General features: G+C 36.0%; 2 protein-coding genes across 4 annotated transcripts; one reads left to right on the top strand and one right to left on the bottom strand.

The window, feature by feature from the left end:
* Positions 1–4,711: 4,711 nt before the first annotated feature.
* LOC149776564 (uncharacterized) lies at positions 4,712–39,218 on the bottom strand. The gene is made up of 6 exons (XM_089941030.1): positions 39,111–39,218; positions 32,292–32,433; positions 25,663–25,850; positions 21,162–21,209; positions 15,712–15,890; positions 4,712–10,177 (listed from the first exon to the last, which is right to left on the bottom strand). The coding sequence occupies exons 2-6, from the start codon at positions 32,431–32,433 to the stop codon at positions 9,898–9,900; spliced, it is 837 nt and encodes a 278-aa protein (XP_089797156.1). The 5' UTR covers positions 39,111–39,218; the 3' UTR covers positions 4,712–9,897.
* Positions 39,219–66,183: 26,965 nt separating this feature from the next.
* LOC149776563 (male-specific lethal 1 homolog) lies at positions 66,184–110,414 on the top strand. Of its 3 annotated transcripts, none has more exons than XM_089941026.1 (8): positions 66,184–66,665; positions 73,827–74,053; positions 79,021–79,307; positions 81,694–81,755; positions 85,522–85,589; positions 88,672–88,793; positions 99,091–99,163; positions 101,639–110,414. In XM_089941026.1, the coding sequence occupies exons 1-8, from the start codon at positions 66,285–66,287 to the stop codon at positions 101,691–101,693; spliced, it is 1,275 nt and encodes a 424-aa protein (XP_089797152.1). In that variant the 5' UTR covers positions 66,184–66,284; the 3' UTR covers positions 101,694–110,414. The 3 variants fall into 3 exon arrangements, with proteins under 3 accessions (XP_089797152.1, XP_089797155.1, XP_089797154.1); XM_089941029.1 differs by having other exon boundaries at positions 66,195–66,280; XM_089941028.1 differs by lacking the exon at positions 66,184–66,665 and adding an exon at positions 67,016–67,231.
* Positions 110,415–113,951: the final 3,537 nt, after the last annotated feature.

Here is a 113,951-nt window from a genome sequence, read left to right as displayed (position 1 = left end):
TTGTCTACAAATAAGACCAAGAATAATTTTTTCAAGCTATTTAGGGGCCACAAATTATTCAATAAAATCCTACCACACCCCCCCCCATTAAATAGGGTCAGACCCAATTCCATGGTGCGTAAATGTCGTCCTTTGTGAAGCCAATCCAGAAGATTTGCACCCTTCACCATCTGGGCCCCCCAGATAAGATATATTATTTATAAGTAGTCTAATATAACAGAAAGTTTTTACATAAACCAATGCATATTTACGATGCTAACTGTTCTGTCAAGTCCAGAGAGTAGTCTAAATCATTATGGAGCAATGTCAGCAATATGTTAAATTCTAGATCCTATCTGCTGTATGCCATAACCATCAGCTAAAGCAAATCTTGTAACAGATATTTTTTAAACATGCAACTTTGATTAATAAATGGTTGAAATTATTACATATTAACAAATAGCAAATCACACAGAAATGTAGAAAATTGTAACATAATTTTGTGGAGGTGTGGTCAGGTACCTTTCACATTTTTTATTCACTCAAAAGTGGGTCTTAAATAATCAGAAGTTTAGTTGTAGAAAGGCCACAATCACTGAGGCTTGTATTGTACATTGCTCTCTGGGTTAACTCCCTTATACCATGAATTTGGCAACACACTGTTATGCATACAAGTTACTAAGAGTTCTCTGATTGGTATTAAATGTAATGTTGACGAATTTGAAGGTAAAAATGGCAAAAACAATCTAAGTTAAAACCTTCCAAATAAGATTAAAAGATGTCCAAGAAGATAAAATGTAAAACTTTTTCATTAAAAGATATCCACACAATAAGAGTAGATATTTATTTTAAGTGCTTGAAAAATCTAAGATAAAAATTTATTCTACAGACCGTATTCTTTTAGAAACTCTAAAGATAGTACACAATCATAAAAGCTATTAATTAAGTTTCCACCAAAATATTTCTTTCATACACTGAAAGTTGATATCCTGTGCAAGAATGCGTCTCTCAGCAGATGCTAAGCTGATATGCCCATGGGAAGAGCTAAGTATGCAGGAGTCTGATATGCCCACGGGTAGAGCTAAGCATACAGGAGTCTGATATGCCCACGGGAAGAGCTAAGTATGCAAGAGTCAGAACTGTGTCCTATACAACACAATACCACATCATCTCTTGGATTTGTTCTGTATGAGAGTTGCCACTCCCCAGTGATTGGTTTGATACTCTGAAGTTTTTCTATGTAGTTTACATTCCACATAGTTTGCCAAGTACATACAACAGGCCAGTTAATATAACACTGTGTAGAATCTTCCTTTCAGAAACGGGTGACTAGAAGTCCGATATTGTTGCTTTATCTGCCTTTCACTATCCTTAATTCCAATGCAGTTAGGCAGCCTATTGTGCAAAATGATTATTCCATATTTTATTAGCAAATTATGTTTTTGCTAAATTTTGGATATTAAGAGCTATCAAATTAACCCTCTTTACTCGCTTATAAGTCAAGTCAAACTGCAAACAACAAATGTCTTTATCTCCCATAGCATAATGTGCCTGCTGATCAGGTTTTACATTTTGTTCCAACTGATTATTCCTAACAAACTGCAAAGACCTCGATGGCACATTATGCAAGAACTGATCTGGATCTGTGCAGTTTGCAGACTGACTCGACCTATAAGCAAGTATACATGGTAAGACTTTGCAGGGCTTTCAGTGGGGAAATGGAATCCAAAAAGATCAAATTTATTTTTGCGAGATTTTGAGTTTGGTTAAAAGATCTCAATATGTCTAATTTCTGATACAAACATGGAGGCTTTATCAAGTAATCAGTTAAAGATGGTTACAGTGTTGCAATGGTGGCTGCTACATTGTCTATATTTGTCTGTATAATAGGATGCATGGCCATGATGTAAGGGCCCTGAATGTACTGAATTTAATCTGAAGAAAGAAAGAATTGCTATACAGTATTTTACAATGGCAAAGATCCAGTAATAACAGGGGAGTCTATTAACCATGGTGGAATTTTGGGATTTAGATTTTTGCAGCAATAACAAAAAGGTTGAATGAAATTTGGTTTCCAGTTATACAAGGTTTGGTTTGGGGACTAAAGACAATATCGTATAGTTATACAATGTTTGGTTTTGGGACTTAAGACAATATCATATACAGTTATATAAGGGTTGGTTTCTAGGACTAAAGACAATGTTATATACAGTGACATAAGGGTTGGTTTCTACGACTAAAGACGATGTCAGATACAGTGATATAAGGGTTGGTTTCTAGGACTGAAGACAATATACAGTTATATAAGGGCCGGTTTCTAGGACTAAAGACAATGTCATATACAGGATTAGATGGATAAGAAGATAATCTGGTAGTGCACTTTAGAAGCAATTTCATTCATCTGTGAGAGAGTGATGATTCATTTGCCTCACCAGTGAGGCCATCTGAAGGAAAACTTCTGAAAGCTCCCAGAGGAATCCCCAAATTACAGAATGGAATCTTCTCCCTGTGGATGTTTGAAACAATCCTTTGCTGAACGCTTTTAAATCACACCTAAATATGAATCTAGGAAAATGTGCAATTTATTACATTCAAGGTGAAAGAATAGCACAAATTATGCACAGAAGACTTCGACTTGGTTGTTGTTTATTAAACGACGATCTTTTCAAAAACCATTTGTGAACTAGCAATAGTTCATGTGGCAAACCAGAATAGCAGAGCATTTTCTCTTGGATTGTGCAAAATGTTACTCTGAGAAACCAAACAATAGAAATATTGCACCGTATCACAGATATAACATCTTTATTAATGGATAACCTAGGTCAACGAGATGTTCAAGGCATTCAGTAAGTACATAATTGAATCTAACAGATTTGCCTGATCATTATGATGTCTTCACGTTAAGCTGTTATATCTGGGTATAAGCATCCCCCTAAGCTAAAGTTAAAGTCCTTTATCTACCTTCCCCCATGCCATAAGTGCCAACATCTTAACAAAATGTTTTCTTTCTTTTCTCCTCTTTGTTGAGTTGCAAGTACAGTGTGACAGTGTTGGAGACCAAACCAAGCCTGTTAGCTTTAGAAATGATGCATGTACCTAACAAAGTGGTGTAATAAAAGTGCACACAAAAAATATGTGCTTAGGATTAAATGAAGACAGAACTAGTCTGAAATACACTTGTATATTTACAACTTATATTTGTGTAGTACAGTGCATAATACACAAGTACCATACATGCGTATGAAAAATCCATGATTTCAGGTATGGATAACATTACAAAATTCATGTATCAGTCACATGCCATTAGAAAACATAAATAACACATTTGATCAATATCCCACAGCCAACAAACTTGTGTCACCAAATAATTCTATGATATTGTGCCTGTAGCACATGGCTATAGTTGCTTACATGCCATATGTACATGTACTTAAAATGGCCAAGACTTTGGTCAGCTGGAGAAAGCAATTATCTTCCAGAGGCTACTCAGAGGATGAGACTATTCATAGGTAAAAGTAAATGTGAACAAAATATAAAGTAACTTGACAGCCAGATATATATGGTTTCAAAAGATTGGAAATTTAAATTGGATTTTATGCCACCACTGGTAGTCGTTGTAAGCGTAAATGTTTTTCCTGCAAAATTGAAACTTTCATGGCATAATATATGTCTTCTGGTCACTTAGGAAAATGCAACAATCCATATTTAAGATTGGTGCTGACATCCTTTGACAAAAGGTGCTTCATTTTTATTTCAGATTGTTGTCGCTTGCTTTGATGAAGGTGCATGTTTTATTGAAGTCACCGCTAAAGAACAAATTTGCAGGACCAAACAAAAGCCTCTGTTATTCTGGCAGCAATAGAACATTGATTTTAGGCGTTCCTGTTCCTGCCTTCAAAGATTGGTCAATTGTAGCAAGTCCAGTAGCAGTAGACAGTACTCAGGCCAGATGTCAGCTTAAGCGGATTATGATATAACAATATCCTGTTAAGAAGGTTTGTAAATATTGAACAAAGGATTTATTTATGTAACAAGATAAAGATTCCAGTGCATTTTATATCCAGGTTTGCAGCTTCCTTTCATGGTGCATTTGAATTTCTCCACTCCAAACCCAAGATTGTATATACAAGTTTAAACAACCACTCCAGTGGCTTAGTGGTTAGAGCGTCCGCTACAGATGTAGGAGGTCGTGGGTTCCATCCCCAGTCGAGTCATACCAAAGACTTACAAAATGGTAATAACAGCTGCCTCACTTGGCGCTCAGCATTAAGAGGTCACTGTTAGGACTGGTCGGCCTGGTGTCAGGATAATGTGACTGGGTGGGACATCATGCTACATGTCTGTGGCATGATGCCCCAGTGCTGGACATCACTATAAACTGCCACATTGCAGACATCGTAGCAATATTTTATCTAATTAGCAGAAATGCCTAGCAAGACCAAGAGTGTTAGATTTAGATAGCAAATGTTCAGGATAGCTAGTGTTCAATACTGCCACCTTTCTAGAGGACCAAAGCCAGTAACTACACTGATATAGTTCCACAATATCAACTTGGCTAATAAGTGTAAGACATATATATGTGTATGTGTGCATGCATGCGTTGTGTTCCATAAATGGCAACAGCATTAACAAATTGATGTTAACACACCTAATACTATTCAACCCATTTATTAGTTAAATGCTAAGTGTGTTAGACATGCCTGCATTGTGAGAAAAATAACTAAAAATAACAGATTTTTATATACTGATTTATTTCTATTAAAAGTACATAAATTACTACAAAATTGACATCATATTTGATGGTAAAAATGTAAAAGTTGCAAACAGAGTATATCATCTGCATCAAATGTTAAATTATTTCTATGGCATATCAAGTAACAAGACATAAACAAGAGCCCCTTGAAGAAACTGACACACTCGTGGATAAACAAAAATTCCAGCAATCCTAGATAAGACAGTTTTCAAGAGGACCCTGATGGTGGCCATTGTTCATATTCCTATATTCATTTGGGGCCAAACCTGGACACCATAAGATGAGTTCTGATGAAAACCCCATGTCAATATCATTTGTGTTTAAGAGAAGTAGGGTTAACAAGACATGAGAAATCATTTGATAAAAAACCCATGTCAATATGCCTTTACAATTGGGAGAATTAGTGAAAAGATTTTCAAAATGTGTGCCATGTCTGATGTCAGATCATCACTATTTTCATCAGGAAACAACTGGACATTACAAGATGTCTCTTACTGAAACACACGATATTGATAGCAAGATTTTCACGGTGGCCACTGTGATGGCACCATTTGCATTGAGAATAAACTAAAACCTAGAATGATAGTGTGTAAAGAGTCATGACAATCCTCCAATTCTAGAATGAATAGTGTTACCTACTAAAGCCATTTTCTGTAAAAGAAACTAAAAATATATACCTTTCTGTAGCTTATATTTAAAAGATTAAAAAATCTTCCAAAAGTGGAAAGTTAATGTGATCCACAAACTTGAAAACACCATCCGATCGATCTTGGTACATCTTAAAGACCAAACTCTTTTGACTAAGAAGTGTTCAGTCATCTATAAATTACAGTGTGATAATTGTGGAAACATCAACATTGGGGAAACCACTATAAGCCTTGAAACGAGAGTTAAAGAACACTTGTACACCAGCTGGGAATCCCTGACAGCAGTTGGTGAACATTGCAAAAAATCAGGGCATACTATTTTTGGGGATAATATCAGAATACTCAGTAGAAAAATTGGAATTTCAGAGACAGATGTGAGGGAAGCAATTATAAAGCTGGGTAACTAGGCCATCATCATAGAAACTAATGTAAGTTGGGTGTGGGAACATATCAATAGCAAGTCAAGTTTTGGGGCTTCATGAAGACTGACAATCTGGGTAAACAGGTCAGCATCATAGAAACTAATGTAAGCTGGGTGTGAGAACATATCAATAGCAAGTCAAGTTTTGGGGTTTCATGAAGACTGACAGTCTGGGTAAACAGGTCAGCATCATGACATATCTCGATAACTTGGTCATACTCCTGCTGTTTCAGTACCATTTAGTTATGGTATGATCTGGGGGAAGGGAGCTGTCATTCGTCTAGTAATGGTTAGCCAATCATATTCTGTATGTGAGGAAAGGGTGTGGAATTATGATAGATACAAAATACAGTGTAGAGTAGAAAGCAGAAGGACACAAAGCAGAAAGAAAAACAGAAAGAGGGCAGAGAATGAAAAAGGGACATAGTTGGAAATAAGAATCAGACAGAGATATACAAAATGGGGAGTTATGAGAAAGGATACCTAACAGACATAATGGAGTGATAGATAGATAGATATTCTGAGTGAACAAATATAGTGAAAAACAATGTGGATAAACATTAGGGTAGAATCTGGAGAGGTGGACAGAATTAGTGTGTATTTTGGATATAAACAGTAGATTACAATATGACTTAGTGTTTTAATTAGTATACCACTGGTCCCTGCCTCACCCCGAAGTCAACAGAAAGACCCAATAGGTCAGAGGGACCACACCTAATAGGTCAGACTAATCAAATGTAAAATTCTAAAAAAATAAGAGGAAAAATTGCTACAGTTTCAGGAAAATATATGCTTCCAAAATAGGGGCCCCAGGTCTCTGTCCACTTGGGTTCAAGTCTCTGGCTTGGTCCAACACAGGTATGTGAGAATGTTTGCCAGCTTCCCATGGGTCAGTGGTTCTCCCCAGGATTTTCTTGGGTTCTTCCTCGATCAGTGACTTGACTTCCAAAATAAACATAAACAATGACTTTTAAAATAAACATAAAGATACAGTCCTTAAGATAAACGACAATGATCTTATAAAGGTTGCAACAACAAAAAGCATAAAATTTATAAAATCTTCAGGAAGATATACCATCCCAAATAGAAGCAAATATTTTCTCTTATAGAATAAAGGTGAAAGACGACTAAGTTTTGTAAAGAGTATTAGGTTAAAAGATAAAGCTCTTAAAATATAGGACAGAGGTAAATGAACAAACTTAACACTGATGCCCAAGAGAACAAGAAAACAACACATTTGTGATTAGTGCTACACTGTTCAATATTATTATTTTCTTTAGAACCTTACTTCAAATTTATATATAAATTGAAAATGTTTTCAAAACAAATGCAATTTGATGTGCTAATAAAGCATTTAAATATTAAAATTTTGAAAAGCAGCTTCTGCTATAATGTAAATCTGCAGCTGCAATCATTTTTATTATTAAAAGAAGTAAAAATTAAGCGACTTGTAAACTTCATTAGCATTTATCAAACTGATAGAAAAAAATGAAAACTGTTACCTTTCACCTAAAAGAGTAATAATATTAATAATGAAAATAATGAAAATAATAATAATAATTTTCTGGCAAACTTAAAATCTGAAAATAAGTTATCAAAATTGTTGTTGTTGTTGTTGTTGTAGGGTTTAATGCCATTTTTCAGCACACGATAGGCTATACATGGCGGCCAGTATTAATGGTGGAGGAAGAGCTCTGGAAAACCCTGGAAAGAACCACCAACCCACGAGAAGCTACTGGCATGCTTTCTCACATACCCACATTGGCTGAATCCAAGACTCGAACCCACGCAGACAGAGGTGAGATGGGTTATCAAAATTAAAGATAAAGGTGTAAATCTTGTGATATACTGATAATGTCAACAAAATGAAGAATATGTATACCACTTGTGAACAAAGTGGAACTTTGTTAACTATATCCATACTATTGCTATAAAAATTAAAAAGCCTCTCTGGTGACCAATCTATTGGAGTTTATCCAAGTCTTTAATGGTCTAGCAACAATTCAAAAAAGCAAATAACAAACATGGAACTTGGCAAATGACAGCTGGGATGTTTTAGTGACCTTGTGTTTTTAATGATTTTTACAAATGTCTTTTTTGTGGGCAAATATTCCAAATCCATTTTCATCATGTGAGATGCATTTTATGTACTTTATTACCAAGCTGTTTACATAAAGAATATTATCTGGATAATAAACCAAAATGTATGCCATAGTATATGGTGAAAACCTGTCTCAAAGACAATCTGTTACATATTCTTGCATTTGAAAATGTGTAAAATGAACAAATAATAATTATAAAATCTCAATCATAAAACAAGATTCCTGATATCACTCACCTGACTAATGTAAATAAACAGCTGACCCTGTATAATTTAATTGCTCAATAGTATAAAAAAATCTGCATGCCATACATAAAAATGTACAACAAATAAAATCTAATAACATGTATCAAAATTAAAATTTAAAAAATGTAAATTTCAAAATAAGCTTATAATGACAGCATTTTTACAAAACATGGCATTTTGTTAAATTATTTCCACACTATGGGTGTCATTAAAGAGTATCACAGGTGAATAATCAATTTGTCTTGTCGTGAATCCTGGTTATAGTCAGAAAAGCAAACACAGCAATTACACCAACCAATCTACTGGTGTCTAATCTGATTCTTTGAGAGGCTTCCTATCAAAGACAAAAGCATCCATATCCATGAACCTTGTTAAATGGTATTACTGCCAACGATATATCCTTTCCTTCCTTGTGCTCAAGATTCAAAACATGTATCAAATCCAAACTTGGAACTAAAGTGTACATCAATATTGTCATTTAGCCTCATTTACTCATTTTTTTTAATTACTAATAGAGTTGAACCAAAGCCTTTTCAATCCTAATTGTTGAATATTCTGCACCTTAATTGTCATCAATACTTCTAGATAAAAATTACTGATTGCTATGGACCTTTACAATGATAGCCAGGTGTTAAACAGGATCATAGTAGTATAATTTATTTTTCTTTCATTGCATGGAGCTTTCATTGTAAATTGTAAAATTATAGCATCCAATATTCAACCCATTTTGTACTGGGTAACAACTTAATGTTTATTTCATCCAAAAACCCGATTTTGTCCTTTGTATTTCTCCAGGTGTGTATATAATGACTTTCCAAGGAATATGGATGTATGAAGATCAGAGTAAAGTTAATGATTGCCAATTAAAGTAAATATATGTGTAATCAAATTCTAAAAAATGATACCATTTATTGAAATAGTCTGTAATGAATATCTCAATGACCTGTATTACTTGTGCTTCAGTCATTGCCAAGTAAACTAATGCAGCAGCTAATTCAATGACAGTTGTAATTACTGACCTGTCTCAACAGACTTACAATTCGAGTGGTCCTAAATTTTCCCTCAAACCTTTCTCAGAAATCTAAAGTCACAGTGTTGACAATCAAAACAGAATAAAGCATTACAGGAGTGCACTGTTATATCAAAAAGTACATTCAATTAGAACAACTCTCATAATACTGGCACTGCAGATTAGCATGTGCAGTAACTTGGACTTTGGTGAGTGAACTAAACAGAAATTAACGAAATTCGTCAATGCAGCCCGAATCTTCACTACTTCTCTAAAATGTAGCCAATGATGTGACCTTTTCCAGTTTGTAAGACTTTCCAATATTAAAACCCGCTTGATATGTGCTGCTTGCATATATGCATCTATGTTTAAATTTTCTGACTCAGTAAAAATTAATCAACTGTCAAGCGATCTCTAAAGAAACTTAGCCACAAGTGTTCTGGCTGATAGATATGCTCTCTATTCAAAAGCTCATACTGCGACATATGAAATATAGATTGCTTCACATTCACATTATATACATATTTAAATATTCTGAAAAATATACGATACAAAAAACAGTGCTCAATTAAAAATTCTTTCAATGTGTGATGAATACTAAAAATTAACCAAAATATTGGCCAATGCAATATATCTATAAATTATCAAAATAAACTCTTATAATTCCAAACAAAAGCAACATTTTCACTGACATTTCTGTTCTCCAAATCATATCACTTTTCTTTGCAAAAGTTAAAGTATCTAAAGTGACCAAGCTATTGGTGTTTGACCCATTTCTTTCAGAGACTTGTTACACTCTGAGAAGCACCCACAACCCTTGAACTTGTTGAATGACAATGGTGATGGGTGGGCTGTTTTGATGACCTTATGTTTAGACTTGTCAACCAACTTCTCTTTCTTGTGGGCAAAACCTCCCCATAAGATAAACACAGCTGGGCTGCTACAGTTGCTCACAGTCTTGATTACATGATCTGTAAACTTCTGCCAACCAAATGATGCATGGGAATTGGGCTTATGAGCTCTGTAATGAAAAAGTAAAAACTACTGTATTATTTACCATATATATTGGGACACGATAAAAATTGTCTTTTTTCTTCCTGTCCCAGAACTTATGTTGAAACTTTTTTTAAACTAGATCATATGTCCCAAAACTTAACAAACAAAATAAATTTGTGCTGAATTTACCCCCCCCCCCGCCCCACTGCATATTGCAATAAAATAGATAAACAAAATGCTTATTTGAAAATAAAATGACAGAAACTAACTTTGTATTGTTATCAGTCATTCCTCTTTTTTTTTTCATCATGATTTTAAAAAATATATAACCATGAACTAGGTATATTTAGCATAGGCATTCATACTGTAGCATGTATTGTTTATGTCAGATAATACGTGCCCACCATTACACTTCTGGGGTAATCATTATGCTTTTTTTCACTAAATTACACCTTATGCATAAATGTATTCGGATTACGTGTTTTTGGTATCTCCCCAAAAAATTAATAATTTGTTTTCTTATTTTTATTAACATCCCATTAATCTTTCAGACTGTATTCTAGAAAAGTCTGCTTCTACATAACTACAACATAAGAGTATGCTTGTCCATCCTTACATGTACTTTCCTAACGGTATTATGTTCTATTTATAGAAGCTGCCTTATTTCCAAAAAACATGCTGGTTTTACTTTCAAACTTTTGACCTTGGTTTCTATTTATAGCAGCTGTCTGGCTTAGTTAGGTGATAACAGACTGGTTTTCTAATTTTCGATCTTTGCTTGCAGATTCTTTGTTCTAATTCATATCTGATACAGAACCAGTCTGTAGGTATTTGGCACTAAAAATTAAGTCAGATTTATTCTAGTAGATGTGTGTTAGAGCAAAAATGTTTTTCAAATAATTTCACAGACGGATTAGAAAAAGATGAAAAACAGATTCAAAGATGAATACATGAATTACAAAATAAATTTTTTCATTATAGGGCAGCTTCATGCCGACTGCAGACTGTGGAAAGGATTTTAATATTGGTCATGATGGTAAAACAAAGAAACCTTGAATTCGCTTGTTTTCCAAACTCCAATACTAAGGTAACTTGTAACTTTTTTTTAAAGCAGAACTAATAAATGCAGAGGCATTATTTACAAAGTTCTGAATAGAACACGGACTACCCCAAGCAGTAGAAGACTACGCTGGTCCTTTGTTCAAACGGATGTTTTCTGATTCCAAAATTGAAGAAAATATGCATGTGCAAGAACAAAATCATCTAATATTATTAGGTGTTTAGCAAAAGATAATTCACCTAAAATTGCAGAAGCCATGAAAATTGGGCCATTTAGTATTGCAACAGACAGAAGCAGTGATTATGATGACAAAAAGTTGTACCCAGTCTGTGTAAGAGACTTTGACAACGAAAAGGGCAAAGTCTGAGTGCTCTCTTTTTATTACCAGAATTAACAGTAGGTTCCACTGGAGAAAGCATTGTTTATTTGCTTGATAATGCTTTGAATAAACATAAGTTGGCAGAACTGTATGGGGTTTCAGCTGATAATGCATCAGTGATGACTGGAATTCATAAAGGAGTTGCATTCTATATTTTGAAAAATGTCTCCATCAGTGTACATATCAGGTTATCCCTGTCATATGATGCACCTTGCTGCAGGAAAGGCTGCTGATAAATTAGAAGGAAAACCCCTGAAGTATCAAGTGGGCATTCTACCTGACAATGCACTTCATGTGGACAGAGTTGATGTGCAATGGCAGCTTCTTTCCCAGCTAAAAGATCCAATAACTGGAAGATACATATTTCCTCTTCTTTGTCAGGTTATGAAAGGATTATTGGTTCTTTACCATTCTAATGCTGACCGTGATGGTGTACAAAACATTCATAATCTCAGCTGGTACAAAGTGTTTTGAAATGCAATATGACTGTTGCTTTTTAAAGCTCATTGTCCTATATATGAAAATTTGAAGCCGTAATTGATGTTAAAAGACCAGAAGGAGTAAATAAATCATTTTGTACACAAGCTCATTGAATTTTATTGTTATATGTGGATTACTCTTTTTTTGCTCGGATTACTCTTTTTGTCCACTTGGATTACACTTTTTCCTCACCAGGGGTTGGCATGTATGTAATACAAGACACATTGTTCATTAACATGTATGTAGAGAAACGAATCATGTTTGGTTGTACTCAAAAGGCTTGAATACGTTATTTGACTGAAAACTGGATCCAACAAACAAGAGAGGGAAACATCAACCTATTGCTTAAATGAATTTGCCATTCATGCATGACATGATGTTAGGTGCAAAATAACCAAGGTTGTATTATATCCAGATTAACTATAAGACAGTGTTCAGCAAATAGAAATCATTATTTGAAAATACATTTACTGTGAATGCATATGACAAATGGTTACAAAAAGTATTATTAAAGCAAGTTATTACTACAGATACCAAGCAAATGATGGTGAATAAATACAACTGGCAGCAAGCAATAAACTCATTCAACAGGATATCAAATACAAAGATTATTTTGCTACAAAGCAACCCAATCATCAGAAGCTGACTTCAGCTCTTTTAAGTTTGCTGACTTCTTTTGGTGATTTTTATAAAAATATATACAAAGCTGGCCAACATAGGGAAGCCAACTTCGGTTTCTTTTAAATGGTATTAACAGGAATTTTGAAGATAAATTGAAACAATGGAACAATTTTTAAAGTGACACAATATAGTGCTTTGTGCATTGACATCAATGAACCAGCACGGCCCAGAAGATTTGGAGAAAATAAGATCATTCGATGAATTTGTGATGGCCAGAAGAAAAGATGATGTCCCAGACAATACAATCATTATCATGGATGAAATTCCATTGTACTTGGATCTCATTCATGGATGGACTGCTGATAAGATGAGGGGGTTAAAAGTGTGAGAATTAGCATAAATCCTTGCATTTTCTGCTTCAGTAGATTTGTTGCTTCCAATGGTAATTTTTCATGGCATTAGGAAGCTAAAAAATATTCATGCACCAAAAGGATGGAACATATGTATGCAGAAGAAGGGTAGGGTTGACGAGATCATGCTGCAGTGGATTAAAGAGTTTTAACTCAAGTACAGTTTTATATTTTTTTTTTTAAATTTAAGTTGGAGTGCATTTTCTGACATCTAAATTTTAAATGATTTAAAAGGTGTCCATACAACTTACTACTCAAAAAAACCTATGTGTCCCAGAATATGCAGTGCACAAAAAAAAATTACTTTAAAAATTAGTTTATGGTGTCCCAACATATAAGGTAAATACAGACAAAATATGGGGGGGGGGTCTAAATAGAAAACAAATAAACAGACAAGAAGCCAGTATTGAACCATTTTTGAGAATATCTTAAATAATTTAAGTATTCATGTTTAATCTTTTCTTTCAAAACCATTAAAGTCATGTGCCACTGATGAAGGGCAAGTTGAAGGTCAAAGTTTGCCAACTTAATACATTCTTGCCATTTGGGATAACAGTAACTGATATACATTAAGTGATAACTGCTCTATAAAGGTCACTCATGAGCAAGCAAAGAGGAGATATTGATATGCCATATAGATCAAAGTATTTTTTTACAGCTGACATTTTCATTTCTTTATTTATTGGGCAACAAAAGTTTTGGTCTTGACATCAACATAAAAACTTTAGACCTATCCTAAATTTTCATTTCAATACAAAAACTGATGTCAAAGATATGTGACTTTCAAAAACTTGAATGGAATACTTTAATGTTGGCACCATTGATGCTGGAAAAGTAACTGTGTAGGGGAGACTATTATTATCTAGGTCTCCTCATCAATGCCTGTTATTCAGATACATCAATGTCTGTAATGTCTGTTTTTGCGGCAAAAAATAAATTCAAATACAAATGAATCAAGATGTATCTGTTTGGTTGATTTTTAATGGCACTTTAAGCGCAATATTAGCTATATAATGCCAAAGAAATGGGAACTTAGTGCCTTTCCCAAAGACACTCTGAGGCAGCCAACCTGAGATGGCCTGGGTGAGAATTAAAGACACACTGAGGCAGTCAACTTGGAATGGTTTGGGTGGGCATGAAACCTACAGTCTTAGATTATAAGCCCAAGACTCTACTATCATTGTTACCACAACTGCCTATCTGTTAAGAAAATGGAACACACTTCCTCATCAGAAGTATAGACCCAAATTTAAGTGTCAAGAAAAAAAGAATGATTCCCCCTCTATGCTCTACCACCCAAAAATTGACATCCTCTCCCCACATTAAAAAATAATAGTACTTGACTTAATAACTTTAGATAACAAAATGAAAGTTTGTAATGCAATACTTTGAAAAAGAAGTAAGTCCATGGATTTCATGGGTTTTAATGGTACAAATGAAATTAACGTCTGGCCTTGTGTTTGAAAAAGTTGTTTAGTTCTAATATCAGTTCAAATATGTATTTACTCTCATTGCAATTTTAGTCAGCAAAAGGTTCAATATTTATTACTTCTATACCAGTATGAGATCTAGGACTTGAAGTAACAATGTATGCAGCTTACAACTGAAATCTTTATTTTCTCTTACTGTCACCATCATGGGAGAGTCTACAGCTCCCATAAGGGCCTACAGTTTATATTTGCTCTTGACCCTCCTGGTCTACATCAATTTTACCCGTGTTTCACACACTGGATCAAAATTAGTTTATGATTTGAAAAAAATATTTAAATAATGTGCCACAATTTTTTTGGCATCAAATTAGTTTTGAACATTGTTTTGTTACAGACTCTGAGATATTCCATTAAAAATAGATTATATTTAAGTAAATAACTGGCACAGTAGAAGTATAAAGTGCATGTTTGTATCAATGCAGACATTTTTCTTTAGTCATTTGTCTTCACTATTTTGACTGTGTATGTCTCAGCAGTGTAATTTCATAAATGGTGTTAAAAAGTCTTTCACAGTTTGCTAATCTTTGCAAGTCATACATTCTATAAGATGAATTTTCTTGATATTTTTGGACTGGTGCTTTGGGGCAAAATGAATCTCAACTTCTGATGCTGATGCTGTTTGAGATGCTTTAACCTTTACAACATTTTCAGGATGAATTTTATATACAAAGATTAATATTAAATTAAATATATATTTTAATATTTGATTATGCATAATACATTTTTATTAATTTTTTTTTAAAAGAAAACAAATATTTTAATTAATAACCTTTAGCATTTAACATGAGCAAGGGAGATAACATGCACAATTTATAAAATCGGCCTTTCTTATTGCCAAGTGTTTGCATAATTGTCTTGCAATATCTCACAAGAGTATCAACCAGTAGAAGTTTAAAGATGTTTATGAAACATTGGAACTTTCAACCACTTAAAATTCAACTAATTTTGATATCTGGAAAGGCTACTTTCATTCTAAGTTTAGTTCTCAAAAATCAAAAATCAAAAATTTGAATCTGATTTTGTATCCAAGATGTCATGCATGTTCTGGACCAGGACCGCCCTGGACAATCCTGACGGACAAATATAAAAATTTAAATGCAAGAGTTTCAAGAACCTTACTCAACAGTCAATGTAGCATTTAGTAAAAGCACTCCATCCTTGGCCCATTTCTCTAGACAGCCATGATCTGGTTCCTTAAATCCAGAAATGTCTGGATCCTGATCTAATTCCTTATAAATGTTCTTCAGAGATGGAGGTACTTTGATTCCTTTGGGCACTGAGAAAGACAGACCCATTGCCTGAAACAAACAAAATTCATACATTCTCTTTGTCTTCAAAATTCAAAGTTATAATGTGTTATTAAATAAATCAGAAACTGATATTCCTGAATGATGATAATTTTTAAAAACTGCTATTTTACTGATATTGTATTTAGCTTTATGTGATTTAGCTTCAGTAAGTACATGTCTTTACTTGGGGTTACTTCTTGTATTTAGCTTTATATAATTTAGCTACAGCGAGTACACATCCTTACTTGGAGTTACTTCTTGTATTTAGCTTTATATAACTTAGCTACAGTAAGTACACATCTTTACTTGGAGTTACTTCTTGTATTTAGCTTTATATGATTTAGCCACAGTAGGTACACATCTTTACTTGGAGTTACTTCTTGTATTTAGCTTTATATAATTTAGCTACAGCGAGTACACATCTTTACTTGGAGTTACTTCTTGCATTTAGCTTTATATCATTTAGCCGCAGTAGGTACACGTCTTTACTTGGCATTAATTCTTGTATTTAGCTTTATATCATTTAGTCGCAGTAAGTACACGTCTTTACTTGGAGTTACTTCTTGTATTTAGCTTTATATCATTTAGCTACAGTAAGTACATGTCTTTACTTGGAGTTACCTCTTGTATTATTGGGAAAATTTAGTTAAAAAATCATCAAGCATAAAATGTATTGGTGTACAAGTTTAATTATGCTTGCTGCACATATATGTGTACTGTATATTCTCGCTCATGAGTCCAACTGCAAACTGCACAGACTCAAATCTGCTAGTGCATACTGCACCAGCAGGTCTGTTAATTCTGTTAAGCTTTAAAGTATATGCTGTGTTACATCTTTTTGTTTATAAACCAAGTAACAGAATGAAGAAATATCAACAAGTTTTGTCAAACTTAACAAATAATTTAATAACCAAAGTTATGAATGAAAATGTGATAGAAACTTACAGTATTTATGAAGTGAGTCCAAATATTCCTGAAAGAGTTATATTCATGTCCAAAAGAATTAAAAGTTCCTTATAAACCAAAAATATACTGGTCCACCAACAATCATGACATTGTCAAAATGGCATTATCCTGAACTCCTTTGAATAATTCACAATAATTCCAGAATAATAGTATAGTACAAAACAGAAGCAATTTCTATTTCCACAGAATAGTCCACACAAATGTTTTTCCTCTCAAATAATATCTAAGTACAACATAAGACATACCTTCAGACTTGATGTTATAACAGGAACACAAGAAATAAGAATGACTCAAAAATATGAATGAAATCTGATTGTTCAGTTGTCAATTTATATACACCTTCAAAGTGTATATTATGACTATACAGTATGTTGCAAAATACCCTACATGACAGATTGCACTAATGAATCTAATATTTCAAAATACCTCTATTCATGTGACCTAATTCATCCAATAGGAATTAACTTAATTCTTGTAAGATACCACCTGACCAATTGGTCCAATATGAAAAAAGACAAATCTCACAAACATATTTACTAATAATTATATTATGAGCAACTGTCAACACATACATAATCATCTATTTATAGATCATATGCAATTCTGAATTCTTTAATACCTTGAAAAGATCAATCCACATAAAAACTCCAACTATAGATAATCACCACTTTACAGCAGAGATTAAAAAGGGCAGAAATTAGACAAAATCATGTATCAGGTTTACAAAAAATATAGATATACAGTATATAACAGATGAACTTATGTATATTGTACCATTGTAGGAATTTGTATGTGCTTTTTGTGAATCCTACACAAACAGTGCATGCAAAATATTTCTTTGTGATTTTTGTGTGCATCCTTCACAGATCTGTGTGCATAATAATTCAACTTTAATTTGTGTATGTTTTCTTGTATTTGTCCTACTACTTCTACTTTGTGTTTATTTGTACACAGATCTGATTGTATACCATATTTCTACATTACATGTTAAGAAGTCTATAATCTTCAACCTGTGCAGATCTGATTAATTATTGTAAACACTTTTTCAGCTATCATTCTATGGACAATTGTGTTTCCCATACTTTCTTTGTAATGGTCTTACTTGTATTTGCCATATTTTCTTTGTAATGACCCTTACTTGTGTTTCCCATATTTTCTTTGTAATGGCCCTTACTTGTGTTTCCCATATTTTCTTTAAAATGGCCTTTACTTGTGTTTCCCCCACTTTTTTTTAATGGCCTTTACTTGTGCTTCCCATACTTTTTTGTAATGGCCTTTACTTGTGTTTCCCATCATTTTTTGTAATGGCCCTTACTTATGCTTCCCATAGATTTTTATTTAATGCCTCTTACTTGTGCTTCCCATAGATTTTTATTTAATGCCTCTTACTTGTGCTTCCCATAGATTTTTATTTAATGCCTCTTACTTGTGCTTCCCATAGATTTTTATTTAATGCCTCTTACTTGTGCTTCCCATAGATTTTTATTTAATGCCTATTACTTGTGCTTCCCATAGATTTTTATTGAATGCATAGATTTTTATTGAATGCATAGATTTTTACTGAATACCTATTACTTGTGTTTCCCATAGATTTTTATTTAATGCCTATTACTTGTGCTTCCCACAGATTTTTATTGAATGCCTATTACTTGTGTTTCCCACAGATTTTTATTTAATGGCCTTACTTGTGGATATATATTCAACCAAGTGTAGTGCAAGAAAATGCACACCTACCTATAAATCTTGAGTGAATCTGGAATTGTATAACACTTAGCTATGTGAAAATAAACATGTTTTAAAGTTAATATTCCAATATATTTCCAACATTTCACAATCAATTGTCATTACATGACAGTGAATCTAGGTCTTCACTGTACAGAGGTGGAAGCATGTAATACATCAAATATTTCACAAGTGATCATCATTAAGTGATGCATGTAATATTTTGCAAATACTCATCAAGTGACTGTGGATTATAGTATTCACTGTGCAGACCATCATATACATCAGAGGTGATTTTGGATTGCTTTGACCCTTAGCTACATTTGTAAAGTTATACATTCTGAAAGTTCAATATTCCAACGTTTCATAGATGATCATCATTTGTAACAGGATTGAGTTCTTCACTGCGCCAAGTTGGATGCATGTAATACGTTACAATATTTTCCCAAGCAATCATCATTAAGTGATACATGTAATGTATAACAACATTTTCCCAAGCAATCATCATTAAATGATATGTGTAATACATAACAACATTTTCACAAGCAATCATCATTAAGTGATATGTGTAATACATAACAACATTTTCCCAAGCAATCATCAAGTGATATGTGTAATACATAACAACATTTTCACAAGCAGTCATCATTAAGTGATGTGTAACACATAACAACATTTTCACAAGCAAACATCATTAAGTGATATGTGTAACACATAACAACATTTTTGCAAGCAATCATCATTAAGTGATATGTATAAGACATAACATTTTCGCAAGCAATCATCATTAAATGATTGTGTAATACATAACAAGATTTTCACAAGCAATCATCATTAAGTGATATGTGTAACACATAACATTTTCGCAAGCAATCATCATTAAGTGATATGTGTAACACATAACAACATTTTCGCAAGCAATCATCATTAAGTGATACTTGTAATACATAACATTTTCACAAGCAATCATCATTAAGTCATATGTGTAATACGTAACAACATTTTCACAAGCAAACATCATTAAGTGATATGTGTAACACATAACAACATTTTCGCAAGCAATCATCATTAAGTGATATGTATAAGACATAACATTTTCGCAAGCAATCATCATTAAATGATTGTGTAATACATAACAAGATTTTCACAAGCAATCATCATTAAGTGATATGTGTAACACATAACATTTTCACAAGCAATCATCATTAAGTGATATGTGTAACACATAACATTTTCACAAGCAATCATCATTAAGTGATATGTGTAATACATAACATGTTCGCAAGCAATCATCATTAAGTGATGTGTGTAATATGTAACAACATTTTCACAAGCAATCATCATTAAGTGATATGTGTAATACATAACAACATGTTTGCAAGCAATCATCACTAAGTGATATGATTATAAATAACATTTTCGCAAGCAATCATCATTAAGTGATATGTGTAATACGTAACAACATTTTCACAAGCAATCATCATTAAGTGATATGTGTAATACATAACATTTTCACAAGCAATCATCATTAAGTGATACTTGTAATACATAAAAACATTTTCACAAGCAATCATCATTAAGTGATATGTGTAATACATAACAACATTTTCACAAGCAATCATCATTAAGTGATATGTGGAATGCATCAATTTTCCTAAGCAATCATCTTTAAATGGATCTAGGTCATCACTGTGCAGATTTGCGTACATGTTACTAGATACATCAGCAAATACCACATATTCTGAATTTATTTATTTTTGTGGGAATTAATTTTCATGTTTTTGAAGAAAACACTGCATTTTGGTTGGTGCTTAAATTTGTGAATTGGGACTGAAGCTGGGCATTGAAAAATCTCAAAATGTATTCATCCAGTCATTCAAGTATTCACATAAACTAAATTCTTACTCAACCAGTTATTATAGAGTTATACAAATTTAAGATGTTAATGGTCTAAATTTGACTGTGTGAAATGTTGTTTTATGGAACTTATTCTCCAACCCTTCAAACATCAACTGTAAAAAATTATAAAGTGAGATCAGTCTGCTCTGTCTCTGGCAAGCATTTATCAGTTCTCATGAGTTGTCGGTGTTGTGGTTTGGGGGTTTAAGGCCTTTTTCAGCGCATGATATGCTATACATGGAGGCCAGTAGAGCTGTCAGAGGAAGAATCCTGGAAAACCCCTCTAAGAACCTATGACCCATGGGAAGCCATTGGCAAGCTATCTCACACACTCACATTTGCTGAGCCTGAGACTCAAACCCACATGGAGAGAGGCGAGATGGCAAGGATCTGATGAGTGAGAGAAAGTTCCTGAATAAGCTTATTTTAAAAAATGGAAAAGAAACCTGTGACGGAAGCATGAATTTTCAACGAACAAATTCATCAATATTCTGAACAGAACATCCTTTATATTAAATGAAAACAATGATCAACTCTGAATCAGCACTAGATGGACAGGTCACTCTCCTTTCTCAGTTGGGCATCATTAAATTCATTGTCTGCTAGTGCAAAATCCCCAAACCAAGCCCCACACAAAAAGTAAAACTGACACAAGTTAAGCAACAGTGTATGGATTCTCCTTAATCAACATACCTGATCTTCATCATGATATGGGTCTTGTCCAAGTATAACAACTTTCACCTGAAAATAGTCAAATTAATAAAGATCTAAAAAATGTGTTTATGAAACATGAATGCCCACCAGAGTACCTGAAAAATAATCCAAATGCAAAATTAAAAAGATGTGATATACATATACAAACAAATAGAAGAGGGTAATACTACATTCCCTAATAATGTAGTTGTGGGGCATTATAAGTGGCTTAGTGACTATATATGTAACTAAAATTAATTATTAATAATTATCATAATACTTGGATGGAAAATGAACAACTCATCCTTAACCATGACAAAGCAAATGTTATTGAGGGCTTTATACAAGGCGTATCTTAAACAGCAAATGGACAAAGCTAACCCAACAGAAAGCCTGCTTTGGTATACAGTCAAACCCACTTATCTCGACCTCGGTTAACTCGCCAACCCTATTAAGTCGACGTTTTTGAAGTGGAACCGCCAAATTCTCTCTTTGTCTTAGCATTTTCTCATCGGTTATGTCGATTCTTTTATGTCGCCGAACCCTAATATCTCAAGCACAAAAGAGGGCCAAATTTGCCACTTAACATCGGTTATCTTGATCCTCATGACCAATCGCCGGCTTTTGAAAATGTTAGTTATCGATGCCACTTCACCATCTCACTACCGTATTTTCGTGTATATAAGACGCGTCTTATACAAAGTTTTACGTACCCCTCACCCAGGGTGCATCTTATATTAGTGGGTGTCTTATCTAAGTATTTTTTAACACGAACGACTTGCGAATTTAATTTTGACACTGGTTAGCTTTTTGTAAAAACGAACTACACCCCGCATGTTTTTTGTGATTTTGTGAGCGATCTTTGTGTTTGCAATGTTGGAGAACATAATAAAGGTTTGTATCGAGAATCGACGGTGGTTTGTATTGTATACTGGTAAATCTCTGCTGTTAGTTGGTGCACATATGCCCTTTGTTGTTAGCAAACATGTATGTACATTTTTATAGCATGCCGATCGCTTCATCAAACAAATCGTGGCAACGCTGTTGTGTAAAAAAAACTCCAAAAACACGTGCATGTACATTCTCATTTATTAACGCACATCATGTACATAAAGAAATTTCAAGCACATGTTAATATATTGCCGCCATATTGGTTTTCGTTTATCTCGATCATCGGTTATCTCGACGCTTTTTGGCAAACCCCTAGGCCGGCGACATAACTGGGTTCAACTGTAGTATGATTTTAGCTGTTTTCAGTGTATTACACAATTAAACACATGACAGGTAGTGACATTGAATAAAGATGACAGTATTGTAACATTATATGATTTTTGTTAATTAAAAAAATGGCATTAGATTGGAGTTTTCTATCAGCCTTGGTACAGGTACACAGTCGGTCATTTGACCCCAATCAGGTCCATTAGTCCATCAGAATTGTCTCAGACCAGTATCATCTACTGTGGGCCAATATAACTAAATTTAATAAGTTAATATACAGAAAAACAGACTGAATAATGGTCAATGCCATGACCGTATACATGAATGATTTGCTACAGAGTTTTATGAAAGAGAGGACCTATGTATGATGAATACAGACAGGGTAATGATGAATGCCATCACATCGTACATAATTTGTACTCACTTTAAAGAGTTTTAATAAAGAGAGGACCTATGTATGATGAATACAGACAGGGTAATGATGAATGCCATCACATCGTACATAAATAATTTGTACTTACTTTAAAGAGTTTTAATAAAGAGATGACATATGTATGGGGGCACTCACCAATTAATATGTACTTTAGAGAGAGTGAAGTATGTAAGGTGAAGTAGTTTGCATTTAAAACATGCACAATGGAGACAATGTTGGCATACCTATATGCTACAGTAATGTAATGTGGATGATATTTCTTTGGATATTGTACTTTTGGAAATTTTACATGATTTAAGCACACTGCTAACTAAAATGACTGCTCCCTTGTGTTAAAAAATCAGCCTGAATTAGACTAAAGTACACTATACATAGCAGCTATTAAAATAGGGAAAATGAATTTTGCCAGTCTAGATAATACCAACTTCTGAAAGTGCAATGAATGAATTACCAAATATATAAAATGTAAAAAAAGTTATCAGCTCTTTTTTATACAATTTACCTCTGAAGTTCAGGAAGTGAAAATGACCAAGTAGAGCTAGCACTTTTTTGAAAGGTGCACATTTGAAGTAAGGCCAAGCTGTGTACTCTATAACCCATAGTACACCCATCAATCATACATCAAAATAAAGGGAATTAAAGGTTCTTTTAATTATACCTAAGATATACAAGGTCTTTTTTAAATAGCCAGTATAACCATTGAGGAAAGCCGGGGAAATTCTTTTTCTTTAAAATCCTAACCCTATGGAAAATGCAAAACTGTATAGCGCCACCTTAAAGCAAATATAAAAATGTTTGCAATTATTTTTTTATTTTCATATAATTATGTATGATGTTCTGAATAAAATGGTACATTCATATTGATGTTAAGCATGAAAATAAGCTAATTATGATCATTTTGCTCTTGCTTACATAATTTGCCATGAGGCATGTTTGTGTGAGTAGTGACCTTAATTATGGGGAAATTAGAAGTCTTAGAATATAGGAATAGAGTCAACTTAAATTTAAAACTGTCGCAATAAGTGACAGAAATATATGGTGAAAATGTTTCTTTTCATTTATTTGTAATGAAATGAAAAAATAAATGATGAGAAAGTGAATTCTCTTCTTCCATATTAAACAATAGGCAAATATTTTAAACTGACCTTTGACCTTTATGAACCTGATGAGTTACCTCCCTTTTCAAATTGTAAAATTCATTGTTGATATCTCAGAAATAATTCTGGCAAGTTTCATGTTCCTGTCATTCAGCATAACACTGGTTGCTATGTTTACAAAATGTAATGTGCATTCTTAAAATAGCTCACTTTTTATCATGTGAGGGGCTGGACTTGTTAGAGACTCTGACACTCATAAATACTGTTCTGTGGGGGGAAAGGCAGGAGAATTATTCAAAAGGATTGTTTTGATGCTTGCGACTTAAATGTTTCAGCCATATAAACATAATTAAATCATACAATAATAATACCTATATTCTCTTTATGGAGGCACTCACCAATTAATATGTACTTTAGAGAGAGTGACGTAAGGTGAAGTAGTTTGCATTTAAAACATGCACAATGGAGACAATGTTGGCATACCTATATGCTACAGTAATGTAATGTGGATGATATTTCTTTGGATATTGTACTTTTGGAAATTTTACATGATTTAAGCACACTGCTAACTAAAATGACTGCTCCCTTGTGTTAAAAAATCAGCCTGAATTAGACTAAAGTACACTATACATAGCAGCTATTAAAATAGGGAAAATGAATTTTGCCAGACTAGACAATACCAGCTTCTGAAAGTGCAATGAATGAATTACCAAATATATAAAATGTAAAAAATGTTATCAGCTCTTTTTTATACAATTTACCTCTGAAGTTCAGGAAGTGAAAATGACCAAGTAGAGCTAGCACTTTTTTGAAAGGTGCACATTTGAAGTAAGGCCAAACTGTGTACTCTATAACCCATAGTACACCCATCAATCATACACCAAAATAAAGGGAATTAAAGGTTCTTTTAATTATACCTAAGATATACAAGGTCTTTGTTAAATAGCCAGTATAACCAGTGAGGAAAGCCCGGGAAATTCTTTTTCTTTAAAATCCTAACCCTATGGAAAATGCGAAACTGTACAGCGCCACCTATGCTATATATGGACAGGGTAATGATGAATTCCATCACATCATATATACATAATTTGCCCTGTCTTTAAGGGTTTGAATAAAGTGAAGGTCATGACAGTGTATATGAATAATGTGCACTGTCTTTAAGGGTTTTAATAAAGAGGGACATCAATGTCATCAAAGTGTGCCTACTCTTAACATAATCACTGAGTATCATTGATACATGGAGTTATCAGAGTGACTTTATGTGATACAATTCTTGTTTTTGGTTTAACATGAAGTTTAAGTGACTTTAGTAATCTGTAGGTGGCAAAACCTCGTTAGTTAGCTTTCAGTGCTGACTTATGCACAAATGGATGTGCTATATGCAATGTACTTTATCACTCATCACACTGTTATGTTTTTTTCTTTCTTCATACATGTTTCATGGCCACAGTGTGTCACTAAGTAATGAACTCCCTCTTTATAATAACATTCAAAGAAAGTGACTTGTATTGTAAGTGAGGTTAAATCATAGCAATGATTAATCCAATATGTGTGTCGGAATAGTACACAGAAAGAGGCAGTTAATTATGTGATACCACTTTATAATTGATTTCTATTACCCAAGAACTAAAATTAATTAATATATATAAAGTAGCAATAATAAACCAAATTTAAACAATAAAAAAGTACTTCAAAAAATCTTAACAGTAAATGGAGGAAGGGCCATTGTATCAGTACTAAACTTAGTTCCCACCTTGTCTAATGGTGTCAGATTCAGAGCATTAAAGATTAAATGCTTGGGAGGAAAAATGGTTTTTCCTTGTTGATATTCCAGCTCTAATTTGTTCTCTAGGTCTTTAAAATAAGGTTCTTGGAACTCAGACTCTAAAACAGCCCTCCAGCTCTCATCCGTAAGAAATGATGTAATCCCTGTGTTAGAATCTGTGGGGGAAAAAAGTAACAAATAAATACTGATTAAGTTTTCTAACTGAACACATTATTGCATCACATTAAGACTCTGAGATATAGATACACATATAGCTCTCTCATATACTTCAGTTCAGTGTATAATATGGTCTCCAACAAAGGCATTATAATGAGACAGAGCTGTTCTATATCTGACAAGTCTGTATGTCTCATGAATTTGTAGCATTAAAAAAGGCAGCTGAAACATTGTTGAATTTTACTGAAAGAGTTACAAATTCATGAAAAGTACATTTATAAATTAGTGATGTTTGTGTTTGTGATTTGGATTTTTAACATAGCTTTAATAATTTTTCAGTCATATCGTTACTATGTCTGCAGTGTGGCAGTTTATAGTGATGTCTAGCACTGGGGCATCATGCTGCAGACATGTAGCATGATGTCCCACCTAGTCACATTATCCTGACACCAGGCCAACCTGTCCTAACACTAACCTCTTAATGCTGAACGCCAAGCGAGGCAGCTGTTAGTACCATTTTTGTAAGTCTTTGGTATGGCTTGGCCAGGGATCGAACCAACAACCTCCCGCATCAGAGGCTGACGCTCTAACCACTAGGCCACCAGAGCGGTATAAATTAGTGATGATCTACTCCTTAAATGGTATTGTGAAACATATCAGACAATTCCCTACAACATTCTGATCCAACTTCACACCAAACTGGAATTACCTATTAAATGAAAACTTACTTTTTTCTCATAAGAAAAGGTCTCAATGCCCTAGCTATGAAAAAACATGCAGCAATCCTGGAATTATGCTTGCATAGATGTTTGTAAACCAAGGACATATTTTAATTTTTAAATGTATTAAAAAGCATGTAATGACAAACATTCTTACTTGACAACATGCTAAAAGAAATATGAAAATATATAATAATAATAATAATAATAATAATAATGAGGACTTTGTATAGCACCTAATCTTTAGAAGCTCTAAGCACTTTACAACATTAGACAACACATATAAGATAAAAAACATATAATAATATTATTACAAAAAACAAACACCATGAAATTAGAAAAACATTAAAAAATAAAAAACATGGTGAGAATATTTCAGGTAGGAAACATTATTAGGTCTTTAAGTTTGTTCTTGCAGTCAAAAAAGTGAGTTTTGAGAGCCCTCTTGAATGTGATCACTGTGTCTTTGTGTCGAAGTTCAGTGGGCAATTCATTCCATGTTGCTGGGACCTGGTATGCAAAAGAATGCTGTCCATATGACTTTGATTCCATAGTGGGAATAATGAGTATACGATTGTCAGAAGAGGAGCGTAAGTATCTTGCTGGTGTGTATACATGGGTGAGGTCGGATAGGTATGTCGGACTAGAGTCCGACAGTGAAACGTAGCACAGAGAACAAATTTTTTGTTTGATTCTGGATCGAATGGATAGCCAGTGTAGGGTACAAAGCAGCGGGGAGGTGTGCTCTGATCGTGGTAATCTAAGTATGATCCACGCAGCTGTGTTTTTGGTTTTGGATTATTTAAGTTAATTCATCACTGCCATTCACAGTTCCAAAATGTTTTGCTATGCACTATAGTCATGACATGATGTAATGTAGATCAATCACAATAGCCCTAATGCACAGACATGTAATAAATTTAAGTAATATTTTTTTCTCTATCGTCTAAATTGAAGGAGATCTTGTCTTTTTCATATCTTAGCTAAGTATGTCTCACAATACATATCCTGATAAATGCTTTCAGTATCATATTATCATTGCATGAATAAGCTTTCAGTATCACATTATCATTGCATGAATAAGCTTTCAGTATCATATTATCATTGCATGAATAAGCTTTCAGTATCAGATTATCATTGCATGAATAAGCTTTCAGTATCACATTATCATTGCATGAATAAGCTTTCAGTATCACATTATCATTGCATGAATAAGCTTTCAGTATCATATTATCATTGCATGAATAAGCTTTCAGTATCAGATTATCATTACATGAATAAGCTTTCAGTATCACATTATCATTGCATGAATAAGCTTTCAGTATCATATTATCATTGCATGAATAAGCTGTAATAAAAAAACAAAAACAAGTGGGCCCATTACAAATATTACCATGCAGTAAGAAGACAAAACAAAAGGCAGCATCTGTCTTTCTTTATCAACTTAAACAGAAACCTTAAAAAAAACATTAGGTGAAATTTGTGTTGCTATTAAATGACAGTAAACAATACTTTCACTAAATTTAGAACTGCTGCACCAAACTGTAACAAGCTAATAACCAAAGTGTCATCATTATCATGATCATCATCATCATCATCAGTAGTAAAGAAACATTAAACAAAAACAGAACATTAAATTATACATTAAAACCTTCTTCTCACCAAACTGTGACAAGCTAATAACCAAAGTGTCATCATCATCATCAGTAGTAAAGAAACATTAAACAAACACGGATCATTAAATTATACATTAAAACCTTCTTCTCACCAAACTGTGACAAGCTAATAACCAAAGTCTCATCATCATCATCATCATCATCAGTAGTAAAGAAATATTAAACAAACACGGAACATTAAATTATACATTAAAACCTTCTTCTCACCAAACTGTGACAAGCTAATAACCAAAAAGTCATCATCATCATCATCATCATCAGTAGTAAAGAAACATTAAACAAACATGGAACATTAAATTATACATTAAAACCTTCTTCTCACCAAACTGTGACAAGCTAATAACCAAAGTTTCATCATCATCAGTAATAAAGAAATATTAAACAAACACGAAACATTAAATTATACATTAAAACCTTCTTCTCACCAAACTGTGACAAGCTAATAACCAAAGTCTCATCATCATCATCAGTAGTAAAGAAACATTAAACAAACACGGAACATTAAATTATACATTAAAACCTTCTTCTCACCAAACTGTGACAAGCTAATAACCAAAGTATCATCATCATCATCAGTAGTAAAGAAATATTAAACAAACACTGAACATTAAATTATACATTAAAACCTTCTTCTCACCAAACTGTGACAAGCTAATAACCAAAGTGTCATCATCATCATCCATTAAAACCTTCTTCTCACTTTATCATGAAACTTTTAAACTGACAGCCAGTAATAAAGCCTCATCAACAGTTTAGAGATGTTAAACAAAATCAGTTACTTAAACCCTTCTTACATTTAGATGAAATGTAAAAAAAAAAATTGACAACCAGTAATACAGTATCATCATGATTCAATAGTAAAGACACATTAAACAAAATCAGTTACTTAAACCCTTCTTACATTTAGATGAAATGTAAAAAAAATTGACAACCAGTAATAAAGTGTCATCATGATTCAATAGTAAAGACACATTAAACAAAATCAGTTTAAGGAACTACACATTAAGCTCCTCTTATATTTTAAAAGAAGCAAACTAAATCTGATCACTAGATCTGTGAATCCCTCTAAAAAATGACAAAATTAACAAAGTGACATCCCTCCATTAGGTGACAAAATTAGCAAAGTGGCATACTTCTATATGTTGATGACAAAATATTTAACAAAGTGGCATACCTCTATATGTTGATGACAAAATATTTAACAAAGTGGCATACCTCTATATGTTGATGACAAAATATTTAACAAAGTGGCATACCTCTATATGTTGATGACAAAATATTTAACAAAGTGGCATACCTCTATATGTTGATGACAAAATATTTAACAACGTGGCATACCTCTATATGTTGATGACAAAATATTTAACAAAGTGGCATACCTCTATATGTTGATGACAAAATATTTAACAAAGTGGCATACCTCTATATGTTGATGACAAAATATTTAACAAAGTGGCATACCTCTATATGTTGATGACAAAATATTTAACAACGTGGCATACCTCTATAAGCTGATGACAAAATATTTAACAAAGTGGCATACCTCTATAAGCTGACCAAATTAATGTGTTAATAATAAGGAAAAATGTATTAAAATGTCATCATGCTAGTATTATGAAGAAATCTTAAACCAAAACAAATCATATGAAATTTCCATATTACAGATTTGTTGCATTTAGAAGAAAAATAGAATAAACTTGGCAACTATATCTGGATTTGGGATTATTGCCCCAAACTTTGGCAACTATATCTGGATTTGGGATTATTACCCCAAACTTTGGCAACTATATCTGGATCTGGGATTATTGCCCCAAACTTTGGCAACTATATCTGGATTTGGGATTATTGCCCCAAACTTTGGCAACAGTTTATTAGTTTTAAGCAGTCTTTAAGATTTCATTGAGGAAAATGAAGTAAACACATTTGGGTGTCAATGAAGTAGTTCTGTCATTTACAACTTATCTTACTTTGGAATATTTATGTTAATATTTTGATGTAACTTTGACTACAGTTACTTGATTTTCTCTTACGGACATGACGAGGTCTTCTTTGTACAACCCACCTCATAACCAGCCCTTTCTACAACTGGTGGGGCCCCGAGTGGCCGAGTGGTCCAAAGCGCTCTCCGTTACGGATCACTGCCATCTCACCTCTGTCTGCGTGGGTTCGAGTCTAGGATTCGGCCAATGTGGGTATGTGAGAAAGCTTGCCAGTAGCTTCTCGTGGGTCGGTGGTTCTTCCCGGGTACTTCCTCCACCATTAATACTGGCCGCCATACACAGCCTATCTTGTGCTGAAAAATGGCGTTAAACCCCACAACAACAACAACAACAAAATCTACAACTGGTTTTTCAGGCTCAAATCAAACAATAAATGTCTCATGAAATCAATCCTCTAAAGCACTTTTAGCGAATTCAGTATCTGTCTGTTGTTTTTATCTGGGGGCAGGGGTTGGTCATTCTAAGGATTGCAAGTCTCTGTACCAGAAAGATGTGAAAGATTAGGAAGAGCTGGAAGAGGACCCAGCACAGAAGACAGATCCACTACCAGTCCTGTTATAGCATAGTATTAACTGTAAATCTATTGAATTGGAAGTGTTTTTGGTCTTAATGTTAACGCCTTTGCTCCTGCAAGTTGTCTCAGCTGCTAATTTTAAATAATTGATTAACCTCTGCTCATCTGACACAAAGGGCAATGATTTAGGACTTAGATCCAAACCTGACACTAGAGAGAAGAGATCCGTTTGATCCAAGTACTGAGGTTGTTGCAGAATGCAAATTGAGATCTCTCAAATGAGTGGGTCTATCATCATCCTCACATTCCATTGCATTTAGCAACTGATAATACATTAGTAACATGGCTGACAGAGTTGGGACCCTTTCAAAGCATAATACCATTGTGGCTGTTTTCTACAGTTTTAATGTGTGTGAAGCAATTTGCATGTGGTGCAAATCCATACTCTAATGTGGCAATGTTTATGTTGCTTGCATCTTTTAATATTTCATGATTTGGGGGGCAAATCCATTCCACTCTGACAGATGTTTCTCAATGTTTACTCCTGTATGGAATTCATGCAATTCTCTAGCTTTTAAAACACAATTACAGACTTCCCAGTCAACAGATGTATAGTATGAAGCAAATACAAAAAAGCCAATTACAGAGTTCCCATTCAACACTGATATAATATGAAACAATAGGAATGTATGTCTTTGATTAGGTAGCCTGGGATTGCAATATATTGTATACACCTAACATCCCACAACAATTTACATTTCAACTCTTCATACATTTTTAGTGTAGCTTCTTCTGACAAGAAATGTCATCCTGGCATAAAGCAGCATGAGTTTTAGAATTTCCCCAGAATTACAAAATGCTTCACATCTTTGCCAGGAATATAGATATGTCATTGGTGATTGCCACAGTTTTGAATGCATGAATTTCAGTATCTATGACCAGTAGAGCTAAAAATCATTTTTTTATTTTTCTTATTTGCATATGTTAAGATACACTAAAATAATTGAAGAAAAAAATGTATGCACTTTTAGGGCATTAGGTTAAAAATAAATCTACATGGTAAGTACACACACAAAAGAAACATCTCACAGGAAAAAATGTTTCTGGGACAAATCAACATACATATGCATTGGTATTATTAATTGGTGTTATCTCAAGAGTGACTTCAATTCTTTCTAAAGTGAAATTTATAAAGTGCATTGTATTGCAATTACTTAAAATGTAGATATAGAATTATTATAAGGAGACATCAAGAGTCACAGAAACTGGTTGGTTATGTAGTGTATTGGAAGATTGACGGTTTTTATTCATGGTTCAATCAGCCTTGTTGTTTACTTAGTGAGATAGAAAGACATCAAGAAAATTTTTAATCTTCCTTGAATTTATATCATTTAATTCATGCATCAGTCAATTATCATCCTGTATTGATAACTTGAGTCACAATATGATATTCAATTGACAGAGAGAAAATATTGCAACATACAGATGCATTGAAGGTACTGAACCAGCATCACTTCACATTAAAACAAACCTTTTGGTGTCTTACTCTTCTTCAATGGAGTCTCAAATGTATCTCCTGAAACTGTATCCTCTACAGCCTCTTTGGTTTTGGTCCATTTATTTTTGCTTGGAGATGGACCTAAGGCATTGGAAGCTTTTCTTTTATTTGGCATCTGCAATGGGACAGAAGTGGAAAAACTTGAAATTTAATTTACTTTTTTTATTGCAATTATCAAACATATAAATGCATTCAAGCCATCTAATATTTATTTCTGCATTATCAACAAACTTGTTACATACTTCAATATTAATATTCAAGGTATTTTCTGTTGTTCTAATAACTATTGTCCATTGGCAAAGGACCCAGTGTTCATTTTGGAATAATTTTCTTTAGCTGCCTTAAAAAACATGTTGACTTCCCTTGTCATGCAGTCTACTTCTGTAACATTCAATGAGTGCATGGGTCATTGAGGTGAGAGACACAAGAATAAGGTTCTTGACCCAAATACAATATTCTTGTGGTTCCTTTTACAGTAATGCCAAGAATCTTCTTAGAGAACCATCAAGTAACTCGTTCTCATATTAAAAACCCACAACACCAAGTCAAGAAAAAAGATTGTAGAACATGTCCTGAGTGTTGATCCACCATGTTTTTGTTCTCAATTCAACTCGTCTTGTTAGCACTAACACATTCAGGAAAAATCAACAACCAGTGTTTTAAGATGCTATGATGACAGGATTACAACAGTTTTTAACACAGATGCTGGGTGTATATGACCCAGTGTCAGCTCACTGCAGCATGTATAAGCTGTATGAACTTAATGTTTATTTTACTGTCAACGTCTCACTGACATGAAACTGAGCATGGAGTCTTTGGACCTCATATCTGTCTGACTGTGGAGAACTTTGGACCTCATATCTGTCTGACTGTGGAGAACTTTGGACCTCATATGTCTGACTGTGGAGAACTTTGGACCTCATATCTGTCTGACTGTGGAGAACTTTGGATCTCATGACAGTTAATCTCATTAACACCATACTGATCATGGAGACTTTTAATCATATACCAGACTGACCAAGGAGAATGTTGGACCTTATGACAGTTAATCTCATTAACACCAGACTGATCATGGAGACTTTTAACCAAATACCAGTCTGACCATTGAGAATGTTGGACCTCATGACAGTTAATCTCATTAACACCATACTGATCATGGATTTGTCATGTTGCCTGCCTGTGAATCCGTAAGTCAAGAACACAGGAATTGGTTATAAGCCATGTATATATGTTAGACCCTGCGGCTGTAGTGGTCCTGTTCATAATTGTTATGAGAGCCAGCTTTGTTGGGTGTCAAAAATCACATGTGGACATTGACAGCTTTGTTCAAGAACAAAGGAGCTTTATTGGCATCATAAATCTCACCACGCTGACAGACGGCCAGAGCACTGTCTTCTAAGTTGAATAGAACAGGGTAGAATCGATATCCAATCAGAATTGAGAGAGGATGTGGTCACCATTTCAATCCAAATCTAACTGAGTAATTTAGACTAGAAACTTCAGTAATTGTGAAACATCATGCTGGAAGTTAAAGCAATAGCTCTGGGAAAGCCACTCGTAAATTGGCGGGAAAACTTAGGAAATTCTAAGTAAAGACAAAACTTCGTAAAGGAAGCTTTTAGGGGACAGACTTCCTGTGTGGTTTAGTCAAGAGTTTCTAGGAAAGAGACGGAATACAGACAAGTGGAGAAGTCAATTGTGAATCAAAGGCTATTCGGAGAGCAGAGTCAAGGAGGAGGAGGAAAGGAGTCGAGGAGGAACTGGAGAAGGAACAGTCTAGGAGAAGGAGTTAGGAGGGAAGTTGGAAGGAGAGAAGAAATTAGTGGGATAGGAGAGATATAGATGAGTAGAAAACAAGGACAGGTGGAAAACGGATCTCACACTATAAATCAAAGGATGCAATAGGCTATCACTTCGTCGAGATAAAGAAGAGTAATTGGAAAATTAATATCATTTGAATATTTATTAAATTGTTATTCTTTTGAATTTCACCTTTTGTGTTCTCAATAATTTAACTGTCGGCATTGCTGACTGGGGGCTTGGAGCCTTACCTCTCTCTATCACTAATTTCACTCCCTATAAAATCGAGCCATGGGTGGGACTTTTATGGTAATTTAAATAATATATTGGAAGCACCCCTCCCCAACCCTACCAAATGACACAATATTTGTAACCAAATACCAGTCTGACTATGGAGAATGTTGGACCTCATGACAGTTAATCTCATTAACACTAGACTGATCATGGAGACTTTTAACCAAATACCAGTCTGACCATGAATAGTGTTGGACCTCATGACAGTTAATCTCATTAACACCAGACTGATCATGGAGACTTTGGACTACACATCTGTCTGACTGTGGAGAACGTTGGACCTCATGACAGTTAATCTCATTAACACCAGACTGATCATGGAGACTTTTAACCAAATACCAGTCTGACCATGAATAATGTTGGACCTCATGACAGTTAATCTCATTAACACCAGACTGATCATGGAAACTTTGGACAACACATCTGTCTGACCGTGGAGAACGTTGGACCTCATGACAGTTAATCTCATTAACACTCGACTGATCATGGAGACTTTTAACCAAATACCAGTCTGACCATGAATAATGTTGGACCTCATGACAGTTAATCTCATTAACACCAGACTGATCATGGAGACTTTGGACTACATATATGTCTGACCACAGAGAACTTTAGACTTCATGACTAAGATGGAAGTGATAGATTTTTAAAGTGATTCAGAAATTTAGGATTTAAAGAAAGATTGATGGGATTTTTTTAATGAATATTACTGTGCACCAGCACTATATGGCTATATAGCACATAATAAAGGTTATTTGATAAAGATTTACATATAAAAAGGTTTATCACCAAGGAGCAATAAAAGTACAAAAACAAAACAAGCAAGTAAGGATACTTTATGAGGGTTATTGATCGACAGGAAATGCAAACTGTGTATAAAGGGTAATGTGATAATAAAGTTCAGTTAGAGTGATTACCAGTACAAATGTCAGTTAAAAATACTCAAAGGAAATATGTTGCACATAAGCTATATTTTAAAATAAATGTTAACTTCCTTAAAATATAAAGACACACTTACTGTATCAAAACATACCTTCATGTGCTGAATATTGAAGTAACAATCATGTGTAGGCTGGAGATTGGAACAATTTATCAGAGAGTGCTTCATTGTGAAAGGTTCATTGCAAGGAACACACTCAAGTAGGAGTGGGTTATATAAGTATGACCAGTTCTAATTTGTGCAATGACTACCTAATTCTTACAATTGTTCTACATGAAGGCAATGACAATCTAATTCTTACAATTGTTCTGCATGAAGTAGGCCATGACTACCTAATTCTTACAATTGTTCTGCATGAAGTAGGCCATGACGACCTAATTCTTACAATTGTTCTGCATGAAGTAGGCCATGACTACCTAATTCTTACAATTGTTCTGCATGAAGTAGGTCATGATGACCTAATTCTTACAATTGCTCTGCATGAAGTAGGCCATGACTACCTCATTCTTACAATTGTTCTGCATGAAGTAGGCCATGACTACCTCATTCTTACAATTGTTCTGCATGAAGTAGGCCATGACTACCTCATTCTTACAATTGTTCTGCATGAAGTAGGCCATGACCACCTAATTCTTACAATTGTTCTGCATGAAGTAGGCCATGACCACCTAATTCTTACAATTGTTCTGCATGAAGTAGGCCATGACTACCTCATTCTTACTATTGTTCTGCATGAAGTAGGCCATGACTACCTAATTCTTACAATTGTCCTGCATGAAGTAGGCCATTCACCTAAGAAGGGCTTAATCACATGAAGCTTATTACTGATGGCATCAATCCACTGTCTACCACCTACTAAATAAGGATTCTTTTATACAAGGCTTTAAAATTAGTGTATTGTTTGCTAAAAACAGATGGTATATATTAATGAAATTGTGGGCATTTATGTAAAAGAAACATGTGGTACTTATAAACTTGAAATAGTGGTGTTCACATATGTACTGTGGCAAGTTCTCAGAGTAAACAACTGAAAAATGTAGCGAATTACAAACCAAACATAACCTCACTCCATCAGTTTTTGAACTTGCCCTTAAGCAAGCACCTTGCAAACTTCAGCTTACCTCAGCTGAATTTGATCTCCTCCCCCAGTTGTTGAGCAAGATGATTTGCCCAGTCCTGCAGAATCTCTGGTCTTACCAACTGACTTAACCACATGTTAACTGTCTTTAAAATTAATGTTTGTTTCCGATAATATATCTGCTAGCAGAGTGTACTGCCACTAACATTCAAAAGAATCACTGCCATAATGATGCTAAATGAGATGTGTACTAGACCTCAACATTCAAAATTGCAGAGTAATGATATTTATCTGCTGACAACTAAAAGGTATGTTGTTGTTGTTGTTGTTGTAGGGTTTAACGCCATTTTTCAGCACACGATAGGCTATACATGGCGGCCAGTATTAATGGTGGAGGAAGAACCCGAGAAAACCCCAGAAAGAACCATCGACCCACAAGAAGCTACTGGCAAGCTTTCTCACATACCTACATTGGCTGAATCCAAGACTCGAACCCACGCAGACAGAGGTGAGATGGCAGTGATCCATAACGGAGAGCGCTTTAGACCACTCGGCCACTCGGGGCCCCACTAAAAGGTATAGATCACAACCAAACTTGAAGGCAGACTTAACAGAGTACAGTAGTCACTTTCAGATCCCCACCTCAAAAGTTTTAACAAGGAGTAGAGGTCAGATGAATGAGATAGCCAAGTTTTATCAGTGTCCTTAATTACTTTTTAGAATTGGCATCAAGGGGTAAAAAGTACAAGTTACTGTAGAAGCAATGAAGGCTGGATATATGCAAGTACATCTTTTCACTCAGAATGTCACTAGATTATTCCCTGAGGCTGTCAGAAGTGCCTCAATACTTGCCAGCTTTACGGAACACCTTGAATGAAGATGGTGGGATGAGATTTCTCCTTCAGCAGACCACCACATAACCTAAATTGTATCTATTTTATTTCTAAAACCATACTGCATGTGTGCAATTAATATTTAAAGTAGATTTTGAAAAAACAGTTGGTATGCACTGACAATGCAGTATGAGATATTACATAACTGTATCACAGTTGCGATGGTGATTGTGAGAACGTATATGGTACATATTCACAACAACAAAAAATCTATATAACACTATTGAAGAATATGTATCTTCTTTATGGTCATGGAATTTGTCATCTCACTTACTCCCAACTAATTATAATTTTTATTAATGTTTCTTTAAGCTATGGGTTTCACTTTAATTGCTGTCATTTCATATAACTTTAGTCTAAATCGATATTAGCATTATTTTAGTGAAATACAGTAATATCATTGTGAGGTTTTCAAGGAGTACTTTGTTCTAATTAAATTTAAACTTTCTCCATGTTACTTTGCTTACCATTTCATAAATAAGTACTAAAGATGATAAAAAACATTACAAGTTATTACCAAGCCACTACTCATGTCATGATGTGCATTTCAGCCACACAATCTTATCCCATTTTTTTCCATTTTTTTAAAATACATCAGTAGCAAATGTTATGAACTTTAAAATCATTTATTCTATTCAGTTTTGACATTATGTATTCCTTCAGGTAAATTCAAGAGGTTTGGGGAAATTTAAAAACAAATTCAATGACTTTTCTGGGGAACCCCAATGAACGTTAGGTTTTACAAGGTTGTATGAACCATGAGTGTAATGCAAGTCTTAATTTTAACTTTACTTTCGAGATATTAAACCTTTCATGGAGTCATATTGACAAAAAGACTAATTCATTAATTAATTTAAAATGTGTAAAGTTCTGACAGGAACACACAAGTTATGTGAGCTTGAGCAACTATTTTTGTTTACGTTGCCAAATTAGCAAAGTTTTCAATGAAGAGCAAAGCGTAAACTAAAATTCAAATTTAACATTTTGTCCAATTGTTTGATAATCTTCTGTGTATTTTTTCTATTTATATTTGTTTTCTCATCAATTTTTTTCCCCTGTATAACATTAATATTAATACTTATTTGTTATCATTGGTTCTATATTGTGCCAACAAAAACAAGCATTAAAAATATTAAATAAACCATTTATGCATAAAACTGAGATGGTTTTATGCCAGAAAAAATAATTTTATTTTAGGGTTTACCATGCTATGTTTGGTTACAAAATGAGCAGTCCTGTGATAAAGAATCTAATTTTAATGAGGACTGATAAATATTTAAATTCTGCACACAAAAATATTGATATCTGTTTTACAAAATTAATTACTGTTGTTCGTTTAGGTTACACGCCAATTTTCAGTACATGGCGGCCATTATAACTGGTGGAGGATGAACCCGGAAAAACTAAGGGAAGAACCACCCATCCGTTGGAAGCTGGCTAGTTCTACAATGCAAGACATAGCACCTGTTGTTTTTGTTTTGGTGCCATCACCCCAGAACAAAAATATCGGGTGATGTGTTATACGTTGTAGGACTAGAAGCTGCCAAGCTTTCTCACGTGCCCACGCCTGTCGAGTTCAGATGGCAGTGACCGATAAAGGCGAGTGTTTTAGATCAATTGGCCACCCTACGTCCTCAATATTAGCATAAGGCCTAAATGTAAGGAATAGTAATCCTGGGGATAAACCTCTTAGAAACTTGGCTAGACGCATTCTATATTCCTTGAAATACATTACAGGTAATTGCATTCGCGAAATATTGATTCTGCAAGTTCTCGTGTTCACTTACTCTCTTTGTTTGTTGTGTGTTTTTCTTCTTTCTTCTTCCACCGTTCTTCCTTTGGTGGGGAGGAGGGAGTGCGCCAGACACAAGATGACCCTTGTTACCTGCCCTTGTTCAAACAGTCGAGCGAGTCTGTTGTTATGGGCTGCGTTCGATTTGGCATAGTAGTTTAATAAGATAATCAAGTTTTCAAATGAAAGCGCCCAACGCAAGACTCTCCGGTAATGTATAGCTACTTTAGTCCTCTGTGTGTGTGTGTGTGGGGGGGAATCGTTCTAATGATTTTACTTAACGAAAGTAAACTGGTAAACCTATTTGATTTTCGTGTATATCTTGCTTATTAGTTATTATTAAAACATTCTCCCAAAACGGCGGTATTACTCTATTTCGAGCGTACCTAGTATCCGCTTACCGCTACAGCATCACCGTCTGCGCATTCCGAATGTCCTCGGCCTTTCCCACGACAATAATTAACAGCACGCACAAACAAAATATTTAGGTCTTCAAATAAATAAATTATAAATAAAATATCCGGACCTCCATATTAATAAATTACTTTTAGGTGGCGTGCATAGTTAACAATATACTATTTTAAAAAAAATGCCAGGTGTCTTCCCTTGTGTTATATTGTTACAGGTTAGAACCCCCATCCCTTGATTCATGGAAGGATACTCCAAATTTTCTTTGTAACGAACCCCTCTGGATCAGGTGATGACCTAAACAGGATGCAAGTAATATTCATTTTAAAGACTCGGTAGGAATTTTTCAGTGGAACTGCAGGGGCGTGAGACACAGCATCCCCAATAAGTACATAAATTACACACTGAAGTAGACAAACCGGACAGTGTGTACCTTCAGAAGACCCACTCGAATGAGCAAACACGAGACCACCCTAAAAATACCTGAATTCTCCACCTGCTATAATCAAAACAGACCCCATGGTAAGCGCATAGCTGCCAACCCTCACGAATTTGGTGTGAATTTCACGACTTTTTCAGCGATTCACGAATTCACGCCGTAAGACAAAAATTCACGAATTTTCCGATCCTCATTTATTTTAAATCTTTAATAAAATAACCGATTTCCCGTTAAGCGCTAGTCATAATATTCGCAGTTGCCGAAACGGTCCGGTACCGCTGGTCACGATATTAGTAGATCTATGGCCGATTAGTACAGTTGGCCCGGTCGCAAGCCTTTTAGCCTATTTTAATCTATATGTATAAGAGTAGTTTTACAAATGCTTTTGAGAGAAACTGGGGCCTAACCGGAAATTTGCTCCACGCATGCGTCAAAACACTGCTTGGAGTTACCGTTCAGCATCGCATGTATGATTTTGAAAATGTCTTCACCGCCAAGGAAAAAGAAATGTATTACTCAAAAAGTGAAGTTTAATTTGGAATATATCAAAAATTGGCCGTGCATTCTGCCATTAAACATTGATATTCATTCATGCTTTTTGCACTCAGTGTGCCATCGCAGAGACGATGTGAGGAAGAATGTCGGTTGCAAAAACACGTAGAAGTTGGGAAAATAGGTTCCCGGACTCGAAAATCGCTTCCAAATTTTCCTGTGGAAGAACCAAAAATGCTGCAGCTCCTGTGCATTCCTCACAGCAACAGTGACAGCGAAAGAGTATTTTCTTTAGTGAGGAAAAATAAGACAGACTTTAAGGCCTCCTTAGCTGCAGAAAATTTGTCAGCAATTTTAGTCCCCAAGATCAACCAGCAGGCAAGAAGTCGGAACTGTTTTGAAAACAAATTTACGATCAAGCAGTTGAGGAAGTTCAAGTCTGCCACAGTATCATGTCTTGATAAATAAATATTTCTGCATATATATAGTGTTTTATTTTTATTTTGAGAACTTGATATAGTGTAGTATTGACGGTCGGAGTAGTCAGAGTGGATGGAGTTATTGTCATAGTATTATTCACGAATTCGTGTCCAAATTCACGACTTTTTATCCCTATTTTCACTAATTGTGAGCCTGGAAGGTTGGCAGCTATGTAAGCGGAGAAAAGGCCTGGCAACATATGTAAACTACGCCGTCTCAAGCGAATCTGCTGAGGACACGCTACAAACAAATCTTACTAGAACCACTACTAATCCTACAATCTAAGACATAGCACATGTTGGTTCTGTTTTAGTGATTTCACCCCACCACCACCAACAACAAAAATATCGGGTGATGTGTATTACGTTGTAGGACTAGAACCACTACCTGAACACCAAATCAGCAATGCAAATACAAACAACAAACCCCTAATAATAGTCAGCATATATGACCTGGATGGGAATTTATCATTAAAACCGAAACACACTGTTGATGAGTTACGAGACTACATAGTTATCTGCGGTGACTTGAATGCACACTGTGAGCTATGGGGAGGATCCAACCTAGATAAGTGAGGCAAAGTGGATAACTAGTTTTAAATAAAGGCGCACGCACCAGAATTAATCCCGAAACAACTGTCATAAATTTATCTAACCATGTGCTTCCCTAAAAGTTCGAAAATTACCAACTGAAAAGTAGATAAATCTAGCACCCTGGGTAGCCACTACTTCCCAATATACACCACTATTCATATTAAAACACAAAAACGTAAACGAACCATCATGAAGGTAGATATCGATAAGGGAGAGTGCGATCTCTCTCTCTCTCTCTCTCTCTCTCTGGAAGGAAGGAAGGAAAGAAGAAATAGCGGAGTACTACTGTACATCGACACTGTTGGCATTTGTAATGTAAACAATGTCATGGCACTGTCCAATGCAGCAGAACGATGCGTTCTTAAAACATGAACGTGAGGCAACAAGCAACCGGTCCTTTGGTGGAATGATGACTGTAGACAAGCTATAAATGACAACAACAAAACGGACCCTAAATAGATTTAGTCATACCATGAGCTCACTGGACTCCCATGTTTACAATGAAGCTGAACGCACAGCGAAAAACACCATATTCACAGCCAACAAAACACATGGATGGAATTCTGCTAGTCTACAAACTCCAAACAAGTATGGGGCACATTTTCGAACCCTACACTCAGCGGCATTACTACAAGCCAAGAATAAACCCACTTTGTCGAAATGAGCAGAAACTTCAATCATTCCCAACTCAATATTAAAAGCTAAAACGGTAAGAAAGTACCAATGTTGCCATCATTCCAAATTAAAATACTCGATTCATTTAGTTTTATCATCAGCAATTAATTTGATTTTTTTCCTGGTGCCCACAGCACGTGCTTAAGTGTGCTTAATGAGTAATCAGGCACAGATTCACAAAGCTTCTAAACTTACAGGCTACAGTAAAGAAAGGACCTCCCAGAATTGTTTGCGGACTGGGGAAACCAGTCAAGCCCAATCTTTGTTATGGGCGGACGTTTTATATATTTTTAATTCAACAAATAGAGAGGTTTTCTAATTCAATTTATGGAGGTCTCTGATTCTATTAGAGACCTCTACGGTTGAATTTGAGAGCTCTATATATCAGTTCCGGTGCCATAAGTGGTTAGAGCGTCCGCCTCGAATGCGGAAGGTCGCGGATTCGAACCTCAGCCGAATCATGCCAAAGACTTTTAAAAATGGTACTAGCAGCTGCCTCGCTTGGCGCTCAGCGTTTAAGAGGTTAGTGTTAGGACTGGTCGGACGGGTGTCATGATAATTTGACTAGGCAACATGATGCCCCAGGACTAGACATCACTGTAAACTGCCACACTGCAGACATCATAGCGATATGACTGGAAAATTGTCAAAGCCGTGTTAAAAATCCAAAATCTCTCACACATACACTACATCAGTTTTAGACCTCAATAATTCAGTTAGAGGCACCAATATTTTGTTTCTTTTGTAGACCTCTTTAACGGAATTGCAGAACTGTATGATACAATTACAGAGCTCTGTAATATAATCATGGATGACTGTAATAGAATTAGAGACCTCTCTAATTCGGTGTATATCTCTGTGTTACGGTCTCAGTTCGACAATATTGTCGAATAATAATTTCTCTCTCCCAGATGTACTAAACACGGCAAAGACACAAAGACGGACAAAGAAAAGTAAATACATGGCAAAGAGGGCACATAGACAAAGACGGGCAAAGAAAAGTAACGCCATGGTAAAGACGGAACATAGACATTTTTGAAGACAATACTGGAACATATTTACTTCTGATACAAAATGTATTTTAAAATAATAAATATATAAGAATTAAAAATGTTTGCTTTGTCCATATGTTGATCGCACTTTTCTTTAAATAATGAGGTATTTTCACATACAGGAGCTCTGCTTTCCATTTTTGTTATTGACCAAAAAATGTTCTCGTGTAACATGCTACAAATATTGATTAATGTAAGTCTTTGAAAGAAGGAATAAAACACGAAAAGATGGTGCAGAAACGTTATATACTTATAATACTGGAAAACATTTAATGTTGACACAGATTTTATATAAATATATTACTGATAGAAATGTTTTCTTTGTCTCAATGTTTATCGCGCTTTATTTTAAAATTCGTTTTCAACTCAATTACCCTACTGATAGTACAAGGACAGAGACGTTTTTTAAACATACATACTGAAATACATTTATTGTTGATATAACATTTACGGTGCACGATGGTGAAGTGCTACAGCAATCCGATTATCACTTACAATCACAAGCAGCAAGTAGATAGGACCTTTAAACTCATTTAGCACAGCGGCAGTGCAAAGACAGTATAAAAATGTTGATTATGCAATATTTAATTTTTTTCAATATGGGACTAGGATTTTGCCCCTTTAGTTCTAGTGCATTCCCAGTTGTGTCTTTATATAATGTTTAAATACTGAGAGAGACACAAGAGGTGAGCATTAATAAAATGGTCAAATGGGAAATCTCCACCCACCACATGCAACAGCAGCGCCATGGTCCCTTGCGTAAAAATCAAGGAGCACCGTCAACACAGACGGGACAAAACCAACGGAGACGAAGAAGGCAACTAAGCAACCGCCTCCGTCTACACCCAAGTAGCTAGTGACAAGTTATCTGGTATACAAAACAGTGGCGCTGGGGACAGGGAAGCAGCACGATATTATATTGAAGACTTCCGGACAGTGTCAGCAGCCACGAAGAGCCTCAAGTGTGACCTCTGAATTACAGCTATCAGAAGTCAGCGGAAAACATCAAATCCCTTGGGGAGAAGTATGATAAATGTCAAATCCCACTGGCCACACTGATGTTCAACGAGCTGATAGAGTATTGGAACTTACCGTTCCAACCAGTCACAGTTTTGCCTCCTTTGAATAACCTTGTAATGGCTAGCCTTATCTATCCTGACAGCTCTAAAGCGCGGACTAGGCGCAAATCTGAACCGCCCGAATAGCTGAGGCCGCACCTGTTCATCATTCGGATAGATTAAATTAATGTTAATGGGTCGCACTGACCTGGTATTGCTGTAATGTCATTTCTGGAAATGTATGTACACGAAATTTTAAAACAGCACATAGAAGGAAAATTCATAACTGGTTAACGTGATCCTAATTACAACATGTGGCTTACACACATTTGGTTTAGAGAACAGCCCTAAGTTAGATAAATGAGCAGAACTTAATCAAAAGTACATATATGACGTTTCAGAAGAATTTCTAGGCCGCTTGAGTATTCTGACTGAACTTCTCCTTTCCCATGTCCATACATGCCAGTCAAGAAGTATGCGGTACATACACTAAAGAGTCGAATGGGCACTTTTTACCTTTACGGCGAATAGTTAAGAAGTACCCGATGCATACGTTTACTGGTCGTGCGAGGCCGAACAGCCGTATACAACCTAAACCCATGATCAGTCTGAGATGTGAAATACTTCTCCTTAATATCCAGAATTCCTAAAGCATGGAAAGATGCCATAAAAAAACACCTAGTACATAATAATTTTGATAAGCAGGAGGATAAAATAACGAACTTGCGAAAACAAGATTCACTCAAGTTTGTTTACAAAGATCTTTTACAGGAAGCTAAAAGGCAACACACTGCGAAGCAAGAAACTTGGATGCAAGTATTTAATAAAAATATAAGTAGTTAGGAGTGGTCTGATATATATAGCCGGGCAAAATGATGTACCAAGGATACCAAGTTGATCTCTTTTAACTTTAAATTAATCCATAGAATAATCGCTACTAATGATTTTCTTAAAAGAATTAACATATTTGATGACAACAAAATGTACTTTCTGTAAGAGTGAAACTGAAAGTATTGAGCGTCTCTTTTATGACTGCAGTATTACTTCACAGTTTTGGTACCGTTTTATTGAAGTTTTTGCACCTTTTTGCCCAAATATTGTACATCTGTCCAAAAAAGAAACATTTTTAGCAAGTAAACAACTGGACAGTTTGGGTAATTTTCTGCTTATTTTGGCAAAATATTATATTTATACTTGCAGATTCAATATGAAAAATCCTTCTATTTTTGCTTTTAAGCAAATAGTTGCAATGCATAAGAACATTGAAAAATACACTGCTAAGGTAACTAAAAAAGAGGACCAATTTCTTCAAAAATGGACCTCAACAATGAACATTTAACTTGTCTCTGACTTGATGGTAAACAGGAACAAAATACTGTAATATCACAAAGGCCATGTCGCCTAGATTGTGTGCCATATGCATGTGTATATGGGTGTGTGTGTGTGTGTGTGTGTGTGTTTTCTTTTTTACTTTCTCTGTAGATTATATTTATTATCCCTAGATTATCTGATAACCAGAAATGTTTGATTGTAAGGTGACCCTGGGATGGTTCCCCGACCCATTGGTCAACCTATTACGGGGTTAATATAAAAACAAAAAAAATGGAAAAAAAATATTAAAAAAAATTTATCGGTCTGAGATGAGAGAATCTTGAAAGTTGTCTTTCCCATCCATCATAGTTGAGCTTTCAGTGAATAACCTCGTAGGGGCTGAAGGGGGGGAGGCACTCTTTTAGAAAATTTTAATGTACACTACGTACACTAAATTCTTCACCAGTGTAAAGTAGGAAACTTTTTCAAATGGTTAGAGTGATTTTAAGTACAATATGTGGCATACACACAATTGGTTGTAGGGAACATCCCGAATCAGACAACTGGATAGAATTTGATCGTTCCCCAATGGCTTTCACAATGATTCCGCAGCCGCTTGGGGACTTAAGTCAGACGTCTCCTCCATTTCTACTTCTAGGTATTTAAATGAAGTAGTATGCGTTGCATACCTTTAAGGGCAAAATAGGTACTTATTACCAATTAGACAAGTAATTAAGTAGCACTTGGTGCCTGCTTTGACCAGTCGTAAATGGCAAACTGGCCGAACGAGACTTTTATTCAAGTTAAGTCAGTCTCGCCAATCTACATTATAATCAAAGTTGATAACAAATGGCAAGGGGAATGGGACACTAGTCCAAGAGGACGTAGCCCATACCAACTACAGAAAAATCACACAGAAATGTCTGCGCCCCAGGCTTGGTGAACCCACATGACAAAAACCATTACATGCCTAAAAACGAAAATATCTGTCAGCCAGCAGCTTAAAGGGTTTCTTACAGAGTAGCGGTCATTAATTGCCCACATTGCAACGTCCCAGAAACAATCCACCATGTTATAAATGTCCGTCCCACATATTCGAAAATACGCATATTCCAGGAAGAAGAAGACCCCAGACAACTCTCAAAGCCCCGCTTACATACCCAGGATACCCGGAACCAAGAGCAAACGATATCTACTCCCACAATTACAACAGGCTTACATGGGTTCCAAGGGTTGTCATCGTCGGGGGCGGGTGTGGGAGATAAGCACCCACTTCTCTTGGAAATCTCCCAATGGCTTGCATCTGATAGAGCATCTGACAACCAAATCCAGCTCCAGGCCTTCATGAGTGTTGGAACCTGTTTAAACTGACTGGAGAAGGGATGACAGACGAGCTTCTGGAGCCTCAAAACAAGATGGGGCGCGTTAATCTTGGGTGGTCGTCCATCTAGAAGAAGGTAAACTCCGATTTAAAACCTTCAATGCCTTGCGACTATACCCTCTCATGGGAAAGGCTAAGAGAATAATATTTGAATAAATACATTATAGCCCAAACCAAGTACTGAACACAACAATAAGACTGTTTCTGCCTAAAGATATTAAAGTAACAATGAATAATTGCTTAATAAACAAGATTATAAAGCACTCTACTTGACATAGGTCACAACTGACATTTTCTGGAAATACTATGACTTAAAGGAATTTTCCTTTGTAGAACAATCTGTTACTAAAATTATAATTTAGAAAGTGGTAAACATCAGGTTGGCTCGGTATTTTTACTGGAGAATTCCAATAACCATGATGCAGACCCTAATAAATATGTTTACTTCTATTGATATTGATCCTAATATTTAGCCCACACTCATAGAGAAAATATTAGCTATGTATATATAATTTGTTTCCAATATAAAAACATGATCTTTATTTTGGATAAGGTCACGTGCAAAATTCAATTGTCCATAGTATATAATGATTTTTTAGAAACAAAAATAACAAACAATGCAATCTCTCTCTTTATATATATATATATATATATATATATATATATATATATATATATATATATATATATATATATATATATATATATATAACACATCCCCTCATAAATATAAGAATGATTTATATAATAAAGATTTCTTTTAAATATTAGTCAAATATACGTGTGATTAAACATTACGTAAGCTGAAGTCTTATGAATGACACATAATATACATGAAAGATTATAATGCTTCTATACACGTGAAAGTGCATTTGCAATTAGATTATCTTTCCCATATTGTGCCTGATGTCAGTATTATATTTCTGCAACACCAAAGTCGACCTTAATAATCTCTGATTCTTGTTTTCATCTTGCCAATGAAATTCATGGTGTTGATCACTGCATACAGTAACTGGAGAAGAAGCGGAACCAATATACACTTCAACGTGTTGCAAAGCCAGCATCAAAACCAAACATTCCTTCTCGATTGTAGAATTTCTCTGTAGCTTATTTAATTGTTGAGAAAAATAGTACACTAGATGATCTACACCATTTTTGTCTTCTTGAATCAATAGTGCACCAATCCCAACATCAATTGCATCTACATACATTTGAAATGATTGAAATTTTTAAGCTAAAACAACTGACTTAATCAAAAGAAACCTGGCATTTTTCAGACCTATGAAACTTGGTTTTCTTACTCAACAAACTGGTCAGAGTTCAGCAATTTTTTAAATAATTGGAGCAAAATTTTCAATAATTTCCAGCCATACCCAAAAATCGCATCATTTGCCTTTACCTTAAGTAATATAGGTTTGATTTGTATTTGTCCCATGGTATTTCCTAGAAATGTAATAAAAGCTCAAAAATCTCATCTTTACTTAAATTAAGTGTCAAATTTGCAATATATATATATATATATATATATATATATATATATATATATATATATATATATATATATATATATATATATATATATATATATATATATATATATATATATAAGGTATGTGTGTGTGTGTGTCATTTATTTAGCCTTGAATAAACAGTACCACAAGAAAGAGTGAAAACAACAAGCTTTTAAAAATACAATAATTTATTTCCCTGTAAAAATTCTGTAAAAATGAAGAAAACAAATATGAACTTACGGTTTTATAGAATCAAATCCAAAAATAATCCGAGAATAAAATTTTAGTAGTCCTAATAACAAAATGTTCAAATGATTTTACGTTCGAATCCCGACGAAAAATCCAAGATGGAAGACGATAGATATTCTAAAATCTGTAATGTTGAAGTTTTCATTTCCTTGTAGAAATAAAAATTATCACTCAGGTTTCTGATAGCTGAATATATTTTTATAAAAAAAACTGTCCATGTTCCACAATATTACATGAGCACAAGTATTTTCCAGAAAAATAACAGAATTAATCCTTTTGAATCCAAATGATTTGAAATAACTCCTAACCAAGTAATTTGAAATAACTCTAAACAGCACAACATACAACTAACAATTTAACAGCCCAACTTCTACTGATTAATTCTCCGAAACATGGGTTATATGGGGTTTCGAAAATTTAAACAAGGGTCACGTGGTCATCTTCTAGATGTTTAAAGAAGCAAATACTTGTTACAAATCACGTTTATTCAGTGTAACCTTGACGAAAACCAATCATTTTCACTCTAAAAAAAGAAGAAAAAAATTATATCTTAAAGACAAGGTCCCATCATGACCTTGGAAACAACCAATCATTTTAAATTAAAATAGAACTTGTTTATTAAGGTTGCTACAAATTTCAAAACAAGGTCAGGATTTAGATCAACACCTGGTGTTGATAAACTAACAGTCAAGGTCAAACTATTTTCAAAGAAAGTATCATCTCTAGTGAATAAATTTTCATTACAATATCATGCAGTGAAAAATAATAACATTTAAAACTGACAATTCTTTTTTTGTGAATCATTGTTGTATTGAATGTGTATATCGAGCCGTCTGCAAGCTCACACCACTGCAACTCCCAACCCATTAAAAGCTTTTACATAGACTTACGCGTGCTACAGTCACAAATGTACACGTGAGTAGTAAGGTGGGGCACTAGAGCCTCAATGGGAATTAGCATTACAGAGACCCCTGGGCAAATATAGCCTCAATGGAAATTTAACATGGAGAAAAATCGTGGGCAAATATAGCCTCAAGGGGAATTTAACATGGGAAATAGTCTTGGGCCACTATAGCCTCAAGGGGAATTGAACATGGGATTTGTTTTTTAAATTTTTTTAAATTTAAATTTAAATTTAAAAAAGGGGTAGGCAATGGAAAGGCTATCTCTTTTCGAGAAATATGGCTGGCCCTGAAAAGGGCCTTTGGGTTTTCTTCTTCTTCTTCTGCTTCTAATTTCTTCTTTTTCTCCACCAAGTTCTTATTTTATCTCCTACACTCTTTCTCTTCTTCTCTTTCTTTTTTTTCTCCTGCTCTTCTTTCTTCTTCTCTTCTTTCTTCCTCTTCTCATTTTCTTCTTCTTTTTCAATTTTTTCGTTCCATTTGCTTATTCTTATTCTTTCCTCTTCATCCTCCTTCTCCTCCTTTATCTCTTTCATGACACCACTAATCTTGTCCTTTACTTTTTTTAAGTTATTAATTTCCATCTTTACACGATGGGGACTATAGGAATAATGGTCTTCAACGAGTCTTATTAACATCTGTTCCATCATTCCTAAGTTGTCTAAAACGTCTTGCAATGTTTGTATTTTGTCCATTTGGTTAGAAGCCATCTTCTTTGTAGAATGGTTTGAACGACGAATACTGTGGGTTCTTATAGTGAAAGCGCGGACGTGAAGGAAAACATCCCCCTAAAACATAAAATTGATCTTACCTAGATCATGACCAAAGAAACAGCAACGCGCGGACGTGAAGGAAAACATCCCCCTACTTTTCTCATTTCATGTAATAAAACCCAAACTATACTCTCCACCTACTCTAAGAAACCCATAATCTACTATTCACACAAACTTACGTGAACAGTTACTAACACAAACACACAAACACATACACTCCCACTATTAATAAAGAGTTAGTGTTTATATTCACACTACTCTACCTACACACATTGGCAAATCGATCGTTATTTCTTTTCTAGAGTATTGGGTAGCCCTGAAAAGGGCTGTGTTTTTTTTGGAACTTCATGGACACCTGGTTAATGGTGACACCTTCCAGGCCTGGCGCCACATACACATCTTGTCCCCCAGTTACTTTTTACCTTTTGGGGGGAGAGAGCAGAGGCAGGATATGTGGCTTCAGAATCCAAATTTTCGGTTTCTGGGATTCTGAAATTTTTTCTTCTTCTCTCCTTTTCCTCCTCCTCTTCTTTGTATCTTCTCTCCTCCTCTTTGTATCTTCTTTCCTCTTCTTCTTTATAAATTCTCTCCTCTTCTTTATTTCTTCTTTCCTCCTCCTCTCTCATCCTTCCGTCTTCCACAATGGCTTCCGCGGCCAGTTCATTCAACAGGCGCCTGGCATATTCCAGATGCACATGAAGTTCCAACAGTTTAGACAGTCTCGTGTTCATTTTTGGTGTTGATCAATCAACAAGGGTAGCTAGACTGCCCAGCGAGTTTCAATTTATAGTGAAAGCGCGGACGTGAAGGAAAACATCCCCCTAAGAAACATAAAATTGATCTTACCTAGATCATGACCAAAAGAAACAACGCGCGGACCTAAAAGAAATACTCACTCACTTTTTTATGCTACCCATCACTATTTTAAAATGTTTTATAAATCACTTCAATAGACTATTTACATACCCAAAGCAATCCAATCTAACCCCAAATCTACACCTCAAACACCAAAAAAAAGACATCATTTTAATCTACTATCCATACCAACTTACTTAAGCACTTACAAACACAAACACACAAACACATACCCTCACATTTTTAAAAAAAGAGTTAGTGTTTATTTTCACACTACTCTACCTACACACATTGGCAAATCGATCGTTATTTCTTTTCTAGAGTATTGGGGTAGCCCTGAAAAGGGCTGTTTTTTTTGTTTGCTATGGCATTCTTTTTTTAGTTTCTAAGAATGCGATGTCCTCTGAGGATAGACTTTCTGACGATAAGTCTGCTTCTTCGGAAAGAGAAGAAGAACTCTTTGGTGTCGATACGACAATCGACAAAGCCTCTGTCAGCTTCAGGTTGCTGCTGCTGTTGTTGTTGTTGTTGTTGCTGTTGCTGCTGTCTCTGAAGTCTGTACTTCTTTGTCCATTCTTCTTTTTCCCTGTTCATTTCTTCTCTGAAGAGCTCTTCTATCAGGTCTTCAGTGATTTTTAACATTCTCACATTCTCTATTTCTTCTGGCTTCGGTATCAGACTGTGTCTGACCCTATGCAAATTCACGTAGGCTTCGTTGAGCTTAGCTAGTTTGGAGCACATCTTCGTAGGAGGATGAGTCGACAATGGATGGTTAGACTGGAAACAACCCCGGTTCTTAAAGTCAAAGCGCGGACGTGAAGGAAAACATCCCCCACACGGTTTTCGAGCCGCAACGTTCAGTGAGTGTCATGCGAGGGATAGTAAGAAATGAAAGAGCATCAATCCAACATTCTTATAGTTAAACAAACCACAAAGGCATTTTTTTCAAAACACAACATTTTTTATTCAAAAATCACTTAACACTAAACAACAACTCTAACATTTTTAACAATAATCCAACATGATAACATCAAACAATTTTTTTCAAAACACAACATTTTTTCCACAGTCTCCTCACATTCCATCTTTAAAGTTTCTCCACTAGGTAAAGAGGGATAACAGTCTTCCATGGTTTCTAGTAATCTAGGATGACTTCTCTCAAACTGTTGATTTCTATGGTATTATCGAATTCTGCATACAAGATGACGTTCACCGTTTCATCAGGGTCTCGGTCTTTAAACTGAATTTCCACACGAATCTGGCCGGATTTTATAGGGTGAAAATGTCCCTCGTCGCTGCCTTGGTCTGGAGTGAAATCAAAAGCCCACAAAGCGTAGCCTCCTGCATAATCCTCGTACGTAATACCGTGACTGGTATTGGTTCCTAACTGTCCGGTGGCTTCGTACAGGGACAAGTACGATCTAAAGTAATTCTTCTTGGTAAAGTCAGGTTCGAAAGGTCGGGTACACAAGGTCTTGCCATCGCGACTGACTTCGATTTTGGACACGCCAAAGTGTTGAAAGTAGAAAGGATTTTTTTCGGCAGCTCCGTTGAAGGCTGTATTCTCGACGATACCAACGATCAAACGTTTGGGTAACTGTCCTTGGAACAGATGATCTTCGATCATGGATCGCTGTCCCTTGGGAATGGTGAAGGTTTTCACTTCCACGCGTCGTATGGGATACTTGGCGGTCGTTCTACTCAACGTCTGACTGATGTCGTTTCCCACTTTAGGTAACACTTCCACACGGCGTACGTAGAGTCTGGCTTCTTGGATTTTGGTTTTGTAACCGTCACTATCAGCCAATAAATGGAAAGCGGTACTGCTACGATTCAGTCTCAGGCGGACATCCACCCCGTTCAGCAAATACTTTTCTTGCAACCACATGTCCAAATGCAAACGATCCATCAGTTCTAAACTTGTGTCGGCTCCCGTGATTCTCTTTCTTCGTTCTAGAAATCCATCATTGTTGTCTTTCTTTTCATCAGTTTCCAATATTTCAAACTTGGTAGGTTCGTCAGCTTCCCATACCACACAGGCATTGAGATGAGTGTTCTTGACATCTATTCCGTACGTCAAGAGATTTTCCAGGTAGGCACGATAAGGGTAAGTATCCATGCTGCTACTGACCAGTTTGTTATTCAAGTACAAGTCCAGTCCACTGAACAAGGAATGCATGAAATTGTTGACGGGAGCTACTGCTTCATCGTCTATAGCACCTCCAGTCTTATCTAGAATTTTGACTTTCAGGTACAAGTAACTGCTATTCAGATCGATGTAATCTTCGGGCTGTCCTTTGATTTCAAACTCGATGGGAGCGGAATCGGTCAGTGAGGAGGCGGGGTGAAATTCCACCCACTGGGATTCTTGCATCGTCATCATCGTGGGGGGGCATGGCAAACAGATCCAGTTCCGACTTGGAACAAGCGCAAGACTCTCGGTGCATCATTTTTTTGTTCTTTCTCAATAATCGAAAACGTCTAAGTCTCGAACGGTTCTTCTTTTCTTGGCCTTTCTCGCTTGAAGTCTGGTGAAAGGGTGTTTTCTTCGTCGTCTCTTTCTGCCTTGTCCTTGCTGAATGCCTGACTCGGTAGCGTGCAGGGCATTTATAGGTGTGTCTTGTCGGCCCAAAATGTCTTTGCCCGTTTGCAGCAAGACATTTTTGCCTGCCCTCATGAAGGCTTCTTTAGGGTTTTGTTTGTCGATGATGACATTTTGGAAAAATTCTTTGCCTTGCGTCAGTGCCGCATCTTTCAAGGCGTGCAATCCGCGTGTCACCATCGGTTTCAACACTGGGGCCACCGAACGAAAGGCCGATTTTAACATGTCTCCTAAACCGTGTCCTCGCTGTCGAGCAACCCCTCGGTACACTGGATACATGACTTACTTACGAGTCGTGAGAGAACCGTTTTCGAAAATGGAGTTTCACCGTGACTTTTCCTTTGGTGAATGGAATATTTTGTCCCAAATCTCCTTTTATAGCAATGTTGACCGTGTCCAAATACGACTTGCTGACCGGCAAATAGTGAGGATGGACAAATTCGCGGTGGACGTGGTAAGTGTTTCCACCTTCCTCGTCAGTGTTCGTGGCAGAATCCACTTTGAAAGGAATGACACGCAGTAACGGTACGGAGGTGTGTCCCACCACGTTGTACTCCACCACATCGGAATACACGAACATCAAATTCAGTCCTTGGTTCAGTTCTACCGGGGCACGAAATAACTTGCTAAAAGACTCGTTGTCGTAAACGATGGGTAATTCGTTTTTCTTGAGCATGGTCTTTCTCATGTCCATGTCTCCGCCCAACATGTCAAACAATTCAGGACAAAATAAAATGGACAGGATTTTACTCCGTTCAAATTTCATCAAGAAGCGACGAGCTGCTTTGTGGTACTCCATGGTGACACTTTTGTTGACATGCTCCAAAGCTTTCAGAAACACGACATTAAACCTGGAGGCTATGGTGCTGACCAAATGTTGACCACTAAAATAATAGCCTGGGGGAATGAACAAGTGATAGGTGGTGTACTTTTGTGTACGGGTTTTCTTGTCATATTTGACATTGCTATCCATCCACTGTTGCATTTGCTCGTCATGAACTTCCACATCAAAAAAATTTTGATTGGGAAGGACATTGAGGACTTGGGTCGGGTGAATCATTTCTACTAAAGCCACTTCCCAATGGGCTTTGTGATCTAACTGGATGGCTTGAGGTAATTTGGCCGTGTAACAGCACAACGTGTTCTTGGGAAACACCTCCATGGAACTGTCACTGGGTAAAGTTAAGTAAAATTGGTTTTGGTGACTCATAATTCCAGAGTTCTGTGGCTGTCCGAGGGGTTAGTGGACGTCAGAGGCGTGTCTCCGCCCAAAATGGGGTTCTGGTTGTGGTTGGAGTGGTGACTGGCACTGGCACTGGACACAAGGTTCCCGTGGATCCCGTTGGAGGTGAATTTCAGGGAGGGATTAGGAAGCAGGTAACCGATGCAACTGCTCAATAAAATGGTCCACAATTGTTTGTCTCCTTGTTGCAAACTCAAATTGGCGATGGCTGCCCCGATGACACAATACACCACGAAGATTTGGCAGAAAAAGACGATTTCGTTTTAGGCACACGTTCTCCACACCACACCCACAAGGGTTGTTTTTGTAAATCTTGCACAGAAGAACTGGGTGAAGGAGGAGTGGTCGACGTAGCTGCGTCTGTTGTGTGAAAGGGCATGATGGTCACTTCTTTTTATAGTCGATGACTTGCGAAGCGTCGATCCAAGAATCAAAACTGGGTGGATATCCTTTCCAACGTACTTTGACTTCTTTGACACGTCGTTTGCCCACTTTACGGGTTCTGCGTTCGAGAATGCTTTCGATGTCGTACAAGTCGTCTTCTTTTTTGGTGACACGTTGTAACTCGGGCAAATAAAACGTTCCTTTGAGCACTTCTCCGTTCATGTCTTCCAATTTATAGACGGCAGGATGACGGCCATGCACTCGTCCAGTGACGCGAAACAGTTCGGGCGTCCAGTTAGGTAAGTAACCTTTGTCAAAAGTGCGTTTGGTTTTGCCAATACGCACCCAATCTCCTACGGCCAACTCTCCACTTTTCTTGGGGACAGCCCTCGTCGGGGACGTACCAAACAGACGCTCGAACACCAGCACTTCGTTGTCGGGAGTCACGTCTTGCGGGGCACGTCCGATGCTTCGATGGTAAGATTGGTTGTACGTTTGCACCAGGTGCGGTAAGATGTCGATGTACTTCAGAGTGTGGTGATGCGTAAAATATTTCCACATGCGTTCTTTCAAAGTGCGTTGAAAACGTTCCACGATGCTGGCTTTGGTTTCAGGATTCTCGGTGGTAAAAAAATGAATGTCACGTTTCTTTAATTCTTTTTGGAAAGCTTGGTTCAGAAATTCGGTGCCTTTGTCCGTTTGCCATCGAAGAGGGTGACGACCGCTTTGTTTCAACACTCGTTGCAGGGCCCGCACTAACTCGCTGCTGGATTTTGAAGTCAAGGGCACGACCCAGGCAAATTTGGAAAAGACGTCGATGACACAAAACAAATATTTGTAGCCGCGATTGTACCTGGACAAATGAGAGACATCGGCTAAATCGGCTTGCCATTGATGATCGATGCCTTCCACTCGGGTGCGACTTCTGGCAAACTTGCGTCGAATGGGTTTGTGTAAAGTGTAGGTAGCTTGTTCTTGTAACCATCGTTGCACTTGAGGTAAACGGAGACTTTTCAGTCGCGTTTTGGCAGCACGATACAATTTTTGAACTCCTGCGTAACCTGCAGGATGCGAGGGATCGTAGTAAATGCTGGCTAAGACTTTTTCCATTTTTTTGTGTTGATTGGTGTGTTAATAAGGCACCCACTCTTGGAAGAGGCTACTCTTTTTCTCTTGGGGTATTTTTTTGGATTGCAATGCTTTGCGTGTGCGACCGGCAATAGGTGTTGAAGAGGATGAGGATGTCTGAGCGGGGGATATCGGTTCTTGTTTCACTTCTGTCTTCACTTCTGTCTTCACTTTCTTTTTCTCTTGTGAGGAAGAAGGGGTGGCCATCATCTTTTTAATCCATCCAATTCTGGAGGTAGGTGGTGTTGTTAACTTGCGTACTTTTTCGAGTGGAGTTTGAAACCCTTCTTCTTCTTCTTCTTTTTCTGTCTTGGTCACGGGTACTGGTGGTACTGGTGCTGGTGATGGTGCTGGACTTTTCATCAAGGTCTTAAAATCTTTCAGAGTGGGTAGAGCTGTTTCGTCTAAAGCTTTCTGGTGAAAGAGTTGCAGTCGTTGCAAGAGTTGACCGTACTTTTGCGATTTTTCTGTTTCGGACAAATCTTGGCGATCCATTAAGGACTGCAGTTCGTGTTGTAACTGGGACATCTCGCTCAAATGGGGATTGGGAGGTAAATGCGGGGTGCGTTGTTCTTGCCACCGATGGTATTCCATCCATCGTTTGTAAGGCACTAAAGCTAGTTTTCGTCCTTCCATGGGGTTGTCAGGGGTCGATTCTGATATCTTGGGACTTCCGAAGGCCTTTTTATCTTGCTCCCACCAGTCCTCCCAACATGGTTCCCAAGACTCCTTTCAGTAAGGGGCCTAACAAGAGAGGCAAAATGCCTCCACGTTGGACCAACATCTTCTTCTTTTGACGAATGGGAATTTTCTTTTGAACCATTTGGCGAAGAACGTGACGATGTTTGCCTAAGCATTGTTTCTGGTGTTTGGACAAAGGGATCGTGCCTTTCAAAACGTTCAAACAACATTCGCACACGGTATCGATGACCTCTTTGGAGGCCGTTTGAATGAGTTTTTTCGTAGGGGTGGAGAAGCTTTGGACAGGACAGATAACATGTCCCCATGTTTGACTAAACGAGGAGGCAGTCCTTTCCTTGGGGTTTTCTGGAGGGTGACATCTCTGAGTCTTCAGGAGCACCAAAACACTGATACCCCGACTTGGTCACAGGCCTTTTTTATACTGGAACGCGTCGCCACTGATTGTCTTTACGTCGTATCAACTTCATGACAGGCATGACACGTCGTGCAGGGGTACGCAACGGACTAAATCGAGCCAGTTCTTGCTTGGACAAATCCAGTAAACTTTGTAACGTGCCCGATCTTTCTTGGACTTTGATTTTGGGAGAAGGTACTTTGTGAGCAGCAGCCACTGCCACTAAATTGGAGGGTCCTGCCACTGGGGAAGTTCTTTTGGGGGTCATCAACGGAGATGTTCTTGGTGTAATCAACGTCTCCAAGTACTCTTCAGTTCTGGGTGTCATTAACGGAGAAGTGGATGAACGTGAGGATGCCGGAGACGCAGTCACTGCCGTGGCAGATCGTGGTTTGCGAGTGTAAGGTTGCGTCCTGGCCGAAGTGCCTCTCTTGCGACTAGTTTTCCTCTGTGGACTTTTCTTTTTCTGGGGATTTTTTCTCTGTTTCTTTTTCTGGGGGCTTCTTTTCTTTTTCCGGGGTGGTGGTGTCTGGTCAGAGGAGGGTCCTGCCACTGGAGAAGTTCTTCTCTTTGGGGACCTGGTCTTTTTCTTCTTCTTGGGGCTTCGTTGGACTTTTTTCTTGCTGATAACTTTGGGGGCATTAGGATCCCATCTTAAGAGTGAGCGAATGATGACGCCTCCTAGAGTACCGCTCCCTCCAGGTTTCAAAATGATTTGTTTTTTGGTTTGAGTGTCGATGCGGGGATCGGCCAGTTGGACCAAAGCGACTTTGTTTCGATCGAAAAAGCGTTTGGTTTGATGAGGAATCTGAATGATTCCTTGGAGTAATTGACGTGCCGTCACCGTGAACCATCATAAGACTTCTTTGAGACTAGCTTCTAAGACACGAGCTCGTGTTTGCGGATTTTTTTCTCGACTGATGCCATACAAGGCACGAATCAATTTGACGGGAAGATGCGACTGAAGGGACGTCATGTCCACACTGTGTGAGACAGACGAAAAAGGGTCTGAGGTTTTTATAGATTTTTTTATGGGGAGTGAAATGAAGTCGAGGACGGAGGCGTGTACAGGACAGGTCCTCCGTCTTGGCACCAGTGGTGAAACAAGTGGGTACGAAATCGCAAATCCTCGGGGGTCGTAGGTTTCAAATCGACGAGTAAATAGGCGTGTGGAGTTTGAGTGGCATCGTCGTACGCCTGAGTCAGCCAAGGCGTTCCTAACTGTTTGGCTAAGACTTGCACTTGCGATTTATCTCGAGGGCTTTTAAACAAGACCACGTAATGCGCATTGAGACTGATGGTGCGATGGGCTTTACTTTGTTGAAACAAATTTTGGGTGATGTAAACGACACTGGCATTACGGTGATGCCCTTTGCGCGTGAACCACAGTTTAATTTCTTCTTCGTCTTCTCCTAACATGTCGTCGAAAATGACCAAATGGGTTTGACGGGAGTCAGAGACGATGCCGTCGTCTTCTTTAGGAATGCCTTCCACAAACACGATGGAATCGCCTTGACTTTCTCGCAAGAGGTTGTACGCCGATTGCCACTCATTGTAACACCACACGATCCGTTGAGGTGGCCGATCGATCAAATGATGTTTATGTTCGATCAAACGTTTGACGAATTCGGTTTTGCCTGAACCGCTAGGTCCACAAGTGTCCTCCCGAAAGGGTCTTTCAGGCCTGTCCACGACAGTCCCGTCCTGGGTGACGGGTTCTTCTGGAACCGTCACTAACACGGGTTGAAAAGTAACTTTTTTCCTTGAATAACTCTCGTGCATACTGGGCCACCTCTTGGGTCCAAGCCAAACCAATCTGGTTTCTTCTTCGTCAACGACATGGTAAGTTACTTCAATGAACAATGAACTATCGATCTTGCCTAGGGTTCCTTTTTATATACAGACCAATACCGACGTGACCGTACGGCAACGTAAAGTGATTGGGAAGTCGCACTCGCTTCTGGTATACAATTTGATAGACTTTTTCCAAGGGTCGACTGACAATGTGGTGAGTGGGTAAACGTACGATCTTGTTCGGTTGATAGGTGGTCACTTTAAAGTTTCCATCCTCTCCCGATTGAAAGGCTTCTTTCAATACCCCAAAGTTGACCACTCGACTAGTACGATGATTCAGAGTCAGTCCTTTCACTTTGCACGTCGTGTGCACTTCTCCTTGTTTGTCCCGGTATTCGTAGCCGTAATTTTTGGGACCGCCACTGACGAAACTTAGAATCTTGTCGTCGGGATGCTCGTCTGTCCAGGCTCCTAAACGGTCTCCTTCGATGTCAGGGTGATGTTGAATCGGGTGATGGATGTAAATGCAACTGTCCGTGTCAAAGTACAGGACGCGTTCCCCTAACAGTTCTAAAGCTTCGTACAATTTTAAGCGAGCATGGGCTGTCACGTAAGCCGCAATGATGACATTTCCAAAAGGGTCGTCTTGTACAAAGTCCAGATCTTCTTCGTAATTGACCAAGATCAAATCCTCTCGAACGACGTCCACGTGTTTCATGTATTTGGTTTTGTCGTGAATCATCTGGAAGTAGCGGGAAGGTTCTGTCAAATATTCCGTCTTGGGTAAACACGGTCGTTGTGCCATTTGCACAAAGTGGCAAATTTCGTACACTTCTAACAGTTGGTATCCCATGTCCAGAGCTTTGAACAATTCCACGCTGACCCAGGTTCCCGTCAAGGCACGTTCTTTCTGGCTGTGATGGCAAGGTTGGTCCTGGTTGCACGTTTCGGCACAAGTACGGCACAAGGGAAACATCAGTTTGCCTTGACAATGGTGAGGTAAGACGGGATGGTATAGGTTCGTGGGAGGCAAAACTTTACACTTGATCAAGCCTTCGTATTGTCGAATGATTTTCAGGTCGATGTGTTCCGTCAGCAATTGCGGGTGCCCTACGGGAAAGCGACAATATTTGCACACGTAGGGATACAGCGAACACACGTCCAAGTATCTGATTTCTTCTCCTTTCTCTTCGTCGGCTTGGTACAGCAAACAGGTGGCATTGGTCCTTCCTCCGTACAAACTATCCCTCGGGTTCAACGGGTCCATGAACTGGTAACTTTCCACGAGGCGTTTAAACTCGGGATCGGTTTTCATACGGTGATCGTACTCGTGTTCCCACATTTCCACTACTTGGTATCCTTGCTGTTCTAACTTTAGGTGCCGCTGACAAGTGTCCTGGTACAAGTCTTCCATGGTTCGTTGTAAAAACTGATTTTTAGTGCTACGGTCAGGGTAACAGACGGGACATCCGTGAAATAAGCAGCCGTTAAACTCGTACACGATCTTGGGGTTTTCTAAGTCCCAGCCATCGACCGAATACGTTCCGATGGTCTTTTCACCCCCTCCGTTGCGGGCATGCTGAATCCACTTGTCTTCCTTGTCGCACAAGTAATGTAACCAGCGTAGGGCTTTGACCGAGTATTGACGCTTGACATAGTGGGTCGTTTGAGGGCTGATGACAGCTACGGTGTTTTCAGGCATGAATCGTTGTCGGTACACTAAGGAACACGCTTTGGCAATGGTGCAAGCTTCTTTCAAAGGATCGACCCCTCCGTGTTCCATGAACAGTTCTCGAAATTTTCCACAGCAACGTCGTAAAATGTCCACGTCGGAACGACAATACTTTAGCATTTCTTCCTGAAAGTCGAAAGGGTCCGAGGCGTGAGCCTGGTACCAAGCGTAGAAAGCTTCTCGTTGTTCGGTATGCATGTTGTCGGGGTCGTAATAGTGAGCCTCAGGTAAATGGGGTAGAACGGCGTGTTGATTGGCTTCCGTATTGAAAAAGTGTGGAAAGTACCCTTTAGCCATTTCTGTCATTCCAAACGTTTTAGGCATTCGACTCAAAGGCATGGCCAAATAGCTCATCGAATCTTTAAACTGCACTTTTCCCACTTGCATGAAAATGATTTTGGCTCCGTTCAAAGTCACTTTAGGACGTTCGGTGCCTTGTTCCGTATAGTATCTGAGAAGAAACTGTCCATCGTATCCGGAGAAACTGTGAGCCATCACCGTGGCATGACGATGACAATCTCCGTAACGTTCGATGTCCTCTTGGCTCCACGTCTTGTCGATGGGGTCTAAGACCCATTGGGCAAAATCGGCTAACGTGTTCGGTCCCCGAAAGATTTTTTCACGTCCACCAGGAATCTTGCTGCAGTGAGGGCAATGACTGAAGATAGGTTCTTGAATGCACTTCTCGCACGCTCGATGAGCCACGCAGAAATTAGGAATGTGAATGCCAGTCTCTTGCATGCATTCGAAATTGAAAAAGATGAAATTGCCTTTCTTCTTGTGACCGTCCTCTTTCTCTGGTGGGGGTTGGTATTTTTGCACGTAGCATTCTTGTTCCAAGTCCACGATGTGGTGACAAATGTGACATTTTTTCTTTCCTCGACATACGTGTGCCTTGGCATTATTGGTAAGTATGCCTTGTCCACAGGTAGGGCACAATCTCAGCAGTTGACAAGCACATTTCTTCTGTGAACCTTGTGTTTTCAAATGTTGTTGGTAACAGGTAGGGCTGACAAACGTGCGCAGACAAGTCGAACAAGGCACTGGTCCTTCGCTCAGACAGGGTGGAGAGGCCAAACATCCTGGGCATTTCCATCCACAATGCTTGTGTTGCTCTCGATTATTATGGCCATAGTCACATTTCTCACAGTAATAACTGTATCCCAGGAATCCGGTGATACTGGTAATGGTATCGAAATGGTCATCGTGATAATAGACATGAATGTATTTTCCGTCCTTAAAGTCTTGGCCTCGAAACAACAGAGGTCCGCGCACTTCTTGAGGGTGCACTTTCAAGGTGTATCGTGGAGCTAGGGCATCTTGCAATTTTTGCATCTCAGGAATGCCACAGGGTGTGTCTTTGGACAGTCCGGCTTGTTGCAACAGGAGTTCTGCTTCGTTTCGTTGTTTGGCTCGGTCCGATTGTCGAATAGTTTTCCAGGCTCTTTTCCATTCTGCCGTGTCGTTCTTGTTGGCATAGGTTCGTCCCACCACGATGGCTCGAGCTAAACACATCTGGTCTTGAGGATTGTGAATTTGGACAAGGCTACGCTTAATGCTGCGAAGCTCGTTCACCAATAACATCTTTTTGCGTCCAGTCCCTTGAGGAAGAGAGACGTGAGCCATTTTCAGTGTGGCTTTACCATCGGTGATGTCAAACTGGTCATTAGATTGTTGTACGTGTTGAATCTTGTCCATGATTTTGGAAGGGGTTAGTTCTGCGGGTCTGCTAAACTCGATCCAAACAGGGGATTTCAACCGTCGTGATCTATGGATAGTGTCAAGCGATCGTCTTCTTTGGGTTGACATTGTCGCTTGAGTGCGGTGAGCAAAGAATCCCACATCTCGGTGATAAACCCTTCTGCTTTCTCCAATGGTACGTCGGCCTTGAAATCTTTAAACTTCACCGTGTAGGTGTAAGCCGTGGTTCTAAATTTTCTAGAGGAGCGCTTTTCCGTCTCTCGAATGGAATAGTATTTTTCAGGGTTGACTAAGGGTGACGAACTTGGTTTAGAGGTTTCAAATTCTGGTTCACTCATGTCCTCTTCAAAATCACTGGCATGAATTTGTGCCAAGATTTCAGCTCTGGTACGAGGCGATAGATCACGTTTGTGCCTCTTACTTTCTTCTTCTTCTTTCTTCTCGAATGAATGGGATCGTTTCATCTTGAGTGCAAAACGTCAAATGACTCAAGTGTAAACACCATAGACTAATTTATAGTCATGGCAGACCAGCGTATATAAAAGGGTGTGTGTCTTGTTCTTTCACTATTCATTTCACTCTCAAGCCGAGCACAACGATGGAAGAGACTACCCAGATGGAACGTTTCGTCAGAGCTTTGCGAGGGGTCATTAGAAAATTCTCTTCAGACCAACCGACGGACTACTCTCCTTCCTTTCGAGATAAAAGTCAAGATACTTGCTATATCTGTCAGAAGAAAGGGCATTGGTCTTCAGAGTGTCCAGACCATCAAAAAAGAAAAAAAAAACAGGGGCTAAAAAAGACAAAAGTCAAGATACCTGTTATTATTGTAAAGAAAAAGGACATTGGTCTCCAGATTGCCCAAAAAAGAAACAAGAGGAGTCAGAAGAAAAGAAGGATTCTTCAGAAGAAGAGAGGGATTCTTCGGAAGAAGAGAGGGATTCTTCGAAAGAAGAGAGGGATTCTTCAGAGGAAGAAGAGGAAGAAAGAAGACAATTCTATTTAAAAGAAGCAAAGGGACAGGAGAAGAAAAGAAGAAGGGAAGAAAATGAGGAAAAAACGGTGAAGAAATTCAAAAAACAGAGAGACTAAACAAGGAGAAAGAAGAAGTCAATGAACTTTTAATTAAAGTGTTCTGTGGTGAATTGTGAATTGGATTGTAAAAAATGGATAAAAGAATACATGAATGATATAAGGTAAGTGTCTTTGAGTTTTGATTTTAAAATAAGAAGCTACACTCACGCACTCATACACAGACATGTACTATAAGGGTAAAATGGTTTTTTTTTTTGTTGATTTTTGAGTTATTGGCAAATTGAAAGGCTGTCTCTTTTCGAGAGAAGTGGGTGGCCCTGAAAAGGGCCTTTTTATTTTGGTGTAGGGGTGAGTTTAACCAATCAACTTTAACTGCCTTAAGCCTTTGCCACGGCCGAGGCCTACTTCTGACGATTGGGTTGATATCACTAAGGGTGGTACGATAGGCTTAGTCACAGGGTTGGCGTGTTTAGCTCGGGAAAGTCGTATTCGCTTCGGTCGTGATAAAGAAGTCTGATACATTTGTTTCAGACTTCTTAACTCCGCTAAAATGTCCAACAGTACCGTAGCCGTTTGATTTTCACCCTCTTGTTTCTTTGCTGCTACTTCTTCTTGCTGTTGTTGCTGTTGTTTTTTTCTTACCTCTTCTTGTTGCTGTTGCTGTTGCTGTAGGAGAAAAGCTTGTTCCGCTTCCTTTTGTCGTTGCATAAATTTCTCCAATTCTTCTTTCTGTCTCTGTCTAAAATTCTCCACTTGCGGTAATGAAGAAGGTAACGAAGGTTCCGGAACAAATTCTTGCGAGGTAAGAAAATCTACAAAATCCCAATGTACCTCTTCTGAAAGTAAGTCCGGGTTCCCTTGGGCAGTCTCCCCTGCTGGTGCACCCCAATGGATCGTTTTCTGAGTTTCCGTCATGTTGAATCACTGTCGCATAGATTGACTGCACACAAGCGCTAACGAATCTATATAGACCACGTGACGTCACAGACTGCTCTCTTCGGATTGGATGCGAGCTGACTGAATTTTGTAACGCGTGTTCGGATTGGTGAATGAATTCAATCCGTTTCATTCCTTCCTGTACCTATAAATAAGCGCAGTTCACTGCATTGATTCACCTATTCTCGTCGCTTCAAGATGTGGACCACAGTTGAGTCATCCACCCTTGTGTCTTCCATGATGTTTAGGACGGACATGCTCATGTATGTCAGGTCCAAGTGGACTGGTGTTGATAGGACAGATACTAGTCAATGGACGAGGAGAGTTTACATAGAAAGACAAGGATGTCTCAAGAGGGTACTTGTGTATGGACCGGCAGTTAGAAGGAGTTTAAGAAGAAGAAGAAGATGTGACAGATGCCATCTATGTTAATATTAATATTAACACAAACCCAAAGGCCCTTTTCAAGGCCAGCCATATTTCTCGAAAAGAGATAGCCTTTCCATTGCCTACCCCTTTTTTAAATTTAAATTTAAATTTAAAAAAATTTTTAAAAAAATCCCATGTTCAATTCCCTTAGAGGCTATAGTGGCCCAAGACTTTTTTCCCATATTCAATCCCCTTGAGGCTATATTTGCCCACGATTTTTCTCCATGTTAAATTTCCATTGAGGCTATATTTGCCCAGGGGTCTCTGTAATGCTAATTCCCATTGAGGCTCTAGTGCCCCACCTTACTATTCACGTGTGCAAATAGATTTTTAAGTGGGAAAAAGTTGCTGGGAATCAGAATGGGTTTCGGGACTGGGGAAAATGGTGAGAGAGTCAAAAATAACCATTAACATACTACTCCATTAAAGATATATTAGCTAGTTGCAGCCATTTACCAGAAAACAATAATAAAACAATACAAGAATTAACTAAAGCAATTTTGTATGTATGTATGTATGTAACATTTAAAAATCTTGTTCAAGTTTTGTTTAAAAAATTTAGTACAGAGAAACCAGTTTACATTAATATATAGATTCTAGTCTATATTTATATGGAGTATTATAATATACACGCGTAATGACCAATCGATATACACGTAACATGCCATATTACATTGATACAGATTTTAAATATATAAGGACAACGAAGCGACTGACGCATGAGCTCATTGTGGTTCATGAATTTCTTATGTTTAGGGAGTTTCCAAATCGAACACAGTGAAGTTGTTCCTGATGGAAAAGGTGCATTTCCGGTGATCTCATTTGCATTTTTTGTCGGTTGGTGAAGCATTTTTTTGGCACTGCTTGATATGTGGATAGTTTTTGATCTTTTCATTAATACTGGAGGTAAATGAACAGACATAAGATGAAATCGGATGTTCTTTTTGAATCTCGAACCAGATCCGATGGTAGACAAAACTTACGCCAGAGAGTGACAAAAATAAATGGAGAGTATGACCCAGATCTCGCCTTAGCGATTCAAGAGAGTTTAAAGCAAGCAGAGATGGATGCAAGGGCGAAAGAAAACAAAACAGTGAATTCGGCAGACAGCATTGAAGATATGTCTGTATCTAAACCAAGTATGAAATCTTCCAAACAATGTGGGGATCAGAAGGAAATTAACCATCTGAAAGACCTGCTTCTTCTTCATATTGACCTGATTCAGCAACAGCAAGAACTGCTTACTCAAAAGGAAAAACAAATTGACACTCTTAAATCTGAGAAAAATGCTGTAAGTCTTTGCGCAGCCTTCAAAAGTCGATCTTTTTGCAATCTGTGTAGGCCTAACTGAATCCAATATTTGAATCTGTTTGACCGTTGCAATATCTGTGTCACACTCGATGTGAATTGAATGCCTAATTACATTTAAATGATTTAATCATTACGCTAATTAATGATTGTTGTTAAAAGAGTTATTGATTAGTCGCCTGTCCTAGAGTCGTGCTTTATAAGTCTTTTAAAATGTCATCTCAGTCCTGGCCAAAGAATGCTTTTTATATTAGCATGCAGTATCAAAGTTCTACATGTACAATTATATGAATAACCAATCATCTTCCAGTAATGTTGTAGTCACATGATTGGTCATGTGACAATAACACTGTCCAATTTCTTTGTTCATGGCGTCTCTAACAGTGTAAACATGTGCAAATGAAGCCATTAGATAAATTACGACATCTTAAAAAAACATGTTTTAAAGTTTTAAAAAGAATGAAAGTAACTCTGATTACTCGTTATTTAGAGTTTCCATCCAGAAAATATATCAAGAAAATATCCACAAGAAATGGCACGTCGACACAGGTTGGTTCCGGTTTTAAATCTATTTTTGCATTACATTATGTTGCTGAATGGCGCATAAAATATCGAATAAATGAACCTCCATTTCAATCATTTTCATTTCAGATATAAATATCATAAAAAGAAAAAGGTACAAAATTATTCAACAAGTATAACTGGTTGTTTTATGCAAATTTTGTGTTGTAACAAGATATTAGACTGGACTACCTTGTCCATTGTAGTTGTAAAGACACAAAGCTGTGATCAGTAACTCTTTTCTACAGAGAAACGAACCTCCATTTTCATCATATTCTCTCAGAATGTAAGTGTTGGCTCTGCTGGTCATTTACCAAAACAGCTTATGGCATGGCTTATTAGCCAACTGTTTACACAAGTTTGTATTGCTAGTCTGAAACAACTTGGAGGATTGCCATAAAACTGCACACACATGCACACACACACTAAGGTCTATTTGGTCCTGATATAGCTGCCACATTGAACATGTTGAAAATATTGTTATTGCTGCTTGTGAACTGATGGTCTGATTGACATGGGGTTTTAACCAAGACGTTATGGTCCCAAATGAAAATGACTTCCAATATGGCCACCACAGCAGCCAGCATGACCATGATATAACTATTTATTATGACTCACAAATATCAGAACATGGTTTTAACACTCAGCATTTTTCTTATATAAAAATGGTTGTATGTTGGATTCCTTGAAATTCCTTTTAAGCAATAGGCAGCTTCCTCCCCCCCCCCCAAGCTTTTTGTCTAAAAAAAATGTAGAGAAGCTATCTGATCCAGTTTCCTGTGGATTCATTGCCCAAATAATACTGATATTAGTACTTTTACTTTCCTTTATCATAACCAATGAGGCAACTATATATTGTATCAGATAAGCACTGTTGACCATGTAGTAAAACTAGAAACATTTATTAGAGAGACTTTTATAAAGAAAGGACATTTGGTAGCTGTCTGGTTTTACTTGGAGAAATCACATAGAAGAATGGTATAATAAACGACCTATTCACCCTGAGTGCAGGGGATTACCTACTTCTTTTTGTATCCAAGGGAACTATTTTACATAATTTGCATTTCACGCGCTATCTTCAGGATTCTGTTGCACCTGTTATAGAAGCTCAACCTAGATATGCTTAAATAAAAAGAAATGGTTATAAGAAACAGTTTATTGTATTGAAAACCCACTCTGCATCTTGGTTTTAAAATGATGACCTAATAACTTCATCTTTACTGTTATCAGGGTGTATGCTTGTAGGTAGTACAGTTTAAAAAGTATGGACAGTGCAAGTTATTTTATTGAGATACACAAAAAAAGTTGGCTTTGCCTCTTCCTAAGTTGACTTGTACACCAACCTAATCAACCATTTTCAGACTATTAAATGTTTTGCACTTGAGCAATATCTTGTATCTCTTTCCTATTCATTCAGTAAAACAGCTTAAACATAGTATTGTGCACAAGTATTTTATGTCAGTTGAATAATTAATTGTCAGCAAATACACTTGAATCTATGTAGTTCCACCTAACATTCAGACATTAACCATTATAAAATGACTGACATTTCATGCATTTGTAGCCAGTTGTAAATAATTATTGCTCTTTGAGGGATTACAGACTGATTGCTAGTAAAAAGTTAACAAGCATATGTCAATTTTGACTACGTACAGTATAAAGAAATGAGTTTTACCTCAAAATCTCTCTGCCAAGTTTAGTAATAACTTATATGTGTGCAATGACTGTCTTTTGATTTAACAGTATTATGCAACATTTTTCCAGAATGAAACTTAGAAAATGTTTCTTTATTTCATAGATGTTGGGTATTATTTTTGTTTTCATATCATGCAACTGAAAGGTTTAGGCAACTGTTGTACAAGGAGACAATAAATTGTTTCCATGCTGCAGCCACTTCTCCCTATTTTCTCACCACTTTGCCTTATTTTCTGTCTCTGGCTAGAAGTCATTTCACTAGCAAAATCTTCCGGTGCAGTAACATCAGAGATGGTTTAAACACTAAGCAGTTAACAACAACTGATGTTGAATTCCTGGAAATTCTTTTCTGACATTAGAGCTTCAGTTCCATCAAGGGACATTAATTTAGAGTAAATTCAATGAAATTGTGGCAGGATTGGGTTGCAGCTGATTTTGCAACACCTTATAACATGTCAGTCCATTCAAGGGGCTCTTGTTTCAGCTAAACTAAATTAAATTGCAGCCCTACATCCATATAAGAAGTTGATTCAGAAGATAAGTATAGGTTTGCAGCTGATGTTGCAATACCTGATTGCTGTATATTGTATTGGTTACTGAATACAGCTTCCATTTCTACTCCATAAATTACAGTCATAGTAAAATCTTTCAGCAGTTACATTGATGCCTCCAGATAGTTTTGATATTTTCAAATTCACCCTCTTCAGAGATGTTAACCAGCCTGGGTTTTAGCTTTGTGTTATTCCTTAACAACCACTTCTGTCGGATTCTGAGTTTTACATCTAATATAAATTCATGTAAGTGAACTGGAACTTGATCGTCAGTGTATCTTAGTTCTTCTGCGCAAAGAAACTCAGTGCTTGTTTAACAAAAACAGTTTTATATTGACCAGTCAGAAATTACATCATCTTTGCACTATGAATCACAGCAAAAAGTTAATGAAAAATAATTGAACCAAAAGCTGCCAGTGAGGATGATACCATGATGACATGTGCTAAGAGGCGTTCTAAAAAGAATGTACAATGCAGGGTTGGATCAAAAATCATGCTTTTGCATTATTATTTATGTCACATTGTGGGAAAGATGGCTGTTTTTATTTTTTTAATTTTAATTCATAAAATGTAATATCCCAGACAAGTTAAGCAATGCCAGGGTTGTGGGTCCTTGGGATAATCACATCACAGATATGTGTAACATGGTGGTTCAGAGAATATAGTAGTTTTTACATACAAATGAGAGATAGGTACTATCCGTTTTCCATTATTTACCTAACTGGCGTAAAAGTAAGTGATACATATATATCGTCAGAGGTGTACAGAGTTTGGGAGTGTGTGGATTCTGGAAAGAAAGATTTTAACATGACAATTAAAAACAAGAGAGAGGCAGTGTGAGCATACCTTCAAGATTCTCTAGCTTTTGCATCATGTTTACATATTTCATTGTGCCATTTATTTATCCAGGTAATATTGTGTCTAAAATATGTTTCCTTTTCTGATTTTGTTTAGCTGGTTATAAACTAGAAGAGTTTTGGGGATGGCCTTTTGTCTATTGTCCATTATCACAAATTTATCATTACTTCGTCTCCTAAACTACTTAGAGGAGTGCTGTGAAACTTTCAACATACATTTATATTGATTCCAGTGCCTGTTTGGTCCTGAATGACAGATTGTGCTGTTCATACATTTAGTATGGCAGCCACCATGGTTATTTTGGAAATCTTGTTATTGCTAATCCTTCCAAACTTAATGGGCATACAATATCAACTTGGGGTTCTCACAGAAAGACATCTGTTTGGTCCTAAATATTTGTGATCTGACATCTAGTGTGGCTACCATGGAAGCCATATTAAAAATCTTATTATCACTCTGCCACCAGAAAAGAATGTCATATCTATATTGGGTTTCACCAGAAGACCGCTTTTGATGTCTGGTTGGTTTCAGAATATAAAACAGTTTGGAATATTACTTACAAAATGTATATGAAATGAATCAAACTCCTCACTGAAAAGAGCCTCACTTAAATTTGCTAATGATTAAAAGTAGTTTGCTGTGAATAGATCCCAAAGTCATGGGGCTTTTAATAGATTTTTCTTTAGTTTTAATAGATTCAGCTTTTGAAATGAGGGAGTTGGATCTGTAGCTAAGCATTTCTTTGTGGAAAACATGGCAAGAATATATTTCAAACGAGTCTTTGAAAATGTGAATGGCTCATTATTTAACAGAATATAGCATGCAGCTAATAAACTGCAATTATAAAGAAACAGAAGACTCCCAATTTGTTTCTAGCTTATTCGGCTTTTGGATCAAATGAGCTGTGGTATAGCTCTACATCATCCATAAACAATTGGTTTTATTACCACTCGGCGTCCCTATTCCTGATCCATTTTTCAATCAAACTTGGAATATGAGCTCATCATCAAAATCTCAGACCAGTTTGACAATGAGTAGTGAGATCAGTGATATTGACAAGGTGGTCTTTTATCAGATTGAACTTGTTACAGTTGAGGAGGTCATATTTCTTACCCAATTGTTATCAAATTTGGAATGTGCTGTTGTCATCAGAATGTTTGATAATAAGCAACATCCACGCAATATTGAGATGATATTGCATCTGATTGTCTCAACTTGTTACCAGCCCATTTTTGAGTAGACTTGGTAAAATACATCAAATTCATCAAAATCTTTGAAAGATACAATTATGAGGTATATTAGTACAAACAAACCATTGAGGTGATCTTGCATCTGATGACTGGGCATGTGAGTACTTTTTATCTCATGTAATAAACGGTCTGAATCATGATATCTAATTATTTTAATTATAAGCAGGATCTGAAATTCAGCTGTTAAAAATATGTTGTGCCCAGTTTGCATGCTATATAATAAATTTGCTGAATCTTTTGACATACTATAGTGCATCTCTCTTTCACAATAAAAGCAAGGGAAGTAATTCACAATGTTGACTGAGAATTCTAGATTTGGGGTTGCTCTGAGTTTTTCCCCCTGTAAAAAAAGTGGGTGTGTTTGTGATTTGGATTTTTAACATAGCTTTAACAATTTTTCAGTCATATCGCTATGAGCAGTTATTACAAGCAAACTAGATATAATAAACTTTGTACAATATATGGTGCACATATTTTGTAGAAAAACTTACCCAAATTAGCCGTTTGATATACCTTTGGAATTCAGTTGAATGATTCACAATTTATAACTGAAGAAAAAGTATGAAAAAGAATAGATTCATTTATCAAAATGATAATCAAGGTTTTTTTGTGCCTCCTTGAAAGTTCTGGATATTGGCTTTCTAAACAAAAGTCCTTTAAAATAATTATTTTTCCCTCAAATTAATTTGAACAATTTTTTGTCATGGCTCTTGAAATATCAGCATGATTGGCTCAGCTGCAATCATCCTCAGCTGTGTTGCTGATCTCCGATGTTTTCACTTGTTTTTTTAGTTCTTGGAAATTTAGTTTTGGGACTATGAAAGTCCTTTAATTTATTTGAGCAGAAGCGTACAAACCATTACAATCTTGAGGCACTGCTATAATGTTGAGTGTTGATGAGTGGATAATGAGAAAACATCTGAATTAAATTAGATGCATCAGTGTTGGTGATAATGTAAAAGTGCTGTCTAGCATAAACTATGTGTATTTTTGTAAAAGGACCAGAGCACAAATTTGTCAGAAATTTTCTTGTGTGGAATACCCATACATTATTACTGGTACTTCAGTTAATGTCAAAGTACTTGACCATAAATTAAAGCTTCATCTATAAATGGAACTTTAAAAAACATGGATATTAATTATTCCTTTACCTTTAGAAAGAGTTTATATCATACTATAATAAAATAGGTCAAATCAACATGATATAAAGTTTGGGAGATTGTTTTAAATCAGTTGTATGCTTCCAATACTACATAAGCATGCTTAAGAAAATGGCCATTTTCTAAGTTGTATGAAAGAGGTAACCAACATATCAGGTCCGCGTTGGCCTCTTGTTAAGGGATAGGTCCTGGAAGAATCATGAGTCAGAATTTTAGTTACATGGAAAACCCTGTTACTGTGAGTAATACAAGTCTTTGAAAATATACTGAATTGTTGTAAGATGAGGCCAGGTTTAATAATTTGAATTTGAAAAATTCAAAATGTAATCTTCAGTTTTAATTAGGTCTGTCAACTGGTTGTGAAAAACCCAGGTATTGAAAATTAATGACGAGTACCCATTCACAAAAATATATTGTCGACAACACTATCAAAATATAATATATCATCAGCAGTACACTGGTCTGAATTGCAGCTCCAGTCTATATTTTTAATATTGTAATGTTTTGCTTAACTGTAAACCTCCTTTAGTATTCAAGTTCTTAACCAGAAATTGACTTTAACCGCCATTCGCCGTGAGTAATAAATAACAAAACACGCTGTGAAAGTTGTTGGAAGTTTATTAATAAGTGAAGCGACATTGTAATATTAATTCATTTTTATTGACAAATCAAACAAAATTTTATAGCACAATTTATAACAGACAATTTCAAGTACAACAGGAAAACATATTATCTCCATCGACAGACTATCAACCATCTCCCATTTGGTGTGGGTAAAGTGCAAATTGGTAAAATGCGAAAAAGAGAATGCGAAATAGTGGATACAGTATGGTAAACAATGTGCAAAATGATGTAAATAGTCCATTCGTTTCGTCACTCTACAACAATTCAGGTTTGTGAAAATTTGACAGTGGGGTAACTAGGGTTATACATGTTTTTAATGTTCTAATGAGTACCTGGTTAAACGGCACAGCGGGTACCCGGGTGAAGTTTTCCATGGTTTTTGACAGAATGTAATCTTCATTTTTAAAGACAGTTGCTGTTTTCTTTTTCATTTTTCTTTTCTTAGTTACAATGTAGGCTGGAGCGAATGGAAAGGCGTCTTTCTCTACTTCGACAAAAAGAAGGTACACCAGAATCTCCAAGACTTTCTTCTTCATTCATACCACAGAGTAGTCCAAGAAAAGAGCACAGCACATCTATTGCTACTAGTGATGGACCTTGTGTCACTGCTACTGCTACTAGTGAATGGATAGATGGAGTTCAAGAGAAATCTAAAGAAAAACCCATTAAAAGGTAAAATAATCTTTTTTCACAAAAAATAGATGGAACTGATGCGCGGGGTGGGTGTGTGTTTTAGAGAATGAATTTGAGCTAGGACTGGATCAATCTATCATATCATAGGGCTAAATATATTGCCACATTTCATGTGTGGTATTATTAATTGGGTATCATCAAAGCACGTTATAATGCACAAATTACCATATGCTCCAATATTTTCTTAAACAACTCGAACAAGAATCTTTTGCAATATCCAGTATGTACTAGTTTATAAGTCAGGTCTAGCTACAAACAAAGACCACTAACAATATTTACAGTTACTAACAGAATATAAATTATTTAATTTTTATTCAATTATCTCTTAGTTTTTTAAACAGCTCTTCTTTGCCCTTCTACACCAGACACGTGAATTATTTATGCTTGCATAACCATTCCATGCTTGAATTTATTTTTGGATATTTGAGTGTGTATTTTTCCTCCATGTGTGCTACATTAGAAATAAATGTGACAGTTTTTTACATGAGAGTTTCTTTATATTTTCTGTCTGATAATTGAGCATGAGCTCTCATTTTGTGCTGATGCAGGGCTGGCACTGGCTTTAAAAAAGTTGTTGCCAAAAGAATTGCAAAACTGTCGCCATTTTCACAATACAGTATGATCCATTTATCTCAACACCCTTGGGACTTTGGTAATATTGTCGACATGATTGGATTTTTGTCGGGATGGGGCTGAAAATAATTGAAAGTTTGCCTGAAAGTGTCATTTTTAAGTGACTGGTCATCAGTGACTAGGATTTACAGAGAGAGAGGAAATAAACCAGTGGAAATTTGGATTAACTGAGTACACTCCACAATGTATTAAATAATGTACATGTATGTGAAAAATCCATGTATTCGAGTATTAGATTAAAGTACTTAAATTGGCCTTGAGTTCGGTCAGCCATAGACAACCATCGTGATGCTGAGGCTGGCAGGGGATGAGGCTATTCATAGAGAAATGCAAAAATGTGAAAAAATTAAAAGTTTAGCAAACATTCTTGCAAAATGTCCTACTTTCATTTAATTTGATGGCCAGATACCCATAGTTTCAAAATATTGGAACAATGATTTGGGTTTTACACTGCCATTGGTAGTGATCAAAAGCATGAATTTTTTTGTTGCAGACAGGACACTTTCATGGCACAACAAATATTGCTCCAATCACTATGAAAAATAATAAAGAAATGCTTTTTTTTAAGTTTGTTGCAGGCTTGCTTTTATGAAGGTACATGTGTTAAAGGCGCCACTAAAGGCCCTCTTTCAGTGACCAAACAAATGCCCATTTGTTATTGCTATGGCAACATCAGATAATTGTAAAACATTGAGATATATTTTTTCTCCATTTGCTTAGTATATATATAGAACAATTGGTGATTCAAAGGTAATCAGTTTTCTTTGAAGTTTCAGCAAAGCTATTTTTTTCTGGTACATTTTTCGAAAAGAATTTTTTTTTTGCCATGTCGTGTAGAATGTACTCATTTCCAGTGCTTGACTTCAGAGGTGGTCAATTATAGCCACACGGGTTCATTACAGAGAAAATTAGAAGTATCCGTCAATGAATGAAGGTTATATTGTGACAGGTTAGGTTTTATTGTGACAGGTTAGACACACACACCCATCCCTTGACTCATTGAAGGATACTCCTAATTTTCTTTGTAACAAACCCCTGTGATTGTGCTAGTCAGGTAGCATGAATGGTTTGGTTATATTAAAGCATATGGTACTAAGGCCAGACATCAGCATAAGCGAATTATGATATAACAACACAATGTTAGAGTGGTTTATCAGTAAGAACAAAGGATTTGTTTATGTAACAATAGATTTAAGTACAATTTTATATCCAATTTTGTGGCTTCCTGTCATGGTGTCTTTGAATTTCTCCACTCCTAATCCAAGATTGTATAGACAATTTTTAACACCCAACAATGTCGGCAAAAAAATTGCCTGATAGTATATTTTATCACCAGTAAGGGGAAAAAATTGCAATTTGTGACATTGGTGAAGCTAATTGCGATCCCTGTGAAAGTAATCAAAATCTATAAGACGTTTTTGTCAGCTAATGAAATTGATGTCTTGTGCTTCATTAGCAATGTGTACACTATATTCACTAAGCTTACAATCTGCTTAATGCAGTCTATTTAAAATCAGTTGTAACAGTATTTTATCTCTGTGTTCTTAGAATCTATTTTAAGTGCCCTACGGACAAACTAGAGGGAAATTTCTTGTGCCAAAGATGAAAAATAAGTATTGGCACAGAGGGTGTTGCTTAAATGAGCCCAAAATCAAAGATAACCACGGCAACTTTTCTCACAAAGAAGGCACAAGAACAAGAATGTATTAGTTAAGATTATTAAAAAGATAGAGGCTAATGAATGGTGACCATGTTCCAGCTAGGATTTCAAATGACAGGGTTGCTGACCAGGGCACCTTGAGCACAGTTGGACAATTTTTCAAGATCAAAGCACTTCATGTGTGAAAGGATGTCATATATTACACATATTTTACAGGTGCTAAAAGGGTTGGGCAGGGCATAATGCCTCTCTGTTTATGCTTAGATGGAACACTGCGATGATGGTGCTAAATGTTATGACCATTTTTCTTGCATATGATTCACATCAGTGCTCAAAGACAAATTTTTTGTCAGACTAGGCCATGAACAAGTGGCTTTCAATAAATCACTTGCACTGACTCGAATCGTGCTTGCCCAGAATGGTCATATTTTTAACTCAGCTGGTCATAAACCAGAATCACTTTTGAATGGTTTGTCATCAATTGTTTATTGTCTGACATTCATCTGTTGCTTAGCACAAGATTGATGTCACTACTCCTACTATACTTGGAAGATTGCCATGAAACTTTATGAACACATTAACCCCATGGTCTGGTTGGATGTAAATAAAAATGGATGGTAAAATCACTTTGGGGTTTTTCACTAAAAGACATTATGATGTTTAGTTGACTAATAAATAGCTACAACAATCATCTTGAAAGCTTGCTTTCACTAATCACAAATGGAAAATTATATTGACATAAGACATCTAGTGCTATGTTAAAATGATGCCAATTTGATGTCCAGTAAGACCATTACAGTGACCAGTTTGAAAATCTTATCACTATTCCTCTTGAATGAACAAAATGAGGATCTCACTAAAAGACCTTTTATGAAGTCTCGTTGGTCCAAAATGAAAATGGTGCTGCTTGCACAGCCTAATATGGTCACCTGAGGTGCCATCTTGAAAGTTTTATTATTCTTGCAGCTCTTAGATGGATGGTGATATTAACATGGGGCTTTTACTAATATAACTTCTTGTGATTAATTAGTTGGTTTTAAATGAAAATGGTGTTGATAATAATAATAATGAGGACGATGTATAATGCCTAATCTTTAGAAGCTCTAAGCACTTTACAACATTAGACAACACCTATAACATTAAAACCCATATATAATGATATTATTTAAAAAAAACAAACCATGAAAGTAGGAAACATTATTAGGTCTTTAAGTTGATCTGACTTCTAATATTGTTCATACAGTGGCCATCTTAAAATCTTGTTTTCATTTCTCCATTGCAGCAGTCTTGGAAATCTTGGCATTGTTACTCCTCCATAACAAATAGTCACATTGACATAGGATTCACAGATATCCTGTTACACCAGTTTATGTTGGTTTTCACTGGTAAAATTTGTACTGAAAAAAATGGGACTGTATTCATGTACCAACTAACTGTCAAATATGTTGTAAGTCTTAAAAGTTAACTGTTTTAACATGAAAGTCTATCAGTAGTCCATCTATTCTTTTCATGCAGGTATAATCTCTTATCCCCACTGATCAGTGATTGACGGCATCAACACTGTAACAGAAGAAATAGTTTCCTCTGCCCTTTCCCGTCCTCCCTTTAGATTTTTCAAACTATAAATTATATTGGAATTCACTGCCATTTCACAGTGGAGGCATAGGGTAGCTACTTACTAGTGCTCCTTAGTAAACTTAAATGACCTCACATTGAACCGTATCTGCATGAAATTGATGGAAGGATGAATTGTGATGCCCATTCTTTACAGCTGTGGCATATACATATGCACGCACAAACACACAGTGAAACTGACATATCTTTATACCGGAATCCCCTCAATGGCCAAAAGTTTGTTCAGTCCCAAAATTGCCTTTATGAATATTATCATGTTTTTCCCTCAGTAAACCAAAACCCCTCAGCTCTGAATAGTGAAACAAATTTTGATCCAAAGTTCAATTTTGTGTTGAACAAAACCCCATAAAACTGAAACTCAAATAAAACTTGTAAATATGAACATATTTCAGGCTAATTCTTCATTATATACATGTATTTAAAAATATTTACTTACAGCACTCTCAGATGTGTGCACTATTTCACACACAGGCCAATGCTCACAATTATATATTCTCACTCCCATCACATAAGCACTTAGAAAAAGATTTTTTCTTCACATCAGCAAAAACTAAGTAAGCCAAAAACTTCTCAAAACTGATTTTATATTTTGGGTCATGAGGGATTTTGATTTTGAGAGATGGCACTATATATATATATATATATATATATATATATATATATATATATATATATATATATATATATATATATATATATATATATATATATATATATATATACATATATATATATATATATATAATATTGTTTTCTGTTTTTGGCAGGAAGAGTTTTTAAGGAATATAAGTCTTGTGTGTATTCATAATGAATTCCTTATAAATGAAGGACATAGATACTGGGTTGTAATGCTGGTAGTCTTGTTCCATTTGCAAGAAGAGATATGGTTAACTACAGTTGCATGAATGAAGAATTTATTGTACATAAAATTGTCATTTTTCCAGGCAGCCAAATATCCGGAAAAAATTTGTCTCTGTATAATCAACAGTGCACTGTTTTATGCTCTTTTTTTCCACAGAAAATTGTCTTTAGAATTTCAAAGGGTACGTAAGAAGTTTGGAGCTGATTTTCCACTGACTGCTGAGTCCCCAACAGAGGAAGATACTGAGAAAGCATGCAGAGCCTTAGCAGAAAAGGCTCGACAGAAAGCAGTGTGCAAGAAACCTCGTAATCATGCTGAAGCTGGCCAGAAAGAATTGAGGACTGATAAACTGTATCATGTGTCATTTTATGAACCAATATCAAGGGAAATAGAGATCGAGGATAGACCTGATGTAATAAAAGGTGCTGCAGCTCAATTAGAAGGTAAGGAGTAAGATGGCTACAAAATATTACATTATTTTGATGGATACTCCATCTGCATAATGAAATGACCACCGAAGCTGATATTGTCTTGTCTTCATATGCTGAAGGAGCAAATGCATTTTGTGTTGTTCTTTCATTGCCCTTCATCAATTGCTATTGTCATTGTCTCAAAAACCACCGGCAAATCCAACCATTCTGGCATGTAGTTCTTCCAGATTTTTACCAGTGATCTTGATTCAACTTCAGATTGAAGTTACTAAAACTTGGAAACTTCTTCTTGAGAACTGCTTTACAGAATTTAGCTAAATTTGACAGTAGCGTCCTTATACAATGGCCTTTTAATTTGGAAGCAAATGGTGTCATTCAGCAATCCGGTATGGCCACCATGAATAAAAATAAAAAAATGTTTGACCAATGTTTTCTTTATATAAAAAACAGCATTTGACCACCAAAGGTGACAGAAAACACTTTTTTTGTAAAGGCCTGTAAAGTTTGGACAAATGAGTCAGATTTAGCATCAAATTAGGCATCTACCAACATTGGTTTGTCGATATTTTGATGTAGTTTATGATATTTACTGAGAACATGTTTTTCTTTATACAAAAATTCGTACAAAATATGTGATTTCCTGTTAAATTATGAATTCAATGATGATTCTAAATTTCCGTAAACTAACCACCATCTTTTTCAAGTAAACTGATATTTGAAGCTTTGATTGTGATTTTTTAATATTTTAAGCAGGTACACTAATTATCCAGATGTGCTATAATGATGGAGCAGTGTAGTGAACTTTCATTTACAACTTTCAGTCAGGATTTTGTTATGTCAGGCAAATGTGTGGTTGTATTATTAATGTTTCAAAACTCTAGTGACAATAATGACTATATGGTGCAAATTAAAATATGTTCAAGCAGATAAAGCCTACTTTCTGCTTTTTGTACAGTGAAATGTCATACATTCAGGCACTTTTTTCCCATTCCTGTCTTAGAGCAGCTGGAATCGGGGATTGCTTCAAGCAAAAATAGTAGAAATCCATTCAGATAAATTGTTTTTATGATACCAATACCTTAAAATAAATGGAATGCAGACTTTGCTGTAATCTGTAAGTGCACCCATCTAGTTATGATTTGAAATTGCTGGTTGCCAGGCAGCCTAAAACTAGCAACTTTCTAAACACAGTATTGCACTGTGATAGTGGGGTTCTTGCAATTTTTTTGTCCAATGTTCCCTGTGTAACTGCTAGGCATGCTCTTTTGTGAGGAAACATGAAGATAACATCTACTTTTCTTTTGTGCGTGTCTATCCATGTCTATAATGGTATCATCATGGATCAAGTTGTGAAAGGCAATTAAAAACTAAAATGGCAGTGAATACCCATGTAGAACAACATATTTGGCAACCCAACATTCAAGGTTTATGGTAGTCTGTCGAGTTGCTTAGTAAAGTCTTTCACAGCCACTAGCATCATATTTTGCGAGGTTTAGGCCACTGAAGAGTTATTTTCCTTTCAGGTTAAATTTTTTTTAAAAATGGACTCATTTTATGTTAATGCACATATTTTGGAGGAACCAATTTTTAAGCTTATAAAGAAATGTAATTTGACGGGGAAAAAGTGTGACTTATTATCATAAATGTTGGTAGATAATGGGGGAACACTAAAGTTAAATGAAAGCAAGATCTGGAACAAGATATTGCGTTGTAGAGCAACTTGTTTAGAGGTGTACCAATGATTCAAACATGTTGATGTCATTATGCTTTGCTTTAGCACTTGATAAAACTTTTTTTAATACAGATTTGTAAGTATCAAATGTGACAAAACTGTCAAACCAAATAAGATTATCTAATTATTTTAGTATTGATTAGTACTATCTGCTTTTTCCCTTTGTCCTTTTAAAATGTTATGTGATGCAGGATACAGTGACCATGGACCTTTTACTTGGTTAATACAACCTTGAAATATTCTTGAATTTGAGGGTGTGGCTTTGGAAACCTTAATTTAAAAAAAGTTGTTTTTATCCTTTACAAGTTTTTGATTTTGTTGGAAAAAGTTGAATTTACCTTGGCAATTATAAAATATTAATATAAAACTAAATAAAATATGTTACTTTGAACTTTCTGTTATTGACATATTTTCCAAAAATAATGAATAAAGCAAAATAATGTGATGAAATTTGGTGGAACAAATGACACACAACACCAGTAGTTAACAAAGTGACATATAAAGAGGGTTCAATTTCTGTTACATAAAATACTCCTTCACAACATTTGGAAGTCCTTGAAACTTTAATTTTTTTAACAAAAATCAGTTCAGAGCTGTAAGACCCATCATTTATTTTAACTTTTTCAACTGTCTTATTCAGTGTCTATATATACTTCACTATTGCAGTGGAAGTTCCGTCCTGGAGAATACAGACCTTCACTAATCTTTATGTGTTGGAAGGTACGGAGGTATGTATTCAAGTAACTTTTGCACACAAAAAAAAACTATTCCCAGAAATCTTTTTTTTAGACCTACAAGCATTGTGAGATTTCTAGCATTTATAATCACTTATAAGTCAAGTCCAGCTGAAAACTGCACAGGCCCAGATCTGCCATCACCTAATGCTCTGTCAGATCAGGGTTAATGCAGTTTGTTAGCACATTATGTTACAGCAGCTCAGGGTATGTGTTGTTTGTAGTTGGACTTGATCTGTACTGGGAATGTTTGTGTGTGTATATGTATATGTATGTGTGTGTGTGTGTGTATATATATATATATATATATATATATATATATATATAAAGTAGTCCCCCTCTTGAACAGCCCCCCTGATCAGCGGCCACCCGCTTCGTATGGCCAGAATCCGTTGGCACCGACGAGTTTGTGTTCAAAAGTACCCCTCGCGAAAGGCCACCTGGCTAACACGACCAGCTGCCAGCATATTAATGCAATAATATAACATTTACCCCTCACAAGCGGCCGCATTTTATCTGAATATGTATCCAGAACCAGTATTTTATTCATAACATGTGTTAAGTAATCCGATTTCTGTTTCCCAATGTCAGGTTTTCGTTACTGAAAGAAGTGTTGAGTAAAGCACATGTACCACTAAGGTTAATATTATATCATTTACGCCTCACGAGAAGCCAAATTTATTCCATAAAAACCGAGAAAGACTCAAATTTAATCCATACAAAAGGGTAAATACAATGTAATCCAATTAGCTTTACTGCTGTGTTATCATAAGATGTCCGGTTTAGTCACTCTGATAATTGTTAAGATTACAGTTATTGAACAATAGTAACAGCTGAGAAGTGGCAGTATCGATGTACAATACCCAAGTCAGCAGGAAAATGGTTTGATAGCTTTTATGGCTTCCCTTAGTAAGATGTTGAGCTTGTTCATTTTGATAATTAGGGGCTATTACTACTGACAATAATTGTCAAAATTACAAATCCTAACAGCCGCGAGGTCAGACCTTTGTAATGTTAATGGTACATATCGAAGCCATTTTGGCTTCTCTCACTTGAAATTGTTTTATCAGTATTGTAGTTGGCAACATGAATAACTTACTGCAAAAAGATCAACATGTCATCGAGGAAAAGAAAAATTCTCAGTTTAGAAGAGAAAGTGAAAATAATTCAACTGACGGGGAGGGGGGAGTGTCAAGGATCCTTGCAGAAAACTAATGTCGGGAAGACTCAGATAAACAATATCGTGAAAGATAATGAAACAATTCTGCCGAAGTGGGAAGGTGAAATGGATGGAGAAAGGAAGATTGTTTGAGCCAGGAGACGTTTGTATCTTGATTTGAATGACAAGAAAAAGCAACAGTTTTGTCAGCTGAATTGTGATATGACGACTTTACCGCAAGTAATGGATGGTTGCACAGATTTCAAGTGCAACACAATATTAAGTGTTCTGTCCTTAGTGGAGAATCAGCTGATCTTAATAATTAAGTTGTCGAAGATTGGAACAAAAGACTAAACGATATATGCAGGGGATATGACAGCAAGGATATTTTTAATTGTGACGAGACTGGTTTGTTTTTTAGACTTACCAACAAAGTGACAGACGATGTGATCTGTAACATAATTATAAAGACAGTTTTAAAACTATATCAATGGTTATTCATAGCATTCTTTTGAAAATGATGACACTGTTTTATATTTATTTCACAACATGCATGTGATTTTTTAATGAAAATATTAAATGTTTTAGAATTAAATGTACTTGTGACTTTCTTCATATGTATTTACTATTCGCATTTGTCATCCCCCTCTAGAAAGGCCACCCTCATTATAAGGCCACTTCCCTGATGCATTAGGGGTTAGGGGTGGCCTTATAAGAGGGGGACTACTGTGTAGGTATATATATATATATATATATATATATATATATATATATATATATTCTGTGAAATTGCTGAATTTATCATTAGCATTCAGACAAGTAAAATGAATGCTTTCCAGAAGGAAATATTAATTGATTTATATTATGAATTGTTTTTAAATAATCTTCACTTTAGTCTTACAAAACCATTGAACAGTGTTGTCCTTGAGCAAGTTCAGGGGACATTCTCTCTCTCCACAAATTAACAAGTCCTAATATTGCAGTAAAGGAGGAAAGAGAAACCTAAAATGACAGCTCAGACAAGGTGCAGTGCTGCTTCTAAACTTGTGGTAGTGCAGTGGTGTTCTGTGAACATCAGTTATTATGTTTTTGTGATAATAAGGTTTTGAGTAGAAAGAGAAATTGACAGAATGCTGTTGTGGTCTGACAGTAGTACATAAATCTGAGAATACTGTTTAATTTGAGAAAAATAGGTGTGGGTCTCCAAAACCAATTTTAGCGCTTCAGGTCATAGACCAAAATAACTTTTGTGATGGTCTGTTGTCCGACATCATGTGTCCCATTAGCACAAATTTGTTATCGCTATTCCTCCTGAACTGCTTTTAAGATTGCCATGAAACTTGACTTATACATTCATTCAGTGATCTTGGTGGTCCTAAATGAAATTAGTGCTGTTTGGACACTAAATCTGACCATCATTGCAACCATCTTGAAAATCTTGTTGTTACTGCTCCCTCTGAACATGTCATCATGGTCTTTGACTTCTACTTCATCCTTGATGAAAATGGTGCCAATCTGACTTCATATGTCTGCCACTGTGACCTTCTTGAAAATCTTATCACTACTGCTCCTACATGGAATGTCATATCAGTATGTGGTTTTCACTGAAAGACTTTTTATGATATCAGATTGGTCCTAAATGAAATTCATGCTGATCTGACTTCCAATGTAACCACCACAGCAGCCATCTTGAATTATTTGTTGTGCTACTCCTCCTGATTGGATGATCATGTCAGTATAGGGTGTTCACTAAAAGACTACTATGATGTCTAGTTGGTCTCAAATAAAAATGGTGCTGATCTGACATCCAATATGGCCACCACAACAGCCATCTTGAAAATCTTTGTTATTGTTACCTCTACCCCTTACTAATCATTTAAATACTACTTTTATCCAAAGTTTCTCAGTTGCTTTGTATCTTGTGTACATGGAGCCAGTTTTGGCAAGTATATGCTTTCAATATGCTGTGCAGTGAATAGCCTACTTTCAGCTCCGATTATCAATTATTGTTTACCCTGGACTGAAATTGAGTGGTAACAATCAATAACCACCAGTTAGAACTGAATGCAGGCTATTTTCAAACTTACCAATATCGTGTCAAATTTTTTAGGGTTGAACAAATAGATCAACAGTTTCTGTAATATTTTATATTTAATGTTTTGATTTTAGCAAGACACATAATAAATCCTCTTTTTAAATGTTAAATGTGTTTCAGATTCTTAAATCTTTCTCTCTCATCAATCAACTTTGAGCTTGCATTGGGAGTCTGTGTGGGAAATGCTTTAAAATATGCTTAAAAGGTGTCCATTTTGAAGTTTTATATGAGTAGCATTGATACTATAGATACTAATCTATGTAATAGCATTGGGACACCTAATATGACTGAATAGCATTGGGACACCTAATATGACTGAATAGCATTGGGACACCTAATAGGACTGAATAGCATTGGGACACCTAATAGGACTGAATAGCATTGAAACTCTTGATGCTATCCTGTATATCATCTTGACTCTTTATAGCATATTGATAAGACTCCTAAGAACAGTCCTGCAACTGAAAACAGATTAAGCTAACAAGCATGATTTTTTTTCCCTCCAGAATCTAGAGGATGATATTTTTGTTAAAAGACACCAGAAACCAGAAATAGAAGAAAAGAGGAGAAAACGGTAATGATTGCTTAGAACAATCTTTAATGGTTTTGTCTCATATATAACATTGGGATCACTTTTATTATGTCATTGTGATTGTTTTAGGCATCACTAAAAAGTTTTACTTTCAGCATAGTTTCTCTGACACTGTTGAACTTACAGTCATGGGACTTTATGTGTGTAGTCAGCTTTGAATGTATTACATCTATGGACAAAAGTAGGTCACAGTGACATACATTTATGCTCCAGCAGTTTCATTAAGTGTTTGCATTTAGCACTTTTTCTCTGACACTTGTACTGATGAGAGTATCCATCTTAGAGTATACTTTTCTCTGGCCAAAAGTAGGTCACATTGACCTTTTCATGCTTCAGAGATTACATTTTTATATTTAGTTGCGTTTCTTAGACACTGTAGTGTGTGCAGTTATAAAACTTCATAGGTATATTAATAGCAGGGATATAAATCACTTCTATAACATTCTGATAAGTCACCTGTTTTTCTTGTTCAAGTTATGCAAGGTTTCTATATACCTGACATGAAGCACATTATAATATTGTATGATGATTTCCATCTGTTACTAATTTAGTTTTTGCACAATAAGTCAAGTTATCCATCATTTTTATTTATAAAACCTTTTGGATGTTTGCACATAGGATAAGAAAGAACCTTACTGATTTTTGGTCTGATCGTTTAGGGACAAGGTCATTGTGACTTAAAGAAGAAAAAGTTTCTGCACATTAACTAGAATTCAGCACCATCTACATTTTGAGGATGGTTTGAACTTAGTATAAAGAAGAACCCTATACTTTTCACTGAAAGCAAAAAATTATTATCCACACAATGCCATTAGTTCTATACCATAGACCTGAAGCAAACTCAGTCAATCACTAGCACATGTTATAACAATGAAGCCTGTCAGTTTAAGGATCAAAAGGTCTTTATTCGGGATTACTTAATCACATAGAACAAAAATGCTGTTTTCACTATACAGTGTTTAGTACATGATGCTGTTTTCACTATACAGTGTTTAGTACATGATGCTGTTTTCACTATACAGTGTTTAGTACAAAATGCTGTTTTCACTATACATTGTTTAGTACAATATGCTGTTTTCACCATACAGTGTTTAGTACAATATGCTGTTTTCACCATACAGTGTTTAGTACAATATGCTGTTTTCACTATACAGTGTTTAGTGCAATATGCTGTTCCCTCTATATAGCATTTAGTACATAATGCTGTTCCCACAATACAACATTTAGTACATCATTCTGTTTTCCCCTTACAGTGTTTAGTACATAATGCTGTTCGTCACTATACAACATTTAGTACATAATGCTGTTCCCACATTACAACATTAGTACATCATGCTGTCTTCACTATACAGCATTTAGTACAAAATCCTGTTCTCTAAATAGTGTTTAGTACATCATGCTGTTCTCTCTATATAGCATTTAGTACATAATGCTGTTCCCACTATTTAACATTTAGTACATAATGCTGTTCCCACTATACAACATTTAGTACATCATGCTGTTTTCACTATACAGCATTTAGTATAAACTCCTGTTCTCTAAATAGTGTTTAGTACATAATACTGTTCCCTCTATACACCATTTAGTACATCATGCTGTTCCCACATTACAACATTTGGTACATCATGCTGTTTTCCCCTTACAGTGTTTGGTACATAATGCTGTTCCCACTATACAAAATTTAGTACATCATGCTGTTTTCACTATACAGTGTTTAGTACATAATTCTGTTTTCACTATACAGTGTTTAGTACAATATGCTGTTTTCACTGTAGTGTTTAGCACATAATGCTGTTCCCTCTATATAGCATTTAGCACATCATGCTGTTCCCACTATACAACATTTAGTACATCATGCTGTTCCCACAATACAACATTTAGTACATAATGCTGTTTTCACTATACAGTGTTTAGTACATAATGCTGTTTACACTATACGCATTTAGTACAATATGCCGTTTCCACTATACAGTGTTTAGTATATAATGCTGTTTTCACTATACAGTGTTTAGTACATAATGCTGTTTTCACTATACAGTGTTTAGTACATAATGCTTTTCCCTCTATATAGCATTTAGTACATCATGCTGTCCCCACAATACAACATTTAGTACATCATGCTGTTTTCACAGTACAGTGTTTAGTACATAATGCTGTTCTCTAAATAGTGTTTAGTACATAATGCTGTTTTCACTATACGAATTTAGTACAATATGCTGTTTTCACTATCCAGCATTTTGTACACCATGCTGTTTTCACTGAACAACATCTAGTACATTATGCTGTTGCCACTATACAGCATTATGTATGCATGAATGTTTTTGTTTCTTTCCCAAACCATGAAAGTTTAAACAAACAAAATATTAAGCTTCCTCAGTTATTGTAGTAGATATTATTGATGTCAAGTAAACATGTGCATGTCATTCTGTCACCAAGCTGTCTAGTGTTTTTATAGAGTTATGCCCCTTTTAGTGTTAAATGTATATGCAATATGCTCATTCTTATGTATGCAACAAATCCCATAACTTTCAGTGAATTTGCAAGAAATCTTGTTAGACATTTACATGTGGGATATATAAGCCTTTGTTCCCTATTTAGTATTACTTGTACTAAATATAGCAACTCTCATTTGGGTTACAAATTCTACTGCTTTTAATAAATCACTTTGAAATAGGAAGACATCCATAACTAGCAAATATATTCATTTCTTTTTATCTTGTCTTGCTTGATTGGTTTTCAGAGTGTTTTTCCAAACTTTTTTCAAATGTAATTTGTTTCATATTGCCTTGTGATTGTAAGCAATGAAATGTGCTTTACACAGACAGCAGAGTTCTCAGATTCCTATGCAGTCAGCGTCTGTTTTTTAGTGATGTCTTCACAAAAGCATACATGAAAGGCTTATGTGAGTGACGTTTTTAACAAAAGATTCACGTGTCAGAGAATATTTAAGCATTTGAATAAGCGCTAGGGTACAATTTAAGGAATAAAGAAATAGACTTGTCATGAATAAAATGCATCATTGTTTGTATATTTTTAAACATTCTGTATACCTCTCACTTTTCAGGTGGGACATGCAGAGGATAAGAGAGCAAAAAATGTATGAGAAGCTGAAAGAAAAAGAAAATGATGCAGAAAAAAACAAGGAGCTTCCCGTCGTGGAATCCTTTTATCCTACACTAGATTCAAGTGAGTAATCATTTGTAGTATCCAGAGATATATGTGGTTTATGATTTTGTCTTACCAGTATTATACAATTATTGAAGTTTGATTTTGGTTGATAAACACATGGTCAGTACAGCAGCTGGATCTGGGTGCTTGCATCACATTGATTTCCTTACACCATCCAGCGTGATGCAAGATGAGAAGGCAAATCAAGTTACGGTACAATGATGTGTTTATTATATACCCATATCATTTATTTCTTAATAAGAAAATTGTTTTTGTTGTTCTCATTATTTTACTTTGATTCCTTCTGTCTTTTCACTCAAATCCACTTCATACGGCCATTGATAGGTGACATCTTCCTTGATAGCAAGGAATCTAAATCTGTATCACGTTCACATTTTCAAACCTGCCATCCCATATGATTTGAATATGTCTTCCTGAATGGCCCCTAAATTATGGACGCATGGAATATTAGACAAATATCTTTAAATACCCTGTTGTTGCAATCGAATTTAGATACTGGCTTCTCTGTGTTTGAATCGGATCTGGGTTCCATATTAGATTCAGTGAAGCTTATCAAGTAACCAGTCTAACTTTACAGGAGTACCAAAGATGCTTTAAATTTCCCATTTCATTCATGTAAAATGTTTGCATGTGTGTGTGTGTGTGATTTGGATTCTTAACATAGCTTTAACAATTTTTTAGTCATATCGCCACGATGTCAGCAGTGTGGCAGTTTATAGTGATGTCTAGCACTGGGGCATCATGCCGCAGACATGTAGCATGATGTCCCACCCAGTTACATTATCCTGACACCAGACCGACCAGTTCTAACACTAACTCGTAATGCTCAGCGCCTAGCGAGGCAGCTGTTAGTACTATTTTTGTAAGTCTTTGGTGTGACTTAGCTAGGGATCGAACCCACAACCTCCTGCATTCGAGGCAGGTGCTCTAACCACTAAGCCACTGGGCTGGTTCAAAATGTTTGCATCATCACGCTGAACACATTGCTTAGGTAATATTTTCTACAAATGGCATCAGATGAATGTGAAGCACATTGAAGATGCAAAAGACAGTAATCCTCTTAAAAAGTTTAAATAATCAGCACATAAGTATAAAATGAACATTCCGATTCTTGGGGAACAAAGGAGAAATGTTCATTGGACATGTGTTCATTTAAGTATGTCTTGTGACAGGAGAGATGATAGCTGTCACAATGTGAAATTCAGAATAAACTTAAAGATTATGTCAAGTCAGTAAAATAAGCAAGAAGCCTTTGAGCTTCACAGGGTTTGGTAATTATGGTAATTATAATTAGGCAAAGTTCATCATGCACATAAGTTATTTTGATTTTTTGCAAACTCTATATACGTTGGAGGATATGTGCACAAAAAGCTGTGGTGCCATCTGTTACATTCCCCAATCACATTAACATTAGGAATATAAGCCTGCTACGTCCCAAACTGAGACCTACTGAAAGATGAAATTTCGTCTCTTCTGTCTATATCATCACTTTACTATTACCATCCATTGACACAGCATTGGACAGAAATCCTACTGTTAAATCCAAGTCTTTGTGTGTGAAAATCAAGACATCCATTCCAAATTTTGGATTTATTTTGGGTTAATATTGATTCATACACAGGTAGTAAATATAAATTTTTGAATTTCATCTCTATTTTAGACTGTCATTTTATACTTTATGGTGGTACGACATGCTATTCTTGAAGCATGTTGACTTTAAAGTTTTCGTGCATGCTGTCTTTATTTTGTGCACTCTGTAATAGGTATTATTTGGTGAATTATTATCCCACTGACATGATAATTTATCCTTTGAAGCTATTATCTTATCATTTCAGAAACATACTATCCAAATGCAGTAAATGCAAAAAATATAAAGCAAGGGCAGACTGGCATATACAAAATGTACCTCTTCTGCTCCTAATAGTGTGTTCCATTTGTTGTCCTAAATACACCTGGTCAGCTGTTCAGCAAGATCAGTACAGATGTACCATGTATTCATCCAAATACAGAATCATTTGTGAACCTTGTGTAGGATGCTACTGGGGTCCTTTCTCCCCACCCCCCACTTAAAATCAGAAGAACAGTGCCTTCCACCACTATGCCATCATCAGAGTTTGGTGGAGATGAATACAGATATGTTGCAGTCACAGTTGGATATGCCAGCCTTTCAGCAACATATGCATTGAATGGTATAGGAGAATGCGACTCAGTTCTTGACTTGAGGCAAATTTCGTCTCACTTTCCATCTTTCGATGCTGCAGATAGTTTTGATATAATAGAGGGTTGTTACCCCATTTTTATGTCGCTGATTTGGCCTAAGACATTCTTAAAGCTTATCCATTATACCCCCAGATGCATGGGTAAATTTTTGATCCAGTGGATCAAGCATGTAGTAATTAATGTCTGGCCATACAAACCATTCTGACAGCTCAGCCATTTTAACCCAGATTCGATTACAGGGACCTTAATAAAAGAACTGACTGTTCAGTCAGACAAATGGCTTCCTATATACATGCAGTTCAGGATGGGGATTGTAATGGAAAATCTAATTAAACCAACAGTCTGCTTTTGCCAGTGACTTTGAACGGTAAGATTTAAATATTCATCTTCATAAAATGCATGCTCACAGATCACGTGATGATATGCTTTGTGCTTTAAGGGGTTTTGTTTAAATAGGAAATCCAGTCTTTCTTTTTTAGAAGGATACCCTGGGCATTGGTTAGATGCTCATCATTCCCTCCATTTTTAACTTATTATCCTAAAGTTAACTTGATACAGGGTGCATGATCATGTGATTCACACAAAATTTGTACGAATTTATGCACTTAGAAATTAGTTATGCACGAGAACTTGCACAGATTATTTTCAAGTTGCAAATATGAAAATGTGCTCTATGTGTTATACAATTTTATTAGCTGTTCACACTTAAAATGCTTGTAGAATTGATAGAAATATTGTAATGTTGCATTGTGTATTTTTTCATATCTGGTTTCTTTGCCTTGAGAGGAGTAGTTATCAAACTGAATTTGATTGGTACATTGGACCTCATAACAAGCATTGTGTCATAGTTTGAACCTTGTGTCAAGCAGGTTTTACAAGTGCACATTTCTAATATGGACTATGTAGAAGATCCAAAATAGCTGATTCCCATCATTGTTCATCTTTAGATGACAAGTATTTTTGGAAAATACATGCTGATCATAGTAATGAAGATAATTTATTTTGTAAGTTAGATTTTATATCAGTTTACTGGAGCTGTGAAAGTATTAATAGAAATACCAGTGAGTGACTTTGAACCCAAACATTACTTTAATACAAATCCAGTGTACATGCTGGATGAACAAAACAGATGGCATGCATGTCAGCTCCTCATTTCAGCAGTGTTTTGAAATTAAATATAAAACGGTCAGACAAACAAGCTGAATTAAAATGCAGACAATTTAAAAGTAGAATGCACTTTCTGTTTCTTTTCTTGTCACAATTTAGCCATGCAGGATCAAGTGGTGTAAAACTATGTCTCAAGGTTAAGATAAATGTACTAAAAATGAAATTAAAAAGTACAGATATTTATTTGATCAAAATATCTGTTTTAATAGGATTCAGATGGACATTAAAGGTCATTGAAAGTCATAGAGATATGAACAGCTCAATTCAAGGCCTGAAAGTAATTATTATTTTTCCAAGGTCATAGAAGGTCATGGAATTATAAAGACATGGTTATATATAAAAATATGATTGAGTCATTTATTTTACATTGTTTGATGATTTGAAGTATGGTTTGATTTTTTTCTTCATATGTTAGCGATTCCACTATGTTATAATCCACATGATGTAATCAGATACGCATAGTACCCCTTTCACATGATGTCAGTAACACTCTTTCACTTCATGAAGTTTAATTGGCACATTGGGTCCTAGAAAAGACCTTCTGTCATAGCTTGAATCAAGCATCAAGGAAGTTTTACAAATACCTGTTTAAAATTCGGGCTGTGTAGAATATCCAAATGGGCTGAATCTGAGTGCAGTTCATCTTCTTCTTGTTGTAGGATTTAATGCAATTTTTCAGCACAAGATAGGCTATACATGGCAGCCAGTATAAATGGTTGAGTAAGAACCTGGAAAACCCCAGGAAGAACCACCAACCCATGAGAAGCTACTGGCAAACTTTCTCACATACCCAAGTTGGACAAAACTGAGACTTGAACCCATGCAGACAGAGATGAGATGGCAATGATCTGTAACAGTGCATGCTTTAGACCACTTGTCCACTCAGTGCCCCCAGGTCATCTTGATTTTGTTTGGCAAATACTGACTGATGATAGTGATGGCAGTTTATTTTTAAGGTTACAAGTTACATCAGATTATTGGTTGTTGTTGTTGTTCTAGGGTTTAACGCCATTTTTCAGCACAAGATTAGCTATACATGGCAGCCAGTATAACTGGTGGAGGAAGAACCCTGGAAAACCCAGGGAAGAACCACTGACCCATGTGAAGCTACTGTCAGGCTTTCCCACGTACCCATGCTAGCCGAGCCTTGGACTTGAACCCACTCAGACAGAGGTGAGATGGCAGTGATCCTGAATGGTGAGCGCTTTAGATAACTCAGCCACTCGGGGCCCCGTCAGATTATTGGAAAAAGTATTAAAAGTTAGAATTTCAACAGATGCTTCTTGACTGCAGTTAAGCTTTGAATTAAGTGGGTTGCGCATGTAATCAGAACCAGAACTGATGTCAATTTGAATACTTGAAAATATGCTACACTGCAAATGTATGTCAACTTTTTACCAAAATCAACACAACTTGTAACAGATAACATTTGTTTTCTTTAGGAGTAAATCAGTGCAGGTTAATTCCAATGTACAATTGGGAATGAATTACCGCCAAATTATCCTAAATAGGAAAAGCATGGCGATACATGTTTTCACTATTTTTTTTATTATTAACCTGAAGATAACACAGATATCGCACATTTATTTAGTTTATGGTATAAAAAGTGTTCACATTTTTTACTTGTTTGTCGAAACCTTTTATAGATCTCTAAAAATCCAGAAATTTTGACTACATGCAATTTTTACATTTCGGTTTTAATCAGCTTTTGGTGTAACATTATAATATTTATGAGTGAAAAATAATATAATCATTAGATCCCAGTAAATCAAAAAAGTTAATAGTTTTTAAAATACCTCAAGCATAGCTACATACATGTATAACCAAATATGGGTTCAGATAAATTTAATAAGTAATTTAAACATAAAATTAGGAAGTAAATATATTTGTTTGATCAAAATACCTCTCTCTGAACAACCAGTCTGTAGCATTAATGAATGTACAAAAAAAATCCTAGCACAGCATTATGGAACAGATAGGAAATCTGGCATTACAGTCAGTAAAGCACTGATTCTAGAAAGTAAAAGCTAGGCGGATGGGCTTAAGTTAGTAAAAAATCTTATTTTGGATTAAAGTATCGAAAAGATATTATCCATGAGCTGTGAAAAATTGTTCATAATAACCATAATGAACAATATCCAAACTTGTTCCAGCTGGTAAGCCAGCTATGTATATGCCCCATCAGCAGGGGCATCTCAGCACAGAACAATTTTCAAACACTGATGAAGTACAGATTAAGCTCAGAAAAATTGACAGCGGCAACAGCTTTTAAAGATTTTGTTTCCAGTAAGACTCTCCAACAGTGTGTAGCTAGGATAAATAGAGATGGATATTGAAGTGGTAGGTAAATAGTGAACTATGGCCATTTCCTCCTCCTCCGTATCTCTTTTTACTACCCCCTTATTTTCATAACAAGTGGGATGGCCACCCACCCACCTCATCCCCACACACACATTAGATAAAATCCAGGCATTAACTTTGAAGTGAAAGCTCTGGAGTTGCAGCTGGGGAAGATAGTATAGAAGGTAAAGAGCGATTTTTGACATCCGAATCCAATTACAATTACTTCGTTTATAAATATCATTTCCTTTTCATATTTTATTACATTTATTTCTTTAATGTTTAAATTAATAACTAAAGCAGAACACTTGATCCTGTGAGTAGTCATTGAAAACTGATAATTGAAAAGTCACTGAATTTCAATTCTTGTGATCTATATTAGATCTTAATTTAGGGGTGAAATGATTCATCGACATATTGATATGTTTGCTGGAATAATACATATTGATTAAAGAGAAGGAGAATTGATACAAAACAATACTCACCGTGTATGTTATTTTAGTTTTCAGCTGTTATGAATAATTATTATTAGTTCGCGTTCTTATTATTTAAATATATAATTCATCTGTTACAGCAATTGCAGTCCTAGGCACTCAGTTTTTATTAGAAAAATAAAAAAAGATGATAAAGAATACTCGCTCGCCATATGCAAATTCGAACAAAGTGACATGGTTCATAATCTGTCCCCACCCCTAATTCCATGCTAATTATCTTATCCCAGCAGCATGTTCTGCATAAAGGATACATTCCAAAGTTTCTACACTGAATTTGATCTTGTCTACTTTGGTCAGTTCGAAAGCTACACTACTGGTGTGTCACATGGTGAAATATGTTAAGTTAAATCTTACAGGTAGTTACTTTTTAGGGGCAGGGTTAAGTAATAACTAACAATCAGCAATCATTATAGCTTATTGCCTGAGTGACAGACAGGAAGTACTAGCAAAGTAACGGAGAAAATTCGCTCTGAAGTCATTTATATATAAAGTACTTAAACAGATACTGCCAGGCTGTGCGATTGTGTGAATCATGCAAAATATGTATGTAAATCACACACTTGGAGAACGGTGATGTGTGAGAACTCTCGCAAATTATTAGAAAGTCCTGCACATGAAAATGTGCTCAACGAAATATACCATTTTTATTGAACCATTCTTGTCGTGAATACCTAGAAAGCCTAAAATGTCTGATTCCCGGTGTGGTTCATTACATTTTTGTTCACCAGATGTTGGCTGGTGATAGTGATGATGGCAATAATTTTTAAAGTTATCTAGTATATTGGACCTGGGAAATTGTTAATGGAGATTCTAGTGAGTGATTTTGAGCCCAAAACTGGTCTTAAATACGAGTCAGATGTACATGTTGGATGTATCACTTGTATCTAACTATTTGTTATGCATTTTCTTAATTTGTCTATAATTATTCATTGAAAATTGCCATATAATAAAAACCAGGAGTTGTACATGATGTTTTGTAAATTATTATTCTAGCCTGGATAGTTGAGATGGGGCACTTAACTTGAAAATCATGTATTTCCTTAACTTGTTTGCACTTACTCGTTTTAGCTGGAACTAAACTGGAATGGGCAGTTATTGAAATGACAGGTTGATTGTGTAACGAAACCTGTTGTAGAGTTCATTGTACTATGTGACAGTGCTTGTAGGTGATTTTGAGCAGATTCAGTGCTAACATTTACTTGATTTGTACTGCTTGAGTTTGTAGTGGTCATTTTAACATTTTCTTGATTAGTACCACTTGAGTTTGTAGGGGTCATTTGAACATTTACAGTTGCATGAGATAGCATTGCTGAAGAGTCTTGAGCAGACAATGCTACATTTGAACATACATTGGAAAGAATGTTGCTAATTTGTTGTTTATGTTGAGTGCTGGGCCTTGTGTATGGTTTCAATGATAGTTCATTGGAGTGGTCAGACAAAGACATAATGTGCCTAGCTGGAAGGTTGGCATCTGTCATTGCATTCAAACCTGTGGCACGAAGAGAGTGAGCAGTATATCTTGCAGATATACGGGCATTTTTGCATAAAACAGCTAAATTGTCTCTTTCCAACACATATCTTTTTGTGTACCATATTTGACACAATTAGGGATTTTCAAAAGCATTTTTACCAGTGTGACAAAACAATGATTCAGCTTTTGGATTAATGCGTGTGAGGTAGTATTTTACTGACCTGACTGGGCAGTTTTGACCACCAGTTGCATACATTCTCTTGTCAGAATTTTCCTCCTTAGCATTTAAATCTCCCTGATGATTTTTTTGCATAGTTTGATGGGTCAGAATGACATATTCAGCCCCTGTTTCATCACACCTGATTTCAAGACTGTTGGGTGTTAATTGACTGTGAAATTGTAATCAACGAGTAACATAGTGGATGGACAGATATAACCAAATCCTGTATCTGAGTGTGATAGGGTTATCTTGCATAAGGTACTTATTGATTTCATACACGTCTGATGGTGGAGTAATGGGTTTGTGTTGAGTTGATCTTGATAAACCATTCTTTGTGTTAAACTTTAATTTTCCATTTAACATGTCATTTGCTTTTCTAAACTCAGGGTCTGTAACAATATTGATTTGACGACCACATTCAACCTGCATGTAGCGATTAATAGCAGCACGGACATTTTTTAATGTGTTTTTATGGTATTCCTCAGCTTGGGCTTCAGGGAGCATCCTCTTTCTTGTTGCGGTGACCTTGGGGGCTGCTTCGGCATAAAATATGGCTAACATTTGGGCCAAATGTGAAGACTCAGCTGACTTCAGATCAATCTCAATATTCTTCTCTTTGTACCATTCTGAAATTCATGTTTTTCAGCTTGGTAATATCTAATTTTTTAACATTTAAAATATTTAGATCTTTGGGAAGAATCATTCATGCATTTCTTCTTTTCATTTTTTTTTATTATTTACTATTATATAAAAGATTGGTTACATTTTTAGGCTGTCACAAGTATTACTTTAAAGATAAAGTACATCTTATTCACTGCAGAGCAAGTTAAGTCTCATTTTTATAGAAAAAAATGGCATGAATGATTTATAATTATTTTTTGTTGTTTCTTTTTGCATAAAAATTAACAAAATAATGCCTTTTCATAACATAATTTAAGAAAATAATAAATAAGAGCAAATTAAGTATCAAGCAATGTTATTTTAAACTTACATTGATGAACAGTCCAATATACTATTACTAATTATTATTATTATTATTATTATTATTATTATTATAATTGTTGTTGTTGTTGTTAATTTATTATGATTATTAAATGAATAAATAAATCTACCTGCGAAAGTGTTGTAGCCCCATTGAGTATTTTACTTCGTAGACTTTGAGTACCGCTGTTCAGATATGTTTAAGAGATCTTCCTCTTTAAGTGATTTGAAGCGTTTTGGTTTGTGGTCATCCTTGTTATCAAATGGGAACGGGACTGGTGTTGGTTCATTCAAACTAAATGGTAACTTACTTTGTGATTCTTCCACTTCAGAAGGCTCGTCAGATATGGATGGGTCAAAATTTTCAATATCTTCCTGCATATAATCTATCTGATAAGGCAAAGTTAGCGAAAAATCTCCAAATTCTGACATATCAGTTTCAGCGTTGGATAGTTATAAATACCGTATACTGGTGACCTTGACCTAGCGCATTTCAAACATTTTTATCCATATTTTTAACAAATTTCCCCAAAGAAAGAATGATTTTATTCATAAAAGATGAGAATTATCGGTTGCTTTAGTCTTTAAGATTTAATTCTTTTTGTTTAAATTGTAAGAATGTTCTTTTCCTTTATTGCTTACATCGTGTCTGCCTTCACTAGCAGTGTTTATATTATGCTGTACACTTGACTCTATTTATAGAAGTGGGTATTCTTAGAAAAGTAGTTCTCCTTACAGCTCATACAGAAATGAACGCAATTCATTTTGATCACGTGGTAAGATTCTGACCAATGGAAATGTTACTTTCCTGTACCAGCTACTGGCATTGCAATTATGCAGCATAATATCCTACCCAGTCACATTATCCTGGCACCAGACCAACCTGTCCTAAGACTGACCCCTTAATGCTGACTGCCTAGCGAGGCAGCTGTTAGTACCATTTTTGCAAGTCTTTGGTATGATTTGACCGCAGTTTGAACCCGCAATTTATCACATCCAAGGTGGACGTTCTAACCTCTGGCCAATGAAGTGGTTGAAGTGTTTTGCAAATATTGAACTGTGGATGTTTCCTCCACCCATTCATTATGTTCCACTTCCCCCTTATTTTTGAAAAATCTCCTAACCATTTTGCTCAGCTTAAAAACTGGCAATAACTATAGGTGGAAATGGGCAAGAGTTATTTCCCTGTCTATATGATCTTCACAGAAATGTTCATCTTTTAGTAGGGCTGGATTCAAGATGTAGTAGGCTTATATTCCTAATGTTAATGTGATTAGGTAAGTATGCTAGAAGAAACATAATTTATTATAAAATTTGCTTTCTTTTATGGTTCATTTGATGCAATTTCTGCTTAATTAGGCAAAATTACAATTTTTAATTATATTTTTCCTTTCATGACAGTAAAATTTATAGAAGTGGATGAGAGAATATCTGTTACAGCATTTGGGCATTCCATACCTTTAATTCATACAGAGTAAGTACATTTGATATTGCTAACACATTTAATAATCAAAGATTTCCTGATATATTTCAATACTGTCACCTCATATGTTCTATTATTGGGAACTATTCAACAGTGATGTTTAGTATCCAAGCACTACATCTCTCTGCACATTACTGCAGGAGAAAACTGTTTTCCCAGGTGAGAAGGCTGTAATTGATAAGGTATTTAACATGATGATGTGAAATGATCTGATCTTAGTATATGGCTGGCATAGGTATAATGACTAGCCAGATTTAGTATCCTTAGTCAGTGAAAAATGTAAATGGTCACAAAATAAACCCATGTATTTAGCCAGTCAGACCTTGATAGTTTACCATGTGATACACTATTTTCAGTTAAGGTCTCGATTTAATTGGATCAAATATTTGAATGTACTCATTTATATTCTCGTTTGTAAGTCTTGTCTTAATACAAACAAAATAGATGCTAACCTGCTTTCTCATAATGCACCAGCAAATCAGGGTTTATGTTGATTGTTATACCAGTTGCACCCAACAAACTGCATAGATTTAGGTTTATTTTAAGTTTTTATTTTATGCAACAACATATATGGGTACATGCAGTTTACAGCTGTACTTGACTTACATATAGTACAGTATTTACCGTATATATTGGAGCACCATATTTGTTGGGACACCATAAATTAATTTTTTAAATAATTTTATTCACTGTATGTTCTGAAACATGTCATATTTTAAAGTCGTAAGTTGTGGGACGCCTTTTAAATCATTGAAATACATGTCAGAAAATACACTCAGACTTAAATTTTATTTTGAAATATTTTTAACTGTGTACCTGAGATAACATTATTTGATCTACTGCAGCATTGTCTCTTCAGCCGAGCTCTTTTCCTGCACATATATGATCCATCCTTTTGGAGCATGAATATGTTTTAGCTTCCTAATGCAGTAAAAATTTATCATTGGCAGCTCCTGAAGTGGAAACTACAAGCAGGGGTAATGCTACCAGGTGAAGTAGGTGACTGAGTTGCCTAAAAAAAAGTTAAAAATGTTGCCTTCAGTTAGGAAAGCAAAAATTACACTGGCCTGTGATTTTTGTAAGAGGTACATTTACTGTTAGAAGATTCTGAGATACTCACTTGCCTTAAGTCAGGTTAGTTCTAGTGTTCACTCTTGTGTTGTAGTGAAATGTATTGATCAAGCCATCAAGTAGCTAATGTTGATATCAGTTACTCTAACAAACTCATGCACATTCACAGGCATGTGTTTTCATAGCTGAGTGACCATTAGCCCTTTCTCAAGGAAGTTAGCAACTATCACTGCCCAATTTCTGCATATTATCCTTTGATGATAAAAACATACAAACTTACGTTTTGAAACAGTAGTATGTAAATAGCAATTGTATTTTAAGAGCATTATAGTTATCTGGATATTTTAACAGCCTCTTGTACACTATTTTGACATAAAGTTAGTTTGAAACTGAAAGTGAACCAGAGGCGGGGAATAATGATGGACATTACTGTGTCTGAGATGTTCCAGTTTATTAGATTGTCTGTTTTCATTAACATTTGGACAAATATATTCATAAAAATATACAGTTCATAGAAAGAAAAGCCTAGGTATTATGTTATTGAATATTTAGCTTTAAAATGCAATTATGTAGGTCAGAAACATTTGGGACAATGATGTGGTTGAAGTGCTGTAAAGTCAAGCTTGTTTTTTGAGTTAACTCTTAGTTGTGAAAACATGGAGAAAAAGCAGCAGAGCAAATACTGTTTAACCAATGCGTAAACATTCTACAAGTACATAGACAAATAATAAAATCATAAATATGCAGTCCTATCATTGGCCTGTTGTTATGAAGCTATATAAGTGTTTGTTTATCAATTTTATTGCAACGTGTGATTGGGGGGGGGGGGGACAAATTCAACACAAATTTTATTTTGTAAATCTTGTGACGTATGACCTAGGCAAAAAAAGGTTTCACCATAAGTTCTAGGACAGGAACAAAATTATTATTTTATCACCATTGGTGGGTTAAGGGGTTAGAGTGTCAGCCTTGGATGCAGGAGGTTGATGGTTTGAACCCTGACCAAGTCATAACAGAGATTTATAAAAATGGTATTTGCAGCAGCCTTACTTGGCACTCAGCATTAAGTGTTAAGACTGGTTGGCTTAGTTTCAGGATCATTGGACATGATGCAACATCTATGGCATTATGCCCCAGTGCTAGACATCACTATAAACTGCCACACCGCATACATCACTGACTGAAAAAAAAATTAAACCTAGATTAAAAGTCCAAATCACACACATTTTTGATCATGTCCCAATATATATATGGTAAATACAGTACATTGAAGTCTTGGTAAACTTATAGGAATTAAGTTTTCTATGCAAGTAATTAAAACACAATGGATACATAGATATATATATATATGGCTTGTAATTGATATAATTGTAATACCTTGGTTTTTGTTTACAGAGACTTTGCTTTACCTTGGGAGACATCACAGCCAAGGCGGGCACGAAATAAATAAGCAAAGGCCAGTTTTAAAAACATTTAAACTTTTTGTTGTGACAGAAGACTTATGATTTTAGCTCTATTGGTCATTGACCAGAAGAGCTTATGGGATGGTCTGTTGTCTGTTCATTAACACAAGGATATTCTTGCTGCTCATTATTACTTTGAAACAAATGCATTTATCCCAAGGTCTAATTCATCCTAACTGAAAAGGTTGTGGATATCCAATATGGCCACCACACTAGCCCTCTGGAAAATCTTATCCACCACCCTGCCTGAATGGATTGTCACATCAGTATGGTGTTTTCAACTATGACTTATGTCTAGTTGGACCTCATTGATTGTGCAGGTGTGATGTTCAATATGGCTGCCACAGCAGCCATCTAGGAAGTCCTGTTATCACAACCCCATGTGAAAGGATAGATTGAAATGGGGATTTCACCAGAAGACTTAGGATGTCCAATTCAACCTAAATATAAATGGTGCCAATCCCACATCTAATATGGCCGCAACATGAAAATCTTGTTATTGCTACTCCATCAAAATGAATGGTCATATCAACATAGAGGTTTTTGCTAAATTTCTTATGATGTTTTGTAACTGAATGAAAATGGTGCAGATCTGACCTCCAGTATGGCTTACACAGCAGCAGATCTGACCTCCAGTATGGCTTACACAGCAGCAGATCTGACCTCCAGTATGGCTTACACAGCAGTCATCTTGAAACCTTGCTATTGCTATCCTCGAGGATGGAAAAATCTCATTGTTAGGAGGTTTTCACCAGCTAGTTAGCCAGAAATGAAAACGGACCCAGTATGGCCACAACAATGGCGATCATGGGATTTCCACTGGAAGGCTTTTTGTGATGCCTTGTTGATCCCAAATGATTTGTTGATCCCAGATGAAAATGGTGCCAATCTGACATCCACTACAGCTGATTTGAAAATTTCGTTATTACATTAGCATCAAAAGGAAGAAATTATCTTAAATTCCAGTCAGTAGAGCACTAGTAACTTAAAGTAACCTTTGTTATGTGAAAGGACTATTCAGATAGTTGTGGGACTATTTGTGTGGAAACAGTTTTATTTGAAAATTTTAAAACTATTGCAGTTTATCAAGCAGACAAAAAGGTTACTTGCTTAATTTGTGTTCATAAAAAAAACTTTTATTCTTTTAGACAGCAGAAAATGTTTTTTGTTTTCTGATAGTAAATAAAGATGATAAATTATTATTTTTTTATACTTCTAGTATCAGTTAGTCACAAGACTAAAATAATTTAATATTGGTCATTGAAATTCTCATTGTCTTTGTATTAAGATAAATCTATTTATGATCCATCTGTCTATTTAATGACCCATTTATACCAGTATTCCATTATTTACAAAACTTTGCAAATGGAACTTCAAGATAAGTAGGGTATGCTTTTATTTTACGCAAAAAAAATTGACACAAAAATTACATAGACAATTTTTTAATGCATTTGAATTATGCAAGAAAATTTAATTTTAATCATTTTTCTCTAGAGTTTTCAGCATATTGAAGGACAGTCTGTGTTATGATGGCACAGTTGATTAGTGTAAGCTATGTTATCATGACACGTTTTGGATAATGTGTATATGTTTAATAGTTTTGAGAAAATTCAAGTAGAGCCGTATAATCAAATGCTTTCTGGATTGGGATTGGTCACTAACCTGTTTGAAGCATTCTGAAAGGCACGATTAATGTGTATGATTATTAAACTTCTGGAATCATCAGTTTGTTTTGTGCATTGTTCACATATCCCCACTTGTAGTGGTTTATTTGATGGAGTGACAGGCTCTAGGGTTGCTGGTTCAGTGCCAGTTGGGCTTGGCTGCTTTGGGAAATGTTAAACTCTGTGGGTGATTGTTTTTACTTGATTTAGTAACATATTTAGCCATGTATAACCTGGTAATTCAATTCAGTTCTTTAAATTGTTTCAAAACTACCCAGTCTTGAAAATATTCAGTAATTGTATGCCTTTGTCACAGATTCATTTGACCTGATTATCTGAGCGCTTTATCACAATTCTGAACTCATTATTTACATGTCTGTCGGTCTATCTATCTATCAATCTATCTGTTTCTAGCTAGTTACCTACCTACCTATCTATTTATCCTTACTAACTATCTGTCAGATTAATATTTAATCCTCTTTGATCTCTCCATTAATTTTTCATTATGTTTTCAAATGACTGATTTTTAAGCCAGGAACTTATTTGCATAGTGTTCAAATTCTGATAACGGTTTCAACGGTGTAAGTAAAGCTAATGCCAGACAAAAACTGTTTTAAAGCATTAATATTATCAAATGTTGTACATAAAATATCATCTGTACCTTAATTTACATTGGATAAATGTGGCATTGATATGAACAATGTATAATACATGATGTATAAATGCTCTTTGTTTTCAGTTTCTGTGTTACGATGTACACAAATTTGTACAGAGAGAGAGAGAGAGAGAGATCTTGATTTTAAATGCTATTTACGATTTGTATAATCAGTAAAGGTGACTGGTTTGTGATTAAGATTTTAAAATAGTGTAAACTTTTTACATGCATTTTTATGTATGGTATTTTATCTAACAATGTGCTAAATAAAAAAATTATTCACATTTGTAGATGTCCACATTTCTTTCTATTTTTGGACCTCCATTTGGGGCTTTTCACAAGAGTTAACATTAATGGATGACATGCAGTCCTGAGACATTTAGGGTTCACAAACTAAAATAAAGTGGTCCTAAACAAGTCATGAATCTGTTTTTATTGGTTATCTAATTTTTATTAAATCTACATGTTTGATTATTTTGTCTTCCTTTTTACCCCCCAGTCCACACCATTATCATTGTGTAAATCTCCCAAGTTTGTTGTACATATTGTTCCCATGTGATTTGTATTTGTACATGTATGTAAATTAATTCAGTTTAAAGTTAATGTCAACTACAAGTGATGCTCCAGAATTTTTATGTTATCATACATTGTTGTCATCCTACATGGTACAGCATTTATTATATGATTTCTGTGTAAGAGGGTTATATTTTTAGGAAATAATACAAAGCTAGTGTTTCAATTTTTGTAACTGTAGTTTCTAAAATTGAATCAGTATATTTTTTTTAAGTTCATAGCAGCATATATAATGATTCAGTTTGAAGCAAATCAATAATATTTCACTCTTGGACAGGAGAATTTGAGCTTTATGCAAATATTTCAGTTTATAAAAATGCAGTACTGTAAACTTTCTTATGAAACTTGGTTCGATCAGATACACTCTTGTTGTGTATTAATAATCAATCATTAGAGGGATGTACCAGTAAAATATACTTAGGACCCAAGGAAGGCATTTTTAATGTGGAGTAGCCACCCATAGATGCATTTTAGAAATTTGTATCCGTTTGACATGAACTGTGTGAGTAATCAGAGTATCCTGGCATATATTTATTTTTTTACAAAATGGCTTTCCCTGGGTACTATGAATGTTTCAATTTATGTACCATCATGGCATTGGTAGGACTTGGAGCATTTACTTTGTCTATCCATGCTTCAAACCTTTATTTAGTGTGTGTGTGCGTGTGTTTAGCTCCATTTTCAGGCACTTTGTTGAGGCATCCATTATCATGAACACATTTATAGTTACAATGTTAAAATCAACTAACTTAATAGGTAATGGATAGATAAACAATATGAAACAAAACAAGGATGATCTTCCATATTAGAATAATAAACATATTTTTAGAGGTTTTTTTTTTCAGTGTGCTATCTTTTGTTTGTTTTTTTGTTTACATTTTTTGCAGTTTTGTGCTTAATTATTCAGTGTATATTGTACTGTCTTGACAACAGTTATTTCTCTACACTAAATATATTTCTTCTTAATTATGTTACCCAATGGTAATACCATAAAGGTATGGCCACTACCTTGTAGATCCAGCCCACCCAAGCTAAAATTTTAGCTGTAAAAACTGAATGTCTGCCCACATATGTGGGAGTTAGAGTGATCTACCCTGCAGATATAGGGATTGGCACCTGATCCCATCTATATTTCAGTTACTACTTCTGCTTGTGCTAAGTAGCACACTCTTTAGAGACCTCAAAAAATTTCTGTATCAAGAGTTACTGGTCACACTGTTGAACCAGTGGGAGGAGTTTCTTTTGTAAGGGTATTATACTCCATACATAGTAAAAACATTCCTTACTCTTTTCTTGAACTTTATTAGAACAACAACTTTGTCATGCATTATATATATATCTTTGCCATTTGTTGTGGTTTGCCCTGGTCACTATAACATGCATTCAATAATGTGTACATGAACGTTTGTATTTTTCAGTCATTTATTGTATAAATTAGGGGCCAGTAGGTCATGCAAGTAATTTTTGAATAGATAATTAAATTTTTCAGTAGTGTCCACTTTAAGTAAGCTGATAAACGATGCTCTGTAGGTTTCACTTGCACAAGGTACCACTTATGCTCTATATTTAGAGGTAATTTGTTATAGACTGTGCAATAGTCCAGTTGGGTCCACTTCATTAGTTTATAAAATGATACTTGGCTGGCTTCACCGGTGTAAGCTATTGCCTAAGCCCTTTATATTTATTGGTAATTTTCTATAGAAAGTATAATATTCCAGTAGCAACCACTTCATTAGTTATAAAGCAATGCTGGACTGGCTTCACATGGATACGAAATCATTTGTGCTCTATTTACAGGTAACTTTCTGTAGAAGGTGTAGTAATTCTGTAATGTCCATTTTTTTAGTTTATAAAATGAGACTTGACTGGCTTCAAATCTAAAGCTGTTGTTTTTCTGCCTATAGATATTTACAGGAGTCTTGACAATGGGCAAGATGAAGTGCAATTGTGCAGACACCTCAAACTTAGACAGTAAGCATTGTACATTCCAACATGCCAGGAATGTGTGAGATGCTATTTGGGCAACAGATGGGAAATGTATACATGGTGGACTGAGAATCAATGGGCTTTAGTCCCTAGCAGAAAATCAAGAAAGAAAGGGAAAGTGAACAAGTGTAGTCTTAAAAACAAGGGTGTCAGCATTGCTGCCAATGCATTTTGCAAATAAGAAAATCAGGTGAATCCTTTCATCTAAGGCTACACATACAACCCCAGCCCCTTTACCTGCTCAGCGCTGTTGAAGTAAAAACAGGATTTGTGCCATAAAGGTACAACAGCCAGTCTACTCTTCCAGTAATATACAAGACAGATTGACAGCAGGTGAATCCAGCTCAGATGATGTCTAACCTGATGGGGATGTGGGAAGACCAGTGTGCTTCATCCAGTAACCCACAACCCAACCCAGCATCATGAGCCTTGTACCGATTGGGAGAAGAAGATTGCCTGGTTCTGTCTGGATTGGACTCTGTCAGCAGATTTAAATCACATAAGGTCAAGACCAAGTAGATTTTGCCCATAATGTCAAATGATGGGACTGCTTACATTGAATGAATATCTCCTATTCTGCCCCAACTTATGGTTCACCCGTATTATCTTTGCTCACACCAACAATGACAAGAGAAGACTCTGCCTTCTGGGCATGGATGTTAGAGTTGCTTTGTCTGATTACCACCATAGTTTTGTCCTCCTACTCCTGATCTTTCAACAGCTTTTAGAGTTCCAGCATCCATTACCAAGAAAGACCAATCAGATGTTAATCAATTACCATGCTTCAGTTGAGTTGCTGACTTCTTGCATTTTTTAAAAAGGTATCTGCAAAAATCAAGCATCAATAGACCCTTCTTTTTACAAGGATGACTTCTGTCCAGTTTCAGTAGCATACTACAAGACACTCTCCAATGTTCACACAGAAGTCCAAGCCATCAAAAGAGACATGGCAGGCTTAGAAATGTCAAAACTCATATCAGTAAAGAAAGACTGGAAACGCTTCACTTGGTCTTGAACATTGCTGTCTTAGGTTCTATGCTGAACATGTTATTGATGGCAATTTCCCAGCATGGAGAATACATCTTATCCTCACCCACCACTGTGCCTGCTGGACATATGAGAATCTATTTCATGAATGATATGTTTGCTGAACAGGGCAGCATAATATGCTGGCCAGTCGCATGACAGCAGCAGGTCAATTTACATTTCACAGAAAGAGATGCATTGTTGACCAATTCCACATTCCTGAAAGAGCATCTCAAAGCCACACTCAAATCACAGCAAGAGTTCTCCAGCCCACTATTTAATGACAAAGCGGAGGAAGTAAGCAAACCAGTCACCAATGAGAAAAATCATCTACCTCAATCCTAACATCAGAGACTGCTGCAATAGGCTCAAAATAGCCATCAGAGGAATGGAAAAACACCACTTCAAGGGGAAGCCAAATGGGGATGTGGCCCTACAGAGCAGAAAAATATTCTTGAGAATAAATATGGACAAAAAACAAAGAAGGTGGATCATTTTGGCCTCAATTTCTCTGCATGCCAGCCTTCTTTCAAAAAGAAATGGAACCATTATCATGCCACCCACTGTCATTGGTTTGAGAAGACTATCCCGACAATCCATGGATCTTGCAAGTAGTTTTAAAGGCCATGTGGATCACATTCAGTGTTTGTCCCCATTGTCTTAGGGCTTCTTATGCTACATTGGTTCCAAATGATATCTTAAAAAGGTCAGAAGAAATTATTCAAACAAAGTCACCATGTTTTTATTCAAGACTGTTTTTGGTACTAAAAGTCACAGTCACTCTTTCATTTGTGGCACAATATTGTTTAAGGAAAGGACGTACTCACTCTATCCAACAATTCCACTGTTGGTAATTTTCTCAGAAGGCATGGAAGGACCAAATCTGCTTCCTCGTTTGGGATTTTCTAAGGTAGTGTCATCAACAACAAATCCATGTTCACATCTGTCACATTGATGGCAGACTAAATATATTCAGGGACTCATCCTAGAGGAATCAACCAATACAGACTGAATGGTAACTTGGTTTTTCTGTATTCTTTCATGCCTGTACCCACTGGGATCAACAACTGGTAGATAAACTATTTGTGACCAGGTTTAATGCAAGAAGCCAAACTTTATGTTTCTCCAGTCTCAGATTTGAAGGCCTGGACAGTCAAGACTTTTTCCTTTGCTTGGCCTCTAACACCTCTGATCCCAAAGATCTTTCAAAAGCAAGGTAACTGGAGTGCTGTCTTATTCTGATTGCTTCCCTCAAGTAGGAAAATTGTTTTTTAATGGTTTGTTAAATCCAGTGATTTAAATTCCAAGCAAAAGTATTACCTTTCCCGACCTGCGCAAGCAAATTTGATGGCAGGAGTTTCATCTGAACCCATCTGTCAAACCTGCATGCCTGGATCATATAAAACAGGCCCTCAAGGACAAAAATGGCATTGGTATATAAAATGACTGAGATGGTGCATTGCAGCAGGTCTCAGTTTTTACCTTTGAAAGCAAGACGGGTTCATATCAGCGTAGGTTCAGTTTTCCTGTACAAGATGGGTTATTTATTCAGCATATAGAGAATAGCCCAAGATCAAATGAAATTATTATGCATTTTGACTCAAGAGTCCAGTACAGTCGTCACTAGCATTGCGTTTGAGTGTAACTGTTCCTTAACCAATATTGGACAAGCTTCACAATGGCAGTCAAGAGTTTCCTTTCTCTAGCTTTTACCTATGATATCTTTTGTCCCAAAAGACTCAGACCTCTGGTGAGACCTATCGCAGAAGTGCAGCAAGCAACCTTCATGGCTTGATCAGCATCTTCTTAGTGACAGAACACTATGACTTCTGTGTGGGGAAATATTTTCTCGATACCCAGATCTAGGGAAATGGAGTCACTATTCCAGCCATATTATATTAAAGAATTAAAAGCTGCCTTGAATTCATTAAGGGACAAGAGATGACATTTCTCTGGGTAATGGAATGTCACTCCCTCCACCTCTTATCTATTATTCTAAGGTACTATAATTGGGTAATATATTTGATCAAGAAACTGGAGTAAAATATGTTTCTTCAGTAAACACTTATCTGATCATAATATGGATACACTCTTACAACCTCTATGCAATCACATTCTGACATTGTGTATTCCACTATAGCTAAAATATACATTTGATTTAGTGCCAGTCTGTGTATATATTATAGCTAAAATTGTAGCTTGAAATGGCTGGATTTGTGAGGTAGTGAGCTTGCTGCTATGGTATGATGATTAGATAACTATTATTGAAAGACCATATTTTACTCCAAATAATCGTTTCAGGGTCTCCAAAATGGCATTTTATCAACCAAAATTTGGTAATAATACCGATTTGAAACTTTATTTCTGATGTACAAGAATAAAAAGAACCCCAATATCTAACCAGCTTTGGATAATACAAAACCAGCTTTGGATAATACAAAACCAACTTGAAATAGTTTGTAACAGTACGCTTTACACAAGTCATACTCTAGTTCCATATGTTCATACAGTTGATGGTGTCATTGACTTTAGTTATACAGGCTCTCTTCATTGTATTTTATTCATTTATTTCAACAGCAAATACTTAGGATGGAAATTTATTGTGCAATATATATGTTTAGTTTTTAAAATTTCATCACTCATTTATCAAGCATCACGTTATGTTGATATTGTAAGCATTTACTCACGAATTAGTAGATGTACATGTACTTTGTTCCTATGTAGATCATCATCAACTGTAAATGGCATTTTAGAAGCTCTCATTGAGAGTGAAATGTGGAATAAAATAAAAAATAAAAAACATCTTTGATGTGTTTGCCTACCTTATTGTTCTCCGAATAAACTGTTATGAAGAAAACCTCAAGAAAACCAACATTTTAATATTTTTATTGGTTTTGTTGGGTTTACCACCACTTTTAAACACATGACAGACTATACATGTCATCCAGTATATTTGGTCAAGGCAGAACCCACAACCCACAGGAAGCTACTGGTAAGCTTTATCGTATAACCATGCTGGTCCAGCTGAGACTCAAACCCATGTTGACCAGTGCAGTATGAGTGATTAAAGTTATCTTTCAATATATTTTTAGTCCGCAAATGTTAAAACTAGTTTAACAATTTATCTACTGTCTTATTCATTCAATGGCACACTGTTTTACATTCAATCGATTTCTAAAAGTAGTCTACTTTGAACAGATCCACATTCAGCTGAACCAGTTTTTGTCATCCCCCATTTATGACACTACAGTAGATTCATCAGATGTATTTGTTTTATTGTAGTAAGTGTGTTTCCTTTTACATTGTTATACCTAATATCGTGGTAGTGGCATTCATCATAAGATGCAATTATAATCGCAAAGAAAAAGACTACAAGTTATATTATCAGCTGTCCAAATTTTCCTTAATAGGTGGATGTTATAATAGCTTTAACGTAACGTTATTCACATAATTTATCACTAATTTAATTCTTAAAAGTGTATCACACCTTAGCCATACATAACATGTACATGTAATTAAAAAAATGATCTGTGATTATTTCTATGGGACCTTGTATTACCTGCATATGGATATGTTGATGCAGTGCATACTACAAAGCAATATAAACCAAGAGGATTGATTACCATTCAGATATGCTTTCTTTAACAAACTTGCTTTGAAAACCACTAATGGCTGAGTCAGCACCAAACTAACTCAATTTTTAAAATACATGCTCTTTTAGAAATCATAAAATCTGATTTCTGATCAGAACTTTTAGGATGCCACTAAAAGATGTTAAGAGTGTATGACCCCTTTGTATGTCTGCATATCTTTTTTAGTGCTGTTGGTCATAGACCAGAAGATCTTATGAGATGGTCTGTTATCAATCGTCTAATGCCCATCCATTTATTAGCACGAGTTTTTATTGTTACTTCTAAAATACTTACAGAATTACTTTATGCATACATTTATACCATTGTTTACTTGGGCGTAAATGAAAATGGTGCCACTTGGGCATCCGGTATGGCTGCCACAGTGGCAGTCTTCAAAATCTGATCATTACTACTCCTGAATGGATTGTCATGTCAAATTGGAGTTTTTGCTGAAAGACTTCTTAAGATGTCTAGTTGGTCCTGAATGAAAATTGGGCCATTTTATTGTCCAGTGTGGTCACCACAATTGAAAATCTCATTATTGCAACCCCTGGATGGAATGTCATATCAACATGGGGTTTACACTAAAGATTTCTCATGTCTAGTTGGTTCTAAATGAAAATGTTGCCAGTCTGAAATCCAATATGGCTACCACAGTTGCCATCTTGTGAACCTTGGTATTATTACTCATGAAGGGAAGGTCATATTGACATGGGGTTTTAAACAAAAGACTTCTTAAATAAAAATGATGCCAAACTGCACTACAGTGACCATCTGGAAAATCTTGTTATTGGTACTTCTCCTGAATAGATAATCATAGCAACATGGGGTTTTCACTACAAGATTTCTTATGGTGTCTTGATGGTCCTAAATTAAAATGGCGCTGATCTGATATCCATTGTGGCCAACACAGTGCCATCTTGAAAATCTTATTAATATTACTCCTTAAACAATGGTCATTTCAACTTATAGCCTTTAGTAAGCAACATCTTAAGCTGTGAAGATGGTCCTAAATAAAAATGGTGCCATTCAGACATTCAGTATGCCTTCTACAATGCCCATCTTGAAAATTGTTATCACTATTTCTTCTGAATGAATGGTCATATTTACAAGGGTTTCACTGAAAGACTAATTATGATATCTAGTTGCCATATATGAAAATGATGTTGATCTGACTTCTAACATGGCTGCCAGTGTCCATCTTGAAAATCTTAATGCTACTTCTGGAAGGCTGGTCATATCAATATTACACTTTCATCAAAAGAGCTCTTATCCTGTCTAGTTAGTACTAAATGGAAGTGGTTGTTGTTGTTGTTGGGTTTAACACCATTTTTCAGCACACGATAGGCTATGCATGGCGGCCAGTATTAATGGTGGAGGAAGAACCCGGGAAGAACCACCGACTCACGAGAAGCTACTGGCAAGCTTTCTCACATACCCACATTGGCCGAATCCTAGACTCGAACCCACGCAGACAGAGGTGAGATGGCAGTGATTCTTAACGGAGAGCGCTTTAGACCACTCGGCCACTCGGGGCCCCTAAATGGAAATGGTGCCAATATGGCCACAATGTCACCCATCTTGAAAATCTTTTGTCATTTCTACTCCAAAACAGAAAGTCAGATGGGTTTGACCAAAAGACTTTTCTTTGTCTAGTTTGTCCTAATTGAAAATGGTGCCAATCTCACATTTAATATCTCTAGCACAGCGAATAATTTGAATTATATCACAGGGGACTTCAACACTCTTAAGCAACTGAAAGACAGAAATAGTTTATCTTGAATTCCAATCTGATTAAAATCAGATCTTCACTGTTCTACATGAACATCGGATAGCAGCTGTTTAGGGGTCATATTCTGGTGACCTATGAATTATCCAGTGGAAATGCAGCTTACATAAATGATAAAGTGAATCCACTTGTTCAGCACACGCTGATGCTCTTCAGCCATATTGATCAATCTCCCAAACTTGAAGATATAAGACTTAATGAATTGGCTGATAAAATTAACGATTATGTAATGACACAGGCCACCAGAACATGCCCCATAAGCAGACATTGTCAGGTCTTCACATAGAACAGTGGAGATCTGATTTTAATCAGATTGTCTTGGAATCCTGAAAATTCTTTTCAGCCAGTTATTTTGAGGGAGTCTTTTTATGGTGTATTTGTTTGAAGATATATCTGAAGAAAGCATTGAATTACATAAATAATTTATTTTTTATTTCTGAAAATATTACCTGTCAATTTAGCATGTTTTTGTTTCTTGATATTGTCTGAGATATGTTCAGTGATGCTGTATCCATCAGGTTCAAGGTCGAAGGTTATGTCAAAGAATTAGTTTGCTGTGCTTACAGGTATCTTAAATGTTTGATGCAATTTTTATTTTTGCCAAAGATTTTCCATATGGGTTTAATAGAGGGAGACAGTTCAAGCAAGATACATAAGTTCTCTTTGTTTTTCTCTTGGTCTTTCAGAGGACCAACAGGCTTTATCTTGGAATATGCAGTATTTATTTTGGTTTTTCATTCATTGGAGTGGTGTTCATCTCTTGGGATCTTCAGTTTTCTGGTGGGTTCCTTGTAAGCATCATCAATCCATAGCTTGTTGACACTTTTAAGAGTGACCAACACTTTTTAGTATTGTATACACCAGCAACATCCTGGGTGTGTTAAAAAATCATAGTATCAGATCCACTAAATTTTCAAAAA

Source organism: Sinohyriopsis cumingii, chromosome 18 (assembly GCF_028554795.1).
Source record: "Sinohyriopsis cumingii isolate HCF-2022 chromosome 18, ASM2855479v2, whole genome shotgun sequence".
Classification (NCBI taxonomy): domain Eukaryota; kingdom Metazoa; phylum Mollusca; class Bivalvia; order Unionida; family Unionidae; genus Sinohyriopsis; species Sinohyriopsis cumingii.
Note: the sequence above shows the minus strand (reverse complement) of the source record. Positions and strands in the feature narration are given on the sequence as shown.

What these genes read in the sequence shown, in the direction of transcription:
- LOC149776563 (XM_089941026.1), top strand. Translation starts at nt 66,285, where the DNA reads ATGAACAGACATAAGATGAAATCGGATGTTCTTTTTGAATCTCGAACC. An exon ending in TTAAATCTGAGAAAAATGCT is followed by an intron (nt 66,666 to 73,826) that starts GTAAGTCTTTGC and finishes TTCTTTTCTTAG; the next exon opens with TTACAATGTAGGCTGGAGCG. An exon ending in ATGTGTTGGAAGGTACGGAG is followed by an intron (nt 81,756 to 85,521) that starts GTATGTATTCAA and finishes TTTTCCCTCCAG; the next exon opens with AATCTAGAGGATGATATTTT.
- LOC149776564 (XM_089941030.1), bottom strand. Translation starts at nt 32,433, where the DNA reads ATGCCAAATAAAAGAAAAGCTTCCAATGCCTTAGGTCCATCTCCAAGC. An exon ending in GAAGAGTAAGACACCAAAAG is followed by an intron (nt 25,851 to 32,291) that starts GTTTGTTTTAAT and finishes TTTCCCCCACAG; the next exon opens with ATTCTAACACAGGGATTACA. An exon ending in AATGCTACATTGACTGTTGA is followed by an intron (nt 10,178 to 15,711) that starts GTAAGGTTCTTG and finishes TTTTCATTACAG; the next exon opens with AGCTCATAAGCCCAATTCCC.